Source organism: Lagopus leucura, unplaced genomic scaffold (genome assembly GCF_019238085.1).
Source record: "Lagopus leucura isolate 7727_CA_CO unplaced genomic scaffold, USGS_WTPT01 Super-Scaffold_54, whole genome shotgun sequence".
Lineage (NCBI taxonomy): Eukaryota > Metazoa > Chordata > Aves > Galliformes > Phasianidae > Lagopus > Lagopus leucura.
Genome location: NW_024962251.1, coordinates 1,604,757 through 1,748,935, shown reverse-complemented (window position 1 = coordinate 1,748,935; position 144,179 = coordinate 1,604,757). Strand labels below are relative to the sequence as shown.

Below are 144,179 nucleotides of genomic sequence, written 5' to 3'. Positions count from 1 at the left end.
CCAAAATGTACTATAGCATTCCTTTGTTAGGACAAGTTGGCAAGTTTTATCCTGAGTATTTTCAGGTAGGGGCTGGAGATTCTTTTAGATAAATAGAAACAACTGTGAAACTACTTTAATATTGCACTTCCCACTAGACAGAGTGGGTAAAACAAGCTTTTGGCTCAGCTCAGCAAGAACTATCATGAAGTGGGAAAAGAGGTTTTTCATCTCTGATTGTGTGTTTCCATCATGACTTACAGTGTTTGGATCAGTGAATGCTTCTCATTTAGAAAACTACTTGGGGATACATGGCTGTTATGCAGCACCTGGCATGGAGGAGGACTGGAAGACTTCTGACACTCTAGAAATAATATGAAAAGAAAACCATAGAATCACTTCATCATAGAATGTTTAGTCTTGGAAAGGAACGCAGAAATTATCCGACTGCCTGCCAGGGACACCTGTCCTAATACTACAATCCTTAGTAAAGAGACTCTTTCCCCTTTCCATTTCACGTGCTGGAAGATTGTTACGAGGCTTCCCCACAGCCTTATCTTTCCCAGGCTGAACAAATCCATCTCTCCCACTCTATCTTTGTAGGAAGGCTCCAGCTTGCTAATCATCTTCATGGGTATACTCTGGACCTTCTCTAACAGATCCATGTCCATTCCGTGCTGGGGAGTCAGATCTGGATCCAGGTGGGGTCAAGAACAAAGATACGAAATAATACTGGTTCCAATAATAAACACCAAAGTACACAATCACTGATCTCCACTTGAACACTGAGCTTTTAACTCTTTAAATTTGCCCATCCAGCAATTTTCTCTTTCACTGAGTGGTCCACCTATCAAATCTATGTCTCTCCCTTTTAGAGACAAGGATGTTGTGTGGGAGAGTGTCAGATGCTTGGTCCAGATCAAGATAGACGATGCCAGTTGCTCTTCCCTAATCTGTCACTGCTGTTACCTCATTGTAGAAGGTCACCAAATTTGACAGGCATGATTTGCCATTAGTGAAGCCATGTTGGCTGTCACCAGTCACCACTAACGAGGAGCTGTTCCATAATCTTACCAGTCACAGAGATGAGACTGACTGGCCTGTAGTTTCTCAGGTCTTGATTTTTTCCCTTTTTAAAAATGGGAGATTATGTTTCTCCTCTTCCAGGTAGTGGAAACTTCAGCAGACGGCCACAACTTCTCAAATATGATGGATAGTAACTTGGGAATTTCATCCATCCATTTCCTCAGAACTTTCAGATGCTTCTGAGCAGGTCCTGTGGACTTGAGCACATCCAGGCTCCTTAGATGGTCTCAAACTTGATCTCTGACAATGGGCAGCCCTTCAATTTCCTGATCCCTGCTTTGGATTCTGTGAGCATCTATCCAGACCTTGACTGATCTGCATGTAGGAAGAAGAGATGTGGGTGATGACTGCAGTTCAGACTACAATAGTAGGAGAGTCACGAGAAGGTGTTGCTTTTCACAGGGCTTCCTTATGAGCTAAGCCTTTGCTCTTTGCATCAGTGAATGAACGCACTGTTCTTTTATCAGTTAAGAAAAAGCAATCAGATTCACTTGACAACTGCTCCTGGCAGCTCCAGCTTTCTTCCTAAGCCACTTGGAATAGGAAGGCCATCAGTCCTCCTGGTAGTTTGTGAGAATACAGTGATTTTTCACAACACAGAATGTACTGATTTGGTGCATGTACATGGGCTACAAAGACAGTACCTGAGATGCAAATAAGATGCTAAACATCATTTGGTCCCTCTTGGGTAGGACATTACTTCTTTAGCAAAAAAAAAAAAAGCACTGTTTCATTGTGTTTCAAGCTATGGTAGATTGCCACTTGCAGATGCTTGATGCCAAATGCCCTACAGTTGCATTTCAGTAGAATAATTGCTGTTTACTATATTTTGCAGAAAATGGAGAAATGGATGGTCTCACACAAGGGAAAATGGCAGGGCCCATTTTCCTTGCACTGCTGTTCATGAGAGCAAGAGAACCCTTTCTTGCAGGAAAGCCATTGTCCTGTAGAGAACCAATGTTCTGTAGAAAGCTGGGGCTTTCTCAGTGCTCCTTTCTGTACCTATTTCACCCAACACTAGATCTCATTTGGTCTAGTCTCAATCTCTTGTCAGTTTCTCCCCTGTTCAACTTCTCCCAGCCATGACAAGCTGTGTAAGGCAAGAAATGGGGGTTCTCCTGATCCTGTATGCCAAGCCTATCACTCAGAAGGCATGTTGTTTGTGCAAACAGAATGTTTAATTGCTATGAATTGTACAAACTATGAAATCAAATGCAAAGAGAGATAAGAAAAAGAAAAATGATGTAAATAGACTGTATAAACAAATTGGAAAAGCAAATACAGTCTGTGATAGTAAAAACTGAGAGCAGCCACTGAAGAAAAATAACAGCAACAAATACACATAATATGTTGGAAAAAGCAAAAGACAAAAAAAAAAAAAAAAAGTAAAACAACCATGTATAAAGTAAGAAATTGTTTAGGCAGTAACAATTTTCCTGTTCTTTTCTTTGTTCACATTACTGTTTCAGATATTATACCACACAGAAACTCAGGCCGGGAGATGGTTTTAGCAAGCTCTGATGAACACATATTTGCCCAATCAATAATTTGAATAATTGGTAGTTGTTTAGCCTTGACAGAGCGGGATCCGGGGAGCCCTTACAGTGGCCATCCAGTACCTAAAGGGGGCTACAGGACAGAGAGGGGAGAGCCATTGTCAGCAGAGCATATTAACTACCTGGAAACAATTTAATCAACACTCTAACATCAGGACAAAAAAAAAAAAAAAAAAAGAAAAGAAAGATGTGCTGGCAGTGGAGTTTTGGTTTCCTTGGAAGGAAAAGCAAAGATTTAAAGATTTAAGCTACTTGTTTCCGACGCCTGGTATCCCAGCTCTAGATCTAGTTCTTAATTCTAGCTACTCATCAGTTTACTCAGTTTTATGACTACTATAATTTAATTATGATGAGGTACGGAAAACAGATGGAATATTCTGTCTAAGAAAGTTGTATTTATATTTGCGTTATTCTACAAACACTCTCTAGGAAAAGTGCCTTGTTGTTTCATTCTGTTTTGTTTGATTTTCAGTATTAACTGTTCAGTGAGTCAAGAGTACCACATTCATCATATATTCCAGATAAAATGTTTAGGAATACTTGATACATGTTAGTTTATACAGCTGTATCTTGAACACAAGAATAATAACTACTTAGTCTGAAAGGATGTGAAGATACAAGAGAAATTACCCACAGTACCTGTAATTGGAGTTCTCTTAAAGGTCATAACCCTCTATAGATCTGTACTTACTCTCCTTCCTCCTCTTGGTATTTGCAATACATTATGCTTAGGATAGATTGTTTAGTTCTCTTCAGACCACAAAGAAACTGCTGAAGTATAATTCACATGGCATTCCCTGCAAGGCTTGTATATAACCTGGCATATGTAAGTTACCCTGACAGATGGACAGAAATAAGCTTTCCAGTAACAAGATTCAAATATTGCACTAAAAAAATCATGGTCTTTGAGTTATTTCGGTAACATAAAAGCAGTTTAATTTCTTTCTACTGTTACAGTATCTGCCATGCCTCTTCTTTTAAGAGCATGAAAATGCACAACCTTGTCTAAAAAAAAATATCACTAGCTCTGACTGAAGTATCAAACAAAAGTGAAGCCATGGAAAATACTCTTTTCATGCTATAACATGATTACAAAGACTTAACTGTAGAAATTTCTGTTCTTAACACTGACAGTGATATGACACTCATCCAAGAGAGTGACTTTGTGCTTTATATGCAAAAAAAGAGAGAGATTCCCACCTTCCTTATCTCTCCAATATTGAGTGCATTATTTTCAAGGGCTGGTTTTAAGTTATAGCTTTCAGAGTAGATAGCAGTTGTTGTATTATAACTCTGATTTTATCCCAAACACAGAGAAATGCCTACTTTTACAAAAAGATTCCTCTCCTCCACCTTTGTTATACTTTCGATTAGTTATTTCAGCATTACACAGTATTAAAATGCCTCCATCGAAAAGGTCACTCTTTTTTCGTTCAAAACATTTCTTTGTGGGTTTTGTTCCCAAGGGTAAACACAGAATCAGCAATCGATAGAAGAACATCACATAACACTCTGACTTACCTTTGAGGAATATCATTTAGGTCAACACATTTTTATCAGGGTAAGACTTTTACAGGCAGTCATTTTCTTTTTAATGACATTTTCTAATCACCAGGCAAATTTCCCATCTGTAGCAGAATTGTAGCTTGTTTATTCAGTTTGATGCATTTTAGAAGCAAAAAAAAAAATAAAAAAAAAATCACCTTTGGACTTCATCCAGATAAATCTTCTTTTTCTTTTGCAGCTTGGTTTTTATGAATTGAGATGCTTCCTAGTTATCATTCTGAGCACTCCCACATTGTAAGAGTCCTGATATCCTAAAGGATGGCTTAGTAAGTTTCCACTGGACCATATAACAAGTAGGACACTACCAGAATCCTAACAGTGATATCCTACATTTTCTTACTAACTCTGAAACCTTGAATTTTAATGGAGAATGCCAAATCCACACAGTGCTAGTGTTTAAGATGAAACATGCTGTTTAAAGTTGAGAAAGGCTTTCTGATGATGGTTGTATACCTTTCGAACCTCCCACAGAATGATAGAGAAGAGCTCCCTAAAAGGCTTGGTTACTGGTTGCACTGTGCGGGGTCACTTTTCAACAGGCAGTGTCAAGAGAAAATGTGAACACCATGTAAGGTAGTTAAACTTATCACTTTCCCAATTTTGGAAGACATAGAATAGACATAGAATAGATGCTGACTTTTGAATCATGTTAGTTGAGAGGAAATGGAGGTGTCGAGAAAATTGATTGCTACATGATTGGATACATGTTTTTTAAGTATCTATCAGTCAATCACTATACTCTGCAGTTGCTATAATCTAAATGCTACTTTCAAATGTGGTCTGTACAACTGTTCCTCTCCCTGAAGGCATAGGCAGTAGGCATGTGAGGAGAAACCCACAACTTTTACAAAACAACTTTGTTGAAATACCATGTTTGCACAGTGAACTGTGCCCTCAAAAATGCGACGATGCATCATCTAGTTATATATTTCATGAACACACACTTTTCAAAGGTTCGTTTTATTACTTAGCATAGCCTGGTGAATATTTTGTTTTCTCTTCACCATTCAGAGAATAGTCCTCTGAATAGGATACATCCTTAACATCTTCTGTTTCATAAAAGGAAGTTTAATTGCCCCTTACATATGTCTATGCCACTTACCATTTCAAGAAATGGAAGAAAAGAAACTCTGCCATGGAGCATTATATTCGTTCCTTTTATTCAATCTCTGAGTTGGTCTGCAATCATCCACTGGACAAATATATTAAGGATGCCGGATACAACAAACAGGAAGGACACAAGTTCAAACAGTGTTATGAACAAGGACAGTTAAGAGAGAAGTTGGCTAGGGACGCAAACGATGCGGGCTTAGTTCTGGAAGGACAGCTTGTGCTGCCCTTGTGAGAGAAATGCAGAGAGGAAAGAGACTGCCTCAGCAGCTGGAGATCACGAATTGGGGTATAACCCAATGTACCTGGATTGCACAGCTGACCTGGGACTACACTGAGCCTGTGTTGCGTGAAGCATAGGTCTGAGGAGCCTAAAATGTGTTTCTGATAGCAACATTAGTAAAATATTAGAGCTGGAGAAGCTTCAGAGATCTTGCATTTTGGCATTTGTGCACAGTGATGTCCAGGCTCACACTGTATTATGACAGTATTATTAAACTTGCTAGCATTTGTTGATGGGTACTCCTGCCCTGCAATTTCTTTACATAACAGGAAGAGCTGTGTCTCTGAACCAAGGAGATTAGGAAGTTCTGCAGAGTCTTTGTACCAAGGAAACAGGAGGTCCTGCTTGGAATCAGTCACTGAGTATGTAACACACCTCTTCAAAACTTCTGCATGTGTAACACAAGTAATGCATATAAAATGAAGATCTTTTGTGTAAGCTATGCATGACAGGAGGATTACCCCCATAGTGCTATTAAAGAATGTCTTCTTTCTAAGACTCTAACTTCAGTCTTAGACAGTTTCCTCTAGATCAGTCATCTTATGGTATCACATTTACAGGTCTGGAAGAGCCCAAGCAGTACCTGCTCTATGACTTGGCCAGTAAGCAGCCAGGCAAAGGTAACAGGGTGGTTGAAAAAGATCTGCAGAGCAATCAAGGGACAAATAAATTGTAACAGTTCATGTGAAAAAAATGGTTAAAAAATTATCTCAGTGCCCTAAGAAACATCACTTGTATCACAGTGGCTTCATTCTCTTCAGCTCCAGACCATCCAGACCGAACTTAGTGCTACTGTAGGGCAATGTCTGAGTGAGAATAGCAGCTCCTGGCAGTGACTAATCTGCCAAGCCAGGTTTGGATGCAACAGCTAACATAACACATTTAACAAAATTGAAGAAGGCACAGAAAACTGTATAGACCAGAGAAATAGACTCCATATCATTGCTAGTGCTAGCAGGATCAACTAGATTTTTTTTTTTTTTTTTCTCCTGAATTTGGTGGGTTTGTTGTCTGTTTTCTTCTGAATTTGGGTACAAATTAGCAGAAAGTAATAGGAATTGACTGAAAATACCATGACAACCTAGACATCTGGCAAAGAGCTTCCGGAAGAAGTTCAACCATCACCTGTTATCATCTGCAAATATGCTCACTGTGAACACTTCCTTTCTGCAGAAATGGATCGTAAAGAATGGATGGATGGATATTTGTAGTGGACCTCTCTAACCAACCAGATGGCTTTGGTGACAGGAGACTTCTCAGGCAGACTGTGACTGCAGCTTCTGGATGACATAAATCAAGCAGAGCTGCTGTGGGATTCTGATACCAATTCCAGACCTCACTGGTTACCATTTAGAGTAAGGATGAACCAGTGTTCAATTCACTGTGAGAATGCACCATGCTATGCACTGGAAAACCATATGGAGAAGTGAGGATGCCAAACAGACTTGAATTTGAGGCCCAAAGCATTTGATTGCTCATGTCTGTAGATAGCCTAAGAACACTTCCTAACCTGTCTGAAGAACTGAGAGAGAATCAGAATAAACCTGCTGCACATTCTGCCATCTCCTTGGTTTGGGCTGTGCCTCTCCTGCTGGGAAATCTAAACTGCATAATGTTTGGTGGTGCTATGCTGCTACTTAAAGAGATCAAGCACGGAAAAGATGGTGGGGGAAGACTGTTCCATTTTTTCTTTAGTATGCTTTTCACATCTTTTGTGCAAATAGCAAATGGCGGGGGGGGGGGGGGGGGGTCAGAGAAAGATTTGCTATTACAGGCTGACTGGGTAATGTTTGCCAACAGCAGGAAGGAAAAATAGTAAAAAGTTGGCCTGAAGAGTGTGCTTTCCCTCCTGATGCAAGTGCAACTTAGGAAGCAAATATAGAAAATATATTTCACTGTATGGCAAAAAAGAACTCAGAAGCAGTAAAAGTTTGTCTGGAGTGCAAATATTCCTCCATTTGATCAAGGTATGACAAACAACAAAGAAAGGATAGGATAACTTTAATCTACATATACATCTATTTAGAGGTGACATTTTTAAACGATACTCATACCACAGATGGCTCTTGCTTTGTACCACAAACAGAATCATCTTGCAGACCCAGTGGTATATGAGGCTGACTTTATAAGGTATGCTCTCATAAGCAATTCAACTCTGTTTACAAAATAGATTTCATTTCCATGCAAACAAATCCACAAACAACCCTACAGTATTGTTAGGCTAGGATGATGTAAGAGAAACTATTTCACATTGAGCATGTCAATGTTCAGTGTTGTGTTAAAGTGATATAAAATATTCAGCTCAACATGGTTGAAGAGTGGCTTGACAAACCTCATTCCAGCCTCAATTCTTTGTTTTCTCCAGGAACCTCCATGTAATGTGTTTATTGTGGGCAAAGAAAATCAGGATGATACAGTGAGAGCATCAAATTTATCTGGAAATACTTACATTAGCATGAGGGAACACCTCTTCTCCCTTGAACAGCTTGCCTTGATTCTCAGCTTGGCATTTTAACAATGGGCAGAATTGCATTTGGTGTATTGCACCTTGTGGGATTAAAGCAAATCTAAAGAAAACTGCTACACAGCATCTGTCATCTTTCAAGCAGATTGTCAACAAGGGCAGTGGGAAGGGAAGAAGGGGAAACTTCGTGGGGATGTTTAAAACCCTCCAGATAAACTGTCGCTTTGAGCCTTGACAGCTCAAGAACTTGACACATGTGTCTGTTCCCCGGAGGCTGTCCCCTCTACACTTGGCAAGCTGCTCACGGCTGCTGAGCTGTGACGCCACGGTGCTTGCCTGACCTGACATAATGGGCAGCTATTTACTGCAAACAAGGTAGATGGGAGAACATAGACTTAAATGATGCTCTGGTGTAAGAAGAAATTCACTAGGGTATCCAACAAGCCAGTCAATCTTGAGGGTTTTTTCTTCCTTTCTTTATTTCTTTATTTCTTTCTTACTTTCTTTCTTTCTTTGTTGTGGTTTTTTGTTGTTGTTGTTTTGTTTTGTTTTTGTTTTTCTCTTTTTTTCCTCCTTTCTCTCCCCTTTTTTTCTGGGATCATTTATTCCTTCCCCAAGGAACAGGTGACAGTAGCATAGCACTAAGCCTTTGCTCCCTAGATCAATAGAGAGGGTTAAGGGAAAAATTGCAGGACAGTAAACAGAAAGAGAAAATGAAATTTGAATAACAACACCAACAGTTTGTTGTGCTCGTTTTTCATCTGTTAGTGTGAAAAGTAACAGCGCCAGACCCTGGAGGGTCTGCAAGAATGCTGTCAGCTTCATTCCAACATGAAAGCACAATCACACTCAATTGGTAAGAGCAGGTGTCAGAAGCTAGAGTGAACCACACAAATGCTGTGTCTATTACATGAATCCAACTGCATCTGTGTCAAATATTTCTCGTATAACACATTTTCATTCACCTGTGAATGCTTTAAGGGGGATGTGCCCCCCAGTTCTGCCTCCTGCTGTGGCAAGCACAGCAGCAAGTTCAGAAGATGAGTTTTTGTTTTAGCATGCCAGCTGCATAGTACAGGCATCATTCTCCATTGATGTAAAACACTAACAGCATTGATCCAATATGCTGGTTTAAATCAGCTGAAAAAGTCATCCTGCTTGGCAAATGCAAGCGTACGCACACACACTGTGATTGCACAAAGCTTATGCGTGTGTGGCATTTTCATATGTTCAACAAAAGCTGAGGCGTAAGGGCTCTACATTTCCAAACACTTCTGTGTTTTTATTGTGTTACTAAGTTTTGCTATTCAGCTTGAATATCCTTGGATGTATAGAGTAAGAAGTAAGTAGAGTAAGAGTAAGGAGTAAGTAGAAAGGCGACAAGAAAGCTGTACAAAAAAAAATTATTTCATTTATTCACTAAAAAAGTTTCTGATTTTGTAATCAATATTTGCAACTGCTTGCATTCATATGAAACTCACTGTCTCTATGATACCTGCCTGAACATCGATTGATGAACTTCTCAACAAAATGCAAAATCTTACACCTTAAGCATGCTCATTTCAGAAGAATTATCTAAGACATATCATAAGGCTCCAGAGAGACCTTCCAGTGGCCTTCCAGTACTTGGAGGGAGCGTATAAACAGGAGGGGGAATGGCTGTTTACATGGGTGGATAGTGATAGGACAAGGGAAAATGGTTTTAAACTGGGACAGGGGAGGTTTAGGTTATTTATTAGGAGGAAGCTTTTCACACAGAGGATGGTGACGCACTGGAACAGGTTGCCCAAGGAGGCTGTGGATGCCCCATCCCTGGAGGCATTCAAGGCCAGGCTGGATGTGGCTCTGGGCAGCCTGGTCTGCTGGTTGGTGACTCTGCACATATCAGGGGGTTGAAACTAGTTGAGCTTTGTGGTCCTTTCCAACCCAGGCCATTCTATGATTCTATGATTCTATGATTCTATGATTCTATGATTCTATGATAAATAATATACACCTACAACAGTCTCTTCATGCACATGACCACCTATACATGCGACTAGTTAAACTGTTGTTTACTTCCCTGATGCACTTTTCAGACCAAGACTCCTTTGAAGCCTTACTAAAACCCTCAGCTAGTGTGCATAATTTAGATACTAATTACAACTAGGAAAGGATACTGCTTCCTGATGAATTCTATTAAATAAGACTAATTACACAGGCATCTCACTAATGGTTACATTTAAAAAGAGAGCTCCCACACCATTTACTTTGGGATAATTAACCCTCAGACTTTATTCAGCAGAGCTGCAGATGGGAAACTGCAGAAGTGTTGCATGGTGGCTTCTTTCAGTAACCTGGAGATAAGTCTTAGGGCACTACTGATACAACAGCAGTTGACATACAGTTGTTCCAGCCTTCTCTGTTTTGATATAAACCATCCATTCACTGTACACCATGATTTCAGCAAGAAAGAGTTAGGATCCCAGGGTATCTTAAGAAAAAATTTCCTTATCAAAGACCTAAGAGGAGAAACACAAAGTATTGAGAGTTCATTTGGCATGTGCACTTTCATGTACATGTAGATAAAGCAAAACAAAATTACAGTTATACGTAGACTGGTACTATCTAGCACGTTAACTAATGTGTACCATAGTTTATCTGCATATTGTTATGACATAGGTAATTATAGACATCTAAAGGATGTGTTAGACAATTCGAAATTTAAGATTTGGAAACAAAAGAATTTTATCAGTAGTCAATAGTTTTATCAGCTACTGAAAAGCATGTATGTTATGAATAAGTAGTAAGGGATCAGTATCACTGTGAGTTCATATTTTGAAGAAAATTCAATTCCTCAGTTCACACACAAGCCCCTTCTACACTGGGTTACACCCCCTTCTGCCACTATTTTTGTTGCTTTTGTTGCGATACAGCAGAAGCATGCACTGAAGGCCATTTGGGTAAAAGCCATGTTTGTGCATGTCTTCACAAAGCACTTGGTATACTTCAAGAAGAATGGTAATTAGCAATGCATGGATTTTTTCAGTGGATGTTGAGTTGAATGATGAGCGATATCACACGTTAGTGATCTTTACTAAAGGCATCACAGTATCACAGTTCCCACAGATGATTGATTATGGAATACTGTGGCAAATGCTCTACCTTGAATGAATTCAGTCTCCATTTCATTTTTATTCCTCTCTTTTTTCTTTTTCTTGCATAAAGATTTTTTTTTTTTTTTATTAATCTTAGGACTTAAGTAATTACTGTGCAGACAAGAGAAGAATAACTCAAGCAAAAATGTTGTCATGAAGTTTAAGTTAGGATGTTCATAACCCAAACAAGAAATCCACTATTTACCTTCAGTTTTATTGTATTTTGTTTGAAAACTAAGCCCATTTTCCTCCAAGACAGCTGACCCAAAACTTTCAGGCTATACTGGATTTTATCTTCCCATCGCAGAGGAGTATTTGAAAATTCAAAATGAAGGACAGAAAGAACGCTAATTACAGACTTACCCACTGTTGCCAAAGTTTCCCACACTGTCATAATTACATTGAGAGAGTTAAGCAGAAAATTGAAAACATCTGCAGAGGGAAATGCCTGTGAATTTGTTTCAGTTTGTACACACTGTGCAGTTATTTCAGTTTCAGGAATGACTGGAAATAGTTTTCTCTGTTCATAAAAGGGCTGTACAGAACAAAACTCTCCTGCTAGAAATTGAACAAAACACTCACTGACAGAATTTTTCTGAGACACAAGGCTATTCTCCTGCTTCATGTCCTGACACAACATGATGGAAGTCATAATCTGAAATACGTATCATCAAATTTTGAATGATAACAGCATTAATAAGGTCAGTGTTAAAGTGACACCAAGAATGGATCTAAAGGGGAAAAAAAATGTTGTAAAACTCATTTCCCCAGTGTATGTCCGAATTATCTTTTCTATATAGGTCTTTATCTTTGGAGACCTGCACTGCAGGACCTCAAGGGGACTTATCAGAAAGCATTGCCTGTTTCATTGCACCTTACAGTAAATCCAGAATTCCAGCTGTGTGCTGTTGGTATTTTCAGCCAGAAGAAAATCCTTGGCTTTATCTGCACATTTTGGAAGCTGCCTAATTTACTAAAACAGTGATACACCAATGCCCTGGTAGAATCCACCACTTGTAGTAACAGTAGGTTTCAGAGGACAGAGCTACACTGGCTCTGGAAGAAATGAGTTATCTGTTTGATTCAGCAGTGTATTGGATATACTGTCCTTCAAAAGTCATCTACTCCATGTCACACTCCACTTGAACATGGAGAATAATTTAAGCAATCTTAGGCATTGCAGGGCCATGTCTGAACATTCACCAAAACATTTCCATGGAATTCAAATGCTTTGCATTAATCTGATGTCAGAATTGGAAGTCCCAATAGCTCTTTTTTTTTTTCAACCAGGAGAATATTTCAACTTTCATGTCTTTCTTCAAGATTACTAAGTTTTGGCTTTCTCACAATTTATGAGTTCATGCATGGGCAATACAATTTCATTTTCACAGATGTGACAAATTTTCTTCAGCGAGTTTCTAAGCTTAAGCCTATGTTTCAGTATTTTGTTATATGGGGACAGCCCTTGGTGTCGTCAAGAGGCACTGGATGACATTCATCTTCTCTAATCCCCGTGATGTCCAATTTTCACTTGATCATGCAGTTCTAAGGAGTGTTTGATATTCTTTTTATAGAGAGGAGGATTTGCTGGGGAACTGAAACATTTCAGGAGTCTCTGGATCCCAATTAATAGCCTCACCACATCCTTGGGCAAGGAAAGTCATGATGTCTTACTGTTCCTGCAAGGTGGTGCTAATCAAAACAGGCTAAGCCCATGAAATCCAAAATCAGGCAAAACACTATCACATCCAGAAGATAAAGCCAAAGACTCAACAAGAACTGTATTTCATCTGCTTATACTAAGGGTAAATCCAAAGGGCATCCTCTTACGCAAATGACTTTCTGTTCTCTGCCACCTCCACTCTATTCTTGCTGAAGTGTGACGTCTTTAACAGTCTTGCTTGACCTTAACCCTCCTAATCAAAGACAAGTTTTCCTTTCCATAGGTATGCAAATACATCATCGCTGTACCAAGAGTTTGCAGTGCTCAGAAGACAGCTCTGGCTTCCAGTTGTTGCCGCTTGGTTGATTCTATCACCAGCAACAGGGCTTCTCTTCCCCACCTTTCCCTCTCCTTGAGGTGGAAAAAGGTACAGAGGAAGCAACCAAGATAAGGAGGGATACCTAATTTACTACAAATGATAAAAGAATGTAAGACAGTATGATACAAAAAGGAGTTCCAGATAATAAATCAAACAAATGGGTGAGAGAAGAGTTCAGATAGTGTTGCTTGCTATGCTAATGGAAACAGAAGAGGGGTTTTCTTCCCCATCAGTGTGCTATTCTACATCTTTTACCTGGAATTGGACATCACGTGGGGAGTATTGGAGACTTCAGGGTCTGCAGTTAGTCTCTTTTCAGTGTACCTTCCTCTAGGTACACTGAGAGCTGCAACACATGTAAGCTGACACTTCTGACCCTAGAAGTACAGTTCCCTGGCACTGTGCTTCAGCACTAAAACAGCTTGCCACATGATGTCATGATATGGAATACTGATAAAACCGGTACACCAATAAAGTGTAGTAATTGCAGCCCTCCCTTTCATAGTTGCTGGCATTCTTCAAGGAGGAATGCATATCTTACTGACTCTTTATGTCCCATCAGCTTGTACATTAGAAGTATATAACACAAACTTCTAATTTGTCCAGTAATATCCAGCTCATTACTGACTTTTGAGTCTATAAATTATAGCAGTCTAATACTGTGGAGCACCCACAGGTGCGTGTTGATGGATCTCCACTTTTCTCCTGGGTAAAGTCTATCAACAGGTATCCAAGAAACCACTAGAAATAATTTCTGAATTTCTGATTGAACAACTAACATAGGGAGATCATATACTTTGTTTTAGTATCTGCTTTTATTACCTACCATTCAATTTTCAAATGTTTCCCTTTATTTTTTTCCCCTGGGTCTATCCTTGCAGGACAGGTCTCCTTGAGACCTGACTGTTTCACATGGTAGTAAAACACACACATTACAATCAAGGCACATCATTGGGTTCACACACTGAGCACAGATATCAGGCACACTGATATGTCCAAGGGGAAGCCTAGAATCAAAGGGCAACAACGGCTTTTGTATTTTGAACTTTTCATGGGGATTTGTGAAAATCCAGGTAAAATAATTTACTGCTTTGAAATAAAAAAAGAGAGAAACCTTGTATTTTCACATTTGCCAACAAAACTCCTTTTATTTATTGTAGGTTTTAAGCTAGTAATAAGTAACAGAATCCAGAAAAAAAATGGTGGAATGTTTAAAGCCAGGTTTCTAGTTAGGGTTTTAACATATGAAATGTGTTAATTATCTCAACTTAGTAAACTGACTGACAATGATTCAATAGAAGAATATGACTGGTTCAATATTCACTCAATCTGTGTGTCTGCAGATGATATCTATGTTCCCCCTAGTGTTGGTTCACAAGCGTACTTCCATTTTTGTGTCAAGGCCTCTGGCTTTCTCCTTTAGTAGTCTAGACTCTCACAAACACCCCTTTTAGCTACTGCCATTTAATGAAAGACCAGCAGAAAGGAATTGACATTGGTGCCTTTTCAGATAAAATAAGATTTTAATTATGCAATTCAAATACTGAGTGAGCTCCAGCAGTGACATTCTTTAGGAATCCAACTGATTAATATCTGTATTAAGGTCAGGCAGCTGTATTCAGAGGGAAAGCTATACTTGTGATGCCAATTTCCCACTGTCTCTGGACTTGGTCAGCCGCACTTAGGGGCATCTCCTTTGTGCTGGAAGAACACTGTCCTCTGTGGAGGGCCGCAGACGAAGAATAGTAAGTGTTGCATGATTTTGTCTGGATCCTCACAGAAATACATAGGGCAGTTAGTACATTGTACCTTGAGTCCAGGCATCACCTATGCATGCGCTCTACAGAGCTGGGAGCCAGCCAAATGGCTGACTAACTGTGGGTGGGAACCAAATCTCATTTATCACCTCATTTAGGTCATCAAGCTCCTAACATGAGTTTGGAGATAATTTAAATCTAGGGAAGAGCCAGAACAGTTTTAATGCCCTTTGAGCTGGTGCAAATATCTGGAACATATGGGAGAACTACAACAGCGTGGGAAAAAGTGGACAGAAAAGCAAAGCTGGGTACAGAGGTGAACTGAGTAAAAGTCAGTCTAAAAGCAACATCCCTTGCTTGTTTTGTAGCAATATCTAGGTGTGAATGTTTAGTTTCATAAACACTGTCTGCAAGTGTTGAAACCTTCACCTTGAGCTCTCACTGGCTGCATTCCTACTGCTTACACAAAAGCAGAGTTTATGTTAATGCCTAGATCCTCCACCCCCCCCACCCCCCCCCCCCCCCACAAAAAAAGAAAGAAAAGTGTAGTGATCAGTATACATCATCTTTCCAACTGCCTTGTCACTACATCAATTAATACAATTGAGCAAAAAATGTCACAAGCCCGGTGGAAAAACCTTTACACAGCCTTTCAGGGGGAAGTTTACTTCCAGCTTTTTTCCCTTGCATTAGCTTCTGTCATCCACAAAACAACAGAACCCAGTGGTGTCAATTATATTTGATTGACTGAGTAAAGCACACACACAAATAAGCGAAAACAATGGACACAAAAATCTATATATGACTCCCCTTGTCAGTGAGAATGCCTGTCTTCTCCATTTTCATGCTGCACGGTGTCCTGCTGCTACAGGCTTAAATGTTTCCTTCAGCCCCCAAACTATCACCAATTAAGTTAGCAGGGTCTTCAAAGGTGTCAAATGACTCCCTGGGCAATTGGCTGTAACTGCTGTTCAATAAATGAGGTCTAATTTATCAGTTTAACTTCACTTTTAAAAACCTAATGTCTCCTGGTACTGTGTGCCTTTTGCCCACTCTGCGAAGAGATGCCTGCCATATCGCATTTTGAAAGTTGTGTGAGCTCTTGTTAGCAATCAGATGTTCCGTCCATCATACCTTTTCTCTCCTTCTGAAAGAGGCATTTGAATAAAATATACTTGAGCAGTATGGACTTGAGTACGTTGTGCCTGAATAGAGGACCCCTAGAAAAACAAATGAAATGAATTAAGCATAACGTGGCATTGTTTTGGGTACAGAACAGTCTGATCACAGGTTAAAACAGTTTTTTACTTTGTCCTTTTACTTTGGCTCTTCATGAAAACAATCTTTCGAGGGCTTTTTTAAGTGTTTGAGATGCAGAAAATCTCTGGCCAGACTGGGAGATGCTTTTGCAGTGAATAGTCTTCAAGAAATAAGTTAGCCAGTAAGGCTCTAATAATAACAGGCACGGACCCCAAAGACCATAATTAGTGTGTGCCATGGAAAGCATATGGATGAAACAGAGAGATGTGGAAAGGGCAGGGTGTAAAAGACTACAAAGATGTAGTGGATATAAACTCACGTTACAGAAAAGCAACACTTTTTTTCCACCATACAGTATGCTCCCAATACAGACAAAGCTCGTGGTAAAGCTGAAACCACAGTTTTCACACGTACAGCAGTAATAATGGAAATCTTGGTATCACATTTACACGTGGCAGCGTTAGTTGCACGTGTGACTAATAAAGCGCTACTTTAATGTTTCAATTTTTTTAATATAGATACTAAACTGCTCAGTGAGACAAAGACTTTCCCATCTAAGTGTCTGTTTCAACATAATGTTTTTTTGCTTTTTTAATCAATACAGAGTTTGAAATCCACCAAACGACTCTTTCTTGCACCACACAACACCTACACTCCACTGTCTACTGGTCATACTGTAGGTTGTGGATAATGCATTATTCACATTGTTTCCTTAGCTTGCATTACTTCTGTTTTGATCCAAATACATCAGCAATACACCTAGTCTTAAGCTTAAAACTTTATTTTAAATAACTGTAGAATCTTAAGGTTGAGTTTAGTTGAGATTTGTAGAAATCATTGATATTTATCTAAAACAGAGGAAATATTTTGGATTCCAAACTTACAAATGGCACAAGAAGAGATGGTCTGGCAAAAGCCAAGGACACTGCATTTCCATATTCAGAAAGGCATCACCGTCAGAAGAGATCTCAGAAAGACCATCTCTTCAAACAAGAACACTGAGAAGGAGAGTCTGTGAGTGAAAGAATAACAGGAATACATAAACAGGATTTATAGCAATTAAACATCCACACATAAAGAGCTATCTTTTCTAAATTCAGTCAAAAGAGAGTAGGAACTCTCTTCATCTTACATACAGATAGCAGGGCTATAAGTAGAAAGGAATGACTTAGTAATGATGCTTTGTCTCAGAATACCTTTCTCAATGCTGCAGACTTCATTTACATTTAACAAACACAAAAACCTAACATGTCCCTTACATCCTCATGAAGTCTTACTGAGTTTTTGTCAGTGTTGTTGCGCAATGTTTCTGTTGATTAAATCATCACTAGTTTGTCTTCTTATCTATGATTCATACCATGATCAGCTGCTCTTCCCCTCCCTGTCTCATTTTTAAGTATGAAGCTGCCCACTTGTAGCAAAGATTTTTACTAGTATCTGTGTTATTAAGCTAGTCTTGTATGACTAAATTAATTTTGGCTCTATTACTGTAGCTTCAGGCTTGTCTGGTTTTTCCTGTAGAATATCTGGAGTCCCTTCTGTACCTTGGACAAGTGTCATAAGTAACTGCTGTACCTTTAGTGAAGGATTGCTAAGAAATACCACTACCCGTGGCAATCTTACAGAAAATTCACCTGCAACCTCAGAGCTGGTATTTAACCTCATTCAAGAAGAACCTCCTACCATCTCATATTTTTGCAAGTTATTTACTAATGTCATAATTCTTATATTAAACTCTACCTTAGGTGGTAATTTTCCTTGTCAGTGTTTACCAACATTTCCATGAACTTCAGGAAGTTTTGTTTCATTTTCTCCACGTGATCAGTTGCTGAAGAAATTTTTTGAACCTGGTGAGAGTAAGTTGCTTGGGTCACTTATTTTCTGCTAGCAATAAACTACTTTTTATCAGCCTGCAAAGTTGGATATGGAATAACTGTTCTCCTATGAGCACTCACTGCTTGGCTTGCAAACTCGTGTGCTTGCTTCTTCTATTTTAAACTTGTATTGAACTGACAGAGTTAAATGTAAATTTGAATGTTACTTCTTTCTTTGATATGATCACCTCACTCAATGTCACTTTGTATTGTGCAGATATCTCCATCTTAAACTTTGCTCTCAGTTGCAAGGAGAAATAAGAAGGAAGACAAAATTCCCTTTAGTTTCACTGCATGGTGGTTCTTGGGTTGAGTGGAATGCAGCTGTCCCAAGAGGTTATCTCTGCAGAAGGAAATGTGACCCTCGGGTATCTAAAACAGGCAAATATAGTTGTTTTCAGTATGAAGGCAGCGGAAGAACACAATCTAGATTTAGTTGCAGGCAAGCCCAGCAGTTTTGAGCTCTCTGCTGCATGGACTTGCCTTGTTAAAAAGGCAAGTTAATATATTCTGTAGCAGAAAGTGGATTTCTACTGTAAAGTACTTTCAATTAAAAACAAAACAAAACAAAACAAAACAAAACAAAACAAAACAGTCACACAGACCATTTCTGGGACTAAGAGGAAAGGTAGAAATGTCCTTGCATTGTATGTATCACCTCCATAAATAAGTGATCACCCAACAGCCTATTGGTACTGTAAGGACCCTGCATGGTTGTTCGAGTTCCTGATTTGGGAAAGGAAACCCTAAAGCTGAAACTGAATAGCAGTTTATTTTTACACCATAAGCAAAGCACTCAGTTACAGAGTCAGGTGTATTGATCTGTGATTTGTTGAAAGATATTAAAGTGTAGCATACACAGTAGTTTTTCATCTCTTACCTCTCTGCAGCTTAGAGAGGTGGCAGACTGACTGCTCACTGCCTCCTGATTGCTGTCTTCCTCTGAGCAAAGCCTGGCAGGCACCAGCAAGCACAGCTCTTCCTTGACCTTAGGAAGACAGGAAATGTTAGCATGTAACAGCAAACAGAGCAGAGATTTTAGGACCCTATCTACAAACATGACTTGTGACAGCTCAAAATAATGAAATCCAAAACAAAAACATTTGCTTCTTTTTTTTTTCTTTTTTTTTTTTTTTTCTTCCTATTATCTTATCACTCTCTGCTCAAGTTGTGTTAGTAGTCTGCTTTGCTTTGCTGATCATGCCATAGAGTCTCACATAATGCCCATGTGAGGGTAATGTGCTCAGAGCAACAAAACCCCTCCCTGGGCTGGGAGAAAATCGGAGTGCCAGGAGTACATGGTAAGCAGCAGTTCTTGATGGGGAACTAGAGCAACACATGGACCCCAGACAATAACAAAAGCCAATACAGTGGAGACTTTATGCCAGAAGTTCAAGATATCTCACTGATATTTCCAGTGACGCTGCCCAGAATGGGAGTGTTTCCCTTTGAAAAAAGATGCTATTTGGTACACATTTCAAAACAAACAAACAAATAAATAAATAGTAATGGTAAAGAATGTAGTGGTATTTTTGTAATTTAGTAGATGTTTTTGTTCCTGATTTAATGATTGAAAGAATCCACTGCAGTGCTGTGCAGGAGTATTTGTAGCTTGGCTGTAGCTTGCAAAAATTCCTGTATTCTTAGCACATGAAAATTGTTATTTTAAAAGTATAATCAGAATAAATAATCATAAACTATTATACATATATAGTCCTTGATTTAAAACTGCTAATAAGCACACAATAGGACTTATTCAGATTACAGAACATGCTCCACAACATGCTCCTGCCCACCGATGTCCTACACTGCCTCTCCTGCAGCATGCCACTCTTTTCAAGGCATTTTCAGAGACAAGATAACTTTTTTTTCCCTGCTTTTTTTCCATTAGTCTCACACTTTGCTACCAGCTGTGGCTCTGTCAATCCTGGCTGCATGTTCTGCAGCCACCATTTTGACATGGTATGATCCCAGTCCTGTTGGTAGTACCACAAAAGCTTTCAGAAATGAATTTTTATTTTATTTTTTTTTTAGCAGATCCTGAGGTAGCTGTCATGCTGTGGACTATTGCCCTCTGGAGTTCAAAGCTGGGATGAGCGTTTTCTTTATATAAAATATCTGCCCTGCTCAGGCAAACTTGGTGCATTTTATCTCTTTTCAATCCACTCAGTGATCCTTCACACAAGTAGGAACATTTGTTTCTGCCTTGCCATCAGCCTGGCATCTCTGCTTTGCTGGTATAGAGAAAACTGAAATATTTTTTACTTGAATATGAACTTTATGCTTTAGGGCCATGCCAGTGGTTGAGTTGGCAATCTTGACCCATTGCTAGTGCTTATCTTGACTTCAGAACCTTTTCAAATAAGTTTGGAAGTCTTTAGCATGTTTGAGGATCTGCATTTTCTTGTTCCCTCACATTACCATTAATTATGGGAATTAACAGGTCTAACAGCCAGCCTCAGGTATCCAATGAAAAAAATATCAGACAAAATCTCACTAAACTAGTGAGAGGAGGATCTGGGGGTCTTGACAGATGAAAAGCTTAACATGGACCAGCAGTGCACTCTTGCAGCTTGGAAAGCAAATAGTATCCTGGGCTCCATCAGAAGACGGTTGGCCAGCAGGGACAGGGAGGTGATTGTCCCCCTCTACTCTGCTCTTGTGAGGTCCCATCTGCAGTACTGTGTCCAGGTCTGGAGCCCCAGTACAAGACAGAGAGCTGTTGGAGAGGGTCCAGGGGAGAGCCACAAAGATGATCAAGGGACAGGAGCACCTCCTCTACGAAGACAGGCTGAGGAGCTGGGCTTGTTCAGCGTGGAGAAAAGAAGGCTGTGGGGTGACCTCATTGTAGCCTTTCAGTGCCTAAAGGGAGCCTACAAACAGGAGGGGAATCAACTCTTTGAAAGGGTAGATAACAGTAGGACAAGGGGAAATGGTTTTAAGTTGGAAGATTTAGGTTGGATGTCAGGGGGAAGTTCTTTACAGAGAGTGGTGAGGTGCTGGAACAGCTGCCCAGAGAGGCTGTAGATGCCCCATCCCTGGAGGTGTTCCAGGCCAGGTTGGATGGGGCCCTGGGCAGCCTGGTCTAGTATTAAATGGAGAGTTTGGTGGCCCTGCATGTGGGAGGGGGTTGGATATTCATGATCCTTGAGATCCCCCAAGCCTGGCCATTCTGTGATTCTGTCATTTTGTGATTTGGGAGAATAACACGGGCAGCAGCTTACAAGGAGCTTCAATGAGCCAGATGGACCACTCACACCCAGAGAGGTCCAAGGGTCTTAGATATGCCAATGACATTGGAAAATCTGTCCCTCCAAGACATTGATAAGGAATATTTCAGTTGACAAGAGCAACATAATATAGACCTTACCATATCCATAGTTTCTGAATAAAACTGCAGGAAGGCAGCGTTGTTAGCATGGTTCCTAATGAAGATATACAGAGCCCTATTTTTGAAGAGTCTATAACAGGCCTAGTGACAGCCCATGGAGATTTATGCTGCAGGGTGTCCTCAGATATCTAGTGATTTCCCTCCCACAAAGGTGTCCCACTGTCCTGCACATTTTGTTCTGATGCATCTCAGGAGAGAAGGCTGCTTATTAGCTGGACTAGTGTAAAGTATTAACTGATGGCCTTGCATTACATTTTGTCCTGCATTAAGCTTTATACAGTCACTTAAAAAATCAAATCCATGCCCATTTATTCTGAATTCTTAACAGTTATTTTAGCAACAGTAATAGGGGTATTTCTTGGCTTACCATAAAAAAAAAAAAATTAGATTTTAAAGAAGCTGAAATACTAATCAATGATTCTTTAGGCTGGCTTGTTTTTCCACTATATTAAAAAAAGTTCTGCAAATACTTGAATCCCAAAAGTCTGTGGAAAAAAATGAAATCTTCTTCTCCCAGACCACACTGTGGTGAAATAAATTAGTATAATGATTTATGTTTACCGTTTTAGTCAATTCTGATAGAGATTATAGAGACAAAATGACAAACTGCCTTAGCGGTAAACTTAAATCATGTCAGCCAATCTTTAGTTTTTCCTTACTCTAATTGCTCCTCTTGTTCATTTATCTTCCCAGGCAATCTTTAGAAGAAATACTAGTTCAATCAGTGCATGTGCAAACCACCAGAGATAAAAAGTTTAGCCTAATTTGTCTCACTAAATTGTAATGCCTCTAGTAAACAAATCTTAGTTTGAAAGGAAACCAAGAAAATCTAAATAAACATCCTCTACAAAACGTTTCTCTCCTTGCTACACCTCGTATTGCTGATGTTTTATGAACCTTGCATTTAGATGCAAACAAAACAAAAGCATAAAAATGCACAATACTGTTTTTCAGTCAGCCAGAATTGTTGCTTTCGGCTATTCATGATAGCTTTTAAGCTTAAGTAATTTGGTATTATCACAATAATGCAATTAAATGGCAGGATAAAATACTGCCTTACAGCAGTTATGCAGCAGTTATTCAAAACAAAGGAATTTTAATTTCTCTTTTTAGAATATGGAAGCCAGTACAGTCCTGTAGCTTGCACAATGCAGAAATTCTTAATTTAGTGTAGCTTTACTGCAGTTAATATTAGCTTCCTTTCACTATGTGAACAGTTTTCCTATTCACTATGAGAGAATTAGGTTCTAATTGTTAAGCTCTCCTTCCACAAATGCATCTCTTTTATTTCAGCAGGAGTACAAGTCATGGAGAAGGACACAAGTGTGCCAGTCTTTTCAGAGCATAGGCAAAAGACAGTGAACCATCACTGGGTTGTAGCATGCCTGCTACAAATTAATTCAGAACATTCACTTGATTTCTGGGAAAATTAAGGCTCTTGAATACAGACTCTAATTTCTGAAAAAGTCCACAGCTCTAATTCTCCAACAGCACGCAGTGGCTCATTTTTTAAAGAAAGATTTGAATGGCTCTGATTTTCTTGCTTCTCTGGAGCAAGAGTCCTATCAATGGGAGGAATCTCATTAAAGGGAATTTTGCCCATATAAGGCTTTCACAATACAGACTTTCTGGGTATCTGAGATTAAAATCTGATCTGCATAGCCAGGTTTTTGAAATGCATGTGTGTGTCATCACTCATATAAGTAATCCCCACAATTGAATCAAACCATATATGTGAATAAATGAGCATGTATTTTCAAAACCCTGTGGGACGGGGCCCTCATTCTTTAATCTTTTTCTTTCTTTTTTTTTTTTTTTTTTTTTCAAATCATCAGGATCCCATCAGATTTTATGTTTAGCAATTTTTGTTACATATCACTGCATAAAGCTTGCTCCTGTGGCTCATGCACTATAGGGAGGAGAGACATTTTCAAACACTAAATTACAACAGTATCTATAATAAGGTCATTGGCTGAGATGTCTTGTTATTAGACAACAAGCTTGCCAAATACATATGCACTGGGTGGAAAATATGCTTTCTTTCTAATTAAGAAGTTTGAGAGTAAAGATAAAAGCAGAGCATCTCCATTTTTGGCCGTCAGAGGCATAACTCATGTCAGATGCTGGTATTCTTATCACTTTCTCATTATGGACATTTATCATGGGTCATTCATCTACTTATCAGGTCTGAATGATGGTACAAACATCAAAAAAGCACAAACAGTCATAAGGCCTCTAAAGGAGCATGGCTTTGGTCCTGACCTTTGAAAATACATCAGAAATATCTCATGCTCTGTTTCATAGATGGCAAAAGATTAAAACTTTAAAGATTAAAGACAAACAAAAACTGTATATATACACACCTCTATTATCAACTTATTTTAATGGTCTATGTCTCATTTTGGCTGTCTTACATTTCTCTTTGCTCTGTCTTTGGAGCCAGACTCTCAACTATTCCCTACTAAAGCTCATCACAACAGTGCCAATTTACACAGTCTGAGGGTCCAGGCCCATGCTTGTTTCTGAGAAAGCACTGGCCACATTCACACAACTTTTTCCTTTTTCTTAGATACTGCCCCTGTGCCTCTGGGAGCAGCAGAATTACACTAGTGAGAATTCTGAAGCTGGTTCTCTTCATGTCTCTTCAACATTAGTAGAAGCATAGTAGACCCTTATTCTCTATCTCACAAGATGTTTATGCAGGGGCTCAAAGCCTGACTATCTGGATGATCTGATAACAATAAGGTTTCTCTCTGGTAACTTTGTCGATCAATCAGCATATTCAATCATCCAGAACAATGTTCTCCAAGAAAACCCAACTCTGTTCCCAAAGCACTTTGACAGGGTGAATTTTATAGCTCTTCTTTGTAAGGGCAACGGACAGAAGAGCAACACATAGAGTACAATTAGCTGATTCTGGACACTCTCCAGATGGGAAATGTTATTCCGAGACCTGTGGTTTGTGCTACTGCAACCTCGTGGAAAGCAAAACAGGTGGCTGAGAGCTGGCAAACCGATGTGCTTATACCCATTTGTATCATCTGACCAGTCCTTGGATGAAACAAAACTGTGAGAGCAGTCTCCTTCCTTATCCTTCATGGTGCAGAGAAGACAACATCATGCCATAGAAGTGATTTTAGCAAACAACTGCCAGCCCTCCCTGATGGTGTTGCTTGCATCAACTCTTGTAAAGCCCATCTGCAGTGCTGCGTCCAGGCCTGGGGACCCCAATACAGGAAGGACGTGGAGCTCTGGGAACAGGTCCAGAGGAGGGCACTAAGATGATCAGAGGGCTGGAGCACCTCTGCTATGAGGAAAGGTTGAGGGAACTGGGATTGTTTAGCTTCAAGAAGAGACGCTCTGGGGAGAACTCATTGTGGCTTTCCAGTACTTGAAGGCAGCATAAAACAGAAGGGGGTATGGCTGTTTACATGGGCTGATAGTGATTGGATAACGGAGAACGGCTTTAAACTGAGACAGGGGAGCTTTAAGTTGGATATTAGGAGGAAATTTTTCACTCAGAGGCTGGTGATGCACTGGAACAGGTTGTCCAAGGAGGCTGTGGATGCCCCATCCCTGGAGGCATTCAAGGCCAGGCTGGATGTGGCTCTGGGCAGCCTGGTCTGCTGGTTGGTGACTCTGCACATAGCAGGGGGTTGAAACTAGTTGAGCTTTGTGGTCCTTTTCAACCCAGGCCATTCTATCATTCTATAATTCTGTGACTCACGGCATGAGCCTGACGCAGGAAGGGTGCTAGGTATGGGACTTCAGCATGAGCACTCAAGATCTTTCTCCTGCATTGCTTTTGAGTGCATCTGAACAAGTGTGTCTGCTTGAGAAATGAAAAACAGAACACTGTACAAGAGTTTCTCTTCTGCTGAATTTAAACAAGTATGAACAAGGGACCTGGCATGAAACTCAGTCTCTCTTTTCAGTACAGGCAAGGGAACACAGTGGTTATGAGACCTCAGACATGCCACTTTAGGTTTCCAGGTGTGAATTACAGAGAGTTAAACAGGGTGTTGAAAACAGTCTGGCAAACATGGCCTTTTTGTGAGCTGTTTGGTAAGAGATCACAAATTTAGAAAAAAATGGGCAGACCAAATCATATGATGAACAGTTGGCTTAAAAAACATGCCTGCCTATCAGAATCATAGAATGTCCCGGGTTGAAAAGGACCCATGAGCACTTCCAGCTTCTGTTGCAGTTGACAGGTATATGCCATACCACTCTACATGCCATGTCACACCTTCACTGAATGGCTTCAGCATATTTATTATGAGCACCTAAAAAAAAAGTGGAGCTCAGAAATACTCAGACAATGGGTGGCAAGACTGGAGCATTCCTCAAGCACTGCATAAGTGCCAGGTGCTGCAGAAATACATATCCTCTGGCTGCTTTAATGGTCAACAGCGTCCCACAGGTACCCACCTGCCTGTATGAGACAGAAAAGACACAAAGTTACATGGTACCTGAATCCTAAGGAGATGATACAGGAGAGATGATACAGGAATCGAATGATTCAAGGAACATAAGAAGAATGTCTCTCATTTTTCCACCTCACTTACCAAGCAAAAACATGTGTTTTTTTTTTTTTACTTTCTAAGTAAGTTGTAACAGTGCAGTACAGGAAATTCTTTTCCTCAGCAGCTGCATAGGAGCATGGTATGCCACAAAGATGGCAAAGTGGTCCTGCTGTTTGTGGGGCGTCCTAAAAATAATATGTCAAGATGGGAGCAGTGTCTGTGGGAGATCCAGCTTTGATCTATGCCACTCCAGTGGGTTCTTCTTCAGACCCAGTATCACAACATGCTTATAGCCATTCTCAGTGGCTCCCTCCAAGCCCCTTAGAGGGCCACTAAATGATAAGGACATCTGGCCCATAACAGAAAGCCAGGCGGGGAAGAATCCACAAACATGCAGAAATGAAGATGACTGAGCAATGGTCTTGTTAATCACCAACGAAGTGCAAAGATGTCCACTGAGATTCTCAGGATGGGATTTGTTAGCCTCTCCAATCCAGAAGTGCTGCCTTCATGACAGAGGCCATATTCAACCTCTAACATTAGTAAATTTTTTTTCCTAAGAGTGACAATGATTATGACAGTGGCCATGTTTTTGCTATTGGCATGTTGGGTTGTTAGAGACAGGATGCAACTTCAATGCAAAGGAAAACAATCACCAAAGCCCTACCTTCTGGTAAGATCATGAGTTGCAAGAGAACATGTCCCGGAAAGCCCCGTATGAAAGAAAAGCTGTGTTTATACTCCTGAGCCCACACAGCCTATTTTTTCCAGCTTCAGTGAATCTTTGCTAGGGGTCTGAAAGGATTTACAACTTTAGCACAAGATAATCAATTCAAATAACAAAGCACAGCTCTGAAACTATCCAAACAGAAAAAAAGCTGACAGTTACAAAGAGAAAACGTGTATTCCAAAGCTGTAAGTTGAACTAGGAATAGTACTACCAGATACAGAACTAAAATGTACAGGCAGAAGAGAGTCTACTAATGCACACAGAAGAACAAGATAAAAGCTGGAAGATGGCAGGCTGTTCAGTCACAGCTTCAGTGACTGAAGGCTGGGCAGATGTAACAGACTGATATTTTTATGTTACTTCACATTTGTGTATGATAAACTGAAGACCAAACTGGAAAAAAAAAAAAAAGCACCACCAAAAATCAACACCCTTACATAGCTGGAATTATAATACAGTAGCAGATACTCCTCTTTCTTTACATTAATTGGATTTTGGTAACACTGTTAGAGCATTTCATACTCAATTTATGCTAATTTACATAAAACATTCTGAAGAGGATAACCTAAAGATCCACAACATTTTCTGAGAAGGTTTAATAAAGAAAGTATGCTTTAAAGTTTAATTCAGATAAGCTTTTTAAAGCAAGACTTGTGATTCCAAATGCCTTCAAAAGGGTCTTTCAGGATCCCAAATGGAAAGTATCCACTAGATGCTGGAGTAATTGGACTTCAGTGACAGAATAAAAACATTCAGGTATTAAGTACAAAATGTTTTGTGCATCTCAAATAAAATATTTTAGATTCATTTACAACTGTCTTTACACTGCTGCAAAGCATGGGCTGCATTTTTATGGTTTTCTGCTCCTGGAGGGCTTCCATTTCTTGTAGGGTATTCTAAACTGTAGTTAAGAGGTTAATCTTACCATTAATAAATTTAAAAGGAAGAGAGTGAAAACTGTCTTTTAACATAAAAAATGCAAAATACATCATTGGAAATAAATGAATAACCCCTGCTGCTCTGTACAGCAATTAAATCAACTGCAGAAGAAAATGCAGATACTGAGAGAAGATTCACAATTGGGTTAGGAAGATCGTTGGCAATGTTTAATCAATCAGAACAAGATTTGTTTGAGTATGAAATTTTAAACACACAAAATTAACACCTAGAGATGGCTACGGGCTCATATAAAACACAGAATTTAAAAATAAATGCTATCTTGGTCAATGACAGAAGCCCTTAGTTGTTACGGGCTGCAAAATGGCATAAGCAGTATAGACAAAGCATGATGGGGCAATAGATCACAGTAATAACATTTGCAATAAACAATAACAGAACAAAGCAGACATCCATAAAAATCCCATGAGGAATTTGCCTTATCCATAATTTTCCTTTACATTTGAGAAACCATGTCAGGAAAGGCCATTACAGCCAATGGCACCAATTAATTTCTGCAACTTTTAATGACATCTTTCCGGGTAGAAACCTCAGATAATACCCCAAGCACATGATTGAAAGAAGCCTGTGTTTGATTTGTACCAGACTGTTGATTTTTTTAGTATTTTTAAAGAGTCCCAGTGCAGCCAATCAAGCTATCAACATGAAATACTCAGATATTCCTTGTAAAGTAGAGGAAAACAAAAAGACAATGGGACTTTCTTAGTGGAGTTGACAGACTGCTGGTGATTTTATTTCAGTAGCTCTCTGAGTGATGGATTACATGAATTTTTATTCCAAAAGAAAATGCTATCTTGAAAGAAATCTTTGATTTTCATTCCATTCTGGATGTTATTTTATCTATAAAAGGACTGTTGAAATGCAGAGGAAATAAAAATAATTGATTCTGAGGGGTGAAACATGTAACCATATACTGACTTGTGTTTGCTTTTCTGGTTGCCAGTTAACCAACAGAATTCAAGCATATGATAAAAATTCTGTCTGGAATTTCCTCATAGATAAATCTTAGGAAAGTTTAGAAGACACACACATGATTCCACGTTTCCTTGTAAGAGTTCTCTTATTATCTTGGATCAATTGAAGAATTAAAAAACACTCAAAGAAGATATACTAGATCTTCTTTGATTAGGGAGTTTCCTGCACCCAGAAGAATAAATTTAGGCATTACCATCTCTGTAGTGATTACGACATATGGAACCAGAGTGACAATAAAATCACGTGCGTCCCTCCCTGAAGCTGGGCCAAATCTTGTGTCAGGGGTTAATCCCACAGTGTGACCATCCACATGGGAGCTGTGTGCATGCATGTTTCTGCCTCTGTGTCTGTAGGGGTTGTGATAGTTGATAGATGGTAAGGTAGTAGGTTAGGCTGGACTTGATGATCTTGAAGGTCTTTTCCAAACTTAGCAATTCGATGATTCTGCATACCCTTCTAATAGCTGCTGAAATAATGTGTGCCCTCATGGAAAATACAGCACAGCTTAGCATTTTGTATGACCTAACAAGAACGTTTGTTATTATGAACTTGGATTCCAGTTTCTGGGATCTGTGGCTTCCACACTGGATAACTGTTAACAGTATGCTAGTAGGAAATAGGATGATGAATCTCATAGACAAATTACCTTGATAGTTTCCAGTAACACAAATACATCTGATTTCTTTGGAGTATTTTCTGAATACCGAAGTGCCTTGTAGTATAAGAAGAAGTATGCCATCACAATTTGATCTTTTAATGAGCAACAAATAACAGTTCATGGTAATGATCCTCTATGCACTTTATGCACATCCAAATTAGTACTGCTGCCTGTGAGGTAATAGCAGATTTTAGCCCCCTCTGGGTGCCAATGAAGAACCTGGCCTGCTGTTGCAAATGGCAATAAGCTGTTTAGCTAGATGTTCTGACCTGGACTGCCAGCAAGGACTGTACCAACTGATGGGAATGGGCCAATCCCAGCCAGTAGAGTGAATAGTTCAGAACTGTAAAATCTATGAGGCCGATATATTTCATTCCCTCTATGTTTTGTATGTGCAGTATTAGTATTATTCCTTTTTCAGAGACCTTTCTGCTGCATGACATTGGATTTAATCGCTACTGCAAAGCTCTTGTGAATGAGAACTCCTCTCCTCAAAACCTGATTTGCATTTACATCCTGTGCATTAAAACAAACAAGACCCAAAACAAAACTTCTTCATAGGTCTCCCCTTGTCCTAAAATAAGAGTCATTCCTCCGCAAACAAACAAATATTTCCATATTTCCATTTGAAAAAGAATTTTCCATGAGAGGTTTGTAGTTTATTCTTCCTTACAGAAAATCATTGTCATATCAGCCACTCCAGGGATCACATCTGCTAACATTGTCTCCTATATAATGACCATATACCTGTGACTACTCCAGGGGTTAAAATTTTACTCTCATTCTATCTATCCTGGAAGGATATTTTCACCTCAAGCATTGCCCCTTTCATTCCTATACTACCATCTCTTCAAAGATGAATTATCTATCATAGAAAAAGAAGTATCTGCTGTGTGTATCAGATAAGACAAACGCAAGGACTAAGAGTATTAAAAATAATTATATTTACTTTCATTGGCAGAGCTGCTCAAAGGAATATGTCAGTAGCTGCAGCACAGATATTAATTATTGTGTAATGATCAGGAAACAGTCTGTAAAAATGCTGGCAGGTTTTTGTTACAAGCACCCTTTTTTTCTCTCCTGCTACCTTTGTTAACTACTACAAATACTCAAACTAAAAGGTGAATTGTGTCATGGATGACCAAGAAGGCGTGTGCTTGTTTTGCAAAAAAACGGGTGTTTCATCCCAGAGCCTAATTCACTAGATTTATCTGCTACAATTACAGCACTTTGATCACTCCAGAATAGGTGGTGTAATGCGTGGTGTAGCTGTCCTTTTGCAATTCACTCTCCTTATCAGGATACATGTCTGTTGATTTGTGGGAAGCTGGCTGTTTTTCGTTCCTGACAAACTCCAGTGATTAAAATGTAGTGGCTTGCTCTTGTTCCCCTGATAAAGGTGACAGCTGCAGAGTTTCCAGTGTTAGTGGATATGGTCCATGCAGATTGCTTTTTAATGAAAGCAATATATTATCTTACCTAGAGACCCCGCAGCCTTACCTTGTTAATGTATTCTGGCTTGGCACCACATTCATCTATAAATTAGTTGTATTAAACATGCTTCTTACTATTTATCCAGCCTCTAAAGAAGTGGCTTTTTTTTAAGTTTATTTGTTTTTTAACTTTGCTTCACACCTCCTCCAGCAGCAACATGATGTGCAAAGTGAACAGTGGTGTGGATTTCTCATAAAAATATCTAGCATTATATAACATAGTCACAGACACCTCCACACTCAATTACTTGATAATCCTTTACATTTAGCCATTAAAATACACGCTGAGGGATGTGGAATCAACAGCACTTGATTATACAAGTCATATCTGCAAAGGTTTTCCCTTCTACCACACTTCTGCTATCGAAATGATGTAAGTTAATACAATAAAACCAAACCAGGATTGAGTTAAATCATCCAAGATGTACTTCATTTTTTCATAGCCATGTCGTTTAAATTGTCTGTAACAAAGCAGATTGGAAATTCCAGTTGCACTTTTATCCTTTAACAAAAGTGCGCAGGTCTCTGTAACGCTCAAATGTCAAATTCATTATCACTATGAATGGTCTGTTCTTCAGATATAAGCAGCACACTCACTGTCAATAATTTATATTATTTCTACCGGCCTTCAGGAAAGGACTGGAATATCATTTAGAAGCCAACTTGTGCTCTTCCACCAGAGGTATTTTTCAAGCATAAGCTAACATTTTAACTCAGTATCTCTCATAAAAGAGAGATGAAAAAAATATGAAAGTTTAATTACACTCCCATTACTTACTTCTAAGCAACAATGCCCAGTACATTAGTATAATTCAAAGGTGATCATTAAGTGATCTTTACACACCTCCCATGTGTAGCGTAGTGAAAAAAAGAGAAATGTTTCAATAATGCAGAAAGGTGCTACTCATCACTGTGAGGATGCTTTATAAAACTCAGAAATCAAATATGTGGTGGTGGTGCGAGGACTTTTTCAGTGTGGGGTTATTCTGCATTTTGGACTTGCAATATTGGAATTTAACTCCCTTAGAGCGCCTGCACGTCTCTGCGCCAGTTCTATCTTTGTTAACAACGCATGTACAGTAGGAGAGATAAGTAAGGGATTAGCAGTGGGTTAAAGGAAAGCCTTTGGTTTATATACACTGCACACATCGCCCCTGCAGTTAATTTTTTGCATTTTTACATTTTGTCAGAAAGATAACAAAATACCACGTTTGCTTATTTCCTCCATCTGAACTAGCACCCTGTACATCTTTTAATTGCCTTGGAAAAGGCTGTGTCTAGACATATAACTAGAGAAAAGTTGAGAATACTTCTAAATTTCTTGCGAGCAGCATCTTCAAAGCCAAGGAATTATGTTACTTCATTTCCCATCTTGCTTTTATTTGCTTTGTGCCTTTTAAGCCAACTGGACCTGTGAAGTTTTCTTGTCTCAAGGAAATAGATTGTCTACTTTTGGTCAAACACCAACTATCCTGTGGGTCTGTAAGTGCAGAGATAAAGGCAGAGAAAAAACCGTAAAGCTGCAGTCCTGCTCAGGGACTGCACATGGATCTCTTCACCCGGAAATACCAATTCACAGCTTAGGTGGGAACTGCACTTTCTCATACTCCCTTTTCTCTGGCAAAGTTTGTTTCTAAAAATAGGTTTGCTTTTTTTCCCTGACAAAAATGTGAGACAAGTTAAAGGAATGAACGATATCTCCTCAAGGAGACCTCATTGTATTTTTGCTCTGGCTTTCTTTTCTTTACAGTCACGTGAAGTCCTAATTCCATCACGCTGATATCTGCATCATATTTATGGTAAATACTGGAGGTCTAAACTAGAGATTTAAGGCTACAGATGCCAGTTTGATTTTTGCTGTTGCCAGAAACAGGCCTGTGAATTTGGGAGGTACAGAATTGGGCTGCACAATGTGTGTATGATTCCGTAGTGGTGTAAGAAGACTGCTGCATGTACTGTGCACTGTACCACACAAAAGCTGGGGACTGTGCTTGCTTGCCTGGATGGGCACTTATCTCAGTAGAATTGGTTCCAACAAAATGGAAATCATTCAATTCAAAGTTGTCTTTAAACACGTGGTATCCTTTTGAGATTGTTCTCTCTACTTTGTGCAATACTGCTGGCACTCTTGTCATGGCATTTTGTGGGGAGCTCTGGGTAAACGATGCGTTTTTTGTTTCATTTCAGTAAGAGCCAACTTTTGATGGTTTTCCAAAAAAAAAAAAAAAAAAAAAGAAAATCACTGAAAGAAAAAACATAGGTAGAAGAGCTTATAAAGTAGAGTATCAAAGCATTATAAATCAGATAGACCTGTAAGAAGAGATCAAATGGAACACTGGCTTTCTCGTCTCACTAGGAGGTATTAAGGACCTCGATAAACTTGTTTTTTCTACATCCAGCTTTTGTATGCAGACTGCCCTGAACACTCAACATATGTGCCATCCTCTTCTTGTCCACCTTAGAGGCCCAAAGCTGCCAAGTCCCAGGCAAAGCTTCTCATTACTCCAGCATGTAGCTGTAGTCTGCAGACGGGGAAAGGCAACAATCAAACCAGATCCATCCTTGTGCTTTGTCCCAGTAAGGCCAGGAAGGTGAGCAAAGCAGCAAAGACAGAGGATAGGACTCCACCATCAGGACAGAGAAAGGAAAGGTACAAAAGCTCAAAAGGAAAAAGAATTTTCATTTTGTGTTCATTAATCATTTAGACAACAGTAGAGATCCACAAAATTTATGCAAGCAAATCCACAGAGTGCTGATTGCAGCATTTGTTCTTTACATATTGCCAACCTTTGCTATCCAAATTGGTTCCTCTGATACATTTCTCCATCAATAATCTGTTTAAAGCACACATTAGATACACTCTATGAGTTGTTCTCCACTTTTTTTTTTTTTTAATTTTTGTATATCACTGTTGCACAAATTGTGATTGACAAAAATAGCATGCTGATATAAAACAAACAGAAATTCCACCTCATAAATCACAACAGAAAGAAAAGAGATTATCAAACAACTAAATAATGCAATCTACAGCAAAACATACCGGTAAATCATACAAACCAGGGTAAATTAGATAACGCTGTCCATATACAATTACACTGGTTGGCTCCCATGACAGTCTTTAAATGTGACGTGTTATTTGACATGTATGCAATTAGGGCTTAAAATCAATTTTTTTCTATTCCATTTAAAATAAAAAATGTACTGTTTCCAAACCAAACACTACCTTTTTAGTCAAGATGGACAGGAAGTCGTATCAGGTTAGCAGCTTCTCAGCACTACAATACAAGCCTGTAAGGGATGGTTTTCTGAGTTAATGTGAAAGATCGGATCTCAGCAAACAGACATTACTGCACACTGTTCATGCTCAATTATTGATCCTATATTATTATTTTCATAAGACCTACTGTAAAACCAGACCCCAGTGAGAAGCAAGAAATCTGATGCACAAAGCTACAGATGACACAGTAAACACCAGGGCAGACATCTCTTTCCAGCACAGCACCTCTTGCCTGTGGTGTCCTGGGTGTGTGGGGAGACAGAGCCTCACACTGTGCTAGGAGGAGAGATGCTGCTGTACCACGCTTTGGGTGAGTAGTCACCACTCTGCTGCTGTTCTCACAGCAAGAAACCAGCATGACAGTGCTCCCTCATCTTGCTCAGAGAAGAGCTAGGAGATAGAACTCTATCAGCAGAGGGGTGGCCAGCAGGGACAGGGAGGTGATTGTCCCCCTCTACTCTATTCTTGTGAGGTCCCATCTGCAGTACTGTGTCCAGGTTTGGAGCCCCAGTACAAGACAGAGAGCTGTTGGAGAGGGTCCAGGGGAGAGCCACAAAGATGATCAGGGGACGGGAGCACCTCCGCTATGAAGACAGGTTGAGGGAGCTGGGTTTGTTCAGCCTGGAGAAAAGAAGGTTGCGGGGTGACCTCACTGCAGCCTTTCAGTGCCTAAAGGGAGCCGAAAACAGGAGGGGAATCAACTCTTTGAACGGGTTGGTATGTGTAGGATAAGGGGAAGTGGTTTTAAGTTGAGGGAGAGAAGAATTAGGTTGGATGTCAGGGGGAAGTTCTTTACAGAGAGAGTGGTGAGGTGCTGGAACAGCTGCCCAGAGGGGCTGTGGATGCCCCGTCCTGGAGGTGTTCAAGGCCAGGTTGGATGGGGCCCTGGGCTGCCTGGTCTGGTATTGAATGGGGAGGCTGGTGGCTCTGCATGTGGCAGGGGGTTGGAGATTCATGATCCTTGAGGCCCCTTCCAACCCTGGCCATTCTATGATTCTGTTTTGGTGAAAACTCTCAGAAGGTCATCTGGTAATTACTGCTTGTTAACAGTCAGGTTGCCAAACGGTCAGGGGCTCCAGGCACTGATTTCCATACAGCCTGTGTTCCTTATTGTGGGGACCTGAATAGCCTGTAGCCATACTGTGTGAGGCAGCAGACTGGTGCTCCAGCTGCGACAAAGCAAGGCCTGAAGTTGCCCTGTGATGACTTCTCAGAGACATACCTACTGCACTATTGTGGTAAGGATGGGCTGCTTTACCTCAAATTCTCAATTTGTCCCACAGTTCTACTCACTTCTCTTCTTGACTATTTAAAAAGGCTGAAAAAAAGAATGATCTCATTTAAGCATAAAAACTCTGAACAAGTATTAAGATTGGAATATGCAATCTGGTGCTTTCATCCCCTTTTTCCTCTTGCTGTCTATCCTGTTTTCCAGACACTTTTAAAAAGGCATTGCCATTTCTTCAAAAATTAATCCCCAGACCACCATGAAAATTTTTCTCCATTTGAGGAACCAAAGATCATTTCAATTTCTTCCATAAGATCTTCATGGACAAGCTGTTGAAGTGTGGACTGGGGGAGCAGCGATAGTGGCTGAATGGCTGGTCCCGGGGTGTGGTGATCAGCAGCACAGAGTCTGCCTGGAATCAATAAATAATGAGGTCAGTACTGGTTACAGTCCTGTTTAACATCTTCATTAATGACTTGGAAGATGGGTCAGGATGTATCCTCAGCAACTTTGCTGATAACATGGAACTGGGAGGAGTGGCTGATACACCAGAGGGCAGTGCTGCCATCCAAAAGGACCTCAGCAGGCTGAAGAAATGGGCTGAGGGGAACCTGGTGAAGATCAACAAGGAGGAGTGCAAAGCCCTGTGCCTGGAAAGTAACTCCAAGAACCAGGAAATACTGGAAGATAGATGTGAATTATACATGAAAACACTTCACTCCTTTTCTTGTAGAGAATATGAAACTTCAGGAAATAGTAATTAATAAAGCAAATGTCTCCATAGTGATAGCTTCTATCCTAGTTATACTTTTTGAAGACAGGGTCTCACAAGCAGATTCCATCATGTGTGGTATTTCATTGTCATCAGTGCTGTGTTGCAGTCACTGGTGTGAAGATAAGATGAATTCTGATGAGTGTTACATCAGTTCTTGACAACCTGTACCGTAATCTACATGTGATTAAAAAAATGCAGCCTTCTAAATGAAAACTTTTTTTGTACACTTTACCAGTTTCATGCAAGTCACTTGATAAGGAAAATACATTGGAAGATTCTCACGTGCAGGACCAACCTGTATTTCCTTGAAGGAAATGTAAAAATGGGGCACAATAGGATAAGCGTTTTCTTAGCATCATAGAATCATAGACTGGCTTGGTTTGGAAGGGACCTCAAGGATCATACAGAATCCTAGAATGGCCTGGGTTGAAAAGGACCACAATACTCAACTAGTTTCAACCCCCTGCTATGTGCAGGTCACCAACCATCAGACCAGGCTGCCCAGAGCCACATCCAGCCTGACCTTTAATGCCTCCAGGGATGGGGCATCCACAGCCTCCTTGGGCAACCTGTGCCAGTGCGTCACCACCAGGCTGCTTCCAATCTTAATGTCTTTCACGATGATTGCACTGGTGAGCTCCAGTTCCAGCAACGCTTTAACTTTGGTCGACCTGTCCAATATATGAAAGTTATCATCATGGATTCAAGGAGACTCCTGGATCCCTCGCGGTTCGCCGTCTTGCTTTCCCAGCAGGTATCCTGATGATTGAAATCCCCCATGAGGATGAGAGCCTGTGAATGTGACACTTTTTGCAGCTTCCTGAAGCCTCCGCGTCAAGCCGTGGCCGTGAGCAGCCCCGCAAAGCCCCTTCTGGTCGCGCTGCGCGGGGCACGAGCGCCCTCTGCTGCTTCCTTCGGGAACTGAGAGGCCGCGGGACAGCGCAGCTCCTCACGGGGCCGGGGCTGCTGCGGCTTTGGGGAGATTAGCGAAACCCAGCCTCGCCCCTGCGGGAAGGACGCCGAAGGAAAGCTCGATCTGCCCTCCTTTCGGAGAGACTTATGTGAGCAGGGGCACCGGTCACCTCTGTGGTTACTGTGGTGGGTCCCTGAAAAGAGCTGACAGCAGAAAAGCAAACGTATCTATCCCCAGCAGGGGCCAGTGGATATTCCAAAATAAATCCAGCTCTCGGAATGTGTGCTGAATGCTGCTTCAGAAGCTGCTGTGGGCTCATGTCTGGAAGCAGCATTGCCCACACAAGGTGTGGGTGTCTGCAAGTGGTGCCATCCAACAGCAAGCACACTTTCACAGTCTGCAGGTTTTTTCTCTGCAGGTTTGCTTCTTTTCCTGCAGTTTTGCTTTGCACTTTCTCTTCTAACACTGAGTTTTGTATTTATCAGTGCATAAATAGAACTGAGATCGTAAAAATATTCTGCTTGGCGGCCGGGCTTGGCAGTTCCATTCAATTTAGGACCATTAGTCATGATGGGATAGAGAAGACAGCCCAGGCCTGAGGCATATAAATGTTCTCAGGGACCAAAAATTCCCTTGGCAGCCTCAGGCAATTCAGTCTGCTTAAATTACTCTGTTTTCCAGTGTTCCTGTGCTGATATGGTGTGGTTTGCCTCATAAGGGTGAGTGAGACCTCAAGAACACTTTCTGTGACACTGACAAGGCATCTAGGTATCTCAGGACACAAGGATCAGAAAGGCAGGAGTTTTTCACAGTGTTCTGCTGACATCTTCTACCTCTTGAGTAAGTTACAAACACAATAGCCTTTTCACTGTTTACCTGCAAGCCTTCCACAGCTTCAGCCACCAGGAAGGAGAGTTGCCAGCAGTTGTCTGTCCACCCACCACTGGGCAGCATACATTGTAGCCCTGTGCTGTGTTAGTCCAGCTCACTTGTCAGGTAGTGTGCAGGGAAAGACCTGTGCTGAAAATAGCTGTGCTGCCTGGCAGCTGTCAGTGCCTTCTTTTCGCTTGGAAGCAGATGCAGTGCGTGTAACACAGGTTATGTTTCTCCCAGGTAAGCCACCTGACTAGAGAGCAGCTCTACCACCCAACCTTCCGAAACAGCTCTGGGCACAGCAGAATGCACTGGTGATTGAGGCAAGGGCTGAACAACTCAAAGTTGTCAGGCAGCTCAGTGCAGGGTGTAGCACTGAGTATCACATACACTAGGGCCAATGAACAAATGAAAGTATCCATTGTCTCAGCTCTGCTTGCATCACAGCTGACACCGACTGCACTGGGCATGCACGTCTGCCATGCTACGTGTGCATCCTGGGAGCTCGTCCTTGCTCACAGATCTCAAAAACCCGTGTTGAGAGAGCTATCTGCTGGGAATGGCACGGCAGACTAGTGGTAGCCTGGCTGCTTCGCTGAACGGATGGCTCAATACCCATCTTGGAGTCGGGTAGGGTTGGGTCTTGGTCTTGGGCTGGGCAGGTTGGCACAGTCACGACCTGATCCTTGCTTTATTTCTCCGTCTGGTCACGGCAGGAAGGTATTTTCCTTTTCCCTGTACAATCCTAGAATTTCCATGTTGTAAGAAGACTAAGACCAAAATTTTAGTCATGGGATCGAGACAAATGACTCTGGCCACCTATTGAATTAATCTGAATGGGATCCACCCATTGCTAACTGCAGGCTCCTGTATAACTGTCTTCTGAAGAGATTTGCAACAGATTTATTTGCTGGAGCCAGATATTTTTCCTAGTTCTGCTTCATGCCAAAAACATGCTTTAAATAAATATTTCTCTGTCTGGCACCGTGAGATCTGTTTGACTTACTCTTTCTTCTTTTCTCATGGCAAGGATTCTATTTTGTGCTCCCGTACTATGAACATTCGTGTTCTATTTTAGCTCCTGCTTAAGCTTCGCTAAACCCTGGACTGCTTACTTGCCCAACAAATATATGGGTCTCATTTACCTTTTCCAGTAACCAAAACTGAAATTATTGATTACCTGTTTCCTCCAGGACAAATTGTTAAACTGCTTCAGTTCCAAACCAGAGAAACTGCAGAGCAGAAAATTCCACTGAAAATGTAAAAAGGTCAATGGTGCATTTGATGACATGAGTGCTTATGAAGCCACATAATTCACCATTTGTTACTACAGAACTTGTTCCTAGGGGGATTAGCATTGCCAATAAATATACCATATGCTGGATTCTGCATGGAGATTTTTTAAGCTACCTTACTAAGTCATTAGGATCTCCCATGACAACTATGACTAGAATGGGCCAAACCCACCAGGGTTCCCTAGACCAGTGAAGCATGCAGGTTAAAGGATGAAGTCATGTCTCACTCATGTACCAATTCTTCAGTGAGACATATACAACGGAATAGTTTGCCTGTGACTTGTCTTTTGGGAAGAGCTATTGCTCCTCTGTGAGGACATGAGCTTAACCCTTCCTTCCCTCAGAAAGGGAGAAGAGGGGGAAGCACAGAGGAAGGCACGGCAGAGTTTGAGCAGCAATTTGTGACCACAGCAGCTCAGGCTCCAGTAGGAGCCATGGAGGGAGATTATTAACTGTTTCTCATTGCTAACAAAATGGAACTTAGTTTTAAGATCAAAAGGCTAAATAAATCGAAGAGAACTGATTCTTGGAAGCTGGCCTCTCACAGGAAGAACTCTTGTGAGCATTTTCGTGCTGCCAGTGTCTTTTCCTCAGCAAAGTTGCTTGAAACTCCAGAGAGAGAAAAGCCTTACCAGAGCAGGAAGCTGTGTGACAGACACGCACACTCACAGGGCAGACTACACCGACCTGCTGTGAGAATGGTATTGCAGATGATGAGAAAGCATTAAGCTGCTTTAGATCTCAGTTATTTTCCAGACTTCCAACCCCAAGCAGCCATGTGCCTCCGTCAGCTCCAGCCAGCTGCCAGCAAATGAAGCTCTGCCAAGCACAGCGCCTGTGTGTGTGAGCACGGACCCCAGCTCCTGCAAAAGCAGTGTTTGCCTTGACATAAAAACATGGTATATACATACATTTGACGCTGCAGGGGCTGAGCAAAAGGCTGGAGCACACAACTGGAAACAAACTCTTGGAAGGACTGGGAACACCAAGGGGAGGTCTGCACTGTGTGTGAAGTGTAAGATGTTACTTAATTGTAGAACACGTGGGAAAATTCCCAATATAGATGAAAACAAAAGACAAAATTCCTGTAGACGTCATTGGAAAGAATATTTGGCTCATAGGACGTGGGACAGATGGCTAAATTTTATCAGGATGGATGCAGTGTAAATTACTGAATAAAGGAGTAAAACAGCAACGGAGACAATGAAGTGAAAACAATTGTAATGTATGTTTCCTAAAGCAATCCTAGAATGGTTGCTCAAAAGAGGACATTGGGCTTTTGTCCTCAGAAGCAACCTAATTTGCTGTTTGCACTAACACAGATATTTCCTAAAGCAAATTAAGCTAAGGCTTGCACACAAACACCCAGCTCACATTACACCAGGGTGAAAACACGTACTTGCTGCAAACACTTTACCCACTATGTAAAAACTAGCAGAAACCTAGCAAATCTGAGGGGGAATGGAGGAACAGAAGGCCAGTATGTGCCTTCTTGTCTGTATGAGCTTATTCTTAAATGTGAAATACTTCTGAGAAGGCCAAATCCAAGCAATTAACAACAAGGTAATCCTGTTGGCCAGAACGATCCACAAATGGCAGTCACTTCAATGCTGAAAAATAAATGGTTCATAAAACTGCCATATGGAGTGCTTTTTCCAAACTGAAATTAAAACAGTTGCAATAGCCAAAGTGAATCAAGACCAGAGCCATACACGTAAGCTCTTTTCCGAACAGAACAGAATTCCTCATTAAATGACTTTAGTTACCTTAGAGAACAATTCCATGTTTTGAAAGCTTTCATGTCTTCCCTCTCCATATTTTAAAAATCTTTTTATATTATGGTGTTTGAATAGCTGAAAATGGTACTGTATCTGCTGAAGTGAGTGCTAAGCAATCTATTCCTCCCATAATGTGGTTTGTACTTACAAGAAATGACAGATTTCGTGCGTGTGTTTTGTATTACAGGTTTCTTTGTTGCCCACATTATGCTGGCCATTAAAGGCTGGTTCTGCTCTGAGATGAATCAGGGTACTCGCACGAAGGGAGAGTGCAGTGAAAAACAGTGTCTGACAGCCCAGCTATTTGCAAATCAATACGTTGCCAATTTCTTCTTTCCATTCAATAAGGTAAGATGGAAACCAGAACGGAGATGTTTAACCATGTAGGCAGCTAGCAAATCCTGATTCTTGAAAGCAGAGGGTATTAATTAGCCTTGGTCAGCCAGATAATCACGATGCTTTTGAGATCTGCAGGCCAATTGCCAGGGCCAATACTGTGATTCTTATTTGGCAGATTTTTATTTTTTTTTTTTCCCCCAGCAGTCATTGCCACTCTAGATTGCTAAATCATTGTTTTGGTTAATGAAGCAGGGAAGGTTTGAGTTCCTCATCCACAACCTGACCTCACCTCCTATCAGGTGTTGGGCCCTGGAACCTGAGCAGAGGTGATCTTCCTGTTTGACAAGAACATTATCTTCCCAATGACAAGAATCATGGTTACTGAAAAGGATGTGTTTTCCCCTGGTTCTCTGTCCATCAAAATTGACATACTTATTAGTTTAAAACATAGAAACAATTAAATAATAATGTACATGCACAGTTGTACTAACTGCAGCTTCCTGTCATTCAAGGAAAAGTCTCTGGCATCCTCTGAGTTAGATATGAGTAAGGCTGCACTCCAAGTGTGTACTTGCAAACTGATTTAGTCAAAGTGTGTTGTTTATGAAAATCTTGTATTAACACATAATTGAAAAATAAAAAAAAGATGACTCCTGATTCCTACTTGGGAACACTTCCCCTCAGCTGACTTGCAACCACTTTCACTTCTCCCTCCATTGCCCAGAAGCAAACAGAGATCAGCAGCCATCTCCCATCATCTCCCAGCACTCATCTCTCAGCACCCATCTCCCAGCCCCAGTCTCCCATCTCCCAGTCCTGGTGATGCTTTAGTACTCATGACCAGCATCTTTGGCTGTGACATTCTGGATGCCATCTCCAAGCAAGTGGAAGAAAAAGAAGTTATCAGGAGTAGTCAGCATGGATTCACCAAGGGAAAATCATACTCAAGCAACCTGATAGCCTTCTATGATGTCATGACTGGCTGGGTAGATGGAGGGAGAGCAGTGGGTGTTGTGTACCATGACTTCAGCAAGGCTTCTGACACTTGCTCCCATGGCTTACTTATGGGAGTAAGCGTAGAATGGAGGAATGAACAGTGAGGTGGATTGAGAGCTGGCTGATTGGCAGAGCTCAGAGGGTTGTGATCAGTAGCACACAGTCTAACTGGAGGCCTGTAGTTAATGGAGTCCCTTCCAATCTCTACATTTCTTCTGAGGAGCAGATGTAAAGAGGGTTTACCTTCTTGCCCATGACTTTTTGGCATCTCCATCCCTGCAGCAGTGGTTTGTCAATCATTTACTGAAATAGGCTCCTATCATTCGGTCCTGCCAGAAGCTGGACCACACTGCAGAGCTATATTTCAAAAGCTGGAGCTGGCTGCTGACCCGAGGCTAATACTGTAAGGATAGCTGCAAATGTGTCGTACCACTGACACGACTTCACAGTCACAGGGTTCCAAATAAAGCTTAAATCCACGCAGTTTGAATCTAACTTTTAAAAAGAGTTTTCCTTTCCAAATTCGTATTGATTCAAATTTTAATTATATCATTAGGAAAATTTTGGCTCCTAAGAAAACTGTTTCCTGAGATATCTCTTGTGCAGCTCACTAGCGTCTTGCCCTGCATACTTTCACACTCTGAAGCTACAATTTTTCTGAACGTGAAGTGTATGATTGTCTACACAATTTGCTACAGAAATGCATACAAAGAGCACAAAATATCAGACAACACCTGCTAGTCTAGTAGGTTGTATCTTTTACCTGTGCAGCATCTTAAATTCTATTTATTTAGAAGAGTGCCTGCCTACATGGTAGAGATGTAAAAATCAGCCTGTTAGAAGTGGAGTTCCCTTGTTTCTGGATACCTGTGCTCTCTCCACTCTCAAAATAAATTCATTCAGTTCCCATGTCTGACTTCCTTCATCACCCAGGAGATGGTGACCTTTGACAGCCTTAAAACATGCTGTTACATGAGGAACAAGTCCCTTGAATATCATGCACTGGAAAACTCCAAATGATTTACCTATTTTTGTTTTAATCAACACCAAACTCTGTTCTCCTCAGCTGCCACTGGATATGGCCTAGTCCTATTTAAACACTGTTCTGAGCACATAACACATCTGTTAAACATACACAACTTCTGCCCTACAAGTCTTACGTAGAAGTAGAAAAATCACACCCCTATTGAAAAAGGCAGGAAAGGAGGTGAACAACACCTTGTTAAAGATGACAACATTTTTTTCTCTAAGATGGAGCAAATTTTTGTACCCCCAAAATTAAAAAAAAAAAAAAAAAAAAAAAAAAGGAAATCCAATATCATTACTAATTTTCTAGTAATGAACTTTTATAAATAAATCTCCAAATTACATTGGCACACATAAGCATTAATCCCCATATGGATGTTTTGTCTATTAAACACTACCAGAAACATGTGCAGTTTTTACAATTGTTTTAAAAGTATAATAAAATGCAAACAAGGACAGTGTTTGTATTTTATGGCTACAGCATGAAAACAATTTTCTTCTTGTTTCTTTTACTCTGGCCTCTGATGCTTATCTTTGTTCATGGAAATACAGTGTTATTTTCCAGAAAAAAAGTCCAATGTTGATACCTAGGCTGGAATTTGTGAATTTTCTTTGTATGTGGTGTCTTTTAACACTTTAATGTATGTTTTAAGTATCTGCATTCACTACTGTCACGTTTGTAAGATTATAATAGAGTTCCACAGAAAAATGCTGAAAACAATTTCCAGTGCTGCCACTGGACACTGGATGTCACTGGAAGGCAATTTTCTGTCTCAGAATTGGAATTGGAGTTGCCCTTAAATACACTGGTCTGTCTCCTATCCATCTCATAGCAGAGAAGGTAAATGGCTTCAGAGAAGAAGTGGCAGAGAGGACGCCAAGGAACAAGCATTCGAGAGAGCAAGACTTCCCAGTGTCTTTAGTTGAGAACATTCCTCACTGAAAATTATAGGCAAAGTATTGAGAGGAGATTTTTTCCTACTATTAAGATTTTATGTATTTCAAGTACAATTATGAGTGGTAGTGTCATATAAAAGAGTGGTCTAAAGGCATTCTCATTATCAAGCACCTTTTATTATCATTATCATCATTATCAGCTGCTGTAGGCTCTGTGCTGGGGTGCAGCTCTTTCTGAGATGTAGGTCATTGCTTCTCATAGGGAATGGCCAGCTTCACCCTCCAGAAGACAAAGTAATGTGTCTGGTCTGCTTGGTGCTGCCCAGGTACATACAGGTCCTGGAGGCAGACAACAACCTTTTGCACAATGCCACACGTGGCCTTCCTGAGCAATATCAGCAAGCCAGGCCCCAACTCCAATAGCAAATAGAGAAGTGCAGCACACACCACCAAACAATGTCCCAAGAGATCTGGCATAGCAGACTTACCCAATTGCTTTCTACAAACTCTTCCCTCAAAAAATCAGGAGCACAAACAGCTTCTTTGACACACACGCTTCCACAATGCAGCTCTTGCTTTGTGCACAGGCTGTGTTCCCACCCCCAGCAAAGCAGGCAGCTGGCAAGAAACCAGCCTAACAAGGGCAGCACTACGATGCTGTTTGTTGCTGCCTTGTTGGTTTCCAGGCAGTTTTGCTTAGGCAGAGGCAAGAATGCCTTGGGAAGCAGCTGTTGTTGAGGATGCAGCTCAGTGGTCCTCTTCTCCCAGAAGCTGGCAGCAAGTCTGGCTTGCAAGAGTCCTTTGCCAATGCACCTTCTCCATGCCAAGAACTCAACCCTTCCCCATGCTTCTGAGTGTAGTACTATTATGTGATATCTCTGCCTTGACTTTTTGTGGAAACCTCCAGCAAAGGGAAGATAGAATCCTCATTTCAGCAATAAGGATGAGAAATGGGGGAAATGGGCTAGATACAGGACCAGGATCACCACCAGGTCTGGCACTCTGCCATCCCACATTTGCTCCTGTTGCCAGTGGCAGCTCTTCATCAAAATGGGCAACTTCAGTTGCTGCTGGAGGCCCATCCTTATCGCTCAGTCTGTACCACTTTTAGTGAGTGATCTCTTCATTTCTCCTGCTCTACTACTATGTGTACAGTGAAAACAGAGGATCCTGGACAAAAACCTTTTCTTATGTCTCAAAAGGGTGGCATGTGGTGAAAACTGGCCTCACCCTCGGGAGAAGAAACCTACCTGTTGTTTTTTTTTTTTTTAATGGTCCAGAAACATGTTTCATAATTCAGGCAGACATTTTCAAGGAAGGCTAAATTTATGACACCTATTAGATTCCTTAGCAAACCCATATGTGGGTATTATTTGATCAGTGTTCTCAGATAATAAATGCCATATCACAAACCTCTGGCAGAATGCTGGTTCTCCTGACAGTGCTATAAAAGTCATGAATTGCAAAGACCTCAATGGTTTTCTCCTCTCTTAAGCTGATTCTGCCACTGTTGAATCACAGACCCATTAGCAGAGAGCAGCCTGAGAGAGATCTCAGGAGGTCAGCTGAGTTCACCTGCCTGCCCCATGACATTTCTCATGGCTGTCTCTGGCATGTCACTTATGACAGTTGTTTCTCCCACCTGTTCTTCAAGTCCTCCAATTACGACTCTCCCACCTCTTCCCCCTCAGGCTATTGATTCTGGTGCTATCATTACTTGCAGAAAGTTTTGCTAACACATAACCTCCGTCCCCTTTGTTCTATATTCACTGCTGCTTGTTTTACACGTGGTAGACAATGCATAGAGCAACAAGAGAGGCAGTTTGCTCCCAGCCTACTATTTAGTTGTGCACTGAGAGGAAGTTATCTATGTTAGTTTATTTCCTCCAGTAAATAACTCATTATCATTATTTCCTTATGTTTTAACATGTGCAGTTTTGTGTTAAATATATCGCTCGAAGTTTGCTGTCTGTACCCACAGCTTAGAAGTAAAATACGACTATAATCTTATTCTACTCACAGTACTTTGAAATAGCTGTGTAATCTCTTTGTATGCATGCACAGACACATAAGCACGGTACAGTCACAGTTTCCTGCATTGCCAGACACATGATGTGGCTCCTACCATGCAGGTTTTTGAGTTTTAACAGCAATTTGTATGCATCTACATGTAAGGTTGTATTCATACCTGTGTGTTCAGGCCTCTTTTCTTCCCTTTCAGACCCATGTGATTTTATTTTATCTTTTCTTGGAGCAGTATTACTGACTGACCAGAGTTATTTAAAAGCTAGCTCAGTGTTCTAATGGCCTCTGGATTTCTTATCTGCTTCCCAAATATACCCAGAATAAATCTTTTCCTTCCTGCTGCATGCTGCTTGGTGGTAAGCATATTACCAAAACACCTAGTAGTTAGAGTGGGAAAGGAAGTTGCTGCACAGATGTCAAAGACAAAGAGCAACATTCTGCTCAGGAAACAGATGTCTTGAGCTGGTATTTATAGCAGTCCATATATGTTACACAGAAAGAGCACAAGCTACAAAAGCTGTGGTATCTGGGAAGCTGGAAATGCATTATCAAATGTATGCAAGGGAGATAGATGGTGGATGCTGCATATGTATCATACATTATTTTTAATTGGAAGAGGTTATGTGGCACATTAAGAACCTGTCCTATTTGTCCTGACTGCAGTCTCTGATACCTGGGACAAAGATGCACTTACTGATCAATATAATGAAGAAATAATGGGTAAAGGAAGGCAAATATGTTCGGTGTATGCAAGAAAGTGATATGACAGTGATACTGTACAGAGGCAGAGGATGAACTGTAGGTCAGCCAATGCTGGGTCTTTTTTTACTTTTGCAATTTATACTCAATAAATTTTTATGTTTGACAGACATTTTGGTCAGAGGGCATGTGGTATTTGTGTTATTTCTCATGCACAGCTACCTACTCACTTAAGACTTAGTCTTTGTACCCCAAAACACACATGAAATGAAAAGCAGGATTATACAAAAGCTAGGTGTGTAAGAGGGTATACTTGGGCTGACATACAGTTAGAAAGATATTTCTGATGTTTCAATAGGAAATGTCCCATAATTTGAGAAAATATCATTGAGGAACCACTTCATGACAAACAATTAAGCCAGACACTTTGATGCTACAAATGCAGAGACTACATTTTTCATAGTCCTTTCTGCCCAATTTTCACCAGGTAGGCTTTTAAAAGGTAAAAAAGAATTTCTGAGGTACCATGAACTGAATCCTACTCTACCAGCAAACAAAAGTTGTCCCACCACAATCTGTAATTCCTGCCTGGCACAGGATATATTCTGGCATTGCTGTACTAGCAGGTGATAAAACATACAATTAATTACCTCTCTGACAGTAGAATTTGAGACAGTTACCATTTTGTTATATGTAAGAGGATTTGGGAGGTGGTTTTTTTGTTTGTTTGTTCCCTCTATCATTTACATTTTGTTATGCCATTAATCTTGTGTCAGCCTGATGTTACATGATTTCTGAATGATTGCTTCATTCATTCACTAAATCTAATCTTTCCTACCTTGTCTCTACCTTGTTCATATACCAGCTATGTTATGTGTAGTTATTTTATTCATCTGCAATCTAGTACACTGGTGCATTTGCCCCTGGAGACTAAAGGGCAAATGAGGTATTATTAAAATGCTACTTCAGTAATGCAGAGCAAAACACAGTCCAGTGCTCCACTGATGAAATAAAGTGCCATGCTTGCAGTTGTCATACCACGTGTATCCAGATGCTGTCCATCCCAAACACATGCAACAAACAAACCAATATTGGCCTATCACTAAAACAAGGCTCTTAGCAGATTACTCTCATTCACTTTGGATAATGACTTCATTCTCCAGAATCATTGAGCTGTGCAGTGTGAAACTGAAATTCACTACTGCTCTCATATACTGCTCTCACTTGCTCAGGGACGTGATTTAGCGGAGGGTTGTTATCTTGTCCTGTTGTTGTCATCTTCTCCTGGGATAATACATTAAAGGCACTGTTTTTCATGCCTGCATCAAGTCAGCAACAGCTTTGCAGCCCAGTGTGCTCAGAGCAGTGGGGAGGAAGGAAAGCAGTGAGTGTAGCTCTCACTCCAAACTCCCAGGCCCTTCCAGCTGTACTGAGCTATCTGGGACTCAGCAGTGGTTATTAACAGATATTGCTAACCAGGAACCCTCAGTGTCTTTTGGCACCTTGATCCTATCTCATTTAGTAATCTCCTGTTGTCCTACAATGCTGGTGTAACTTAATTCACTGCCTGCTGTGTATGAGTACCCTCCATAGAAAGAAGCCCAGCAGTGTAGGTGAATCTTAAATTCCCACTGGTCACATCCAGCCAATTCTTTCTTCCAGGCTTTGACACCACTGATGGTATTTACACTTTATTTGAAATCCTTTCACAGCTCAGATTTATCCCCTGCTACAACTAGACATTAAATAGCTACAGTGGCCTTTACTGATCTCCAGTGGCTCAAGATCACTAAACATGCTTTTACATTTTATTCAGCATAGTTCTTTAGGACTGAAAACTGTCCTTGAAGCCTTTGCCCACTGCTGTCAAACAAGACAAAAAGATTCAGGTGATTCATTTTAAAGGCAATTGATAAAGCTTATAAAACCTTTCACACATGTGGTATGTTTGCTTTTTCAAGTTGCATATTTCTCCTTCAGAAATTGTCATTTAACCCACACTTCTGCCATTGCATCACCACAGTCAATGCTCATCACATTCTCAAAAGCACAGATTACCAACCTGTCCTGAGCTCATCCACCAGATATAGAATTTCTTTCCCTCTCTTTCAGCACAAAGGCAATTGCAGCACATGTCTCTTCTCACTGCATATAGATTTCTTATACACACAGAGATGATGGGAGGCCTGGTTATAGGCACTGCTGTTCCCGGCTGACAGATATTTTTGGAGGTTTGGTTATTTTTTTAAACAACACAGTTCAGGTCAGCTAGAGTGCTAGGTTTATTACTTTAGCTCAAAAATCAAAGCGCTGCCAAGTCACAGATAAGAACTGTGGAAAGAAACTCAGAATTTCATTTTTGTAAGGGGATGCTCTTGTTATTTCAAGCTGTATTTTTTTTCCTGATCTCTCAGTTGGCTCCATTCTGTCCAGTAGTAGTCTGTGCTTGTCCAAAAGCTGTAAGTAATGTGTTTGGGGCATTCGGTCATCTTAGTGTATGGTAACTGTATTGCCAAACATGACATCACTCTGAAGAGTGACCAAAGAGAGACCTGCCTATCATTTAACTACAGGTATCCAACCACTAAGTAACTCTTCCAATAGCTCTGCTAACTCCAATTCCCCTGCAGTAAGAAGGACAGGACGGGCAAACCTATAAATGAGGTATCTAAAATAGGTGGGATGAATCACACTCGGGAAGCCCCTATGTATCCTCATCAACTAGAAAGGAAACCTAAAGTTAAAAGCACAGTGAAAAACAGGCATAAGAAACTGCAAAGAAGTAACTCCGTTGTACTTCATCAAAATCCTCCTGGCTGTCTATATTATTTACCTAATAGCTATGTAATTGCAGGAATTTAATTGGCATTATTTCAGCTCTGTGGTACATCTGGTACATCTTTTTTTTTGTGAGAAAACTTTATTTGGCAGACTTCCTTTGACTTCCCAGCCACGAAAATAAATTCTCATGTATGTAGATCTTCCTCATCAAACCACACCAGTCTTCAAATGGCTCAATATAATCATAATAAAGCAAATGGTATATATTAATGCTTCAGCTGAAGGCTGCTTCCTAGCCTGTTTTTGATGTTGTGCTGCATTTGACACACCCACAGGATGTACTGATAATTTACAAGAAACAAAATGAATTCAATAAGATGTTGAATATTTACTTTCTCCAAAAGGTTCCAAGTGAATTCAATAAAAGGATCGTGACAGCTTTGAAGGAGCATGGTCATGATCATTTGGTGAGCCAAGCATACTGCCAGTGTTTGGCAAGTAACAATAAACGGTAATTTAAAATTGCATTTATGCATTTTATAAAAGCAATTAAAATTGCTTTTTCTACATATTTTAAGTCTGAAAGGGGACTACTAAATAAACATTCTAATGAATGTCTGTACTAAAATTCTGATGCTGGATATTGCCTCACTATCAAATGTATCTGGAAAAAACAATACCTGAAGCTTAAAAGAGTGAAGTATGAGAAATATTTAAACTCAGCATTTCTATTTAACAGTGTCTTTATTTCCTTTTTACAAAAAGTAGAAATAAAAACAAACAAAACTTACTTGAATCAATGCTTTTGCCTCTGTCTCATTGAAGAGCTGAGCAGGCAGAGTCCTGACTGAAACTTTGACAGCATATTTCATTGACAAAGGGAACAAAAGATATATGACAACATATCCATGCAAGAGACAAAGTACAAAATGTGTTTTGTGGCCCAACATTTTGGAGGTTGCCTGTGTCACAGCAATTCTCAAATTGTTGCTTTTGCTCACCCATGCCTTTACATAGTACAGTTTACAAACAAGTTACATATACACATATATCATAAAAAAAGTTTTGAATATGGTCTAACTGCTACGAATTAAGGCATCCTAACAGTTGCTGTTTTGCTGGTGAGGGATATGTCTCATATCAGTGTTTCAAAGGGATTCATTTCAGGCATTTCAGACAAAGTGAGACATCACAAGATACGGTTTAGAGGAAGAGTTCCTGCAGCTCCGTCTCTTCTGAACTCTTTTGACTGTAAGACTTCTGGCTTTTCCTACTGATGTTATCATGCCTGGAGAGAAAAAAGAAGAAAATTACTCATAGTGACACTAACAATACAGAAGGATTTGTCTTGTGCTTGTTTTCCCTATTTAATTTCATTTGCAAATATTGAACTCTCAGCTACTTTTTTTTTTTTTTTTTTTATCTAGACAGGTACTACACACATTAGTTCTTAATACTGCAGATTATTACTGCCTTTCATGTAGCTTCTATTCTGCAATCAAAGATGGAAAGCAATAGAAAGATGAGGAGCTTTTTAAGTCAGAACACTAATCAGTATGCTGCCAAATGTTCTGGAAATAATGGACAGAAAGCCTAAAACCTCTTATATTTTTCAGGAAATAGCAACACAGAGACAAAAGGATCCACTACAACAAACAGAACCTGTGTTGTGTTTGTTCCTTACACTACATGGAAGGAACTCATCTACAGAAGGTAGCTTGCTGGACTTTCTTTATGTGTCTGCTTCAAGAAGTAGGGAAAACATGCCTCTTAATGCTGGGACTACATCACATTTAACAATATAATTACATATTAGTTGAAACAATTATGAATTTTATTACATACACAGAAAACAATTATTTATCTACAGTATATTTTTATTTCCACCATACGTAAACTTTAATTAAAACAATTAATTTTATAATCTATCAATTGTGTACATGACAATTGTGTACATTATTCTAGTTAAGGTAGGAGAACTAAACGCTGTTTCTTCAGTTCCTTTCACATGCCTTCTCCCGAGACCCCAGCCTACTCTCCTTCTCTTCAATTAACCCTTCAGATGAAGGATTTTGGACCGACTGTCCAGCCCACAGCAACTTTCAATGAAGTTATGTCTTCTTTTCAGAAACTACTGCAGTAAAGCTCCTACAATGCAACCATGACAAGCTGGATAGTGGTTGCAAAGGATAAATCCTGATGGTAAAAAACCTGGACCAAATGGCAAGGTTGTGTACAAAATATTTGTCTTAAACTTAGAAACTTGCGACTCAGAAAAGAACATCCATAAATTCTGTGGGTCAAGACTTAAATTATTTTTACACTGATTTTACACTGCACTAGTTTGAATCATAACTAGTTTATTAAATGTAGAGATAAGCATCTTTTTCCTAGAACTCACATTTGGGATGAAGATGGAATTTTCCCAGCACTAGACGTGGCAGTGAGAAATTTTGAAGGTTAGATCCACTTGCTACTTTAGAGGCATGCCCAGCATACTGTCTGATAGAAACCTAACAGTAGATTCAGCTAATTGATCCTGATGTATGAAGGAATTTTAGCTACTGATAGCTGCGGCTAATAAGAGGCTTTGTATTGATATGATGAGTTACTGATATGATGCAGATCTTCCATTAGTTAAAGGGTGGGAAAAAAAGCCAGTTTATTGGCATACATGAGAAATGGAAAAAAGTACAAGCATTTGCTTGGCATCGTAATATATAAGCAACCAACCATTCCTTCTGAAAGGAGAAAATATGTCATAAGATGTTTCACACATCTCAAATTTACTCTAGAACCTTAAGAAAAATAGGGTGTCTCAATTTTCAAAAGGACTCTAGAAACTTTGATATTATTCTCTACTATTCATTGTAACCAACTTGAATAAAATAAACTACGTGGCCTGGATGTACCTGAGTACATCCTAAAACAATAAAACAAATGAAATAACAGAAGCTGAAGAAAAAGAACCTGATAATAGATGGACAAGAACATCATTTGATTCTAGGTAGATTTTGCAGAACAATTTCAGATTTCAGAATACGCTAATAAAATCCCAAATACAAGAGATCTAGAGTTAAAACAACTTCAGGAATGTGTCCAGTAATAAAGCCTCTGAATATAACTATCTGCACAGGTTTTAAACACCAAAAACTGCACTATTTTCCAGAATGGCTGTTTTTTAAAAACTTTTCTAAGATGGTAATTATACAGACTTCCCAACACACGCAGGACTGGCACTGCACCTGAGGGTGATGATTTTCCAGTACTTAAGTTTCACTGGGTAGAGGGCAGCATGCAGCAGCCTAATGAAGAATACCACAAAGGCTGGCTTGGAAATTCTGAGAGGCTGCATGCCTGCATTCTGATTTATGGGAAGAGCAAAAGGTTTTTACATGAACTTTAGAAATCTTATGCCACTTAATCTGGCACACAATCTGCCCACTTCTGTCCTAGTCTCTGGGTACAATAACTGCACCTTGAAGCTGAGTTCTAATTGCACACTCCTTGTTTTCTACTCTGATTTTCCATACGCTCCATTGCCATGGGAGCATGGAGAAGTAGAGCAGCTCCAGGGCACGGTGGATCACAGTGCCTCATGGATGGCATGTTGTAGGGGCCCAGCTGCAGCCAATTTGTACTCTCTCTTATTGCCTTGGGTGAATTGCCACCCTGCTCACATAAGAGTTTACATAAAGCAACAGCAAATTACAGCAACTGACGAAATCTATGGGATGGCTCCAACAAAAGAACAAGATTATGGCTATGTATGAGCCTGGACACACTGTGGGTACTGGAGGCTGTTCACTGATGCTCCCTCAAACTGCTGCTCTGCAGGCAGCCTTTTATGCTGGAATTTCCCTTGTTTTCACAGCACAATTAAAGTTCTAGGAAACTTTACAGTTCTGCTTCTGGATTCACATAAATCTTGCTGCTGATTTCAGAACTTCCCTTCCTTCGCTTTATGGAAATTAAGTTTTTAAACATGGGAAGCTCCTGACAGTAGGAAAAAAAAAGTAAACAAAAAAATTTATTAGATTTTTAGAAAAAAAGTAACTTGTGAGGAATTTAAGCTTCTGAACTGCAGCATGATTAGCTTATAATTTTCTCAGAAGTTTCTTCAAATGGATAATTTTGAAGAGAAATACAGTCATTTCCAGATCTAATGAAAGGATTTACGTCTCAGCTTAACAAAAAACCATGATCATCCCACTAATTTAGAACAGTTGATAAATGATGAGAGCTAATTTTTAAAAGTAATTTGCTTGTAAAACAAACGTATATTTTGTCAAATGTTTTCTCCAACATGTCTTTATGTACTTTGAGGGACTGGTCTCCATCTGCCTGATTAGCCCTCATGGAATACATTTAAGAGTTTAAATGCAGTCAAAGTCATCAAACTTTTCAAAAGCAGATTTAACTTCAAAGTCTGAGAGAGAGTAAGAAAAATCTATAAAAGCAGGAGAGCACTGGACTTAACGTACAGCATCCTGCCTCATGTTCTCTATATTCTCAATTTAGAGAAGAACTGTGGTGTTTCTGTTCACCTTATGAGAGGAAATTTAGTTTCCAATGTCATCTGGTACTTCACTTCATTCAACAGAGGCTGAATACTCAGCCAAAGTAAGCTATACTCTCTAGTGGATTTATGAGCGTGACTATTTTTTACGCCTGCTTGGAACTGAAATCTCCAGCTCAATGGTGACATCAGCAAAAATCCTTCATAAATTTCTGCTTCTCTAGGAATTGAGATGTTCTACTCATCTATTTATTTCCCTTCTTGTGCATCAATCAATTCTGTTATTTCAGTTATGAAGTTAGAAAACACATGCAATTTGAGAAGACAAAGCAACAGAGATGATAAATATCTCCATGCACATACCAAGCATAGTTACACAGATGTTCTTCATTCAGTGTGCTAGAGGAAAGATTGGTGTGGCTGAAGCAAGGCCCCTAAGGAAGTACAATATCAGATCAGTCAGAAGCATGCATTGAGCTTCCCACATGCATAACTAGGAAATCTATCAAAACATGCAGTCAAATGGCCATGGCAGCATTTTAACAGATTTCTTTTTAAGTCAGTAAATCAGGCTGAATCTTTTTTTTCTTGGAGGTATATGCTGTGGTCTTTTAGGTAGGTATGAAAATATATTCCTCCTATAATTCTGATGTTCATAACAACAACAAAAACAAGCAGAATTTTCACAAGTGATGTGCATTTCACAGTGCAAGTGACAATGTTGTTAGAATGATCTTACTCAACTCTTTAAACTTGTTTGGGATCTATGAAAAACACTCATGAGACTGCACTCCATCAGAATGCCTTTGAAGGGAGATTCTTTATCACCACAAAATTGGAACCATCCTTTTGAAAAATAAATTGCCACTGGGTTAAGAAAAGACTTCTATGGCAATTCAGTTGAGTGATATGCAAATTAGCAGTTCATACCACGACTCCAACTGAACTTTAATAAATACACTTCCACTTCAATTTAGCCTATTAGACCTCCTCGGAAATTTTCAGTTCATTTCACATTCTGATACCATGTGCTTTTAGTAGCACCCATTAATATGGATTTGTTACTATTTCCCAGTTCTCTGTTTCAGATGTATCTTTTCCACATTCATGTTGTCTGCTCTGTGCCTAAGATTTTCCTGTGTTTTTCTCCCATTACCTCATCATACTTTTTGCAGTATATAATTCACTATCCCTCTTCCTACATCTAGTCTGCCTTACATTCTTTATTTTTTTTTCATCTTGAACTTATTCTTTTGCTTCATGTCTTTCCATCCACCCCCCTTCCACACAGCCTTTCAGAGAGGATTAAATTATCTACCATTGCCTTTCACTCATTTCCTTATTAGATTTCCAGATACCTGAACTTCTCTCTGCTCCACAGACACACTGTGCTCACAGTCTTTCCCACCTCCAACTCTCGGAAGATACATTTATTCAAGTTATTTTCTCCCTGATTTTGAGCAGAAGAGCTAGACTTATAACTGGAGACATCCCTCATTCTGCTGTGATCCCCAAAAGCACACTGCCCACTGCAGAGAGGGGAACCAGTCCATTTTGCTACAGACCAACCATATGCTCTGCTAAGGGAAGATCATGTGCTCTGTGGAGGAGGCTGCAAAGGAGGTTGGGTATTGACAGCTTAGATACTTAGGGGATGGCTGTAGCTTGCATAGAAGCAGGGAGAACCTCTTCCGCTGTTTTTACATTCTGCCACTAATTTTCATCCTGTTGGCTTCATTATGTGCATAGAGCATGGTTGGTCTAGTCCTTCAGGTATTTACTGTGCAGAAAATCCCATGCATTTGAACATGGCATTCTGTTTTTATGACCTCTCACTCAGAGCAACATCTAATATCATTTCCAGATGAATCATGTCTGCATGGAGAGCTTTCAGTACAGAATATGTGCACCATGTGCACTGAAAGTATGGACTATGTACTTTGGTAGTGTACCAAAGCCTGCTACTCCTCAAAAAAGCCTTCTAAAATTAAAACAGTGGATTGGTTTTCTACTTCTCAAATACAGTAAATTACTTGTGTATATCCTTTTGCTGTAGGAAGGTAGGAAGAAGAAGCTGTCAAACATTCATTACTTAAAAAGAAGGAAAAAAAGGCTCCTTTCAGTGCACTCACTGGCTTGTTTCTTCCTTTTGTCAGAGCTGCTGGGTTCCCCTTGCTGTCTGCTGTCTTTCTTCCTAACGACGAAAAAGGCAGCGTCGATGAGGTTTTGATCAGGTTTGCCGTTTGACAGTTGTTGTTATTATTTTGGTTACCACTCAGTGTCTCCATTATGGATCTAAAGGTTCCAAAAGGCCTTTTCAGCTGGTCCCCCGATGGTTCCCCAGTGGTGGGTGGAGCCCGTGAAAGTGCTTTGCCCCGTTCTTTATCCTTTTCCTCATTTAGCTCTGCCTCAGCTAGCTCCACCTGCACCACAGGCTCCTCGAAAGTCACTCTGAGTTTCAAATTTTGCGAGGTTCTGCGTTTTGAAGATGGAGACTTAAGTGCACTCTTAGGGCTTGTGGCAACCTTTTGAGCAGCAGCACCGTCTGTGCTGGAAGGAGAGCTGTCTCCACAAAACTGGCCCTGAGGTACAGTACCAGATTGATACTGAGCCTCGTTATCTGGATCGCTGCTCTCTGAAGTAGGGGAAGGGCTGTGGCCATCCACTGACTTAGAAGCTCTGGTACTAAAAGGGAAGCGGCGCCCTGCTGCTGAAGTATGCTTCTTAATCATCAGGTGCAAACTCTCTGCACTCTCAACACTTTCCACTATGGGTTGAGGCCTTAGTTTGTCAGTTCTTTTCACAGGAGTGTTCTTATGATCCTCAGAATTAGCTGAGTCTGTGTCAGACTCACTGAGAGACCTCTGCATAAGCTGCCTCAGTCTGGCTAACTTCAGCTCCCTTTTCTCTGGCAAAATCTTCTTCACGTTCTTGGAGGATGCATGAGCATCCTGAAATTCCAAGGTCAGTTTTTCCTGCATACAGACATTTTCAGAGATTTCCTTTCCCAACAACTGGCGCAAGATTTTATCTGAGTCCTCATCTTTCATCTTGGCTCGAGTGCGACTAGAAGTTCCCAAGCTGCCAAGAATCTGAATCCCATCTTGGGCGTTCAATTTACTTTTCGGTGGAGACAATTCATCTGCTTCAGATGGTTTCCACTGGGGTTTGCCAGAGGCAGGGGATGATGGTGAGCTTAAAGAAAAAAAGAGGAGGAAATACCACGGCCAAATTAATGCACATATAAAATGCAAAACTGTCATTTCCCGTTTACAAGTCTGTCTCAGCTTATTGTTACTTGTCCTCTTTCTCACTACTCACGTGGAATTCATTACTATGATGCTAGAATGAAGATTACAGAGAAAAGGATGTCACCCTGCTTCCATTTCTAATTAGAACTTAAGTCTCTCCACTTTCTTTTACAAAGGAAAAACCTTAAAAGAAAAAGAATAATGTCAATGCCAAAGACTTGTTTATCAGAGAAACTTTTGCAAAACTACTGTTGCCTTTCTGTGGGAACTGACATAGATTAGAAGGTGAAAAAAAAGCCAAAAGGGCAAATGCCTACTATTCAAGTCACCCTACATTACAGAAGATAAAGATTAAAAGATAAGATAAAGATTTTAAATACCGCTAAGTATCAGCTCTATGTAGAGCAATGATTTCATAAATATAAGCTTCATCTGACAGCAGCCAAATAAGACTTCATAAAAATTCATGTATGTTTACGCTCAAACCTTTTCAGACATGAAATACTGAAAAGCAGGTGAATAGTGACATTAATTTATTTCAGTATTATTAGATCAATAAATTAATTTTAGCACTGCAAATGATATATAGTAAGGAAGTGGAAATGGAAATAGAAATAGAAATTACACAGGCCATTTCTTTTCCCATGATATATACCAGATTTTGATGCTCCACATTCTTATTTTAAGCCAATTTTTCTTTAAACAAGGGTAAAGTGGAAAAATTAAGGTTGATGTGAAGCAGTGAATCAATAAATCTCTTTTTCCTTTTTTTTTTTGTCTCTTCTCTGTTTTTCTTCCCTGCCAAGTCCATAAACTGTGTACAAAATTCGCATGAATATAGTATCCACCTTCAGTCCATTTTGAGTTATCCTTGTGGGAAAATGGGCAAACCAAAATAGAATTTACATGTATATAAAATAGATAATGACAACAGGTTTGTTAGATTCTCATAGATTCACATCTGCCTATGATGTCTATAAGATGACAATATCCCAAAGTCAGTTCTAATTAGAAGAAGAAGTAGCAACCATCCATGAAAACAAATTCAAAATAATAGGTTGCCATTTTCAAACTCACTTACTTAACTACAGCCATGTTGAAACCTACTCTCTCACAGAAAAAATGAATGATGAGAGATCTGCTCTCACCTATTCTTATCTGATACTGAAACTGTCCTGGTGCTCACAAGTACTCAGATGAAAGGCCACATGGAAAGTACAGCCAGCAAAAATCACAGAAACCAAAAGAGCTGGAAGACAGCGTTTGGTCCCTTTGTCCCTGCTGAGCTGGCAGACATGAAGTACAAAGACCATGAGTACTAACAAAAAGGACAAAAAGACTCTTTCCAGTGTGGTTTTCTGCTTCAGCAGGAATTTGGATTTTTAATCCCTTCTGTAGCCAAAGTTCCTTTAAAGAAGTGCACCGCCTATCCCAATGTCTTTATTACCTATTTTGTAACTACTTGCACTTGTCTGAAATACTGATGGATGAACTTCAGGGATATGATGTACTTGTTCAAAGCAATGCATAAAATTCTGCAAGATCGAACAGGAAACAGTCACCACTACTGCAGGTTCATACATGACATCCCAGAGTTCAGGCCACCAATGTCAGTGGAAGAAGTTTTAATTAAGCTGGATTTCTACTTTTAACATATATTTAACTCCCTTGAGACTCCATGAAACAAGGGAAAACACTGTGTGCACCTTCTGCAGAGGAAACTGAATTAGAAGGTAATGGTAAACTGAGCCCTATTTGCACCTGAATTATTTTATTCCTTTCAGTGTCATCTTGAGAGGGAGGCTGTGTGCTTACTTGATTTCCATGCACCACATTGGAAATCTGTGGCAGAAGTTAAGAGACAGATCAGGAGGCCCTAAGCTGTGTGTCTGCTGGAAGGGTCTCTTTCTTCCTCTTTAAGGCTGTGTCAACTTCTGGGACTTGTGTGGACAGAGAATAAATAATATGTAAAATTTCTAGAGTTTTGGCCTTTTATAAGAGCTACTGCAGGCAAAAGATTTAATGAGCTTAAGGATCTTATTACTCTGACAGCATGTTTTGATGGTAACTGTCTTTACGAGTAACAGCTGGTAGGTATGGTGAACCAGCACAAGGTCACACTTTCGTATTACATTTGTAGGGGCTTCTAGGATTCTCTGCTATTAATCTAACACAAGATACAATCTATTCCACTGTAAATCTGATTTTAACTCTGGGGAAAAACTGAAACTATTAATTCCGTAATCAATATGTCCAATATTTATATAACATTACACACTTTCAAATTCTCAGCTTCAAGCCCACAGGATAAAAGAAGCACATTCACTTCGACAGAACTCATCTATTTAGACAGATCACAACTTATCATGATAACTGTGCAAATCCATGCTACAGTGAAATTACAGTCGCGTTACCTTGTGGATGTGGGCAGAGACTTGCCCTCTGATCGCTGGGCCTCTAAAAGTTGTTGGAGTTGGTTCTGCAACGTCACACGTTCTACTGTCTGCCTGCAAGACAGTGTGATCTTGAGTTTTATAACTGTCAGTGTTAGTAATCTACAGGATAAATTGTTCAACACTGCATTCCAAAGATAAGCCTTCTTCACCTACAGGTAAGATTAATGGATAAAGACATGAGTTTATAAATAACAGCATGAGCAGAGATTCTGTACTTCCAAAATCCTAAGGGCATTTTGTGATCACTGTACAATACCAACACAAAGATGCACTTGTTTGTGAGAGATTACTTATTAAACTTTGTACAAGGACAAATGTGGGATCATAAATAGCTCATGGGAACTAAGTGACTTACAGAAAAATAAAATTCCAGAAATGAACATATTTCAGAGCAACAGCAGGGCCACATGGCTCTTGATTGTGAAAAGGAAGAACAATGGGACAGATTAAGAAATTACTTCCTGTATTCGGTGGATAGCTTTTACTCAGCTAAACAGTGGTTCAAACAACCACTCTGTCCTTTTCTCCCTGCAAATGTACTGAGAGTCTTAGCCTACTGGAAAGGGCTGGTAAAACCTTCCTCAGATACACAACAGAGCTTACTATTCCAGAAGAGTAGGAAAAGACACATCTGCTTACTGCCCAACCTTACTGAAGGTCCTGCCTGTGCTCTGCATCCGCATTATAAGTAGTATTACACATCCTGCGGTCTACTGCTTTCAGTGTGGCACTGATTTGCAAGTAATCTTAGAGGCCAATGTTATAGAAACTACAGTGGTAAATGTAGTTTGGTAATAATATGAAAGTGACATCCATATCAGAAATTCAGTTTACCACAGAACTGTGAGAACATTACTTATTAAGAACAATAACTACATCAAATTCTATGTAAGAACAATACTTATTTCTATAGGTCTCAATCTAGTAAAATAATCTGCAAATCTTCAAGTAGTGCTATGAAAATGAAGGAATAGATCCATTTATCACAAAAGTTCTCATCATCCCCACCCCTTCCCAGTTTTGATCCTTTATTTTAATATCAAAACATCCCTTTAGCTTGTTGACCACAACACAACATTCAGTCTTGTTTGGTAATGTAAGTTTCAGTGCCCCCAAATACCACAGAGATAGATAGAATTATTGGGAAACTACCAGAAAACAGTAATTTTCATTTCAGCTTTTCATTTGTGCATATAAACTGTCTTTCACTTGGGATGCAATTTGTACGTTTGGTTTAATTACCTGATCAGGAAAAATAAGAACCCAGCAGGCAAATATGACCTCGTCTGTTTCACTCATGTTCTACGTTTGTTGCTGCAGAACTAATATGTTTTTAGTACTTTTGTTCACATTAGACTTACATATCCAGTATTGTTCTCCAAGACTGATTTGGATTCTTTCTCAGTTCTCATACCATCAGCAGAAGATCTAACTATGTTCCAAATGCAGTCTTAATAACTTAATATAACTGGCAGTGTCAAAGCCAGAAAGAATCCAAATGGCTGTACTTACAAGGCTGACCAAACTGTTTTACTTCTAATGTATCAGTTACAAGTAAAGTGTGGATCTGAGAAGTACTAGAGAAATAAAGGTGGGATCTTGACATGCTGCCTTGCCATCACTTTTTACAACATGATCATGTTTTATGTACATATTTACTTTCTTTAGTTTTCTGTCTTCCTTTCTCTTGCCTACACACTTCCTTACACTGTTTTAAAATCACTCCTACCATCTGTCAACATTGGCTTACACTGCAACTCCCCAGACACTCTCATTTGAGAGCCAAGGAAATTTTCCTTGAGATTAGACTGTGATACGGTTTATCTGTCTGACTTTCTTTTTATGTGTTCTTCAGCTTCTATTTCTAAATATCTAAATCTCAAACGTTTAGCTTTAATGGAAATGTATGACACCTCTTCTACAGTGTTAACATCCTCTTTGCAGTTAAACATTTTATTGTGCTAAGAGAATCAACATCTCCTTCATTTTCACAGTTCAACTTGTTAATGGACACCCCACAGTACACAGAAACACACACATCCTGCCAGACATTTCTCCAGAGAAATGTAACATACATACCTATGATAACACTGAAAATGAGAGATCTGAACTCCTTGGAACAACAATATTATTAAGTGTTAAAATGAGTCTGATTCAGGATACAAGACCACTACAGAATTACAAGTAAGAAAGTCTTTAAGGTATTCAATACCAAATTCGTAGGGTTGTATTTTAGACAATGATCCCACTAGGTGCTATGTGAGGAACTTGATACCTCTCCTTTGATAATTCTGAATTCTGAAGATAATTCTAAATGAAATCAGAGTGTTTAGTTACTGAATAGGGAATGTAGTGAAGCATTATCTAATGAAGTATCATCATTCATAGTATGTTGCCTTAATAATAGCTAGAAAATAGAATCATGGAATCAGAATATTCTGAGTTGGAAGAATCTACAAAGATCATTGAGTCCAGCTCCTGGCTCTACACAGGACCACCCAAAATCCAAATCCTGTGTCTGACACTATTATCCAGACACTATTTGAGCCCTGGCAGCTTGTGGCTGTGACAACACCTCTGAGGAGCCTGTTCCATGCCTCTGCCCCTCTGCTTCCCTATTTAGGACGATGTAGGCTGTGATGAAGCCACCTCTCAATCTCCTATGGGTCAAACAAACCAAGGAACCTTATATGTTTTGTCCTCTAGACCCTTCATCGTTTCTGTAGCTCTCTTTTGGATGTTTTCTAATATTTTCACGTCCTTCCATGCCCATGTCTGTACTCAACGCAGTACTCAAAGTGAGGCCACGCCAGGTGGAGCAGAGTGGAACCATCCCTTCCCTTGCCTGCTTGCAGTGCTGTACCTGATGCACCCCAGGGCATGCTGCTGGATCACATTCAACTTGTCATCAGTCAGAGCTTCAGACCCTTTCTACATGGCAAATTGTAAAATGTGAGACAGTGACTTGGTAAGGCCTACAGAGTTGTGTGAAAGCAGAACGACAACCAGTACTTTGTATAGGATCTGTGAAAAATTTTTGTGACTATACTGGGTTCTCTCAGAAGATTGTTCAGAAAATTGTATTGGTTTGACCAAAGTTCTGTAATTAGCAAGAGATGAAAACCAAAGATTTATTTTGAAGTTAGTAGCAGATGTATTTATTTATTTATTTATTTATTTATTTATTTCTGTGGGCCACTTTCCTTTTTTAACTACAGAAAGATTTTTTTTGTTTCTTCATTTTCTTGGAACAGTCTCAATCCTCCTACGAAGATTTAATCGAAATTTTCTAGTTAGAAATAGTTTCCTTCTTTCATAAAATCTTTGCTGAAAGGGGACCTAGATTGAACTCAAAAGTTGTTGTTGTTGCAGTTTTTCATCTTTAAAATGAACTGCTTTGGATCAAAGATCCGTAAGACGTGAAGACTTTGGCAGACTGTGATTTTATTGTTTTGCTTTTGTGACTTCTCTTCAGGAATGACTCCAGAGAGTGTGATGGATTACGGTGATTTCTGAATAGAACTGTTTCGTGTTGTCTGGAAGAGCTCATAAGAAGAGAATGAAATATATTAATCTCTTCTTTGGTTTCAGACCATTGAAGAAAGATCTTGTAAGGTGTTGATTTAAGACAGTTTCTGTACTCTGTTCTTCTTGCACAGTATCAGTCATTTCAGTCTTCTAGTGGTTGGGGGCATACAGTATTCAGAGAATTTCTTATGCCTTGTTGATAAGGAGCCCAGAAAATTAAGCAGTGTGTACAATCAACGCATGTTTACAGTAGCTGAGAAAAAGTAGGGAAGCAGATAAGGGTTAGTGTGTTGATAGTACTATCCTGAACAGTCAAGTAATCCATCATGATTTGAATATAACTAGAATAATGTCCATGAACACCAGTAGAAATAGGTGGAGTAAATACAGCAAAACTAGCTCAGCTGCCCAAGCAGGATCTTTCCCTACATAAGAACAGTTTAAAATGACTTAGGCTGTAAACTGGACTTTGTTCAGATGCTGTTGGGATTTTTAGAGGTGCTGCAGCCAATAAACTCTCCTACATTATTAGAGATGAGGCTCCTTGAGAAGTTGCTCCAGGCATGCACTTCATGCTATACTTGGATTTTTATGCAGACCTGTAAGGACAGAGAACTAATACTACCCATTCTCTCCTAAAAAAATTACAAAACAGGTACCTGATTATAATAAAATGGCACTATTTGTTTATTTTTAAGTTTCATTTTATTATGGTAATAAAAACTGAATTGCTGTGGTGAGTTGGCTCTGGGTGGCAGGCAAGCACCCACGCAGCCACCTCCATGAGATAGGGGCAAAAATTAGGAAGAATTGAAGTGTGTTGAGATAACCACAGGCACGTCACTTATCAGCTACCATCAGAAGCAAAACAGATTTGATAAATTTAATTTATAGACAAGTAGCATGAATTTTTATGGATTATGTATTGGGAAACAAAAATAGGAAAACATATAAAACACCTAACTTCCCCTTGTTCGGGCTTTTACCACTTTCATCTGTGCTCCAAGCACCTTTCCTGCCTCACTGTCAGGCTTCACTCTAGGCAACTCTCCTATCCCCATGTTATCACTGCAGATTACACTCACTCTTTTCAGGAATGCAGTGAATGACATAGGTCTGAACAGTGTGCAGCAGCTTCTCTCCTTCCTTCTCACTCTTCTTGTACTCTAGTGCTTTGCACACTTCAGTTTATTCAGGATCCAACTGATATGGCATGGACTTATGCGAGGGCTCCACTGCCCTCAAGGGGTGTGCCTGCTCCTGCATGGGCAGCAGTTCCTTTGTAGGTGTTTTTTCCTTACCACAGAGCACCTGCAACTCCTTTGATGCTTTTGTTACCTCAATCTCTCTTTGTTCCCTCCTCCTTGACATATTCTGCCATTTTTCAAGTACGTTCCCTTAGAGGCATCAGCAGCTTGGATGATAAACTCAGCTGTGTCCTTCAGCTGATCTTTTGTTGGAAATGGCTGAAACCCCCTGACCTCTTGTCACAGAGGCCACCTGTTTTCAACCACATACAAATAAAACCATGGAGTTTACACTCAATACAATCGTTCACACTGTTTGCATAACATGATATGGTTTCATTATATATATTGTTTTCAAAAGGCATTTTTACTGCCTGTGGTAGATGAAAAGCTCTGCTATTTCTGTTTCCTCCTAATATTGAAAACAAATATTACAACTGTGAAGAGCCACCAACTGTATATAAAAGGAAACATGCCATATGAACAAAAACTGTGATCAGCAATGATGTCATCTCAAGGCACTCAATGGGGAAAAGGACTGCATTGCTTATGTATACATTTATATTGTATATATTCCCCTTTTCACTCCCATTCCCTTCATTTCAGTTCACAAAAAGATGCCAGAAACAGAACAGCTAACAAACTAAAGGTGAAGGAGTGAGAAAACATGGCAAAATAAGGGAGGAATATGACTCATATGAGAAGCAGAAAGTGGACACTGCTAACAAACTGAAAACAAAAAATGGTATTAAGAATGAACCCCTAAGAACCCTAAGAACTAAACACTTACTCCTTTAGTTGCTTTGTTAGCTTGACAACCTGAGAGGCCAATGACATACAGGTCTCCACCACCACTAGGTAGCGGGAACACATCGTGTGCCCATGTCGCTCAGCACTTTGTGAGGGTTTCTCTCCCATGTGGTTTTGCATGGTGACATTTGCTCCATATTCAACTAATGTCTGTAAAGTCAAGAAAGGAAACAATGACATCCATAAGCACGAATCTTTACACATGACTAAAATCCACAGGAGCAAGGGTAACACAGCAGAGTGTTCTGTGGTTAGAAGGCATTGTAAAAAGTCTGCATTTTTCATTCTGCTTTTGAAATTCTATTAGTTTTCTGCTCATTTGTTTCTGTGAGATAACATAGTTTCTAGCATTCATACTGTGAATGAAAAATGTGAAAACCAGCAAATGAAAACAGAATACTTACATTTAAGCAACTAATAATTCACTTATGAGACATGGCAATAAACTTTTTCAGATGTCTGTGCTTTGCTGACCATTGTGCTAATTTTGAACATGGTAGACTTAGAAAAGGAGACATGGGCAGCTGCAACTGAGAGGCATACATGCTAGAACATTTGTGTCTGAGATTATAGAGGGCAGCGATGAGCTGTAATAGCTGGGTTTGAAACACTCAGTGGAACAGTCTCAAATATCTTTAGAGAAGCTATTAGAGAATTAATGCTTGGATAGAAAAGGTGGAGTAGAGGCTTCCCAAAAACCTCTTTGGTTCTGATGGGCTCAACATTATTAAGTTTCAGAACTATTTAGAATTATGAAGAAAGAAATCTGTTCAAAGAGTTTTCCGAACTGTTTTCACGTTGTTTTCACAGAAAACACCTCACTGCTTTCCAGCTGGGTTACCCTCTACTATCTCCTTAGAGAATACTGAAGTAATTGTCAGCTTCTAGTCTTTAGGCCACAGCTCATATTCTGATGCTTATCCCTGTGTTAAACACAGAAGTAAAACTCCAGCTTGTTGCTAGGAAACTGTCCAGATAGTGAACACAATCTCTGAATTCTGGGATTTGAATCCAAAACATTGTAAACACAAAGTTCTGTCAAGCTGACTTCAAGACTTGCAAGAACTAAAAACAAACCCTCATGCTTTCTTCTAGTTTATGATAATCAGTGTTCCAATTTTTGCATGTATAGAATGAGAGCTAGGTGTATGCAGCAGTTTTTAGTCAGGCTTTTCTTACAGCACTCTAGAAAAAAATGCTGAACCAAACCGTAATATATCCCAAAACAGCATCATTAGCTGTAGGGGGTGTGGGTGGTTGAGCTCCACCTAGGCTGACTGAATTATTCAGGAGCAGATGAGACCAGCTAGGGTTTAGAGTGACCTTGTTGACTCAGAGCAGCAGGCACAGAGACCTTTTCACCTGCTGACCAAGGAGAGGAATAGAAACTTATGAGCACTCTTGAACTGTACTGAACATAAAAAAAACCTTGAGATTAACTTGCCAATAAAGATAAACAAGCAGGAGGAGTTACAAATCTGCAAATAGCACTATGTAGATTGTAACATGATGATCTGCTCTTCAAGCCACTGTTCAGTAGCTGATTTGTTTCTCAAATATCATTTTTTTAGTTGCCTGAATTAATTTTATTACTATTTCTTCTCCAAACAGCTTTCATTCAAAGTGATCCCACCACCAAATACTAGAATGTGCTCCTGTGACTAATGGTTCTGTTGACTCTGATGGACAAAGGGTACATCTGTGTCCTTGATTCAAGGCAAAGTGAAGTTGGTTTTTTTTTTCCAAGCGCCATTCAGTTCAACCATACGGCGTTTTTGGCTTGTCTACATTGAACACTGGTACTGTAGAGAGTTATCCAAACTGATTTATTCAGATCTGGCTCTCAGAAGCACTGTAGCCATACAAATCTTCTCTCAACAGGTCAAATTCCCTTTAAAGCAGCTCTGTATAACAAAGCTGTATTGCTCTTTGTGGAAATACAATTTGTTTAAGAAATCACTATCACACTATTATGTTTCGTATCGTTACACTAAAAGATTACAACTCTGGAAAGAATGGTTTGCTCAAGGTGGAAATCCTACCACACAGAACAAATTGCAACTTTTAGACTTTGCTAAGAAGAGCTGCAACTTTTCATTGGAAAAAGAAACAGAAGGAAAACATCAAAATCAGTAAGAAGATCACATCCATATTGGCTGCCCTTTTTTTTGCAGAGCAACACATGTATTAACTGCTTGTGCCTAAACTAAATAATCATGCTATCTTCTGGCAGCATGTTTACTTTAGGTTCAAAATAGCATAATAGAATTTTAAAAAAGAACTTTATGGTGTTTTAGTCTGAGTTCTATTTGTTTATTCCAGTATATCTTAAGGTATCAATAACTAGTTCTACGTGTAAAGTTTCCTGTAAACATTTTAATAGTTCAATAGCTCATAATTCAAAATTCATTTGACTTAAACTACATTTCTGATATAGATAATACTCTACCTGTATACATCCTAGATAGCCATGTTGAGCAGCGATGTGAACAGCAGTATTTCCATCCTGATCAACTTCATCCAGGGAAATCCCTTGTTCTTGCATAAACTGAAGAAGCCATAGAAGGATTTTCTCCTAAGAGAAGGGGTGAAAGAGATGCCACAAAAGATAAGGAATAATAAGAATGGACAGGTACTAGAGGAATGCTGGTATTGTCATCTGGTATAGCACTGACCAATAACTGCTTTTGCAAGACCTTGATTTCAGTCTCTCTTACTTTTGCAGGACTTGGTCTATCAGAAGCCTGCCTCTAGGTGCTTTTTATTTATTTATTTATTTATTTTTTCCAAAGCAATACACCACAATACTGTATTTGTTTTATAAGAAGAATCTGCATTAAGTAACACATTTTCACAGATTGTACACGGAAAAGCATGCACGCCTACACCCTGGAAAGGACACCTGACATAGCACATCTTGCTTTCCAACCTGAAAAACTTCTTCTGACACTTGGTGGAACTTCATAAGCATCTTTGGAAAACTAAAACAGGAGTATGCACAGATCATGAGCTGAGCAGACTTGTCTACTTGTCTACAGCTCTTGACTACTGTGCAAGAAGAGAAGCAATAGAACTAAAATCAGGAAGTCTGCCATCCTGAACTTTCTGTCAGTGCACTGAGTTGTTAGAGGAAAGATGGAACCTCTGACTTTTTAGGTGTCCTTGAAGCAACTCCATCTGTTCAAGCACCTGAATCTCTCTGCTTTCTGCTTCAGAGGGCTATAGTGTCTAGAACTTAACTTCTCTGTATTTCATTTTAACAGCAATTTCTTCTTATTACAGGGTAAAAGAATAGGTATTTATATTTCTGAATGCCAGCTGATATAGCTGGCATGTATAATTGGTAGTCAACACAGAGAGACAACTTGAGATCACATATCCCTTTAAAAATACTTCTGAGCAATTTCTGGAGTTGCCTCTGGTGTTGGCAAGCAGCAGAGGAGAATTATGCTACTCATGTGAATTGTGCTTATATATTAATAATGAAAAGAATAATATTTTAGAAAAATTCCTCTGCCTAGAAATTATGTATTTTTTCAGAATACATTTATTCCATAACCAAAATATTGAGCATGGTCTGTAATTTTACAATCCCAATCAGCACGGAGCAAGTTATGCTTTTTAGTAATTTATTTTATCAACATAGAAACCAAGTACTAGGATGGGTAACTAAGTGACATCATCTCTACTTAGAGAACTTAGAACTGATCACAAGAACAACATTAGAGGCCTGCTAAAATAGTTTGTGTTTCCCCCAGATGACTGTATTGTAACAGATCTTTGACATCACGCACAAACACAGGGAAAACAACTTTTTTCTTCACTTACTGAAGAATGAAAAATCATATATTATTTATCACTTTAGTAATGCTTATATATTTGGAAGAAGAGGGCACTTAGACATAGAGAGAAATAGGCTTAACATCATTGATACGATTTATTCAGACAAAATGAAGAATAATAACATTTACCTGTAAGATTTTGATAAGGTAAAGTAATCACATACTTGTTGTGTAACATGACCTGATAAACAGTGTCAAATTATTCAGCATATCTGATCATTTTAAGACTCAACAGTCTTATTTTGTAGCAATGGTTAATATCACGCTGGCATATTTCAGACCTAACAATAATTCAAACTTCCCTATAAAAGTAAAATCTAGGAAAATATCGTAAAACATATTTTCTGTTTTGGGACAAGCTGCAGACTTTGGCTCCATCAGCAGGCTTTTGAAATAGGAAGAACAGTTAAGAACAACTGTCCAAATTGTTAAATGGACTACAAATGGAAGGCTTTGCATGGTGAAGTGTACTAACTAACTCTACAGCTAATCTTTGCCCATTACTTGGTTTTGATTAATTAATAAATTCTCAGTAAATACTAGGTTTTTGAATTGAAAACTGTGAGATGTGTGAAAAGACATATGACCATATGGTGGTCACCAAGCTGAAGGGAAACATCCTGAAGTGCATAAATGTGCATTTGTGTGTCTGTTCTACACACTCTCCCCAGCACATTGTGATTTCCAGCAGTACACCGCTGCCAAGACGCACACAAAAACCTTTCAGTCACACTGTAGCTCTGGTTTCCTGAAGCCCTTCCTGATTCTCTTGCACCTGAATGTGACAAACACTTGGCATTCCCCCACACTATGTCTCTTCCCTATGTAGTCCATGTTGGAAAGAAACTATAGCTCTTCAAAGCCAGGACTAAATACACATGCCTGTGGCAGAATCAAATGTTATGTAATGTGTCATGCACCAACAACCTGTTATGGGAAGCTGTGTCAACCATGGTAGCTTCTTGCAAGACCTCATACTTAAAGAAACCCTTGGCAGGAGGTTTGCAGACCAGACTCCAGGTTGGTTACAAGCTCTTCTTCCATTAGTTGAACATATGTAGTTCCTCTCACACTGGACAAAATACAGCACTGCTGAAATGCTTTTGGAATCTGGCCATGGCTGTGGTTTGATGATCTTTAACATAGGAGCTTTGCTATAAACTCACTTTTGCTGCCCATTCTAAATGATAGTTGTTCAAGAAAAATATGGTGTGCATTCCTAATGCCTGGGGAAACAATGGATGGGCTGACTCATAGAAAAAGATTCTATAACAGGTCTTCCTTGTAAAAATATTACTCCTGCAATTCTGCCAAGACCAGTGTTTACATGGATTATCTCTCACGTAACTAATGGTAAAATAAATTAAAACTTCGAGGATAGTGCCAACTACACATTTGAATATCTAAACTTCTTTCTTCTTAACACAGTTGGGCAAGATAATCTGGCTTCTCTTCAGCCTCAATATTCCTTCATGTTTGCAAGACATTTATAGATTATTAAAAGAAAAAAATTTTAAAAAAAAAGCTGACGTTACATGTGAACTTTCTTTGGCATTCAACTAACTAAAAAAATTTGGCAGCACTTTTTATATCACCTTTCTACATTTCGTGCATGGTTAACTATAGCTGGCATTTCTTAACTGGTGGAGCTTCCATTCTGCTCTAAAAGAATATCTGGATTAAGCCTGCCAAATCTATTCCTAACAGTAGACAGCACAGCTCACTGAAAAAAACACAACAACAGAGTTCACTGGATTTAGTTTGTATAAACACATTTAGAGATGAGGAAAAATTACATCAGTGAAATGAAGACACAAGCCTAAATTCATATGAAGCTTTCTCTTCCAAACTTTCTTTCTAGTAACAAACAACCTTTACTCAGATCCAGTTCTGATGGGGCTCCCAGCTTCCTTATCTTCAGTGAAAGTTTTATAAGCTCAACTTGTTACAGAAAGCAGGACAATTAATCAGTATGTCCAGCAGATTGCTAATTTGCACTAGTGACATCTGCATAACAGGTGAGCAGAGAGATACAGAGGACTTAGCACAGCATGAAAACAAAGGTGTCTGTGGTGGCTCAGGATGCAGCAAGATGAAGAGTGGACTTCCAGATTCACAGCCTTCCAGATATGCTCGTCTTTTTCTACCCCTGTCTACAAATCTATGCTTGGAAAAAATCAGTTAACAGCAGGAACACGCCACAATATTTTTATGGCACAGCAGGAAACAACCATGCTTGTACTGGAAAGAGAAAGCTAAGTTTCTTTGGATCAACAAAAGCATTAGCACAACAATAGTATATTTTCTGCATTTCCCATTAATGTCTTTTGAAGAAAATGGATGATATGAGTGGCTCATCTTCCGAAAACATTAGAGAAGAATAACCAATTACTATTCCTTGTATAGTATATTCTAGAGAAGATCTTTTGAACAGCGGTTATTGTAATGCCTGTTTAGGAAATACAGACTGTAAGAGGAGAACGTGGTGCAGTCGAGTGGTATATGTTTCCCCAGACATTAGCCAAGTACCAAAATGCTGTACTTCTGTGGTTTCTCATGATCAGATTTATATGTAAGCTAGGTGTGGAACAGGATTGGTTTGCAACATATTTTTATACATAATTCTCAATAAAACCAAAGTTGTACAGATGATGTTCAAGTTTTGCCATGCTTCGCTTTACTGCCAGTATAATGAATTCCTAGATTGTCTCAATATGCCAATTTTCTTTCTTCCTTTCTTTTTTTTTTTTTTTTTGAGATTAATCTCTCCTGTAAAAGGAATCAGAACTATCCAAAAAGTTTGACGATTTTCTGACATGTCCTAGGAAAGCAAGGGATCATGATGCTATATTTGCCTGATTGTTATGGGACTGATAGACTGGCATAATAATCCATGTAACCTCCCCAAACCATTACTAAAAAAAAAAAGAAAAGGACTTAATAAGGATAATAATGAAAAAAAAAAAATTAAAAGTGGGAAATGTTCTTTCAACATTAGAACTAATTACAAACATCTGTTTTTAAGAACCACAAAATAATAAAGATTCTTTAAACTGAAATTCCTATGTGAATAATTCAATAATCTTTTTGAAAAAGTGAAAATCATACCTGACCATAGCAGCCAGCATAATGAATAAGGCTTGGGTGATCTTTTGAGCAACTTAGTTCTGCAATAGCTTCTGTTTCGCTCACCATCCACCGAACGCACTCCAGCTGACCATTCTAAACAAAGAAAAAAAATTAAAAATCTTATCTGTTTCAATCCAAACATGTCTACTTAACATGAAGAAGCTTATTAGAATTATTAGCATGTTATGAAATTCCAGTTTCTTTGACAGTTCATCTTTTATCTGTTCTCAAGTATTATGTTTGTTTATCTTATCTAAGTATTACATTATTTACAATATGCCATCAGCTTATACTTGCCCTGGGATTTCCATCTTCTCATTCCTAAAAGTATAGCTGAGTAAAACTACAGTACAGAATATTTGCTGAATGACACCACAGCATACATCAGTTCAAGAGGCAGTGAAATATTGCACACACAATCTGATGCCTGTTAGATACTCTTAGATTATAAAGAACAAAACCATAGCTATGCTTCTACAACCCATACAACAAAACTTAATGTCTGGAGTGAAGGTTCATTTGCCAAAGTACGTTGAACAGTGTATTTCCCTATAAGGTCTAGTTTTCATTTATCAATAACAAAGTGCATGCAAGATTAAGCTATTATTATATTTAAGTAATTTTGAAAGTAATGTCTCCTATTTATTTCAATGGAAGCAACAACAGTTACAAAAAGCACAGTAACACTGTTTAATAGAGCAAATTCTCAGCTACAAAACACTATTTTTCAACACAGTCACCACCATTAGCTCTTCATTTTCATCAGTGTTGAACAAGAGCCTGCATGCAAAGCTCACAAAAATCTGTGCCAGTGGAGGTAACCACTGTTGCTGTCACCACTGTTTGAAATGCACCACCCATCATGTCACTGTGCTCACATTCACTATTTGGTCTCCATAAATGTTCAGTAAGCATCGATGAATGTCAATCAGGGCCATCCTTTTTCCGATAGAGGAATTCAGTTACACAGCTTGTCTTCTTATGCACTTCCATGTCAGACACCATTTTGCCAGATTGCCCCTCTGTTGCCATCTGTCTCATGGCAAGAAAATGTAATAGAATATTGGTTGGAAGGTTCAGCCTCTACTGCCATATCACCAACATCTGCCTAGGACATCATCAGTCAGCCTAATTAAAAAAGGAGGCATTACTTTTGGAATAGTAATACTTTTTGGAGCATATACTTTTTGGAGCATATTTTTTTCTGAACACTTAATCCTTTTGCGTTAGGACCTGTAATCATAGAATCACAGAATCATACAATGGTAGAATCACCCAGGTTGGAAGGGACCTCACGGATCAACAAGTTCCATTCCCTCATGCCACAGGTAAGGCTAACAGATGCTAGACCAAGGCTGTATCAGGCTGCCCAGGGCCCCACCCAACCTGACCTTAAAGACCTGTAGGGATGGAGCATCCACAATCTCTCTGGGCCATCTGTTCCAGCACCTCACCACCCTCACAGACAAAAACTTCTCACTGTCATCTAATCTAAATCTCCTTTCCTCTAGTTTGAAAGTACTCCCTCTTGTTCTGTCACTATATACTTGTGTAAAGAGTTGCAAGGACATAATGAGGTCTCCAACCTTCTTATCATCTTCATGGTTCTCATCTATGTCAGGGATATTAAAGAGTACTGGTTCAAAGATGGACTGCTGAGGACACCACTTGGTGTCCTCTACCTCCAGCTGGACATAGAGCCAATGACCACAACCCTTTGGCTGTGAACTTCCAACCAATTCCTTATTCTCTAAATAGTCCACCCTTCAAATACACGTATCTCTAATTTAGAGATAAGGATGTGGTAGGGGACCATGTCAAAGGCCTTGTGGAAATGCAGGTAGATGACATCTATTGCCTTCCCTTTGTCCACCAATGCCATCATTCCATCACAGAAGGCCACCAGATTGTTCTAGCACGATATTCTCTTGGCGAAGTTGTGTTAGCTGTCTCAGATCTCCTGCTCATCCCTGTAGTTCCACAGATCCTCCTTCCTACCTTTCTTATAAATGAGAATGATGTTTCCATTTTTCCAGTCCCTGGGGACAGTCATGACTTTTCAAATATGATGGAGATTGGCTCAGTAACCATCTCAGCCAGCTCCCTTGGAACCCTGGGATGCATGTTGTCTGGCTCCATAGACTTGCACACATTCAGTCTCATGAGCCAACCTCAGATGTGCTCTGCCCTTACAGTGGGGGGCATTTTTCTCCCCCAGTTTCCCACCAAGAGGTTAAGGGATGTGAGAATCCGTCTGCCAGCGAAGACTGAGGTAGAGAACTAAGTAAGTACCTCAACCTTCTCCATATCTTTTATAACCTTTCTCATTCATCAGAGGAGGGATGCTCTCTTTGGCCTGTCTCTTCAGACTAATGTACCTATGGAATACCTTCCTATTGTTATTAACATTCCACAAGAAATTCAGCTCCATCTGTGTCCTGGCTTTTCTGATCCACCTCAGCAAGTCCAGACAGCATCCTTGTATTCTTCTCAGGTGACATGACCTTGCTTCCACTGCCTGTACTTGCCTTTCTTTTCCCTTAGTTTGATCAGCAGGTCCTTGTGGAGCCATGGTGGTTTCCTGTCTCCCCTACTGGTTTTCCTGTACTGGGAACAGAGAGCTCTTGCACTCTCAGAAAGGCATCCTTAAAAAGCAATCAGCTTTGTTCCAGTCCTTAGTCTCTGAGGACAGCTTCCCAAGAAATCATAGAATCTTAGAATGGTTTGAGTTGGAAGGAACCCTCGAGATCCAACCCCCTGCTATAGGCAGGGACAGCTCTCATTACATCAGGCTGCTCACAGCGCCATGCAACCTGGAGTTAAATGTTTCCAGGGAAGAGGCATCTACAACCTCTCTGGGCAACCTGTGCCAGAGTCTCCCCACTCTCACAGAAAATAATTTCTTCCTAATATCTAGTCTTAATATACCCTCTTCCAGTTTAAAGCCATTTCCCCTCTTCCTGTCACTACCTGTCCTTAAAAACTGTCCCTACCCAGCTTTCCTGTAGACCCCCTTCAGGTACTATCAGGCCACTATACGGTTCCCCTGGAGCCTTCTCTTCTCCAGGCTGGAGAACTCCAGCTCCCTCGGCATGTCCCCATAGGGGAGGTGCTTCAGCCCTCTGATTATCTTCATGGCCCTCCTCTGTATTCACTCCAACAGCTCCATGTTGTTCTTGTGCTGGTAGCCCAAGAACTGGATTCACTACTCCAGGTGGGGTCTCACAAGAGCAGAGAAGAGGGGCAGAATCAATTCCATTGACCTGCTGGTCACACTTCTCTTGATGACACTATGACACTGTTGGCTGCCTGGGTTGCAAGCAGACACTGCCGGCTCGTGCTGAATCTTTCATCAGTCAACACCCCCAAATCCTTCTCCTCAGGGCTGCTCTCAAACCATCCTCCGCCCAACCCGTATCTGTGCTTGATATTGCCCCAATCCAGGAGCAGGACTGTGCACCTGGCCTTGTTGAACTTCATGAGGTTGGCATAGGCCCACCTCACAAGCCTGTCCAGGTCCTTCTGTATGGCAACCCTTCCCTTTAGTGTGTCAACTGCACCACTCAGCTTGGTGTCGTCTCCAATCTTGCTGAGGGTGTGCTTGATCCCGCTGTCCATGCCACCTACAAAGATGCTAAAAAGCACCAGTCCCAACACTGATCCACAAGGAATGCCGCTTCTCACTAGTCTTCAGAAATTCCTTAAACAGTCTGAAGATCAGTCTCCTGAAGTTCAGGGTTCTGACTTCACTCTTTGTCAAGCCTATTTCTCTTGAGTTCATGAAGGCATAGTCTCTGCAGCTCAGGCTGCCTCCAATCTTAATGTCTTTAAAGATCTCTTCAACACTGGTGGGCATCAGGTTCACCTCTGGTGGATCTGTCCAATATTTCAATCTGCAAGTTGTCATCAGTGGACTCAGGGAGTCTCCCGAACGCTTGCACCTCACCAAATTGTTTTCCCAACAGAAATATGGGTGGTTGAAATTTCCCATCAGGATAAGGTGAGTGCAACATTTATTTCAGCTGAAGCAGGAAGGCGTCACCAGTAGGCTCCCCTCATTCAGGTGGCTAGTTGTAGACCCCAACCACCAGCTGCTCTTTAGTGGTCCCATCCCTAATCTTAACCCACCAGGCTCTCAACGTGTTCATGACTGTTACACAGCGGGAACTCCTCACAGCCTACCCACTTTTTAATATAGAGGGCAACTCAGACTCTTTTACTCCTTCTGCCTGTATCCCAGTCTCCAACTGAGGACTCAGGAGAACACTACCCATGCTCCCAGTCCCCTCAACACCTCTCCAAGGGATGCAAAGCCTTTTTTGGTATTTTTCAATTTCCTGATTACAGCCTTGTTTGAGCCAGCTTAAAACACCAGGAAAGGATAGTAGTCATCTGGCATTATCATACCTGGTATCCTCTTCTAGAGGCAGCAAACCCCTCTAGAGAAGTTATGTGGGAGGCAGATGGATGCCTCAGTGCCTCTCAGCAAAGTTTCCAATTACTAAGACCCTCTGCCTTTTTTTAGTGGCACCAGTTGTGATCAAACACAAACAAGGAGGTGGTTCTTGTTTTGAACACCTTTTACATCCCAATCTCAAGAGTCCTTAAGTGCTATCTACACTCTTACAGCAAGTTTCTACAAAGTAGGATGTAGGTGCTGCAAAAATAGATGGATACATTTTCTTCAGAGCTTACTTGTGGGCTGGTGTAAAGGCAGGAGGTTTTAGCAGCTTCTTTTGCTGTAGTTCCCCCTTTCAACAATTATATCTCAACAGATGCAGTTTATCACAACGCACACTCTGATATTTTCATGAAGGTTATTATATGTTATAGCTAATAGAATATATAGGTTATTATATAGCTAAAAATTTATATTTCAAGCACTCAGTCAAAATCAAGCCAGCAGACACAGAACACAGAAAGCTTTCTGAATGCATAAAAAGGAAAAGTTATTGTGCAAAGAAAAGAAATATCAATTTCAAGTTCCAGATTTGTTTTTACAAAAACAAGGATAAGGACGTAAAAAATATTAAGCCACTTCAAATTACTTGGAAGAAGGAAAAAAACAGAATCAATTTTATATTTATTTTATTTCTTCCATATATAAGCATGTGTATACACATTTAAGTGCATATTGTTTTACTTCGCTTACTTTCTTCTATTTCTCTGAATATCAGTAAGCTCTTATCAATGAAATTACTTGTATTCTTTTCATTGTGTTAGAAAAATCTTCACCACCAAATTTGTATTCAAATATTAGTAAGCATGCCTAAATGATAAATGTGTTTTATGTATCATAATCACGTAATTTAAATTTAAAATTAATATAATGAATTAATGAAGTACCTGGTATGTAACATATTTTTCTTCTAATTCATGGAGAGTTTCTACACAGTCATGAAAAATAAGCCATAAACATGGCCACGATATACCATTACGTTTTCACTGTAGCTTTTAGCTCTATGTCAGAAAGAAGTCCTGAATCAAAATCACTTGCTATAATAATTCATTATTTACTGGCAAATGCTATTTGTCACCACTAAATTATCTGCTGAAACTACCTTTCATGGAAGTGTATGTTCCTGCATACAAGCTTTATTTCATTCTGATAATCGTTATTCTTGTGGAACAGAGATGTGTGCCCCACATGGTATACTATTATCTGAGTTACAGTACAAGCAAGAAGAATAAAGTCAACTCTATTCGGTATCAGAGTATTTTGGGAGTAAGGATTAAGAGCTGTATAGTTTAGTTATGCCACATCACTTTAAGGCTCTTGCACATGACCAGCCCAGCCATCATGCAGGTCTTCATTAGAAACTCTCGGGCCTGAGCACTCTCCTTTACAGGAATAATTCCATTATGTTTACACATTTTTCTAGAAATGCCAAAGCATGGCTCAGGTGTGACAGAACTTTTACAAAAACTGATTATTAAACAGCAATCGTTCTGGAGAAAAAAGGTCAAACATAACTATATCATAAATGTCTTATCTACCTATCTTGAAATAACAAGAAAGAAAACTACTTCCAAGTAAAACTGTAAGACTTCAAATTGGCAGAATATAATTATTCAAGTTGGACATAGGCCAGGGTACTGAAGCTAAATATATGACTTTTATAAGAGCAATTCATTAGTGTAGCTAACTATCTGTTTAACTTTATTCTCATTAAATGGAATAAAATCCCTGAGACCAGTATGAGGTCACCAGGTCATTGTAATGACCTCTCCAAGATACAAACCTGCAGGCTAGAATCTACCAGTTGTCTGTCAGTTACTCAAGTTTCCCAAGAAGCAAACAATAAAAAAAAAATGAAAAATCAGGAACAGTCGTCACCACTTCCATTTTTTGTTCTTAAGGTATTCAGTGACTAACAGGAATGGTCTTTGACCATCCAACCTAAATTATGAAAGACTCAGGGTAAGTTTGGCCCTACACCAGCCTTCAGTACACAGCACGTTTTACTTTAGCCAAGAATCACCATTCAGTTCCATACTTTGCTATGTAGTAGGTTTTCCAGTATGCTTTCACACTAATTTTTGCAGTTTCTTATGGATTGCTCTGTAAAAATGTAGATATTAACTTTGATGCAACTGTTTCAGACAGCCAGAAAGTTTCAAGTCCAGATGTGGATCAGTTTTTTCATGCTTTGTAAGCACGGTTTCGCATCTCTCTTTCAAGATCCCACATATATTTGTAAGAATTTTTATGTTCCCTACAGATACAACTGAGCACAAATTATATGAATGTTCCTATGAACACTGCAATTTTTTAGTCAGTTAATTGATTAAAATATGATATTCAGTGACAGCAACATACAAAACATCAGTGTTATTTGTATAGCTGACATAGTATCCCACATCATAACAGACTTATTGGCTTAAATGGTACTGTTCTTTTTCCATTTAACAAGAGGCTTGAAAAATAACATCCTGCTGGATCTATTACCTACTCAAATCACAGAAAGAAGCTAAATTGCCCTTATGTCACACTACAGTAGAGACAGAGATTGAGTTACCTTTATTGCTAAACCAGCTGGAGTTAGCTGCTCCATGTTTCTTTCATTCAAGCAGTCTTCACCCATCAAAGAAGTGAGATGCTGCAGGCATTCTGCATGTCCTTTTGATGCTGCTACATGCAACAGATTGTTGTCACATTCATCATGAATCTTATCCAGATTATCTGCTGCTAAATGTGGCTGTTAAAGAAGGTGTTATGTTAGTTACAACTAAGGATGAAAAGATACTGTGAAGTTTAAGCCTTAGAACCCAAGATATAAGACAAAGACATTTTCCCATAGCTATGTTCTTTTGTATCTCGAAATCAGAAGCTTTTCATTTGTACAGCACCTGGCTACCATTAGCAAAAGGACAGAAGCAGGCTGTTCATTGACTAGATTCACTGCTTAGTTTCTTTCCTGGTGCAAATGGCATATAACAGTGCAAGATCTTCAGTGCAAGCTTTAGCTTATAGTCCAACAAAGAACTGGTAAAAACATCTGCATTTTCCTAAATTCTGCCTATTTACAGTTGTTTTCTCTATCTCTTCTTTTTTGGCATTATAATAATGAGTCATTGAACAGGAAACATCCATGACTGACTCCTAAAATGTAGCTGTTTAGTTTTGCTCATCACAAAAGTGTCAGCTTGTATTTAGCGTCATCTAAAACACAGCTAAAACACAAGAAGTCTTTTATTTGGTAGCTTGTTTCCATTACAGAAATAATTTGTTGGAATATTTACCCAAAGTCACAACCATGACTTAATACACGACTCCTGCCCAAGTCTAATTTTCAGACAAAACAATTGGATTGATAAACTCCAGTAACAGTGGTAAATTCCTAGAGCTGTGCAGACTTGCCAGACCACTTGCTGATGAACCACTTGACTCAGAGGTTTTGACTTGTTTGGAAAAAAAGTATGTGTTTTCTCCCACCTACCTACTATGCCCTTATTTTTTGTTTGCTTTGTTTTTACCAGTTACCAACATTTCACAATTTGGGGCAAATTTACTCTTATTTCTTGCAGAGCATTCTAATGTACTCTCGTGTCCCTGCCTAGTCTTTGAATGTCTGCCTTTGTTTTTGCTGCTATGCTAGTAGCATGCCTTTGTGCTTGAGCTAGACTGATAAACAGAGAAGCTAAACAAAAATCTAACAAAAACAGTTTTATGGATGCTGGACCTCCTCCAGCCATTCTGAGTGGGGATCACGTGTTCTGCATCACTGTGCTCACTTGAATCTCGTTACTCCGGGAAACATCATCGACAGTGTCTGATCACATAGCTGGAATTACTGAAAACTTCATACAGGTCAGAGGCCAATGGAGTGTTAGAGAAAACTCCTGTCTGAGAATGCTGCTGTAACAAGTCAGCATAAACGCTCCTGAATAATAATCAGAATACAACAGAAGGTCCTCTGTTCCCACTGTCAGCCCCTAAATAACAACTGAGATAAACCACCAATAATTGAACAAAGCAACCCACAAATGTTTTGAAAAACAAAACCCAGCTAAGATTTAAATTCCATATACAAATGAACTCTACAGTTATGATGCCTATCCTGTACAAGATTTCAGAATACTACATAAGCTAGCAATCTTGTATCTCATCTTTGCTACACACTTGAGTTAGAAATGAAAACCTTCCCTTTGGAAGCTCACTCACCCAAATTTCTAAGGAGCATACAAGATAAAACAAGTGGTGATTCAAAATGCACACTTTATAAGCTTTGCCAGCAAAACAAACCACAGCACAGAATTCCCCTATTCTATGTGGTTTATGAAAGAAGATGATACTTACCAGTAATGATATTTGCCCCTCCTTTACAATGTTTAAGATGCTCTTAAATTTTTTCACCTCTTCACTCCTCTCTTCTGGCCCCCCTGCCCTGCTCCAGCTCATATTCAGTTCCTCAAGCTGCTTGCTCTCTGCCACTGCTGTCTGCAGGTGAAAAGTCCTCAGGTGGCAGTTTGGCATAGTCTTCCCAGTTTTGTGAGTCTGAGGACCAACAAATGTCCTACAGAGGAACCCTTTGCCCTGGGCTTCAGATTCATGGACTGAGCTACACTTCGCTAAAGGCTGGGAAAGCTCTAATTCTTCTGTTAAATGCTTGTGCTGATCAACAACAATGGGCTGCGTTTTTCTCAGCTGAGAGCCTTTCACAGGAGAGAGAACACAGAACTGTGTCACCCCAGCAGGCTCTGTGCTCTCTGTAGAGCAGGTCTTGCCACTAACACCATTCACTGTTGAGCATACACCAGAAATTTTTTTCTCAGGGGCTACCTTTGTGAAAGGAACAAGTTGCTGATTTGATTTAATGTAAGGCACATCCAAAATTTCATCCATATCCAGGTCATAGTGCTCCAGCTCCCCAAGCAGAACAGTAGGCTCAATGTGTTTGCTTTTAAGGTTTTCTCCTTCTCCTGGGCTCTGGTCATCATTTGGAGGTGCAGGCTGAGAGTCGCTGCCTTTCTGGTATTCACCCTTCTGGTTCTTTTGGTCATCACTTTCATTGTTCTCAGAGCTCTCCGGCTGATGCTTTAATGGGGAAACCCTCTTCACTGGTCTGAATTTATTGCACGCATCTGCAATTCCTGTTGGTTTCTGTGCATTTCCGATAAGAGCAGAGCCACCACAGTTCCAGCTGCTGCTGGAAACTAGAAAAATAGACGAATATGACTTAGAAGTGCTTATTGTTACCAGATGAGTGACATGATATAATATGCTTCAAAGGTAGACCTGGCTAAGCACCAGAAACCTGAATAACACAACACCGTATTTCATTCATACCTTAGCAGATTTAATCGCAACTCTGTGCTAAGAGCTGAAGAATTTGACACTCTAGAACTGCAGTCTTCAAACAGGACATACACTGTAAACTTTTGTAATCTAAAGCAGGTTGAGATGAGAGCCACAAAGATGATCTAAGGGCTGAGCACGTTTCCTATGGAGAAAGCCTAAGGGAGCTGGGCTTGTTCAGCCTGGAGAAGGGAAGGATCCAGGGAGACTTCACTGTGGCTTTAAAATAAAGGAGTGGAGATTTAGGCTACATGTTAGATGGAAAATTGTCACTCAGAGGGTGGTGAAGCACAGGCACTATTGCCCAGAGACACTGTGGGTGCCCCGTCCCTGGAGGCATTCAGGGCCACGTTGGGTGGGTCCTGGGCAGCCCAATTTGGTAGGTGGCATCCCTGCCCATGGCACGGGGGCTGGAGCTCAATGACCTTTAGGGTCCTTCAAACCTAGGCCATAGTGTGATTTCATGATTCTATGATCATTTATAAATAAAGTAGTTTGAGTCAAGTAATAGACATTATTAAAAAAACTAGTGGCATTCACAGTGGCTTTGTCCAGGTATTCCTGCTTGCACTGCTTTTTGCAAATATCAAATTGCACAAAGATGCTCCAGAGCAATAAGATGCCTTTCCTTAGAGGCCAATGAAAGGCTTAAAAAAAAAAAAAAAATCTGTTTCAGCAACAGCAACAACAGTATGTATTTTAAGGGCTAATATTTCTGGAAGACTCATATCGTTTTCATATGAGAATGAGAAATCCTGTTTTCATCAAAACAGAAAGTCAAGAGAGGTGAACCTTTCTCTTCGCTCAGCCTCAGCAAGACCACACGTTAGGTGCTGGGTGCATTTCTGGGCTCCCCAGTGCAAGAATGATACGGACTTCTTAGAATAAATCAGGCCCAAAGACACTAACATGGTTCCGGGACTGGAATCTCTTTCATCTCAAGGGAGGCTGAAGGAACTGGGACTATTCAATCCAGAGAAGGCTCAGGAGAATCTTTTCCATGTGTATAAATAAATGATGGGAAGTGCTGAAGAACAAAGAGCCAAGGCTCTTCACAGTTCTGCTCACTGACCAGACAAGAGATACGTGTTTAGCTTTGCTGCCATCTGAACATGCAAGAAGGAAAGCAACAGCTGTGTGCCCTCACTTAGAAGAAAACACTTTTTTGCTGCAACGTTGGTCCTGCAACCAGTGGCCCAGAGTCTCAGTCTGTGGAGCTACTTAAAATTCCACTAGACATGGCACTGGGCAACTTACACTAGCTGACCTTGAGTAAGCAGAGAGGTTGGGCTTTGTGACTTCAGGAGGTCCGTGCCAACATAAACTATTCTATGATTGCGTGATTTGAAAATTAAGACCTATGTATTCCGGTTTAATGTCTCTTTTTCCATTTCTCCTCTGTACGTTGGGCTTCTTGGTCCAATTTTCCATCCCTTAATGCGCACGCATGCATGCACAAACACACACACCCCTATAGCTCTGGACCTTCCAGAGCTTTATTTCAGCACATTGGAGTTTCATCAGTGAATCTGACTTGCAGAGAAGGAAGAGAGCTCAAGGCACCTGAACTCTTAACCCTATCAGACCTGCACTTCTTTACAGTTCCAGTTGGTGATATTTATGTTCTCTTTAATTAATTGAACTCTGATAAAGAGTTTATTTTGTTATTTTCAGTAGAGCACTAAATTCACTAAAAACTCTAGGCATTTTCTCCTTTCTATGCTCCACTTACTGTACACTAAGAGTTAATGCACTCTCAAAGTCAAGAATGCAGCTTAAACATAGCAGATTTATTACACATGCTAACTGCATATCAGTGGGATCTAATCTGTGGTCAAATTTGCCATGAACACCTTCCTAAGGAAACAGATATATACACTTTCAGTGCAGCATTAATGTTTGAAGTGAAAGATTAGCACAGCTTAGTAGTTACGGATGTCTGAAAATTACCTTAATACTTTTGGAAGTGCTTAAGAATACATTTCCGAAAAAGAAATAAAAATAATGATAATCAGAAGGCGTGTAACTTCGTGGGCCAATACAAAGAATGCACTGTACTGACTTATTTATGTATTGTATAAGATTCTAGGTTCAAAGGCCTACACTTTTATGTTGGTTTTATTTACATGTGAAATTTTTTCCAAGTGATACAGGCAAATGGATACCACATGTTTCCCAGCTGTTTTGTTCTGACAGGAACTATTAAGCACTCAGTATGGAAATGAATTCTGTCTGAGTTTTAAGAAAACACTGTTTTTAACACAGGGGTCTAGACAGAGGGAAAGGCATCAACATTTTGTTTTTCGTCACTTTCTATAAGCTTACATTTATTTTGCACTTTTTCCACTTTCTAACCTTAATAACAAGCATTTACAGAAACCACCGTTGATAAAACTGTAAAATCAGACACCACAAAGAAGCTATGACCTTTGTAACAAATCTGTCCTGGACCATTGCACAGTCACATATATTTTTTTATTCCATCACAAATGGAGAGGAATAAAGTCATTGCATTTCTTCACTGTTTTTCTTCCCAGCATACTGGAGGAGCAGCTCTTTACAAATGCTATCTCCAGAAAAACAAACTGGGACACTGACAACAATTATCAGTATTTCTATTGGCTTATGAATGTGTTCTGTGCTTAATTGGGATGATGAATTTACACTGCACTTCATAAAGGATTAGAAAATGGCACCCAACCGCTTAAGCAGTAGTGAGGAAAGCACTTGGATGCTGTAAGTTCAAAATTACTGTTTAGGTGCTTACAGCATGGTTTCCCACTACAAAATACTGAGAACATTGGCCAGAGCAGAGCAGGGCATTGCTAGACACTCCTCCATCCTGTTTTCAGTTGCTTGTTCTTGGAGAAAGCAAAAGCAATGTCTGTCTTCCAAAACACGGGTATGGCAAGAGTTACATGCATCGTCTTCAACAGCTGCTCCTGAGGAAAAGCCTCTCATTCATTTCTCCACACTTACTTATGAACTCGGACAAGGGCCATTGAATGTCTGGGTCAAATAAATACTGTTTGATTCTTTTATAAACAGCAATAAAAGATGTCTTGAGCTAAAAGCAGTGGACCAGAAAGTGGAACAGCTAATGTGATTCCAGAATGTGACAAATAGTTCTGATATATTCTTGGATAAGCCCTATCTCTTCCATGCACCAATATTTCAAATGTAAAATGGTGACAACAAATGTATTTTTTTCAACAGTGTTGTCAAATTTTTTTCCTTAACTTTTAATCAATAACATGAGAGACTTGCATGATCTTACTGTTATGCTAGTGTAGTTAGACAAGGAGAGGAACAAAAAAACTGGAAGACTTTTTATTGTCATCAGTATAGAAGTATAGGTCTGATAGACCTGACTTGAAAGTATTTTTCAATGTTATTTAAGTATTGAAGGTGTGAAGAGCTATGATGGAGAGTTTTACCTGATATATGAGCATCTGAGGGAAAACAAGAGTTTTCCTCAAAGAGTTTTATCTATGCCAGTGCACAGATAAATTTTTATGGGCAATTAAGAGGGCAGAGCTGGGATACATGCAACCTGAAGCCTGACATTCGAATACCTTTACATTGTCTTGACTCTAGTGAAAATAACAAAGAACAAATCTTTTACTTCAGGTCTCTATGGAAACTACAGATGAAATTCACTTCTGAAATTCACAGAATTTCAGCCTGTCTCCCTGGCATAAGGGTTCAGTAACATTCTTTAACTGCTGATGGGTTCCTGAGGTTTACAGCACTTGTAACACAAGGTGGTGACAAAGGGTTGTACGCCAAACAGTATATGTCCAAATGAAACTGACCATAATGGAGTGTTGTTTGTAGATGATCCACACAAGATCTTCATGGATCCACCTAACAGAGAACCCAGAACAGTTCACCTTTGCAGGACACTGACTGACTGTGGATCTGATGAAATGGTCAAACCTCTAAGAGTGTTTTTCTGCCACCATCACTATGGCCTCATTTAGATTAATGCTTTGACTAACTGTCTGCAGTCACAACTGCTACTAGTGAACAGCTCGGATATAGAATGGGCAATGGTACAGGCGGGCAGGAAATGGCTGTAAAGATAAGGGTCAATTTTTACATCAGTTGGCACTGAATCCACGTTGTTCTACTAGATTGTTAGACAGATAGATATTTGTTTAATTTAACTGAAAAGGTGATCCTCATTATGATTTTATATCACCATGGAGCCCTTTTAGCTGGCTATCTTTTCTCAACACAGACAGCAGGATCTTATGGTCAGCTGTGTTGAACCACTGTCCAGCAGAAGAACTGCATGACTTCCCTTTATTCAAATAGTTATCAGTAATCAATGACACTAATGCTATGTTTGCCCGGTGACCTGAGCCAGACTGTAGTAACTCTAAATTTTCGGTACTTCAGCCTTTGCTTTCTGTAAAATCCGTATCTAAACAGTCAGAAAACAGAAGGAAAATTGTGAGTAATGTAGAACAGTATTTTGCTTGAGCTCTGAATTTGATAGTCCTACAATATGGTAAGGCTATCTCCTGATTTAATTATACCTAGTTGGCCTTTCAAAAGTCTATGAAATTCTGAAGTTGAATATGTTTATTACTATGATTGCTTCCCTAATAACACTTTCTCAAAGTATCATGGTTGCAAAGTTCTTTATAGTAAGAGCCATCTGGAAAATAGATCCTTGAGAAAGCTCTTGTAACTGGACCTACTCTGAGCAGGAAGTTGGACAAAATATCCTTCAGATTTGCCTTCTGACATAGTTATTCTGTAAAGGAAGATGTAACGACTCTGAAAAAAGAATTCCTTTTTGCAGGTAGTAGCAAAGACTGGAAATAATGTGTAAAACTGACAGAAGACAAAAGAAGAGACAGCTTTTGCCATAAGAACTTTTCAGTAAGTATTTGAAAATACAGGAGATACTCCCTGCCCTTGCTGAGAACACAGTGAAGAGCTTCTTTAATGTTTAGGCTATGATTGTTTATAAGAGCAAACTTTGCTAGGTTGGCTCTGTTGCCACCAAAGGATGAATGCATTCAAATGACCTTACTTGAAATACTTCCTACTTTACAAGGACAACTGGGAGTTTACTCTACTTTAGTCATCACCATTAAGGAAGTCTCAGATGACCACTGAGAACTGCCCATATCTATTTTTTAATAACACCGCATCACTCTATAATTATTTTGGGTCACTATATATAAAAAAGGTTCACATTGGGAATTTTACTGTCCTCTGAAATAAATACCTGACCATCTTCCTTACAATATGACTTCAATAGAGCATCTTGAGTCAATTAAGTCTTGTACTTATTCCAGATCCATTTAGAGCACCAAGATACTGATCTCATACACAGACAGCAAGGTGTTGCCTACATGAGGGTAATTTTTAGAAATTTTCTCTCACTTTTTAGCATTCATTCATCTCCAACACTAGCAGCAATATGGAAGTTCCAAGAGGTGAAGAAAGGGATGCCCCTTGCATATCAATAAATAATAAAAGCTACATCTGAATAACTACCTATTATGATTTCATTAATATAACTGAAATAATATTTAACAATTTTAACAGAAGGTGGCACTGTTCTCCAGTTTTAATATATTAATAATCTTCAGGAGTGCATTTTAGACTTCTTTAATGTAAACCCTAAGGCAGGAGAGTCTGAATTAAAGAACAATCATGTGTTGATAAAATGAATGTGGAATTGTTCCCATTTAAGTGGGATAAAAGGAAAGAAAGGCTCTAGAAATGACAGAAACAAGGATAAATAATAATCTATCCTTTTAAATAACAGTACATATTTTCCAGGTCATCAAAACATTAATAAGAGTGTCAGTGAATAAACACTTTGCCTCAAAATCAAATTTTCATTTTAATTTTTTGTTATAGTTAACAACCAACAGCTTGAGATAAAAACTGTCATGTTATGTTCCTTAGCATTTTATACTAATTTCCTTTTGTTAAATAGAAAACCTATCTTTTGAACTCTTTTGTGAGTCTGTAATGACGGCTTTGGCCTCTGCAGTAAGATAACTGTTGGACACTAAAGACGAATTTGCTTTTAACTACAGGAAAAAAAGATCCTGAGTGAAATATTGTTCTTATTTGAGATATATACTTAAGGACAATCGAAAGTCACTGTAGCTGACAGAATATTCTTCAGCACAATAATATGGTTCATGGAAGTGTGTTGAAAAACAGATGTTAGACTTGATGATCCTCCCTGAGGATTGCTTCAAACTCAGGATATTCTATGACTCCATGAGATGTCTTGAACCATTTGCTCAAGCGGCCATAGAAAATCTGCCCAGAGAGAAAGCAAGCAATTTCATGCTTAATAACAGAAGCATAAAGAACTGATTTCTGTTGCCAGAAATCAATGGGCAGGCCAGCTAACACTTCATTTCAGAAACAAACAAGCAAACAAACAAATAAATAAAAAGCTGAGTTGATATTTATATTACACTCTTCAATTCTCTGTTTCTGAAGATGAACAATGTCCTTCTTAGAGGTTATTATTCTAGCTATGGTGATCATTCTCTTTAAGCATAATGGAAGAAAAGCTGATTATCCTCAATTTCACTTTCTTGTGGATAAAACAGGATTTGGCCTACGAATCCTGCACCTACACCTCTGGCCTGCAGCTTCTTTCCCATCCTGAAAACCTTTTACCTTGCAATCTGGGGGCACTGGCAGACACACTTCAGTTCCAGGAGTCCCCTGGAATTTTCCTGAGTCAGAAATCCCTCACTCTGAGGAAGGACACAAAGAAGTCATGCTGAGATTCTATTGCACAGCTTCCACACGCATCTTGCACAGAGCACCCTCCCGTGATCACAGCCAGCCAGTACAGAAAAGGAGGGGAGAAGGCAGAGGGAGTGTGAGGAGAAAGGACTACATGGAGGAAAGTAATCTCTCTGACTTTTTAACTTGTCCTCATCCAAAATAACAAGAAATTCGACCAAAGGTGAGAGACAGAAAGAAACAGTTAAAAAAAAAACTGATTAAAAATTTACAGGAGATGGATGAGCAAGGATACTGACTCATAGACACCAGTATGTTTTCCTAGGATTAGAAGAGTTTAGAGCAATTTGGAAAATGTAATCAAACACTTCATGTATTGCTAACACTATTCAATGTTTAGTTCAAATGTGGAAGAAAAAAAAAGGTACTTATTGGGCTATTTACTAAACTTACCTGAGAACAAGGAATAGTTAAACCTCCATATAATTAGCCATATGATTAAAAACATGTAATTACAGAAAGAGGAACTGTCCTTTAAATTTGTTAAATCAGTCTTGTGATGAAAATTATTGTCTTCATAGTTATGTATACATTAAAGTTGAAACTTATTTTACTTACACTTCTTGCTTAATTGCTTTAGTGCACCAAATATTTTTTTCTGAGCTAAGGCTGAAATAGGCTGCTGTTTTTTATGGTTTTAGTGTCCTGGCATGTCTAGTCTGACAACTAACACGTCATACTTAAATTCCTTTAACAAATAATCCTTGTAGAGTTCTACTTCCACAACTGTCTCAGTTTTAGAGAAAAAAGATTAAGCTCTAACTATACAGGTGTCCATATAAGGCAAGAAGATGGACAAGTTCTTTGAAAAATCTGTTTTTCTCCGTGTGATTACTTAAATTGCTACTGAATACAAACATGAAATAGCAGGAATATTATGCACACTAATATGATACAGTTTATCCTCATCATAAATTGTGAACAGTAGCAACTATTTGTGGAACTTTCTTAATGGCCCATTAATGCAGGAGGCTGCATCAGAAGTAATATGAAAAATCAACAGATTGAGCCTAACGCAATGCTTACTGATGCAGTTCCACTGATATTTCAATGACATCTGTGCAGAGATGTAAAGCGGTATCTTCCTGTACAACATTAAGTGTGCGTATTCAGTGATTAAGAAAAAAATAAATAGACTTTAGTACCATTTCCAATCCATAAACTCACAAGTGATAAGTGGAGTAAAAAAAACAGATTTCACTTCTGCTTCCAGTTTGCCAATATTGTTATCAGTGCTAAAGACCTATTTTTTGACTCCAGAATTTTATCCAAAGCTCTGAATTAACTTCCACTGGCATACTCCCCAGCACTGCTACTGTCTTCCAGCAATGCCTGCATTTACTTCTGCCAGCTCCTTTTCAAGGCAATGGATGAGTGGAGATGTAATTAAAATCATCATTGAAAAATGTCTGACTGCAGAGACAATCATTAAACAACAGAACTAGAAAATAACTGTCAGTATCCTGTGGTTTCAAGGAAGAGCTCACTACCAATGCTTCATCCTGCTATCTGTCAGCATTTTACTCTAAAAAGAAGATACTTTTCTTCCTGAAGGCAGATAGAGATGCTGCCATTCTGGCTGAGCAGTTCTCATGAACAGAACAAGGAGCACAATGTTTCTTAGGGGCTATTCTTGCTTTCTTTATCTTGTTCATCTTGCTCCTGAAGTGGCTGTGTGCATGAATGACTTTAACTCTTTGTGAAAAGACGATATAATGCCGTGCCACCAGCTGTTAATACTGATAATGCTAACATACTGTGGGAGAATATGAAAGGGGAAATCATGTGCACTGAGAATGGAATAAAGGAAGCAAGAAGGAGAGTGCTGACCACTAAGGAGAAGAGTGGTGGGGATAATAGTGAGGAGAATGGGACAAAGTGGGGTATAGACATAATGTAGAAAGAATATTGGGAAAGGTTTGGTGGGATGAATGAGGGATTTATGCAAGGAGGAATGGGACGAAATGTGAGTCACAAGAGGAAAAAATGGGAAAGAGGTTGGGGAAAGTGAGAGAAAAGAGAAAGAAAGAGATGGGAGTGTAGGATGAGAAAAGGAGAATATGGGAGAGAACTGCAGGGAAACTGGAGAACAGGAAGGGACAACAGCAGAGACAACTTCTTGGGAGAAGGATGCAGGGCAGAGGATGCGTAGAGTGTGAGAACAGGAGGGAGGATAGTGGCAAGGACATGGGAGAAGGACAGCAAAGATGTGGGATGCAAGTGGGGAAGGCAAGGGAAGACAGAGAAAAGATGGGGCATGGATGGGACAGAGAGAAAAGTGCTGGTGAGAAGACTGGGGGTCTCCCTTACTCCTCGCATCTCTGCTTACAAGAGGTAACTTTGGGAGCACAATCACTGCTGTCCTCAGGTGTGGGCAAAGACTCTGCAAGAATGTTTGGGGAAGAAAACTGCCCTTTGCTTCCTGGAGCAGTGGCACAGGGCTACGCAGACCAGGCTTTTATGGCTCTGGCAGAGGAACTAGCTCATGTAAGGATTCAGCTTAGTAATGCCCCTTGGAAATCTACAGTACTCTGAAAGGAAATCAAGAAATGAAATTTACCAAAGTATAGCACAGCTCCCAAAGTCTTTCATCGTCCCACAACTTCCAAGTCTGCCCTTTATGTTATAAAAATCTTTTGATTCCACAACATCAATGAATATTCAATTAAAACATCAAATGAAAGCACAATAAACTTCTCATAGCTCAACAAAAATGCTCTCTCACCAACTCATTTCTCCTCCATCAGGAAGAGAAAAACAAAAGGGGATTAATCTGATTAACAGAGTGAAAAATAGCACTGAATGCACTTTTTATCAGGGGGAGGGCAGGAGGATGGAAGATCCCCAGCTGGTTCTCATATACATGCCATGATTCTTCATTTAGTTTACACTATTAAACTCAAAAACTCTGCTTTAATCTTAACTATTACAGTATGCCTTAGAGTAGATTCTATCATGTAGCATCCTTGATACAATTTCAGACTCTGGCAAAACATCATCCCTCAAACTGGTCATGGCCATATGGGTAGTAAATGTATCCAACATTTTTTCATTGGCGCCTACATTATTACATCTTGTCACCAATGGTTTCTCAGGTTTTCAAGTAAATTGTTGCATATACTGTGGTTTGGAGCTGCTGAGATGAAGCCCTACACTTATCTGTATGCAGCCAAATCTTTTTTTGGAACTTTTTTTTCCTTCTAATGAACTAACATCTGTTGAAATAAAAAAAAAAAAAAAAAATCATGTTTCCAGAAAGCTGCACAAAAATGAGAGAAAACAAAACAATAGAGTACTGCCAAGAAGAAACTGTTGCCAAGTTGTAAGTGATAAAAAGCAGCCTAGAAAGTGATGGGTGGACAGAAGTGGGGATCATACCTGATCTGTCTTCATTTTGTGAATCACACCTTCTACATAATTCTGGGATAGTCTTGAGAGAAGTTATAGAGTACTGTAAAAAAGGAAAAACAAAACAAAACTAAACATCACATAAATAATTTAAGAAGATGAAAGGGAAGGCTTTCCAACAGGTTGCGATACCATTGGTAATGGCTAGATCTACCAGGTTGAGGGCACGTCAGGCAGTCTGATGGTGCCCTGAGATAGCACGAGAAAGCGGACGGTGTCAGCTTTTGTGTCCCACAATCAGATTTCCAAAGACACAGGAAAGTATCTCTCCACCACAGCAATGCTTTTTGCTGTACATCAGTTGTTCACGTCACAAATATATTTCATACATTCTTTCCATGGGATGTATAGGTACATCAAGTATGAGAATAAATTCGGACCTCACAGTAAATCTAGACTTCACTCTGTCCACCAGACTTGTACTGTGGCATTTATATTGCAAGTTACTTCATGATTAACAATTAGAATTCAAATTTTCAAAAGGCACTATGTAAAATTAACGAGGAATATTTACACCTTACAGGTCTGTTTTCAGAGAGAAGTACATATGCATTCCTATATCAGACCATAACGCTCATGTCTGGAATTCAGACTTTATTAAGGTGACCTGTGTTGTTCCTTCGACACGGTAAGATACACCTGACTATGATCAGTATGTTCTCTCACTGCAGCATTAAAAGGGAGAGAACCAAGGATAATGTATGCATCTTACCAAAAATAAATCTTCCTCTTTGTTTTATAAGCTTGAAGAATGCCCTCAGTGGTATAAGTAACCCAGAGTTATACAGCTATAGATTCTGACATACAGGAATTAAGTTTCTAAAGTGAAATTAAGTATCTAAAGTCAACCTTGTGCAGAACCAATTGTGGAAGTTATTTACTTCTCTGGTGAAAGTTCAAGTAAGTCTGTTGCTCAGTCGATTGCAGTTATGTTACAGAGCTTCACAAACCTCCCAAGCCTGTTTTTCCCATGATGTTCTGATCAGCAATGAATTGATAAGCTTCATCTACAACAAGTACTCCCAGGAAGAACACAACTTACTAATTAAAACATTTAGGACAGAGCTGCCATGTGACTCCCATCCACATTAAAGTGGGTAACTATAGGGCTGTGACTGCACCCGATCTGACAACTTGAAGCAAAAACAGCAGAGGAACTGACACAGGGAGAAAGAAAGATGCTGTTACAATACAAATTATTATAAGTTAAACACACACAAGCACAAACACCATATGCTTTACTTCACTGTAGTTATTGTTTAATAAAGATCAAGTTGTTAAGCTATACATCTTGCTATTTCAGCACAAAGACTCTGAAGGCAACGCTGAACTGGCCTAGTAAGATTCTTAAGAGAATCCAAGAACATGTCTCCAAGGAATATGGTAGCTTCATAAGACCAGCTGGTGCAGTTTAAACTATTACACAGTTTGTAATTCAATTAGAACACGGCCTTTTGTATTCCACTGCTATGTGCTTTGTCAGGCATCCTCAAAAACAGGAAGACTTTTCTTTCTGTCCTTTTTTCTGTTCTTCCTGGAAGAACAAATTTTCTTTCAACACTAAACCAAAATGTATTCAACCCCTACAACCCTCTCTAATAACAAAAAAAGTTTAGTGTTATGAATTCATTTATACATTTTAACATTTTAGTCATATTGGTTTGATATCCTTAACAGGTTTCCTCCCACTCATCTCTGCCCTCAAAAAGACTTTTGCATACTTACATTTCTGCCATATGTCTTTTCTGGTTAAGAAGTGGAGAACTCACTGAAACTACTCTTTTAAAAGGGACCTTTCCCAACCCTAAGTACAATGCATTGTCAGCTCTTCCCTCTACAACTACTTTCTTTTTTCTTATACTCATCTCTCATTCATCAGTTAGCTTTGTTAGCTTTTCTTCAAGAGGGAGCTTCAAGGCTACTAGAGGTAATAGCAAAAGAGGCGAACACTGCAGCTTTTCCCTAGAACGTCATTCAGATTTACTGCTATTCAATTTTGAGTTCATTATTTCCTACTTTTCTTTCTACGTTCTTGTTTCACACAGAAAATGTAACCCATGTCTCCCAGTCTCCCAGTAGAGCAATCAACTAAAGCAAGAGCCAAGGGCCGTGACCATGGGCATGAGTATCAGTGAATGGTAAAGAGATCAGCGTGTTTTGTTAGTCAGTGTATGTGCTTTTTGCTAATTAACAAGTGTGTGGTGTTGTTGACAGAGAAATTCAGTAATTGGCATCTTCCTAGGACAAGGTATGCAATGGCCTTTTTGATTGCTGATTGACAGTTGGTGCCTTTTTTTCCCTGCTTTTATGGCATGCTAACGGCCAACCTGTCTTAGTTTATTTCAGCACATCCTTAAGGACTTTGTAAAATGGAAGAACAGTATTAAAAGCAAACAAAAGACAAGAGGCAGGCACAACTACTCCATGTGAATACAAGATATTGCAATTTTCCAATTCACGGAAAAACAGAATCTCCCTTAACAGCTTATCTCACAAACACTTGTAAGTCAAGTACAACCGGGCTACAGAATTTGAATGAATGCAAAAGTCAATGTTTTGAATTTCAGCTGGCTTGCAAATTTTAACCGAAGGGATTTTAAACACAATATAAGAGAAATAAAATTTCAGTCTCTGTTGAGACTGTAACTTCTCTGCCTCTTGCAGACTCACATCTGAGAAATATCAGAGAGAAGAAATATTGTATTACGAGGTGTAGCAATGTATGAAAGGCCAAAAAACAAAAAAGTGAAAATGAGCAAGTTTGCATTGTAGAGAATACTTTTAAAGTCTCCTGAAATTGAGTAAAATGGCAAAGTTGGACACATAGTGTGACTCTCAGACCATGTCATCAGAATATGATATCCTCAAAACACTCCAGACCGTGTCCTGCTCCTGCTGAAACTGACACCAAACTCATCAAGTTCATGGACACTGGTTCAAGACCTCAGTGATTGTAGCCTGATCTGAAATTTGCAACTGACTGTTTTTATTTAGACAGAGAAAGCACACACCTCCCTTCATTATAATAAATTTGTTTAGAATTGTTATGCTGTAAGCCAACCAACAGTCTCATTTGATTTTATTTGCTATATTGGAAGATACACCACTTAATTGCTATTCAAATCCCCTTAAATTAAAACTTCTGCAATAACATTTTATGTAAATTTTGTGTAACATTTACAGAAAGAGTTGTTAAGCACTAGAATAGGCTACCAGAGAGGTGGTTGAGTCACCATACCTGGATGTGTTTATAAACCATTTGGATGTGGTGCTCAGGGACATGATTCAGTAGAGGGTTGTTAGAGTTAGGGTAATATGGTTAGGTTGTGGTTGGACTCGATGATCTTTAAGGTCTTTTCCAACCTGAGTGATTCTATGACTCTACGATTGGCAATATCACCCTTTTTCCCAGACTCTTGAGAACAAGTAAATAACAATGCTTGGACTAAGAAAGATTTTTCTCAATAATTTCTTGAAGAAAAATGGGGAAAAAAAAGGAAAATGAAGATTAGCCTAGAACTGTGTCTGTGGGAAATAACTTTCCTTGGAAAATCTCTTAATGGATATCACCAACATCTTCAGAGTACCAGTTAGGTTATTTGTGCTATGTACTGTTTACCTGTATGTCCCTCCAAAACTAATTCCTCCTATTTATTTTCATGGAAACTACAACACATACAAAGAATACCATAACTCCATTTAATAGATCAAATTCTCAGCTACAAAACACTATTTTTCAACACAGTTACCCCCACTAGCCAGGCATTTTCACCAGCGATGAACAAGAGCCTGCACGCTGTGTTCGTAAAAATCTCCACTACCTGTGCATGACAGCCTGGAACTTGACTTGTTTTTCACAGAATCACGAACGGCCTGGGTTGAAAAGGACCACAGTGCTCATCTAGTTCCAACCCCCTGCTATGTGCAGGGTCACCAACCACCAGACCAGGCTGCCCAGAGCCACATCCAGCCTGGCCTTGAATGCCTCCAGGGATGGGGCAGCCACAGCCTCCTTGGGCAACCTGTTCCAGTGCCTCACCACCATCTGGGTGAAAAACTTCCTCCTAATATCCAACCTAAACCTCCCCTGTCTCAGTTTAAAGCCATTCCCCGTTGGCCTATCACATCTCTGTTGTCTGCAGCTGGAACTGAATTCACATTGAATTCACACTACCAACTGTGAATTCAGTTCCACACCTTTGCTTCATCTGCACTTCTGTGTCAGGCGCCATTTAGTCAGACTGCTCTCTGTCACACAGCAATAGAATGTTAACAGAGTCTTGGTGGGAAGGTTCAACCCCACCTGCCATTCCAGCGCTGTTCATTTCTGATGCCATGGGCCAATATCATAAAATAGGAGAATTACTTTTATACAATTTTACACGTGTATTTCATGTTACTCTTCTAATTTTAAAGCAAACAACATTGATACTATTGCTATGCAAAGCCTGAATCTAATAATTTATATATATATATATTTCTGCTTCTATCTTGGGCTCTGCCAAGCAAAGATGGACAGAAAGAAGCTTTTCGATGTGTGTCAACATACCTGGCAAGTTGACAGCTTCTTAGTCACCTCCTCATTTATAGGTAAAATAAAGAGAAAAATAGGGAAAAGAGAAAGTTTAAAACATAATTTTACTTACAGAGTTTATCTGTTGTTTTAATGAAATGTAAAGGTGTTAACATCTGTTATTTCATCATTTTTGTGTGAATTGTTATTCAAGAATAACAAAAAATATTCAGATTGTTTGCTTCGTGTTACTAAGGAAATAATGCTACTTTTCCTTAATATAAGCAAGAGTCCCATAAGTCTATTCTGCTGTCTAAACTACACTGAGATATGCTGTATCATACATATCTGACACTGTGCCATCCTAGTTTTCAGAATAAATATCATATTTCAGAGATATGTGCAATTCCATTATGTAAAAAAAACAGTGTTCAACAAAAAAGGAACTGAGACAACTTACATATCCAGGCATTTTTAAAAGAAATCCTAGACTATCTTCGATATCTATTATATTTTAATCATTTTTGGAGAAAGGGTCTCTATGAGGAACTGTGATAGCACAGTGCTTTCCAGTTCAGGTACTTTTACAAGCACATCACTCTAACAGTGTTCTTGCTGCCATTATTTTTGACCAGCACTTTTCTGCTCTGGATTAAAACCAGAGTGCAAAAGGGAACAATTTAAATTGTTACCAACAGTGCTGTGCAGCTGCTCCCTCCACAGCAGGCTGGTGGTAAAGTGTGCAGGCTGATTATCTCAGAATGGTACGTGGTAAGATGTGACAAGAGCACCAGAATAACCAGGAATTCTCTTATAAATCTGGTTTCTGGCAACAAATCCTTCATTCCCTTACTTGTGAAAGTAGAACTAAAAGCACAACCTCCACAATTGGTGCTGGTTTTTAATTCAAGGCTCAGCATCCAATAAGAGAGCAGCACATTACAGCAGGCAGCCTGAGCCAGTCAGTGGAAAAACAAGTAACCTAACCCACCAGTATGCAGCAACAGCCACAACGGGAGAGACACAGAGAGGTTATATCCCTTATGTTTTACAGTCCTGCAAAACTGAGCACAGAAACAGACACCAGGACATGATCTACTATAGAACAGTAATAAAAGGAAAGTTGCCCCAAATAAGGTATTCTTGCAAGACTGGCTTATTGTCCTGTTATATTTTGGGCATGTGCCACATTCCTCTTTAATAAAAAATCAGTGTTGCAATAGGTAAAAGCAAAACCCTATTCAATTGAACCTGTCTGTGAGTACAGCACTTGGAATGCTTTAAAATGAATCAAGAATCCCAGAAGCTCAAGGAAAAGACAGGCCCTTTGTTAAACAAGCAAACAAAGAAACAAACTACAAAGCAAGACAAAGCAAAACAAGAAACCCAAACCAAAATAAAGAAAAACCAATACCTTCAAAATACAAACAAACAAACAAACAAAACAAATTAAAAGCACTGCCACCAACCCCACTACAGTTAGGAAGAATGTTGAAGGAAACAGGACTTGAAAATTGAATTAATAAATACTTATGTGTATTCAAGTCCCTCATTTACTAGGTACATAGTACCTAGTACTATATTAGCAACATATATTAGCAACTCTATTCTCACAAAACTCTATTCCACAAAAAGCAGAAACATTAGCAGGAGGAACACTGCTATGAATAACGGGACAGACTGTGTCGGTGTTTCAAACAATACAGTTTATGCAGTTTATTTTGCTCTCATTTACAGTCAGAGCTATTTTAGGTGTGACATGAAGGAGAAGCACTCTGAGTCCCTGGAGTCTGAGTCTGGCCTCTTGCTGCACTCTACTGCATCACAATTAGCTGTCTCACAACTACACATAACATCTTGCTAGCTTCTGTCAGAAGGGGCAGAGCTTACATGGTGAAAGAGCAGTCCAGACAGGAGAAAGGCATGAGGGTTTTTTACAGTGGAAGTACATTTGATGAAAAAAATAAAAAAAATGAGAAATGTGAGCTGTCACTTTCGTGTCTAAGGCCAGCCCAAGAGAACGTGTAACTCATTCAAGAGAATCGTAACGCATAAGCAACCCAGAAATAAAACCAATCTATTAATTTGACTCACAAACCCTTTTTAATGAAGGTAGAAGGCTTAAGCTGATTAGTCTTTCTTTACAAAATACCAAATTTAATTCTAGATTCAACATTTTAAACATTTCTGTGGGTAAGGTAAAAAGAAGTGTTCAAAAAAAAGAACCTTTTTTTGTTGTTGTTGTTTTGTTTGTTATATCAGCACTAAGATACCTAAAATTGTCTTAATTCATATAAACAAAATAAGACAAATACTTACCGATATATCATCACTAAAGTCTATCTCATCCAAATCAAGGTATTCAGGGGCTTCCATTATTCTTCTATGGACATTTTTGGTGACTCAGCATAGTCGTAAAGACCTAAATAAGAAAAGAAAAATAGGCAATCTAGTGAAGTCAAAACCACATAGAAATAGTTTAATATAGTTATTTGATCATTGAAAGCATGTGAAATACACAAGCAGGTCTTCGGGGGATCAATCCTCAAAGCAAAAAAACAGTTTTTCTCCTATACTCTGCATATCATGGAATATCTTCTGTTAAGGATGCTACTCCTTTGCTGCCCAGAACACAGCTCATCACTTCTGTTTTCCTCTGCTCAGGATGGCATACAAGAAATGAGAAGCATGTGATGCACAGAAACCAAAATCCTCTCACACCTCATCTCCACTCCTCCATACAGGCAACAACACAACACAGATGGTCCTTTACAGGTGGTGATTTGTCTGTCCTCAGTCTCTATCTGCACTTCTTCCCAAGCAATAACCGGGGCAAAAACAGAAGTGTATCTGCTATGTCCACCGATTCTCAAAGATCTTCAATACATCCTCACAGAAAAGGGAAAAAAGAAGCTAAAAGTCTCTTTGCAAAGCAAGAAATTTGGCTATGAAATTCAGTATGTACTTCTGAATAAAGTGGAGCTTAAACAATCAGATCAAAGACAGCAAAACACAACTTTCCAAATCCTAACTAGAGTGAATGCATGTGTTATCACTAAAGATACGTACAATAGAAGTGAAAAAGGATGCTATTTTAAAAGCTGGTAAAAAAGTGATAATTGTTTTTACAAGAAGTGAGTCGCTATGTGAGTATTAGATATTATGATGGGAGCAAAACCAAACATTGGTACTACTTGTACATAACACCTGGAAATGCCTGAAGGAAAGTCCAGTTTACCCATATGACAACTGCCAAGAAATACATTTAGGAAGAATGATGTGTCATCTGTACAGTCCAAATAAAACAATCGCATGAGTGATTTACATGTGGTTAAGACTGTTGTAGGATAAGAGGTTTGAAGAAAATTTATTCCTGCAGGTGTGACACTCATTGGCAGACAAATCTACAATCACGGATCTCCTCAGCAACAGCCCATACAAGCTCATAGTTGATTCTAAGACAGCTGTTGTTGGAAAGTTATTGAAAGAAGAACTGAGAAACACATGTGCTGTTTCAAGCTAGAAAAGTTGGAAAATAAAATTTTTATATCTTACCAAGTTACTGAAAGTATTTTTCATTACAGTTTCTTCTTGAAATGGAAATAAACAAAAATACCCCACAAAAATCCATAAATGCCTTCTTTACTATATATTTCTTCTCCTTTCAGTATAAGGAGGGAAGTCCTGGAGAGGAAAAAGCAGGGAGGAAGGCAGCATGGAAGAACAACTTCAGCTATTTATTTTTGACTCTCACTGTTGCTACTGAGTAAAGTGATAGAAAGGAGATAGCCACAAAAAGGTAAGAACAGAGATGACACATTCAAGTCTATGAATTCTTCTCCTTGTAACTGATTTTGCTTTCTTGGCGTAGATTTTCAATAATTTTTTTAAGGTTTGTGCCTTAGCACAACCTTCTTAGTTTGTATATGAACAACATTACAGTTTGTTTCTGGCATCATCATGACAACCAAGTTCCTTTTGCAAGCATAAGACCGCAGGAAAAAACAATTTCTGCACTGTTTACACATATGAACAGATAGCAATCACTGTTGCATAGGCACAACTTACACTTGGCCAAATGATACAAAATCCCCACTGTCAACCATTTCAGAGTGAACAACTTAAGAGCTGAAGCAGTTTCCATGGAGCTCCTCTATTCTGTTCTAGCAGAGCAGAATGAGACAAAGAAATGGCACAAAACAGTTAGTATGGATTCCTGTTATAGTGATATGCCCAATGGCATGTATGAAGCACAAAGAGTTTGAAGTTTCCCCTGGAATGAGATTTAAAGAAAATCCAGCATGTTTAACCTAAATAATTAATAATAATTATAATAATTTATATTAATAATAGTATTTTTTTTTTTTTTGCAGCTAGAACTGATTTATTTAGGAAAACTACCACCTTCCCATGCTCAAAAACATAAAAACAAATGTAAGTTTGATAAAAGATTTATATTCTTGACTGCCATATACATCAAATCATCCCAAATGAAAAGATCTCAATTTTTGACCTTTTTAACCATAATTTCAAGAAGTCATAGGAGCAAAATATCCAAACAACCGCTTCCGTCCATGCTAATGTAAAGATTGCATTTCATCTAGAGACATACAAGATTCACCATTCCTATCTGCACTCCTGAAATGTTATTTCCACAAAATGTTATCTTCCGTCTTCCTCAAAATGCAAAGGCCATGAAGCACAGAAAGGCTGAAGAGAAAGTCAGTAACCAAAGCAAAGATACTTTCTCAACAGAAAGCTTCTCTTTCCAATGATGGTGCTCAGTTATGTGTAAAGAAAGGGTAAGAGACTCACACATTGAGGATTTTCTCCATGTAGTGAAACGGGACATCAGCTTAGAGAACGCACATCAAATAAGATTTCCCATGACTATACTTGGTGTCTTATTCAAAAGGTGCACTTTCTGAAACAGAGTAGAGCTACAGAATGTACAATGCAAACCATATGGTAAGGATAGCACTCAGGTTGTGATTATTTTAAGACCTTTGCAATAGCTGAATTCAGCGTTCAGCAGAGGTATAAACAAACCAAGTGCTATTCACAAGGAGATAATAGGCAATCTGCAAGGTAAAAGTAATTGCAACCAAAGTTGCATCTGCCAGCAACGGATGGTAAGAGACAAAACATCATCCACAAATAGTAAAGAAAGGTGTTTTTCTGGTTTCATGAAACACTGCCATCAGGAGAAGTCATACAGCTAAAAACCACAGAGAAATGTGTCAATAGTAATGCTGGTATAATAACATCTTGCATAAACTGCATTGCAACAGATACTAATTAGTGATTATGCTGCAAAATAAAGCAAAACAGAAAAACCACCATCCTTCTCCTTTTCAAACAACAACAGCAATTGTCACTGATTTTCCAAATTAGATGATTTCCCCTGCTATTGTTCTAAGCTAAGCCTGTTTGTCTGAACCCTTTTCCTGTTTCTGAAAAACATTCCATATGATTAGGTAAATGGAGGGAAAATGACAAAGAAAGCAAACAGTAAAATTTAAACAAACAGAAAAAGCAATTAAGTACTAGATCATGAGAACAAATCTGATAATTTCTGCAAGAACTAAAACTCACTCTAGGCTGATGGCATGCGTTGCCTGCAGATGAAAAGTTTACATTGTTTAAAAGTTTATTTTTTTAACTTCATCAAGCTTTGGATTTGCCTCAGAAAAGTCACACCAAAAGCAGTATCAAGGGACATGCCATGTAAAGATGAAGAATATTCAATGTGGGAATGGCTGGAATGCTTTAAAGGCATTTCTGCTACTGACTTTGCATTGCAATGCCAATGGCTGCCATATTATCTATGATCTTGCACAACAACAAGGGCCTGCAGAGATGAGCATTTGACTGTCATTTACTTAGTGAATGCGAAGACTGATAAGGGAAAAGGAAAGTAAATTGCTGGATGGATAGGACAAGTCCAACTGCATGATATCCAAAAGGCTAAATGCCAAGAGCTGCACTTTGGGTCATATCAACTCCATGCAGTGGTGGAGGCATGGGGAATAGAGCTTGGAGAGCTGCTCAAGCAAACATAAGCCAACAAGTGTGCTCAGCTGGCCAAGAAGGTCAATGGCATCCTGGCCTGCATCAGAAATAGTGTGATCTGCAGGACCAGGGAAATTACTGTGCCCTTGTACACAGCACTGATGAGATCGTACCCTGAAAACTCTTCAGTGTAACAGTTCAGTTTTGGAGCTCCTTGATACAAAGATGATCTCAAATTGCCAAAGTATGTGCACAGAAGATGTCAAAGCTGGTGAAGGGATGAGATTGGAGGAGTTCTTAGGAGTGGTGGAGGGAAATGTGGCTATCTAGTCTGGAGAAGAGGAGGATGAGGGGAGACTTCATCACTCTCCATAAGTACCTGCAAGAAGGTTGCAGTGAGGAGGCTGTCAGTCCTTTTATTGGGTGGCAAGTGATAGGACATGAAGAGACAGTCACAAGTTGCACCTTAGAGGTTTAGGCTGGCTATTAGGAAGAATTTCTTCATGAAGAGGGTTATCAAGCGTTGGTGCGGGTTGCTTAGGGAAATGGTGGAGTCTCCATCCCTGGAGGTATTTAAGAGACATGTGGATGTGGCACTGAGGGGCTCTGTTCAGTGATGGGACTTGGTATGTCAGGGTGATGGTTGGACTTGGTAATCTTTTCCAAGGTAGATGATTCTATGACTGTAATTAAATTCTGAATTGTCCTCCATCATTCTCATCTTCTATGAATTCAGCATCGTTTTAAGGCAGGAGACATGCAAAATGTGTATGTTTGTGTAACTGCCTGTTCAGTCCGGTGTTTGTACTGTCATTCACATAGGTTTTACTCTGATACTGTAATTCTTAAAAAAAAAAAACAAAAACACCAAACAAACAAAAAAACCTCATGTTGACATAAAGGGTATTCATACTGTGCATTAATTTGAATCACTGATTGGAAGAGTCTGACACAATGCAGGCAGTGTATTCTTTCATTGCCCAGCATTTACGAGAGTTGCAACTGACTTCTGAGTAGCAAGAGTATACGTGGAAGACATATTGCTTAGACAATAAGGCACCTAAGACCACATTTGTTAATAGTAACTACATGCTGAATTGACACTGTGATGCAGAACTCTCTTTCAGACTACACAGCTATGATAAAGATCAACAAATCAGTCTATGAACACCTGAACCCCATAAGGTTTTCAAATTCTGCAATACTCCATAATGAAAATGATGGGGATAGAAACATATCCATCTGTGTAGAAGGATATATGAACCAGAAAATCCTTTTTTTCCCCCTGTTTATTAGATACAGTGTCCCTTTACCTTGTAACAGGTGAACGGAAGAAACTGGAGCAGTTGTGAGGTGCATAATCTCTTTAAAAAGTCGCAGCTGGCACTAATTTCTTCTGAACTGCTGCCTTTTCTTGGAGCTGGAACAGATCCTACCTGCAGAATGGCTGCTCATTTCAGTGTATGTGTACATGGGAAAATAAGGTAGCAAGATATATACTTCTTTGTTGGAATACTGAAATACCAGTCTCACAACACTGCCTAGCCAATTGCATTTATTTCCAGTAAAGTGACTACACTTGTAGCTTGGTTGCATGCCAAGGCTCACAATGTGCTTTATAGACACAGAAAATTATGTTAATAAAATAGAAATTATAGTGTTACTATCCACAAGCACAGACTTTTCTATGACAGTATTGTTTACTTAAAAGTAAACATTATAACATTAATGCTAAATTGCTTGCTCAGATTTTAAAGCAAACTTAACCAATTAGTGTTTCTGCTTACTTGTCAGTTGCAGATAACTAAATATTTGCTTGTGAAGCCAAGCTGCAGGTCTGCCAAATGCTCTCATTTAGTGTTTTTTTCCCCTCAGTAAACAGATGCATTCTTAGTTTCTCAATTTATTCTCTGACACCCTCCTAGTTCCAGAAGCAGAAACGTCGCCTGTTATAATTTTTAGTGAAAACAGCACTAAAATTGTGCTATTTGGTCTCAAATACTTTCAATAATTAACATACTTCTGTGATTCTGTGTTTCTGTGATTTTACTAGATATAGCAGCCCCTCTTGGTAGGTCCATTAGCTACAGAAGGGCTCAAGAGTGAAGTGCAGATTATCCAAGTGGAGGTGGACGAATTGGGGAAACTGAAATGAAGAAGACTAAGAGATCACCATTTCTTTGCATGATGAGCACACAGTTTATTTTTCTTAAATTGCAGTGTCTTTTAGAGGTCCTCCCGAGCGATATGATTGCATAATTTCACTTCTGAAGGCTAGTAACTAAAAGGCTGGATGTTGTGTTGAGGGACATGGTTTAGTGGGAGCTATTGGGAATAGGTGAACGGTTGGACTGGATGATCTTGAAGGTCTTTTCCAACCTTGGTGATTCTATGATTCTATGATTCTAACTAGGAGTCAGAATTAGAAACTAGCAAAGAGCAGGTCAGAGTTTTCCTTTTGGCTTCCCTTATTGCTGCACTGAACAGAAATATAGCTGGTGTGGAGCAAAAACGAAGCTGCCCATGAGTAAAACACTTACTGCAAATCAATCAATACTGATCCTTGTTAATTTGAAACTTTGACACCATTGTCTCAATTTTTCATCCACTTGAGGCTGATTTTTGAGACATGCAGCTTCTTTGTAAGCTTGAACAAAAGGCACTTGACTGTTACAGAGGCAAACATTTCCTTATCTAGCTGATTTTTCTCACCCTTGTCCATGTATGCTTTTGATTCTCCCAGACAACAAGGCTGTTTTTGGCTCCTTCACTTCTTTCCCATGTGTCCTTAATTAACAGTGACACCCACTAAAGGAGTCAGAGTCCTTTAGGCAGAGCATTTAAAATCCCAGGCTTTAAGAGAGTCACATGTAATGAAGCAGGGGAATCTAAATAGCTGCCTGGAGAGTAGAATCCTGGACGGAAAGTAACAGAAGCACAAATGAAAAGGAGTTTTTCTATTTGTTTAAGTAATTTATAGTGTGGAGTCGAACCCAAGAGATAGATTTTAAATTTAGCAGTAGGATGTCTGTGGTCTAGTTTCCAACTGTAGTAGCAAGTCATTGTGGCCAAATGACATCCAAAAAGTTAAAAATACTGTTGCAGTATTTTGCTTGTGGTAAAGGAAAGCACACTGGTTTAAAAACTAGTCACCATCTGTGGCATGGAGGACACTGGTTATAAATTTCTGTACGATCATTAAAGCTCTGACTTTTTTTCCTGCATTTTCTGCAGTTGTTCCCACTAACACAGAGTAAAACACTGGTAAATCAGAACAAAGGCACTCTGTATCCATGCACAAATGTAGTAAATTTTACCAAACAGAAGTGCTCTGCTTCTCTCCCAGTTCACTAGCTGTATTATTTTTTAGACACAAGATGCGGCCCTGGGCAGCCCAATCTAGAATGGCATGGGGGTTGAAGCTGAACGACCTTTAAGCCCCCTCCAACCTAAGCCATTCTGTGATTCTATGAATTCATGATTCTACGACTTAATGTACACAAGTTTTAATTGGTCAGTGCTGCTCCTTTGTCTGGAAGATGATGAGGGATGCCTGTTTATCTATCTTTTTGTACAAACCTGATAAAAGAGCAGTTAGAGAAGAGCTGATGTTTGCTCTCAGACACAACACACTTGGCCCTGGTAGAGTTCTGTTACCATTTAATTTTAGTAAAAATAGGAACTTGCAGTGGACAATACTGATCACAGACCTCTGAAGGAAGACTAATTGCTGGGTGTGCACTTTGATATATGAAAGGACTGCATTTAGAAATTTTTTAAAGATGTTTTCTCTATATCATTTTTCTCCAGTTGCAATCAGGATGTTTCTGTGTCTCTGTGATCTGATTTGCTTTCTTTAATGGAATAGTCTTGCTTGATGGGAGAGAATAGAAGACTAGGAAAAGAAGCTGCAAAGAAAGAACAGCTGAGAGAATCACACTGTACATTTTAGATTATAAAGAGTGATCTGCACTGCTCAAATAGTGATTCAGTTTTCAATAATTTTCATTAACATTAGTGTTCCCAGTCTAGAAATGTATGAATTTTTTATGTTTCTAATGGCCCAATTTTATATGCCTTGGATTGAACAGAGTGACAATTAGCTTTGGAGCTGTGTTGACCTGTTTGTGTTCTTTTTGATCTATCAATCAATAGTAATAGAAAAAGTAACAATTTCAAAACCTCTTACAACCGAATAAAAAATAACAACTATATTGACTTCTTTAATAATTGTCCTGGAAGAATGACAGTAATTTAATGACATCAACAGAATGAAACACGTTTACCAATCCGTGCTGGGAATAATGCAGTAGCAGCATAGGGTCTGGATGTGAACTCTCAGCCTCTTTCACAGGCTTATGAAAGTGTAGAATAGCACAGAAAATAAAAATTGCATAATACCTGTAGAAAAACACAATTTCAGAGGAAATGCGAGGACTTCTGTGCTAATCTAGCAAGTTCCTTAAAAGGACATGAAATATAATCTGTTGTACATATGTTCTAGATTTTAGACAAGAGACTTTGTGAGAAGTATTTTCAGAGCCTGCTGGGGTATAGTCAGTATTGTGGCAATTTCCCATAAGAACATGTGTTTACCAGCTCCAGCTTCCTTCTGAAACTTCTGAAACACTGTAAAGAATTGCTTTCATGAATATATTTTTTTTTCTTTTTGTTTTTTGAACAGGCAGAACAAACAGGATGTTTTGGTCATGAGCAGCACTATGCAATGACAAGTACATGTAGCTTATTTATATAATGGTTATGTTCACAATTATTTATATGGATATTCCTGTTTCTGTACACTCTAAAAAGTATTTAATCATTATTCTCTCTTTTTCTGTTCTTCTGTTGAATAATTCCATCCATAAGAGGGAGAGTGAAATGGCAAGTACTGAAAACATGACAATCTGTAAAAAAAATGCATATGGAGTGCTAAATCAGTGTTTATCTCTGGTTTGGTTTTAGTTGTCAGTGATGGATACCTGACACTAACAGCATTGTGACAGCCAGTAAGCATCTGAAATACAAGGGCTGCTCTGAAAGTAATGCGTCCTATATTATTATGTTGGATATTGGTCCACAGTGTCAGAGGCAGATGTTGCCTTTATGACAGTAGAGGTTGAACCTTCCCACCAGTCTCCTGTTACATATGGTGGCTGTGAGCACAGCAAGGCATTGAATAGTGCACTTCAGCAGTGGTGACAGTGACACTGGTCTCCTCTGCTGCTGCAGATTTGTACAAGCGCAGCATGCAGGCTCTCGTGCACTGCTGGCAAAAAGGCATAGCTACTGGTAGTGACTATGTTGAAAAAGTGTTTTGTAGCAGAGAATTTGCTCTATCAAATAGTTGTTCTGGTGGTTTCTGATCTGTTGTATTTTTCAAGGAAATAAAAACGAGGCATTGCTTTTGGAGCAACCTACTTCCTTTTATTTCATTTCACACAAATTAACAAACAGAAAATAAAGAAATAATGAAGAAATAAATATTAGCAACATCCAGCTGTACTAGTCTGTGCATCTCTTTAGAGATCTACTTTGAAGAATCCTATGGATTATGACCTTGAAGAGAAGTGAAGTCTAAGACTGCTGGTCAATATACAAGGATCACCTCAAAGCTCAAGTAAAGCTCAAGTACTTCAACAAGCAAGAGTCCAGGCAAAAGTGGCAGGAGACTTAAACCGTGCATGAAGCTCCACAGTGAACTCTGATACAAGGTGGAAGAAGGGACAAGTGACCCAGCAGAGTTGCAGTCTGATATTGCAGGGTTAGGAAAGCCATGATCAATCTGGAGTTAAATCCCACAGGGATGTGAAAGACAACAAGAAAGGCTTTCAAAATACATTAATAGCAAAAAGAAATATAAGGGAAATGTGAGGCAGCTGCTGAATGTAGTGGAGAAGTGGTGACAAATGGCATGAAAAATGCCAACGCATAGAGTGATTTATTTGCCTCAGTCTCCTCCACTGCAGGAATCCCAGACTACTGAAGCCAGAGTAAAATTCTGGAGCAAGGGAGACTTGCCCCTTTTGGAGCAGAACTAGGTTAGGAAGCAATTAAACACACTGGAAGCACATAAGCCTATGGTGTCTGCCGTTTTGTGTGTATTAGTGTTTCATCTCAGTGAATGATCTCAGAATGAGGCTACTCCCTATTATCTCTAAAAGTTTACTGCAACTGTGAGAGGTTCCTGAAGACCAGAGGAGAGCAAATGTCACCCCTGTCTTCAAGAAGGGCAAGAAGGAAAATCTCACAAACCACACCGGGCAGGTGCCTCAATCTCTAGAAATTGGTTGAAGACAATCATCCTGTTAAGCACTTGCAAAGAGATAAAGGCCAAGCAAGGGATCTAGAGTAATGAACATGGACTTACAAAGGGGAAACCACACCTATCCAACCTGATACTGTTGTGAGCTACAATACAGAGACTAGCTTGGTGGATATGGGAGAGCAGTGGATGTTGTTTAGTGAGGGTTGATGCTACCTCACATACCAGAGAATCATGGAATCATAGAGTCATAGAATGGCTTGGGTTGGAAGGGACCTCAAGGATCAACAAGTTCCAACCCGGCTGCAACAGGCAGAGCTGCCAGCCAGACCAAGTACTCAATCTGCCCAGGGCCCCATCCAACCTGGCCTTAAATGCTTGGAGGGATGGGGCATCCACAGCCTCTCTGGACAACCTTCTTGAGCACCTCACCACCCTCACAGAGAAAAACTTCCCCCTGACATCTAATCTAAATCTCCCCCCCTTTAGTTTAAAACCATTCCCCCTAGTCCTGTCACAATCTACCTATATAAAAAGTTGACTTCCCTCATGTTTATAAACACCCTTTATATACTGGAAGGCCACAGCAAGGTCTCCCTGCAGCCTTCTCTTCTCCTGACTGAACAAGCCCAGTTCCTCCAGCCTATCTCTATAGGAGAGGTACTCCAGCAATCTGATCATCCTCCTGGCCCTCCTATGGACCCTCTCCAAAAGCTCCACATCTTTCCTGTGTTGCAGGCCCCAGACTTGGATGCAGTATTCCAGATGGAGCCTCACATCCTCATAGAAAGCTGATTAAAGGTGAGGACATGAAGGTGGATTCAAAGCTGGCTGAACATCTTGGTCCAGAGTGTTATGGTCAATAGTGCAATCAATGTGTAGTTGAGGGCAAGTCAGTACTTGTGTATCCCCAGGGCCAGTTAAGCAGATCTGAACAATGGAAGAGAGTGCACTCTAAATTTGCTGATAATAAAATAATGGAAGGAATGGAGGGCACACCAAATGAATGTGCTGTCACTCAAAGGTGCGTGGGCAAACTTGAAGACTGGGCAGGAAAGGAGTGCCCTGAAGTTCATCAAAAGGAAATACAAAGTCCTGAATCTGGGGAGCTATAACCCCATGCACAAGTGTGCACTGGAAGCTTACCAGCAAACAAACTCTTCAGGGAAGGATCTGAGTCCCTCTGGCTGTGAGCTCTACCTTATAGTAAAGAATGCCAGAATTTTAAATTTACAAGATATTTTAAATCAAATTAATATTTCTCCTATATTAGTACTCTCTACATTGAGCAGAAGTGCTTCAGCATTATAGATCCCCCCTCCGAAATTTAAATGTGGAGGGTAGATCCAATGCAAATCATAATTAAAGATAACATGAAGTTAAACATATATTCATAGAACACTTTAAAGGGGGAAGTAGGAGCTCATTGCCATTTAAAGACCCTTTTTGAACAAGTGGAGGAAATAGCTACTATGCCCAAATACGACCGTATTTGCCAGTAACTGGCATTCCGCGGCTTAGATAAATGGAATTAAACTATCAGTGTAAAAAAGTTAAGTAGAAATACATGATAATTGAAGAGTTTAATGCCCTTTGATTAAAAAAAAAAGTCCAAGATGAATGACCAGTACATTATCTTCTCTCAGGAGTAAAAGCTCTTTTTCTTATATAGAAAATTACTAAATAGGGAACATATAGAACTTATTAGTTAAATGCAATTTATGGTTTTTGTGTGTGAAGCTTATAACAACATTTAACAGGGAAAGACGAAAGTATTATCAAAACCATAGCCCTGTGTTTAGCACCTCTGTGAGAGCACTTACTAGCATGAGCTGGTTGGTGGAGAAGTGGCAGAACCAGACCCAGTTCAACTTCTAATGCAAAAGTCTGTGGGAAGCTGAAGTAAAAGGCACCACCTGCATGTCTTACCATTTGGCTTTGGATTGTATCAAAAGCAGCACCTGCATGTTTAGCTGTAAGGGTGCAATCTTCAGTACAGCTGCTATCCTACTATGTTTCTTCTACATCACTGCAAACAGTGGCATTATGGAAGTAAGTTACAGTAATGGATGTAGTACAGCATAGCATGCAATACTGCTGTGTGTTTTTGTTTGCTGACTAGTCTTCCCTTCCATTTCTACATGGTGTGCAGCTGTCATTTACAGAGGTGAGTTGTTTGATCTGGTTTTGTTCTGCATGTTTGTGAACCTTAAAAACCACAGAAAAAGTTAGCTGGTGGGAAATATCTGAAACTATTGCCATATGGGCTTCTTACGATAAAATAAGAATGCTAATGTTGCACAGCTGTAGGGTATATCATATTAAGAGCTAATAGGTGTGTGGTAGTTCAAAGGGAAAAACTAGGCAAATATAGCCAAACATCTCATTTTTGACAGATCAGTCGACCTCTTATTTATTTTGATCTTTTCATTAGCAATAAGCAGACAGCACATTAGCTTTTCTTCTAGTTTGAATCACATATCATACAGAATCACAGAATCGCCAGGGTTGGAAGGGACCTCAAGGATCATGAATCTCCAATCCCCACAAGCTGTTTCAGTTTTAAAATAACAAATATTGATTTCCAACTCCAAAGGTTTCCCCTTCAAGGTTGATTGAAACAAACATACTTATTTTTCTAGGCCTCATTCCAGAAAGCTCCATTGCATGCATTCCAGTCTAATGCTCAGAGTACAGTTTTCTTTCTGCTTCAATCTTGAAAGAAATATAAAACTACGGAGACGAAAAGACTGTTTTATTATGAGAAATCTGGAGTGATTCTCATTGAACAAATGCCTTTCAAGTTGTGCTTATTACTAACAACTCCTCAGTCAGATCACTTAATAACCGGAATATTGATCACATTGTTGCTAAATTGCTGCTTTCTTTTGGGAGTGAGGAAGTGGACTTGCTGTCTTTTAGTATTAAATGTGATGGTTGTTTATTAAAGCACTAAATGCAGAAGTATTTAGAAAAGTAAAAGGGAAGTAATTACTAACAATCAAGTAGATACTCCTTGCCCCAAGTTGGGTAAAGTCCAACTCACACAGCTATTAATGAAAAAGTGGAGCTCAGATATCATTCATAAAGCAAGACTTTGCTTCTGGAATAAGTTATGTGAAATACTATTTATTCAGTGCTTTAAAAACAAAGAAATGAACAAAAGCCATAAGGAATGTCAATAAGAGTTCTTTACCATCACTGTGCATCCTGATGCAGTATGTGACTGGTACAGTGCCAGTCACTGTAGCTGTTAAAAATAAGTGATGTTGAAGTGCCTTAAGTTGAGAAGGATTTTCTGTGCATTTCATGAGAGTAGAAGACTAAGCAAGTGAACCACACAATATTACTGACCTTAGCATGACGTCTTTAAAATGAACTCCCTAAGACTGCACTGGATGCAAGGTTGGATGACTGTGTGATCTTGAGATCTAGGTAAAAGAGTCTCTTTAAATTGGTCCAGAAAACAATACATTTGTTCTCATCTAAAAATCTGCACCAAATATGCACTGCCTTTATTAGGAATAGAACCATTCTCAGTATTTGTACTTCTGTAGGGCTGTAGGTAGATTGTTCCTGCACGTCTGGAATGCAAGGATTTCTAAATCCTATTCTTAAAGTTTGCATATGTTAGGGTTTTTTTTTTTTTTGAAATCATTGTGCTTTGCTGCATTCCTTTTCCCGTCCTATCGGTGTAGCTTGAGCAATGATGATAATTGTGCTGATTAAAAGCAGTGCTTTTACTTTGACTTGCTTTAGAAGTGCCATACTGTTTATAAATTGCTGCTGTGAACTTTTAAACTCAGGAAAACTTCTGAATAAATGTGATAAGGGATAAAGCAGTCCCAGTCTCAGAATTTATTCTTTCATTGAAATAAATCACTCCATTTTTCAGCCTTACTGTTAACTTCTCATTTTTTTCTTGCAACAAGTTGTTATTTTAAATGCAGCTTTACTCTTTAAAATCTCTTGCTCCTGTTGAGCTGTCCCCTTTATATTTTTATATTTTAAAGTTGACTGGACAGATAATTTCCTTTGCATGATATATTTTTCTTGGCTTACACTGAAGGAAGGAAAGTATATAGAACAAACTCATACAAGAGAGGTTCAGTCAGTGAGAGACAAACCAGACACTGAGCAGGACAAGTAATAGAAAAAAATGTTATTACACATAATTAGAAAAAAACTTTGGGAGCCCTAAAAGGTAAGAAAAATTGGTTAATGCTTCAGACTGCATTGTAGTACCACAAATCCTTCTATGACTTAGTAGTGTTAACACACTCTAACCATGTCAGCATGTCATTTTATTTGAATGCATAAAACTGAAGTGATATTCTTCAGAAGCCAATGACTCTTCATTTGTGATGCAGTATCTCCCTTTACACTGCTGTCTGTTTGAATATTTATGATCATATTCTGGTAGCTTTCCCCTTAGAGTTAATGAAGGGAATGTAAATACAAATGAGAAGCTGGCATATAAGTTTGCAGATGACACCAAGTTGTGAGGGAGTGTTGATCTGCCAGAGCAGAGAAGGGCACTAAGAGGGACCTGGATAGACTGGATCGATGGGCCAAGATAAAATGTATGAGTTTCAGAATCAGTGTGTGAGTATTCAGTTGCAGTGTCAAGTCCTGCATTTTGGTCACAACAACCCCAGGCAACCCTACAGGCTTGGGGAGGAGTGGCTGGAAAGCTGCCTGATGGAAAGGGACTTTGGTGTGCTGATGGACAGTTGGCTGAATACGAGGCAGCAGTGTGCCCAGGTGGCCAAGAAGGCCAATGGCATCCTGACTTGTATCAGGAATGGAGTGGTGAGCAGGACTAGGGAAGTCATCGTGCCCCTGTACTTGGCATTGGCGAGCCCTCACCTTGAGTACTGTCTTCAGTTTTGGACACCTCAGTACAGAAGGGACATGAAGGTGCTGGAGCAGGTCCAGAGAAGGGCAACAAGGCTTGTGAAGGGCTTGGAGAATGTGCCCTATGAGGAGAGACTGTAGGAACTGAGGCTGTTTAGTCTGGGGAAAAGGAGGCTGAGGGGAGACCTTATTGCTCTCTTCTAATACCTGAAAGGTGCTTACAGCAGAGAGGGGTTGGTCTCTTCTCACTGGTGACAGGACGAGGGGACATGGCCTCAAGTTGCACCAGGGTAAGTTAAGGTTGGATATCAGGAAACATTTCTTTACAGAAAGAGTTGTTAAGCATTGGGATAGGCTCCCCAGGGAGGTGGTTGAGTCACCATACCTGGATGTGTTTATAAACCATTTGGATGTGGTGCTCAGGGACATGATTTAGCAGAGGGTTGTTAGAGTTAGGGTAATATGGTTAGGTTGTGGTTGGACTCAATGATCTTTAAGGTCTTTTCCAACCTGAGTGATTCTATGATTCTACGATTCTATAACTGGATTATGCTTATATTGAGCAGCTCTGCCAAATGACAAGGACAGAAACAGACACAAAGAGACAGATGCTATACCCTTCCAAAAGAACAGTCTTCAATAAGAGACAACATGCAGCTAGGTAACAGGGAACATACACAGCAGTAAGACAGGTGTGATGGCTGCACAGGCAGTGGTCTTAGCCAAGACGAGATGTGCTAGGACCCTGCTCTGTGCTTGGGCCAGAAAGCCCCAGTTTTTTTTTATTTCATTCCATAATGCAGTTAATGTTTTCCCTGATTATGGCAGTGTTCCTGAATGTGTTACAGAGCTTTCCTTAGGTTATGTAAAAAAGCAAACATAGTACAAAGATAAATTAATTTATGGTAGAAGTTCACCATTACAGTGAAATATGAAGATGGCAAAACTAATTTCAGCATTCAGGGTATTTCCTACTGCTGACAAATAATGTGCCTTCCTGAACTGCAGGTTTTAACTCAGTGATAGGCTTTTTACTGCTATGTATTTATCACAGTGCAAAATTACACTGTTATTTTTGTTGGACAAGAAAAAAAGAGAAAAAAAAAAGAAAACTTGCTTTGATTCTCTTCATATTTCTTAATGTCAGGGAAAAAAATCAGATACTTACCAGATTTCAAGCATTTATTGAAACATATTATGTGCTTATTTTAAATATATAAAGCCTCTCCTTTCCACCAATGAAGCTTGTTCATCTTGAGTTACTGTACCATCTGATGCTTAGGGAAGGTTAATGTCTTTACTTCTTTATCTCAAACCTGCAACTGTAAAATGTAATATTATCACCTAATCAAAAAGCAACCATGATGACATTCTGAGAATTAAAGTTTAAGCCTTTAATATTAACTGTGGTTAAGGAAACAGTTTTTGCCAATCACTATAGAAGTATTCACATCTGATTTAATATACATTTGTTTGGAAGTTCAAGTAAATCCTCAGATATTTTGGTTTAATAATTACGGAATGTAGAAAATAAAATCCCATGTGGCTTTTAGCATGATTTCTGATTTACAGCTGAAGTAGCCATTTAATTGACAGTGAAACATGGAGTCATAAGATTGTAAATGCTCTTCAAGATCACCAAGACCAGCCATCAACCTGAAGTGGCGCAGAGTCCCTGCCTATCAGATGGGTTTTACGGTCCCTTACAACCCCAGCCTTTCTGTGATTCTCAAGCAGACTGACAGTCCTGTCTAACTTGGTATCATCTGAGAACTTACTGAGGGCACACAAAATGACCTCACCCAGGTCACTGATCACAATGTTAAGTGTAACTGACCCCAGGACTGAGCCCTGAGGAACAGCACTGGTGACCAGCTACCCACTGGACAGGACTCCATTCGTGGTTACTCTTTGAGCCCAGCCATCCAGACAATTCTTCATCCAGTGAAGTACAAACCTACCCAAGCTATGAGCATCTAGTTTCTCCAGAATAGCTGTAGGAAACACTATCAAATCTTTGCTGAACCCAAATGAAAAGCATTCACAGTCTATCCCTCAAATGCTAGTGGGCTCTCTTTCATAGAAGGAGATCAGGTCAGTCAGGCAGGACTGAGTTCTGCAACATTAACTTTCACTGCAGATTTGCAGAGACACATGCTGTGCCATGGGAATTGCTGAATTTTCAGATAAAGAAAATACTAAGCTTATGACTTATGGTATAGTTTCAGTAAGAGATCAGTCCTGTAGAGCTGTAACTATTAAGTCAATTATCCTGTAGTGGATAGATTCAAATGGTGGCAGCGCCCATCACCAAAAATACTCATTAAACCTCTTTTTCTTTTTTTTTTTTTCTTGCAAATGACTTAATTTCCTACTTATCCACAAGTTAGTTAAAGCTTGTACAAATTCTCTAAAAATGTAGCAGGACCTTTTAAGCAGTTACTTCCCCTTTGAGGAAACTGCATCTTAAGAAGATCTACACGGTCCTTCAGAATCTGATGGCATGCCCCATTCTGAGTATAAGCAAGAGGAGGCACTGGCTGTGCTCAGGGTTTTACCAGTGATGCACATGACAGTTCTGGCATTGGCTGCACTGGCTGCACATCACCATCTCCTTACAGAAGGGGAACCTTATAGATTCCAAAGGGTGTGAGTGTGGGATGCGACGAAGATTATTACTTCCTTAATGTACACTAAATGTAGTTTTCACAGCAAGAAAGAGAATAACATCTCTCTGCAGAATTACAGTGGTCTATATAAAATACTGGCAATTTTTTCACTTTCTCAGTGTTGTGGAAGCAGTTTCCTTCAAAACCAATGTGTTATGCTGCCGTCCAAGAGAAAAAAAAAAAGTGATCTACAAATATTTTAAAAAGATTTTGTAAGTACACTAATTTTTCAAGCATACTGCTTGGTTTTGCCATTTAGGGGAAAGGAATTTTTGTGGCTGTTGGTCCTGGTGAAACTTGCATTTTTCATGCTGCAGTTGGAAATCTAAAATACACATAGGGAACACTGCATTACACCATACTTGTGGTTCAAACATCACTTTCTGCCCCATCAAAGCAATCATTCCTAACATGTTTTTAAAATCTAAAAAGACAAAAAATAGTTTTTATTCATTTTCTCTTGGATCACAAACTCATGTTTCAAGAGCCAAAACTATAGCAATAGGTTGATAGTGCAGGTTTCCTTCTGCAGGTTCTCATAAGGTTGAATTTATGATTAATGACACTACACAGCCTTTGTAAGCAAAAACAGAAAGAAAAACAAAAAAAAACCCTCTGAAACTGTAGGATTTCACTAATAAGTTCTGCTAATGATTTTTTTTCCTTTGCTTATTGAAATAGTGAAAAAACAACAATGTATAAAGCTAACGGACTAAAACTAAAAAATACAGCCAAACTAAGGGAAAAATTAATGACATTTCATACCAAGATATGAATAAGAATAAATTATACCAGAAGCACTGGCTTAATTGGTAATAAAACAGAATGTGTGTAATGATAGGAAATGTGCCACTGATGGATTTTGGAGCTCTGGGTGTATAACGACTCACATTGTACTTGGACACGTGGTAACGCGGTCATTGTGTTCTGTGCTTGAAAACAAGTAATCTCCAAAGAAGTCTTCAGATATGTTTGCTTTGAATGTTAGTAATTTAATACTAACACTGGGTGGGGTTAAACTAATGCATACAGATCAGAAGACTGTATACGGTGAAACTCTCCCTGGAAAATTATCACTGAGCAGAAATGTTGGGAGTTAGCATTCTTCAGCCACTTCAGAAATGTGAAATTTGTCAGAAAAAAAATATCTTAACAAAGCAAGCTTAAAAGATAATCTATCTTTTTTTCCTGTGCTTCCTGAAAAAAAGACACTTTCTCCTCCTAACCGTGACTCCTCTGAGAAAAAGACCGCATATTTGTGATTACAAGAATACCCCGCTGAAAATGGAATTTGTGACCTTCCAAGTGGAAATACAGTTGCCGAACTAAGAGAATCATGTTGAGTGATGAACTGGTGTTATTTTTTTTGTTGTTGTTTTGTTAGTTAGTTAGTTACTTTTCCATAACTGCCTCTTAAATCAGTAAATTCTGCGGCACAAAGAAATTTTATTTCGTGTTACCTATCTTTTCTACTTTAAATATCAGTGGTTCATAAAAGTTCATAAATGTGAATACTCAAGAGGTTTACACGCATCACTGAGAACAGTAAAATGAATGGTTACACATCTGCAGTCTGAACTTTGAGATGAATACAAGCAAATCGTGAATGCGCATTTTTCAAGTGATTGCGCTCATTATTTTCCATTGACTCATGACTGTTGGCAGAAATGAATAATACATTTTAATATAGCATAGAGGTTCAACAATCAAATCCAGAGATTATGCATGGGTATATATCCATCTTCTGTGCATACATAATGTTAAAGCTATAGGTTGTCATCTGTTTTTAATACTAAAACACCAAATAATGTATAATGCAGAACTGTAAAATATATATAGAACACTGCATCAATCATGTACAAGTACTTGTGCTGTTCAACATTTCTGTAAATCCTCCATTAAACTTAGATTTGAGACTGAACCAAAGACTTATATGCATCAAGTCATGGTTGCTTGGAACACTGAAAGAGACATAAAATGCTGCTCTATTTCTATTATTTGCAGTTCACATCATTATTTCAAAGAAAACCAGTGACTGAAATACAGCACACTCCACATTAAAGACAGTGCTTCATCTCCTTAATGCAGGATGCAAACTACTTAACGGCAACTGGGATATCGGCTGACTGGACTTTTAATTATCTGATGCCATCAGCACTCTCCTAACAAGCAAAGAAACAGCAAAGCTTTACCCAGCTATTTAGTAACATTGTCACATAAGAAGGAATAAATATCTGAATACTAACAGTCTTGCTTTGCATTTATGCACTCAGAATCAAGTCCCACAATGGACTGTAAACCATTAGACAAGACAGTCACCTCTTCTATATGCAAAACACAGAAGAATTAAACTTCAACTATCACATTTCAGTGGCTGCTGGGGATGAATAGCTCACGTATCACCTAAAATGATTCCATAATAATATAATATTTTACCAGCATAAAGAAGAAACACATTGGAACTTGTGTAGTGTGCCTGTATTTACTTGAGCAAAGCTTTCAAAGATGCTGATTTCTGGGAAAATTAAATGTAGCACTGAGAAAAGTACTGGTGATGTATTCATTCCCAATCAACTTGAGAAGAAGGGGATCTAAGCAAATATGCACAACATATTGCTTTAACAACAATTTACTCCAGGTACCAGTCTCAAAGTACTCTGCCATAAAAATTTTCACAACTTCTAAAGTATTTTGGCAGAAGTAATAAGTATTCAACATCTGTAGAGCTGTTGCAAGTTCTTGAGCTACACAAATAATAAAAAGATGCCTTCTTTTTGGTAGCCTAGTTCTCGTGTAAAAATCCTAGTAATAGCATCCACAGGGAACCAGAAACTTGGCCCTAAAGTAAGATGGAGCAGCAAAAGGCTTATTTCAAGCACCACTGCTAACATAGGCTCCAACTCTCGTGTTAGGATGAAATCAAGCATAGCAAAGCTCACTCTTTCCAAACCATGTGTTGGCTTGGGGGGAGGTGGGGAATTCTGTGTCAACAGTTTTAATAGAGCAGATGTGACTCACTGCGCACTCATTTAAAAATCAGAAACTCAGGTCTCTCTTTTTTCCACTGAATCAGTGGCAGCAGCACTGGGGGCTGTAGCACGGGAGCAGCAATCCTTCAGAAGATGTTTCTGCTGTTAGTAAAATCAGCTAGATTAAATCACACAATCTGACACTGCAGTTTTACAACGTGAAACTCAAACCTCGGCTTTTGTTTGTCCCTCTCGTGCCATGCAACACCCTTACTTGACTTGTTCTCCACAGCTCGTATCTTCTGTGATTCATGGATCACAGAAAAAAATCTGAAATTAATTTAATCAATACACCATCCCTATAAATCGTCCTGATTTCTTTTTCTTTTTGTCACTGAAGAACACACTTCATTTATAAGTGTTGTCTCAACAAACCAAATAATCTGAGATATCTTTGCTCAACATATTTTGAACGCTGACAGCATCCGTTAGACCATGTTTGGATTTTTTGCTTGTTATCTACTGTAAAGATCAGGAAAAGGTATCTTTCATTTTCTTTTATCTTTCATTTTCTCATTTAAATTCCTCAGCCCAATTCAATAATCATCCATTAGAATTTCAACACCATGTAGTCCCACTGTGGCCCATTCAGTTAATTTCAAAAATATCTTGGGAAAATACTAATGCCAAATGGTACCCTCTTAAGTTTACAACATTCAAATGCTGTATTGAACATCATAACTTAGAACTTGCCTCATTTACACTTGCCTGCCAAAATATATATCCTGCATTTAGTCCCCTGGTGATTTTTTTTTTCCTTCATGATAGCTTTAACTATAAATTCAAGGGAAAGCTCCTATGCGAGTAACATTCCATTCCAGGGTGACAATGTATGGAGTGTATCCTGGGATGCTGGAGTGTATGCGGGGACCTGATGAGCAAACAGCACTACTCACTCTCCCATCTGGCAAATTGGTCAGCCTTGGGCAGGGCACATGGTGCAAAACAAAATGTGTCAGGAGACTGTAGTGAGAGGCAGCCCCAAGCTGAGCAATGCAGTAAATACACTGGAAAGAAGGGAAGCATCCAGAGGGATCTGAACAGGCTGGAGAAGTAGGCAAATGAGAACCTAATGAGGTTCAACAAGGCCAAGTGCAGGCTGCTGCACTTGAGTCAGGGAAATCCCACGTGTTTATACAAACTGGGGGAAGATCTCCTTGAGAGCAGCCTTGCAGAGAAGGACTTGGGGGTCCTGGTGGGCGAGAAGCTGCACATGAGCCAGCAGTGTGTGCTTGCAGCCTGGAAGGCCAACTGTGTTCTGGGCTGCATTAAAAAAGGGGTGGCCAGCAGGGAGGGAGGTGATTGTCCCCCACCACTAAGCTCAGAGGAAAGGTTGAGGGAACTGGGTTTATCTTGGAGAAGAGAAGGCTCTGGGGAGACCTCATTGTGGCCTTCTAGTAGTTGAAGGGAGCATATAAACAGGAGGGGGAATGGCTGTTTATGTGAATGGATAGCGATAGGACAGGGGGGAATGGTTTTAAACTGAAACAGGGGAGGTTTAGGCTGGATGTTAGGAGGAAGTTTTTCACCCAGATGGTGGTGAGGCACTGGAACAGGTTGCCCAAGGAGGCTGTGGATGCCCCATCCCTGGAGGCATTGAAGGCCAGGCTGGATGTGGCTCTGGGCAGCCTGGTCTGCTGGTTGGTGACCCTGCACGTAGCAGGGGTTGGAACTGGATGATCATTGTGGTCTTTTTCAACGCAGGCTATTCTGTGATTCTACGATGAAAGGAGCAGACTCCGAAGGAAAAAGCTTCTTCCCAAAATTCACTCTCCTCGTTTCTTAGAACAACCCTTTTTCATTTGAGATTACTCAGTTAACTACATGAATTCAGTTGCTTGCATGTAATGCTATGGGTAAGTGCTTTTAAAGTAAACAAATACTATTAGATAAGACATGCATTTTGCTGCAGATAGAGATATTAATTTATGTCACAACTAGCACCAGCACTACTGACATATTTGCATGTATCTTTATTTTGATTTAAAAACTGACAAAGGACAAAATCATGGTGATTCTGACATTTTACTCCCTAGACAGAGCTTATAATTGCTTGCTAAAATTATGAGTTAAATGGTGTGAGCTACTGCAAACTTAAATGTTGTCAAATACAAATTATGATTTCCATTAGTTTCAGGGAAATTTCAAAATTCAGAGAAGATCAAATTATTCTTGAGAGATATCTATGACCCTGAGATCAGAAAGTTCTAAAACTGCCATTCATTTTCAATTAAGTGATCAAAAATAGATTGCAACAGCACTTGTTTGCTATCCTGTATAAACCACTGCTACTTGCTGTTGCTACTTTTTAAACAGTACAGGCAGCAGATATAACTCAAAATCAGTGAAACACAACTGAGCTGTAACAAAAGTAACTCCTAACTACAGAAGCACTGCTGTCATTTTAAGCTCTAATTTTGTAGTATTGCCTCCAACAGATTCTAAAAACTCTCTGAAAATTAAATTTCAGTTTTGAAATAAAGAAATATGCGTCACTGCATCAAAAACTAACATCTTATAAAATGTGTGCATTTGGGGCATTCCTTTACATGTACTGTCTGACACAAAATCTAATAGAATGGTTCCATTTCAGTATTTTGCAAAAAGATGTTTTCTTCATAAAGGGTATAATCAAGGCTACTCAGAAAATCAGGCAGTTACTGTCATTACTTCTCTTTCCCACTCCTCCTCCAGCATTTTACCAGCCTAAATCTTACTGCCTCAGCCTGTCCAAGCCCTATACATTCACATCTTCACAGTGCTTTCAAGGATGCTCAGCAGTATTGTTGTACTGTCTTACAGTCATTTAGAATCTCTACAAAAATTGAGAAGGCATTATTAATCACATCTAGAAACTGGAGAAGAGACAAAGGGATGCATGGCAAGGCACAGAATAGCATAGCAGAAGGGCTAGGATCAGAAATACCATGTGGGAGTATCTCTGTGTATGTTCCTATCTCCAGACCACATTGATTGCTGCCAGAAACGGGGGAGCAGCTCTCACTGCAGTACATTTCTTCTATACAGCAAAAGCAAAGAGATTTAATTTGAGAACCAAGTGCTCAAACATGCAGCTTTTGTGGCCAGTTGCCTCATAATGAATTCAGTTTCTTGCTTAGCAACATAAAAGACCCCATCAGAGGCAGGGACATGAGCTGGTCAATGTTGCCTTGCCTGTATTAATTACAATGACATCTCTCTTTCTTCTGTGCTCCTTACCCCTTTATCTATGTGCTTTCCAGAACCATTAGCAAATTAGTCGAGATATCTGTTAAGCATCCCTGGCCACCACATACCTGCCAAAAAGGGGAAGAGTGAGGAAAGCACAAAGTGGCTCTACCACTCCTTTTTCTAATTTGTTTGAGCTATTTAGGTAATGTCCAACAACAGCTGTTTTTTCCTTAGGAGCACAGAGCCAGCTTTGTGTGCAGAGCCCATTACTGCAGGAGGACTTCTGCAGCATCCTGCAGGATAACTAAGGTGAGTGAAGAAGACAAAGTACACCAAGAGTGATGCACTTAAACTCTAGCACCTTCAAACTATGTGTGGGTGCTGTTCAGGAAAGGGCTCTATCTTCTTTACAAAGCTAGATCATATTAGAAAAAGGTACTGCTATTAACAATTCTGCTAGTTCAGTTTCTTAATATATTTTCTCCTCATTTTATTGTCTGGTAAGTGAAAAAATCTTAGAAAACTCATTTAAGATACCCTCGTGCTAGAACTAGGCTTGGCAGGTCAATACTCACGTTATTCTGCCCAATCCCAGCATAGCAATGCTACACTTCTCCCTCAGGAGAGCATCAGGGACAGCCATAAGACATACTTCCTTTCTTTTTTTGCTTAAGAAAAGATGAGGAATATTGTATTTTATTTCAGTTCAATCATTTAACTACACAGAAAACAGTCTCTTGGCAGATAAGTAAGCTGTACATTCTAACAGGCTGAAAAGCTCAGCTTCACCTTGTTCTTCTCCAGCATGTCTCACGTCATGGGAACACAAGCCATGTTAGAGTCTATTTTGTACTGCTCTTTGTTTGACACTATTTGCTTTCATGTGAAATATTTTTATGGCACCAAAAATTTTGCATGAAATCATCTTTTTAAGTCCTAGCTTCAATTTCCAAGTCATATTTTTCTCCTTGTCTTTGTTAAATAACACAAAAATTGTACAGTAAAAGAAATTAATACTTGGCACAGCTTCTCAGTCTGTATCCTCAGATGAAGATTAGTTTCACTGTTTTCTGACTTTTGCTGGTTGGTTGGTCAGAAGAGAAAGTACATTTTGTGAATAAAAACATTAAAATCTAATGTGGAAATATACTTGTTGCTGGTAAGCTTTGCTCGTATAGCACAGCACCTTAATTGGAAGCACACTTCATTGCGAAGTCCATGGGGTTACTTAATATCAAATCTGGCAAAGCCTAAAAATAACCCTCAATACATGCATTAAATAAAGAAATTAAAAAAAAAAAATATCAGAAACAACTTATCTTAAAAATGCAATGAAGTCAGACAGTTTTCTACACATAATAACAGATGTGTAGTAGTCATGTTAGTGTCATCACTGATATTTTTCCAAGATTTTTCTTTCTGACTTGGAAGAAACTCTAACAGGAATTCTGCAGTGGAAAATTGCCAGAACTCTCTCCCAAAGTCTGATGCCCTCCCTATAATTCCATACAGGAGGAAATTAAATTCCAAAATAAACAACTAAACATAGTGGAGAAGAAAACTAGACAGTATCAGTGCAAAGGGACACGTACCCAGATGCAGTTGCAGTCACAGACAACATAGTAGAGAAGCAGTGGGCATGAAGTCATGAAGAGATTTCAGCATGTGCAGGAGTATTCTTGGCAGTGTTAATACAGACAGCACAATTAAAAATAGCAGCTAAGACAGATGAAAGCAGCCTTCAGCATGGCATGACAACTTATCCAGAACGTTTGGATAGTGCACCCTTCAGTCCAGGTTGACAAGTTTTCACATCGCTTACAGATTAAAGGTAGAATCACTGACTAACATACACTGGAAAAGTCCTTCAAGATCATTAACTCCAGCTATCACCTTTGGCCTCCTGAATGCCATCACCAAGCCATGTCCCTTAGTGACATGTCCATACATCTCTGAAATACCTCCAGATACGGGAACTCTAACATTGCCCTGGGCAGCCTGTTCTAAGGCTTGGTAACACTCGAAATGTTCAAACTAAATCTCCATTGGTGCAACTTGAGATAATTTTATCCCTTTTTTCCTTTTTTTTTTTTTTTTTTTTTAGTTCTCTTGTGGTCAGTGTCAGCTTTGCTATCATAGAATCACAGAATGGCCAGGGTTGGAAGGGACCTCAAGGATCATGAATCTCCAACTCCCCTGCCACGGGTAGGACCACCAACCTCCCCATTTAGTACTAGACCAGGCTGCCCAGGGCCCCATCCAACCTGGCCTTGAACACCTCCAGGGACGGAGCATCCACGGCCTCTCTGGGCAGCTGTTCCAGCACCTCACCACTCTCTCTGTAAAGAACTTCCCCCTGACATCCAATCTATATCTTCCCTCCCTCAACTTAAAACCATTTTCCCTGGTCCTGCTGTTATCTACTCGAAAGTCATCTGCTCCTAATTAGTATAGATGTGTCCATATGAGCTACATTCATGCTACTCAACTTCAGTGTAGACAAATCCAGAAAAAAAAATGCTACTACAGACACATTCATCTAAAAACTGTATGTGCAAAAAGAAAAGTCTGGGATCACAGCGTAAAGTATATGGGACCTGATGAGGAACACATGCTTGAGGGAGTGTCCATTTTACTAAGCTGGATCAGGAAAGCTTACTTCTCTCCCCACACAAGCTGCTTTTCTTGAACTCCTGGAGTTCCTTGAACTCCTACAACATGAAGTTGCAGGTTGGCCTTTCCTATGGGGCTTGGCAGATTTAGGCCCGACTAATTGTAAAGTTCAGGTACAGCTACTCACCCAGTTTCACCGTGTAATGAAGCAATAGTGTTACACTCTACAGGCAGCTGGAGGCAACAGTGTTATGTATAAATGGCACTCATTCATCTTCATAAAGCACTAATGCCAGAAGGCTAAATCCTAATCTAAGCAGGCACTTTAGTTATCCACTGTTTCAAGGCCAGTTATTTCAGAAGAATATCAAGACATCAATAACATCTTCATCCACAACTGTTGTTAACAGGGGCAGAACAGACTGTAGCGCAGCAACCCGTTAGTTGGTCCTTTACTGTCAGCTCCTCATCCCCTCTAATGGTGGTTTGCTACACAGGGAGCAAAGATTGCTGTACAAGCACAAAGTGGCAGAGGCCTCTCAAGGATGGCTTACAACAGCTTGTCCAGCAAGTGACCAGAAGAATTTACACATGTACCTAACCTGTATTCTGAACAATACGCTCCAGGGAGATGCTGCATGCATTTCGCTAAATCACAGCCAGCACACAGGTTCAGAAGCAAGGCTGCTCTTCAGCATGTTTAGCTGCCTTATGAGGAGAGAATAAAGGCAAACAAGCTAATTCTGCCTCAAACAATTGCAGTTCTGGCTGGAATCAAATCAGTGCAGCAGGGATTGCATCTGGGCTAATTTACCAAGGGAAGAAGAGAGTGAGTGAAGGACAGACAGTTCTGAGCAGAAGGGTAAGAATCCTGTGCTGCTGTCTCTCCCTGGAAACCCTACAGACATCCTCTGCCATGCTCCACATGGCAGCTCAGACCTAGGCTCATGAGCACAACTGAAACTCCAGGCACTCAGGCAGCGCTTCTCACGACGTTTCATCTAAGAAATATTTCCTGAGGTGCTTCAACAGAAAGCATACAGTACATTAGAAAGCACACAATACGTACAGTACAGACAGTACATTATCTTGTCTGCAGTGGGAGCATCTCAGAAAAGAGCAGGACTGCAGTGTTCACTGCATTGTTCGCTAACATGTTTCACCTGCAACCCTCAAGAGCAACTGTGAGGAGGTGGCAGAGTTCCATTTCTATCTCTTTTCAGTCTTGGAGTCCTGATATCTGAAGTTAGACGAGACGTGAAAGATGGCATGGAGAAATCTACCCAACAGATATACCTTACCAAAGCTTTTCAAACTATTGGGCAGCTGAGTCCCTGCTGCATGTACCAGCACAAAGCTCACAGTGATGAGCAATAACTCCTCTTGTGACTAATTGCTTTGCCAGCATCCTTTCCAAGATCTGTCCTGTTTCATGCAAATAGCAGCCACTGTTTTATCATAATTAGACTGTAGGAGGTGATTCTCTTTCTCCTAAGGGTATCCTAAGATGCCACACACAAATAACTAGTACAAGCAATAAATATACGGAGCAATAAAAAACAAAATCAATCTTCTAAAAACTGTGCTATCTAATTGCTGTAATGAAATAGGAGATGAAGATTTTGCAGTATCATATTCAAAAGGACAGTGAGCAAGTGAATCTTCCTGTATTTGCTGTATCCTGTATCTAACACACTGCTATTCCATTAGCAGGCTGCCTCTCTATGCATCTGCCAAAAAAATGCCCTTCAGGATTCTACAGATAGGAAGTAAAAACCTTTGACGCTGTTGAAGATTGCGGTATTTGAATGATAATATCCCAGTATTTAATATAATTAGTGCATTTACCTTAAGGCTGTCTGAAAGTGTAAGAAGAGAGAAACTCAAATGAGTACATTTAGACTAAGAGGAATAGACACGTGGGTCAAAGAGGATGGCATGATTCTTCTGCTGTGCTGGCACCCTTCTTCTACTTTGTGTGCTATAATTCCTAATTTTGTTTTGCCATTTTAAAGTTATTGTTATTTTCTAAATGTTGGACACAGCAATTACAAATATTCAGATAAATCTCTCACCATACTGACAACCATAGCATTACAAACCTGAAGCCAAATCCAAAGCTCTTCTTAAGCTTTTTAAAATGTATGACTGTGACTACAGCCAGATCTGAGAGTGTAGCTTGCAAAAGGCAGAGTATTTACAGTTGTACATTACTAAACGAGAGATATGAATATGCACATGTAAATATGCCAGTGGTTATATGTTGTTACTGGATTTCCCATTTCCTAAGAAAAATGGCAGTCCTTATGGCCAGATCCTGCAGAAGCGCTCATGGATGAACAAGCAAAACAGTATGACTTCAGATTACAGTTGTGAGCAGAGAGCTGTCATGCACATGCAAGGAAGCTATGCAGCATAGGCTTACTTTTGCTCACAGTTGTAAGCACAGATTGCTAAAATGGGGGAGCCGAAGGGAAGTGTTAAGTTCCTGATTATAGCTGCATTTTCAAGGACAAGTTCCAGATTGATATAATAATAATAAATGGGGAGGAGAGGAAGGAGAGGTCATGTAATGCTTTGTATTGAGTTTAAAGGTAAATGAGACAATGTCTTTTTCTCCAGTACAAACAAGGGAAAACAATACCAGCATTTCAACCGCGAACTGAAAAGGAAATGCTTAGAGCAAACATTACAGAGCTAATACGATGCTTCAGCAAAATGTATTTCCACGTTTGACTTGATAATTATTTATTAAGTGCAAGTCAAACACATCCATATTCAGAACAAATTTTTGTAAATGCGTCTTGACTCACATGAAAACAAACCCAATGAAGGATTTTCCCAGCCATCAGACAGTGACAGCTGAATGGCACTTTCCTTCTCTTAAATAGCTGCAGGATCTCCATACCTCTGGAACTTGATTATAGAAGTGGAAATTACAATTCCATCTCAGGCAGGTAAGCAGCAAGCAATATTTCTGCTGCAATAATTAATTAATTTCTTTTTCCCCATCAGTTAAAAAGTCTCTTGGGATCTTAAATCAATAAGGCATCCTGATGCATACATTCTATTCTCTTGTTTTCAATGGTTCCATTGTGCACATAATTCCATTGCACAACCACATTTGCATTTAAAGATGAATTCCCTGGTGTTTGCTGTGCACCTGCTCCAACTCCTACATCCTCCGCCTCCTCTGAGGAGCAGATACATCTTCCAGGAAAAAAGCAAGCCCAGACACAACCTTCCCTCAGATCCTCCTGCAAACTCTCTGATGATTGCCCCCTTCAGTTTGGCCATGGCCCTGTTCTGACCATTTTTGAGAAGAAAATCTTTGTGCCCTTCCAAAATCTATTACTCCCCAACATGTTTTTAACAATTTTTTGCTGCCACAGTGGGGAAAAATATACATTGACAGTAAAAAAAATCACTGTGTTTTCTAGGTAATTTACAGGAAAGTATTGGCAAACTGGCTCCTTGCAAATACTTAAATCTGAAAAATGGGAAGTTTTCTTTCCTTTACTTGATAATACTCAAGATGGTTTTATAAGGGAAGATGAGATGTTCCTTCTGCCATTCCACTTTTAAGTGTAGCCCGAAACAGACACAGCTTTACTCTCAACATATGCATCATGATTTATTTTAAACAAATTTTAAATCAAACCGTAAATAAAGCTGGAATCAAAAGGAGGTGGGAGGTGTTCCCCTTCTGCCCCCTCCTCCCTCCTGCAATTAGCCACAGATAGCTGCTGGAACTCCTGGCAGCAATAGAGGCAGACAGCGTGGAAACACAGCTCTGCTGCACGCCGCCCCATCCTCAGCCAGAGCAGTCAGAGACAGAGGGAGAGGAGGCAGCATGCTGCATTCATTGCTCAGCAGCTGCTGGGGCTGCTGGGGTTGCTGGTCCTTGTGCATGTGCCCATACAGCGTCACTCTGCACCCCATGATGCCACAACCATGACTGCCAGAATCCCTGCTCCACTGCCAGCACATCACATCTGTTCTTCTCTGTGACAGCTGCATGTCCCACGCAGGGCTGCTCTCATGTTGGCACCCCAGCGCAATATCAGGACAGTGTGACTTGCACGTCTCCATTTCAGAGAGCAGGCAGTAAAGCAGCTGCAGCAGGGCTGCCATGCTTCCCCCTTACTGGTTCTTCCTGCTATCCACGCAGGAAGGAGATGCTGTGAACGCAGACAGTGCAGGGATGCACTGTGTGAGGTGATCTGTGCCACTGTGAGAGGCATGCTACCTCAAGGATGCACAGGAAGAGGAGGTAACCCCAACATGCTGCATCCCGATCTACAGAGTATGCTAAGAGCTCCACATGGGGACAAGTGGTAAGGCCAGAAAGGAGAGACAGAAAGGCAACAGGACAGACTGAGTTGTTCTGACAACTCATCACTCAAGAGTGATGAGATATTTACAGAACCACAGAATCCTGAGGGGGACGGGGAGAACCTCCCGAGTCCCACCCCCAGCCCCATACAGCAGCACCCAGACCCACGCTGTGTGTCTGAGTGGTGTCCCAGTGCTCCCTGAGCTGCAGCAGCTCAGGGCTGAGCCCACTGCTGGATCACAGAATCACAGAATGGCCCAGGTTGGAAAGGACCTCAAGGATCATGAAGCTCCAACCCCCCCACCACAGGCAAAGTCACCAACTTCCACAGGTTGCCCAGGGCACCATCCAACCTGGCTTTGAACACCTCCAGAGGTGAAACTTCCATTGGTTCCTCAATAATGAGAAAAATACACAAAAACTTGCCAATCACTCATCCACAGCACTGGGGTAACTGTTCCGCGCCTGCAGCAGAGTCACTTGGCCACCCAGTGCAGCTAGTCTGCCTTCCACATGTGGCTCTTTGTCAACGCAGAACTGAGTCCCAAAGAAATCAGGTCAAACTTGCTTGCTTACCACATCATTTTCTGTCCTTAAAAAAAATAAAGCTGCTGAGGAGAGGAGTTTTTTCTGTCTCATATAATCCACTGTCTTCTCCAAGACCTCCTCACCTGAAAGTCTGTTTATCTCAACAAGCTACTCTGGCAGGCCAGTCCCTCAGAGCCTCCCCAGATATGGAGGTGGATCTTCACTGCCCCCTCTTCTGAAAGAAATGTCCCCATTTCATCCATCTTCCTACAAGCCACAAGTCACATTTCTTTTTGCACTGCATGGAGCCAACAACACAGATCAAAAACCACAAAGGTCTGGAGAAGGAGAGGTCTGCTGGTTTATGATACTGTTAGTGAAATGGTGTGCAGCTTCTGACAGAACATGCAGACAAAGCACACTACACCTTGTGAAGGATGCCAAAAATGATTCTTTTTCACATTAGGTGTGGGTGCTATGTGCAGAAATCACTGCATAACTTGTGAATTCTCACTGGAATGGTGATACAAGTGACAACAGCTCAGGCCAAATTCCAATTGTGCTCACATTCAGCCTTTCTCATCAGTTCCCAATGAGAGTCCTTTTAAGCCTGCTCTCAACAGCAGGGCTCTTGCTCAGATATAAAAGCCTCAGGTGTGGCTACAGCATGCCATACCCACAGCCTCAGCAGCACAAGAAGCCCAGTGGGTTCCTATGCTCACCGAGCAGCATATGAGCTGCCTGCAGCAAGTCGTGGCCTGAAGATGCCCACACTGACCAGCAAGGCAATGGGCTTCAATACTTATAGCTCGTTAGGGGCACGTGCAGTACAAGATGTAGCAAGACGACTTGCCTCCATGGTTTCTACAGAACCACAGCGACTAGCACGCTTGGGTTAAGTTTTTTTTTCTTTGCTTTGTTTCATTTTTTTGTCGAGAAGTGGTGCTAACTGATCAATGTGTCTTTAAGTACTGTGGCTTCGAGCCAACAACTGAAATGCTACGAGGTAGCAACACCGACAGCGAAGCACACGTCTGTCTGGGAGCTGATTTGTGCGCCGTCCTTCCCGTTTGCTCATAAAACAGCTCGAACAGACTGCTACAAGAAAGAGGTCTGATCCCGGCTTCGCGCCCTCGGACCGCGGTTGACCCAAGGTGCTGTTTTTCTACCGGAGAACTCGCTACGCGCTTCCTCGCAGCTACAAACGCGTAACTTTTGCTCGGTTTCCTCCTCGATTCCGACGCAGGGGCTGCTGCCGAAGGAAACGCCGGGGCTCGCAGCGCCCGGGCTGCGGAGGCTGAGCCGGGAGGCGCCCGCGGCCGAACCCCGTCCCGGGCTGCACGGCGCGGGGCTCGCCGCCGCCTTCTCCGCGGTCCCCGTTCCGCACCCCTCCCGCCCGCGGGCCCACAAAGCCGCTCACCTCGCCTCACCCCGCGCCGCGCTCCGCTCCGCCGTTCAGCGACTGCCGCCGGGTGATGGAGCCGGGGAAGGACCCAGGTGCCGCCTCCCCGCGCCGGTGCGGGATCGGGCCCCGCCCTCGGCCGCTTGCCTTCCTCCGGGGTGGCCCCGCCGCGGCCCGGCGCTCTCCGCGCTCGCAGTGCCGTTGCGGACGGTCCCGCTGCTGCGTCACGATGCGGTCGAGCCGCGCTCCGCGGGCTCAGCGGCGGCCCCGATGCGAGCGGCTGCTTCGTGCGGGGCTGCGGTGGTGCGGAATAGCGCCCGGGGGTCTCTCCTTCGCCCTGCCCCCCCACCGTTCCCTTTATTTTCCGCCCCTTCCCCCGTTTTCCCTCCTTTCTCCGCCCTCTTCCCCTCCCAGTTCCCTCTTGCTCCCCCTTTTCCTCCCCTTTTCCCCCTTTCCCCTTCCATTTTTGTCCATTTCTTTCCTTTTTACATTATTTTCATTTTTTTCTCTTTCTCTTCCTTTTTTTTTTCTCTTTTTCTTCCCTTCCCCCGTTCTTTCTCCCTTTTCCCGTTTTCGTTTTTTTTTTTTCCATTCCATTTTCCCTTTCTTCCATTTCCCCCCTCCCTTTCTCCCCATTCTTTTCTATTTTTTCTCATTTTCTCATTTTCTTCCTTTTTCATCCCTTTCCTCCTTTTTTTTTTTCCTTTCATTTTCCCCACTTTTCCCTTTCTTCCATCTATTACTCCCACAGCCCCTCCATTCCCAGCCCCTTTTTCTTCCCTCCCCTGCCTCCCCCCTACCCCTTATCCCCACTGCCGCTCCTCCCGATGCCGCAGGTGCCTTTGCCCGCGGCGCTGAGGGGATCTCCGCGGCCGCTCGCTGCCGCGTTCCCCATAGCCCCACTCCCTGCACATCCTCCACGTTTTCGCAGCGTGTAGGAAAGAAGCCTGAATGAAGTCTGCTATGAATTAACCCTCATTCTCCAGGCAGGGGCCGTGGGGCAATCTCAGCCCCCCAAACACACCCGTGCTGACTGACGGCGAGGGGGAAAGGTTTGTTTTGGAGATGTCCCTCTCTGCTGCATCATTTGCTTTTGTGGATGGCACACATGGACGTGGCACGTTCCACACTTGCACATACACGGAGGTGAAGTAACCATTTGGGGCAGTTGTAATGCATTTGACGAGCTGGTTTGGTACAGGAATGCTGGTCAGCTCTGTGTGATTAAATGGTTTGGAAGGAATGCAGGTCAGCTGCAGAATATCACATCCCGCAGCAGTGTGGCCTGCGAGGTGGGGGTGGATGGAAAACCAGAAGGGCCTTATTTTAATTTTTAATTTAAAGCCTTGCCAAGTATCTTTGTGTGTGTTACATATAAGAGCATCTCAGTTAGAGATGATACTCCTGCTTATCACGGAACCACAGAATTGTGGGGGTTGGAAGGGACCTCTAGGCATCATTATGTCCAGCCCCCAGCTAAAGTGCAGGTTCCCTGCAGCAGATTGCACAGGTAAGCATCCAGGCAGTTCTTGATTAGAGAAGGCTCTACAACCTCACTGGGCAGCTTGTTCCTGTGCTCTGTCACTGCAGTGAAGAAGGTCTTTATGTAACTACTTCTGAGCTCATTGCTGAATATACTGTTTAAATAAGAAGTACTCATTAAGCTGCATAGCTGTATAAGGTAAATTATAAGATACAACTTCAGCTCCTGTGAAAAATCAAGATGGATTTTTACTGGCATTATTGTGGTACCATCCTTCCCTTTTTTGAAATGTTTAAAATAAAATGTTCTCTTTATTCTTACTGTCTATGCAAACAGATAGAATTGATGAATTATTTGGGTTGTAAAAGATCTCTAAGATAGTCCAACTGTCGACCCACCACCAGTACTCACCACTAAACCATACATCTGAGTGTCACATTCATCCTTTTCTTGAACATCTCGAGGGACAGTGACTCCACTACCTCTCTGAGCAGCTTGTTCCAGTGCCTGACTGCTCTTTTGGAGAATAAATTTTTCCTAATATCCAACGTGAACCTCCCGCAATACAACTTGAGAACATCACCTCTCATCCTATTGCTGTTACCGTGGAGCAGAGGACAACCCCCACCTCACTACAGCCTGCTTTCAGGGAGTTGTAGAGAGTGATAAGGCCTCTCCTGGCCAGGATGCTATTGGCCTTCTTGGCACACTGCTGGCTCATGTATAGCCATGCATCAACCAACATCCCCAGTTCCATTTCTTTCACCCAGCCTTCCAGGCATCCTGTTGCAAGCTACAAAATTTTGCTGAAAAAGGAAATTCTTTGCATTGGTTATTATATCCCCTAAGGAGTAAGATGGATTGGAAATGTGTTGCACGTTGTTTTTTTCCAGCAAGTTTCTACAGGACCATCTCATTGTTGGCTGAACGTTTGTATTCCCACATGGTGAAATGAGGCTGGTGTTTGAGCTTATCACATGGGCAGACAGTGATAGAACAAGGGTGAATGGTTTTGAGGTGAAAGAGAGTAGGTTTAGATTACAGATAAGGAAGAAACTCTCCAATCAGAAGGCAGGGCAACAGCTGCCCAGAGCTGTGGGTGCCCCATCCCTGGAGATGCTCCAGGCCATGGAGGGACCCTGCGCAGCCTGGGCTGAAGGGGAGCAAGCAGGCCATGGCAGGGGTGGGGCTGGTATGCTGTGAGATCCCTTCCAATCCAACCATGCTGTGATTCAGTAATGATCCTGTGATTCCTTAAATATGAGAGAAAAACATCACTTTTGAAACTCCTACAAGGGCTGACATTGAGACAGATGTAGAAGTGTGCTGTTAATAGTGCTGCGCATGAAGACGATTATTCATCCAAGGCTTGGAGGTTATAGAGATGTATCCTGCAAGAGCTTGGCTGTTCCAGCACAGCGCTGGGAGACCTGTATGTGTTCCAGAAAAGGTGCAGCAGTGCTGAGACAGGAGTAGACAGGAGGCAGCAGAAGCCTGAGAGGTGAGTCCAGGAAGATGCTGCGCATTGCTGCGACCCAATTGGTACAGATAACTTAAGCAGTTGGTAATGTGCAAGGGTGTTTAGAGTAGTTCATAGTAAAGGCAGCCTACAGACTTCCAGATGGTGACCCCACCAAGGAACATCAGCAGTAGTGTCATATTAAGCGAAAACTAGCAATTACAGAGTAAGTGTATCTCCTGAAATAGCAAATAGCGTTATGTTGGTCAAATGATGACCCACAATGAGTCACAGCCATTCAAAGCAGTTGCTGTGGCACTTAAATATTCCCTTAAAAATGAAAAATTCAAATTCAGCATGGAGATTTAGCAAGAACGAGTACCACTTTTAGAGAAATTTATCTACGCATGTCAAAAAAAGTGAGCCCAAACCAGATGCTATTCCTGCCTTCAGATTCTGAGTGGAGATATACGGGACTCCAACCACATCAACCCTGCCTCAGGCATTCTAAAATCGCTCTCAGGTTTCCCACCTTCATTTTGTCTTGCTCCATTTGAGAAAATATTTTCATTCTGAAAATCATGTGAACACAGAGCAAACAAAAGTGTGGGCATAATTCTCTTTGAGAAAGTCATGAATGTGTTTCATAAGCCATTAGAAGCAGTGAACTATTGTTTAGCCTGCACTACAATAAACAGAACTTCTTATACTACCTCTGACTTGTGAAATCTCTGCATCTGAAGAAATCACAACTGCCATTTTCTCTCTCTCTCTCTCTCTCTTTTTTTCTTTTTGCTCTATTCCTGTACTGTTTTCAGTGTTTGTGATGTCTGAACCTGATCTGTTAGCGCACAGCAGAGCTCACTGCTGTCAATAAATTTCAGAGAGCAAGAGATTGCCTTGAAAAGAATACAGATAGGGTCCTCATCCATAAAATGGGAAAAGATTAAGAAAACTTGAATAGTGTATTGAAAAATGGTTTCAGATTTGTTCCTGGGACTGTGTGTACCTGTGTTCCTGCATTCTCAAGATGCCACTTAGCATCTAGCATGAGAGGAGGGGTTTATCAAATGCTTACTGATTTGATCCATTCTGTTGGGTGAATCATATAGATCATTTCACAGCAGGACACCCCACAGATTCAGAATTGTGCAGAAGAACTCCACATGACACACATGGCTGGAAAGCTAATATATGGCATTATGGCTCAAAAGGTCAGAGAAAATTATCATAATCTGCTGCTCTAGCTTCTTGCATAAAAGCCCATTAATGCTTGGATGAATTGGAGAACATTTCTCAGACAGAGATCAAGCCTCCATCACGATGTTCCTTACAACATTATTATAATAGATAATTAGTTTCCGTGTTAAATTATGTATACTTTGTCTGCTTTGTCTGGCTTCTCATTTGTCTATTTGAGTTTTCACATTCTGACACTGACTTTAGTTTTATCTTTGCCTTAAAAAAATAAAAAAAAAAAAGAAAAAGAAAAAAGTTCTCCAGACTCACAGATTTATTTATTTATTTATTTATTTTAACTTACATATATCTCCAGTACATTTTTTAACCATTGGTTTCTGCATTAGCTCATGATGCCAGAGCTTACTTGTGGGACTGCTTGGCTGCAGAGTCATATCAGCAGTATTCGTATAGCTGGCTGTCCAGGGTTAAACTATGCTTTATGCCTGCCATGTGTGTGACCTGCAGTCTCTGACTCATTTAAGATCTCATTTAAGAGGAAAAATAAGGAAGAAAGAAAAGTAGGAGGAGATATTTCCCTGTATTAGTAGGACATGTAGATGTGGTGTGTTGCCAATTTAGAGGCAAGATAAAAAGTCAGAAGTTTTGGAGGTTAATGCTGATTTACACATATCCTCTTAAATTCAGTGGGGGTATTATGAGTCACTGGAGGAAATCCTGACCGAACAACACATTAAATTGGGTTAAGACCAAATGCTTTGTTTCAAGTGAGCCATAAACAAAATCTGTATTGCCATACGTGTTTTGCAAGAGCTATCAGTGAATTCTACTCACAGCAGTCCTACAGACTAAGACTTTTTGCAGCTATAACCAAGATGCTACTAGTGATTAACTGTTCTGGTAATGTCCTCATTATTAACACGATTCTGAGATATTTAAATTCATAGATATTGTCAGTCTCTTGGCAGAAGGCTCCATCTCCTGAGTTAGGTCAAAGTAAGACATTTGAACAATCAAATGACGTGAAAAACAATTTTAGAGAAATCCTGGAAAATCAGATATTGGCCTGAAAAAAAGGGCAAAGTAAGTCTCCCACTCTATTTTATAATGATGTTCAACATGAAAAAGGGGGACCGTTTCTTACTAAATTCTTGGTGCAAAAGCCTCTGATTCAGTTGTTGTCTAAATGCCTACACTGGAGGCTGGTACATCCCTCTTGGAGTGAAGAGTTCTGCAATAAAAATCCATGTGAAAGTAGCTTCAGGGTCACAGAGACAAGGAGTTTCTTAACAGCTGAAGAGCTGACTCTTTTTTCTTGTCCAAATGAACCTCAGACACACAGATGCACACAACCCTGTATATCTGTCTACATATATGAAAGGAGCTTGTCACAAAGGTAGATAAAAACAGCCATGAAAATGTTAGGTTACCTCAAGAAGGAGTGTACAGTGGTCTGCTTTTCTTCTTGTAGAAGCAAGGCTGCTTCTACAGTGACTACTCCACCCAGTGATCTATACCAAATGTTGTGATACCTTCTTAGACAGAGTTTCAAAATACACCTGAAACTATCAAAGATGCTACTTTGTGTAAAAATAATATCCAATATCCAATATTGAGAGGGATGATAGCAAAGGATCTTGGAAGTTGTACTAAAATGAGGGCATTTATGAGCTATTTCATTGGCAGAAAGTTATGCCCGCTTCTATTAGATCTGCTACTTTGCCCTAGAAAACAGCCACTTCCTTTGTAGCACCAGAGAAAAGGCAGCCTCGTTTTCATAATCAGCCACTGAAGTTTTCAACCTCTTGAATGGCTGACACACAGAAGAACAGAATTACTGTGTTGGAAGGGACCCTTAGAGGTCATCTAGTCAAACTCCACTGCAATGAACAGGGACACCTACAGCTCAGCCAGGTGTTCAGAGCACCATCCAGCCTGACCTTGAACGTCTGCAGGGACAGGGCATCCACCAACTCCCTGGGCAACCTATGCCAGTGCCTCACCACCCTTGGCAAAAAAAACCCAAACCAACCAAACAGAAAAACCACCCTTCTTCCCTATGGCCAATCTAAATCTACCTTCCTTTTGTTTAAGACTGTTTTCCCCTCCTCATGTCACAGCAGATCCTGCTGAAAAGTCTGTTGCCTTCGTTTGTATAGCTCTCTCCCCCCCTCCCTTTAGATGCTAGAAAGCCACCACCAAGTATCCTTCAGCTTTCTCTTCTCCAGGCAGAATAGCCCCAGCTCTCTCAGCCTGTCCTCCCAGGGGAAGTGTCCCATCTCTTGGATTTCAAGGATCTCTTGGATGTCCAGCTGCCATCCATCAGTACCCCCAAGTCCTTTTTGGCAGGGCTGTGCTCTATTTTTACATCACTGAGCTTGTAGCAGGAGTTACCAAGAGCCAGGTGCAAGACCTTGCACTTAGCTTTGCTGAATCTCATGATGTTCTCCTGGGCCTGGCTGTTTAGGTCCCTCAAGCATATTGACCACACCACACAGCTTGGTGTCATCTCCAAACTTGCTGAGAGTACACTTGATCCCACTGCCAGTGTCACTGATGATGAGATTGCAGATTCCACCAGATTAGGCTGCCCAGGGCCCCATCCAACCTGGCCCTAAACACCTCCAAGAATGGGGCACACGTGTTTTTCTGGGCAGCCTGTGCCACGGCCTCACCACTTTGTGCGTAAAGAACTTCTTCCTTATCTCTAATCTAAACCTGCCATCTTTCAGTTTTAAGCCCTCCTCTCTTGTCCTCTCACTACACGCTGTATAAAGAGCTCCTCCCCATCTTTGTTATAGGTCCCCTTTAAGTACTGAAAGGTTTCCCCAGCACCTTCACTTTTCTAGGCTAAACAAGCCCCAGAAATTCCAATTCAAATGATTTATTTAGCAAAGCTACATTTTCTAGAATGTGCTAAAACCAACTTTCTGCTTGAGCTTCAATGTGACCTAAGATCTGAAATAATGGTGTGAAAAGCATGTGAGGATTGTGCTTTCACTTACCATTATTAGCATTTTAAATAAAAGATTTTTAAGCAGTGTTATAAATTCCTGGCAGATGAAATGAATTATTTTGTGAATCTTAGCCTGGCTACCTGATGACTTTCTTACTGTTGTGCAGAGTAAGATAGAAGCTCATTTCAGACAGAATTTTCCTTTGGCCATGGTATGTTTTATTTCACTGTTGTTTTCAATCTGTGCTTTAATCATTTATCTATTATTTACCATCTCTGAAGGCTACCACATAACTACTTAAAAGACTGTGAAATAAAGAAAAAATTATCTGTATTCATTGTCTAAAGAAATACTTACTCGTATTTGTTTGCAACAATTAATTTTTAAAAGAATCACAATTGTAAAGATGTGTTGGACTCTTTGTAAGTATCCTTGACAAGCAGATAAGTGTTGGTGGCAAAACAAACCAAAAAGCAAATTACGAGACAATACATTGTGTTCTGTGAGGAAGAAAACATATTTTCAAAGCAGAAGTTGAATTGAAATCTAAAGCAACTCTCTCTGAATGCAGAGTAAGGATTCTCCTGACATGGTCAGTCAGACAGCATTTACTTTCTCTCCTTTCCAATATTCAAACATTCAATTATGAATCAGCAATAACAAAATTTGCTAATTATCATTTGAAGTCATCATTTAGTTGTTCATATACCAAATAGGGGTTTTTTTTTGCCAAAGAAAACTTTGTTAGTTATTCAAATTAGCATTGCATTAGGCATTCAAAAGGCTAAGAAAACTCAAAACAGCAGGCTTGTCCCATGAGACCCACAGCAAACATTGTCAATCCATCCTCTATCCTCTAATCATAAAAATAAAACCAGAAATTAAAGAAAAAGGAGAACCAAACCCAGTACAGTCCAAATAACAGCTGTTCTATATTGGCATTGCTTTTTGTAGTCAGGGAAGAATGTTGTTGATTTCCACCCATGGAGATTTCAGCTCTGATCTTTCATTTTCTTCCTCCCAATATGTCATAGGGTTCATAATAGTAGCCAATAATAATACATCTTGCACAGTGTTCAGATTTTATTTCTATTTGTCCTTTCATTATTGTATGCTACAATATATTTTTCTCTCCTCTGCAGATGAGTCTCCTTTTCTCCTCCACTTTCCTTTGTGTCTTTTCCCTTGAGCTATTATTGTTATTTGAACTGAGAAAGAAATGGGTTCCAAATTTTTCTCCAAAAGAGAACAGATTTGTTTTAATCTTTCCTCACAGTGTGTTCCACACCCATGGGCCACCATGGAGATACCAGCCTCTATGCTTTGTGTCAACTCCATTTGTCGGGATATTTGTTGTTATTTTGGTGCGTCTTGAATAATGAGGACAACTCCAGAATATTTAGCGCGTTGAGAGCCTGAAAAAGCAAGATGTGGAATTATACCTCTTCTCTTCCTACTCTCTTTGCTATACTAGAACAGTACAAACAGGCTTGAAACTTGTCAGTTGGCAGGAGACAATTTCCTAATTGTCTTCCAAGGGAGACTTATATTAACATCTAGCTGTTGTCATGCATGCAATTTAACCTCCCAGTACAGGAACTGGAAGCTGCATAATCAAGCCATGACTGTACTGGGGTGCTCTAACCTGGCAGACGGCTCTTCCAGAGCTGCTAGCAGCTGGTGTAGTTTAGAAATGCTTTTTGATTGCTTTAAATTGTTTGGCAGCTGGCAGGAGACCAACATGAGGATCAAACTATTCAGCTCTCCTCCCCACACACCCCTTTGTGTGATTGCCAAGTTGAAACTGAATGCCTCAGAATCTGCAGGAGGAATTTGGAGTTTAAACGAGAAAACTATTGGATCAGATGCACTGTATCTATACTATCAGAATTTGTACAGGGACAGGCTGTCACATCGCTCACTGTGTGGGAAACTATTCTGGGCTAGATATGGTAGATTGCAGTAATGAAGCGCAAAGGCTCTCAAGTTAATTGATGGAGCCAAATCTCCATCTGCCAAAACAGGCTGTCTCCTGGCCAGCCGTGATAATCAAGGCACTTCAGCTAGCTGTTGCTTTTTGGTTATCTAGTAATGGTGAAGTATGAAAAGGCCAAGTTCACAAGTGAATGTAAGAGTCTGAGGGCATTTCTTCAAGGATGATATCAGCAAAAGCAAATTTAAGCAATTGTTCAAACACTGGAGAGATCATGGAGGCAATTGTGAACTAGCTAGGAAAGTATTTGTGCATTTTAAGGATAAGATAGACAAATGATGTTGATTACTGGCAGGACCCTGAATCTCCATTTGAATCTGCCTCAATTAAGGAAGGTAGGAAATTTTGGTGTCTCAGAAGCACTCAAGATTAAACATCCCGACAGCCTAAAATCTTCTGCCCCACATGCATGACTTCCAACATTTTGAAATTATCTGTTCCTGTGCTCTTAAGAGAAGCCTCTTAAAAAGTGATCAGCACCCATGGACTCCAATGCCGTCAAAAGAAATTTCCTAGGGGACCTTGTCAACTACTTCCCCGGGCAGCATGAACTCTGCTCCTCCCATATCCAAGGCTGAAGCTTTGGTGGCAGATTTCCTCCTGTTACCATAGATTTTAAATGTAGTCACAGTGGCAAGATGACCAGCAATGGCCACTTCACCCACAAGAGCCTCTCTGTTTACAAGCATCAAATTTAGGAGTGCATTTTCCATGTCTGATTCCTAGTACCTGTAACAAGAAGTTAGAATCAGGGTGTCCTGGACCTGTTTTTATCAGCTGTGTGGTGTTTCCAGTTAATATTTGGCAAGTTGAAGTTACCCTTAAGAACATGGAGGTATCTCTTCATTCCTTAAAGAGTAGTTCATTGGTGTCGTCAACCTGACTTGGTGGCCTACAACGGGCTCTCAGAATGACATCCACTTTATTTCTTTGTCCTTTCATCTTTACCCAAGACTCCCAACTGTATCAGTCTCAACTGCAAGCTCTGTACAGCCCAGCCCCTACCTCACACAGCAACATCCCTCCCCTCTCTCTTGTCCTGCCTGTTCCTACTGAAAGCCACAGAACTATCGATCATAATAGCAGACACAGGGCTCTTCCCAACAAGTTTTACTTCTGCCAGTGATGTTGTAGCTCTGGGCCTGGGCCAAGACTTCTAACTTCTCTTGCTCAGTCCTCATGCTTGTTCATTGTTGTAGAAACATTTCAGAATCACAGAATCACTGAATCACCAAGGCTGGAAAAGACCTGCAAGATCATCCAGTCCAACCATCCACCTATCACTCACTAAACCACGTCCCTCAACACAAAATCCAACTATTCCTTGAACACCTCCAGGGTTGGTGACTCCACCACCTCCCTGGGCAGCCCATTCCAGTACCTGACCACTCTTTCAGAAAAGTAGTATTTCCTAATGGCTGGCCTCAAATGTGCTTCAGTGTACCCAGCACCTCGTGAAGCAGACTGTAGGAACTTGCTAGCATGCCCTCCATCATATTTTGATGTATGAACCCATAGTTTATCTCTGGTTTTATCCCTTCTCTCTTTTAATTTAATTTAAAGATGTACTGATCATCTCTTCTAACTCTTTCACAAAAACCTTTCCCCCACTCTGAGAAAAGTGCATCCCATCACGTCTGATGTTTGGTGCACCATCCTATGATCAAGAAACTCAAAATTCTGCCAGCAGCAGCAAGCTATGAACCACACATTGATCAGCTGGGTCAAGTCTGTTCCTTTCAATTTTTCCCTGCTCCGGGATATGAGTTAAAATCCTGCATATAATTGCACACGTGATTATTGCCCAAGTGAATATTGCCAAGAAATGAAAACTTACTCATCCCATCCAATTTCTCCTGAGTAACCATTATCTGTTCATCACTTCCTTTTTCTACTGTATTTCTTTGCATTTTGATACCTGCATTTACATACTTTCGAGATCTGTGTTTCTATGTTTTCACCCTATCTGTCCTGCATTTTCTGTAACGGTCAGCATCACAGTGACATGGAAAATGATTAACAGAATTAACCTTCATCCACATTGCAAACTGGCTTTAAAACTAACTGTACAAGAGATATATCAAACATTGGGTGAACAAACTGCAGTGGATGAATATAATTCCTAAACATGCTATTTTAACTATTTAATCAGTAGCAATTAAAATTCTTTTATGATAAATATATGTTTCTTGGAGAACACTATTCTTTTTCATCATTTCTCTCTAAGTTAGAGCCAAATTAAGTTTCCAAAATAAGTAGTCAGGAATACTGAAACTATTATACACATTTTGAACCTCATGATACAGAGAAAAACTATCCCATATGATGAAGCGAATGGAGATTTAAGGTCATGGTTACAATTAGCTACAGAAAACCTAGTAGTTTTAAGATTTTAAGGAAAGAAGAATGTGCAAAAATAATATTGTTCCGTTCTGTTCTCTTCATTTGCAGTAAGAGAATTTTATTTCACTGTTCTTGAACATTTTTGCAATTGAAGATGATGGAAGACTTTGACAGCAATGAAAAGCTTTTGTTCTTGTCTATTTGTTGTGAATTAAGCATACTATGCAGCTCCACTTTCAGTAATGCAAGGATTAATTGAACCTTTCAAAAGAAACCATTAACATTGAGATAACTTTTGTTTGCTTTGTTATTTTAGCACAGCTGTTCAGAGCAGAGCATGTGCTGTCTGCTGTCACTACATCCATTGGTATACTGATGGAGAGAAGAGGATCAGTTACACCACATCAAACCTTTTCAATGCACTGCGTCTCTTTGTGAAAGGACGTACAGGGTTCAAAATACATTGTGAGAATGTTGCAGACTCCTGTGTACACTGCCATTTTGTCTCTACCAAAAAGAAGAAGAAGAAACTTTCACTGGCTTCACTGTTGTAGACATTTACTTGCAAAATGTCATGGTTCTTTATAGTAAGAGGGAATTGATTCCCTATTTCAGCTGTATTCAACATATCCAGTGAGGCCGACCTTTAAAGTTCAGGACTTTTAGAATGACTCATTGTAACAACTACTAATACAAGAAGTACTGCATTTTAAGTAATTCTATATTACTGTAATAAAACTCATAGTTCAAAATGAAAAAAAAAAACAACCATGTTTGGAGGGACAGGTTTGTTGAATTGCAGATGCAGATTAA

The 144,179-nt window shown here is 40.0% G+C and overlaps 1 protein-coding gene across 4 annotated transcripts; it reads right to left on the bottom strand.

Moving 5' to 3' along the window:
• Positions 1-50,471: 50,471 nt before the first annotated feature.
• LOC122181581 (synuclein alpha interacting protein) lies at positions 50,472-132,028 on the bottom strand. Of its 4 annotated transcripts, none has more exons than XM_042874143.1 (12): positions 131,950-132,028; positions 99,369-99,471; positions 92,507-92,579; positions 81,329-82,185; positions 79,548-79,727; positions 72,508-72,621; positions 68,007-68,132; positions 65,538-65,707; positions 59,931-60,023; positions 56,398-57,460; positions 54,629-54,699; positions 50,472-51,034 (listed from the first exon to the last, which is right to left on the bottom strand). In XM_042874143.1, exons 2-12 carry the CDS (start codon positions 99,423-99,425, stop codon positions 50,950-50,952), a joined length of 2,889 nt encoding a protein of 962 aa, XP_042730077.1. In that variant the 5' UTR covers positions 99,426-99,471; positions 131,950-132,028; the 3' UTR covers positions 50,472-50,949. The 4 variants fall into 4 exon arrangements, with proteins under 4 accessions (XP_042730077.1, XP_042730097.1, XP_042730083.1 ...); XM_042874163.1 differs by having other exon boundaries at positions 81,812-82,185; XM_042874149.1 differs by lacking the exon at positions 131,950-132,028 and adding an exon at positions 115,352-115,430.
• Positions 132,029-144,179: the final 12,151 nt, after the last annotated feature.

Excerpts from the sequence above, each read along its gene's own strand:
- LOC122181581 (XM_042874143.1), bottom strand. The coding sequence starts at position 99,425 with ATGGAAGCCCCTGAATACCTTGATTTGGATGAGATAGACTTTAGTGAT. Across the intron at positions 60,024-65,537 it reads CTAACAAAGCAACTAAAGGA|GCAGACAGTAGAACGTGTGA; the intron begins GTAAGTGTTTAG and ends ACTGTCTTGCAG. Across the intron at positions 57,461-59,930 it reads TCTCTGCCCACATCCACAAG|CTCACCATCATCCCCTGCCT; the intron begins GTAACGCGACTG and ends TTTTTCTTTAAG.